The following is a 144179-nucleotide window of genomic DNA, read 5'->3' as shown; positions in this document are numbered from 1 at the left end:
GTTGACAAGATAATAAAATTAAAACCCCCTCTTACAAATGTTGAGATTTTGTATACGTCCACACTATCGTGGCATATAAAATTCACGATGTTTGAGGTAATTTTATTTTCAAGTTGACAAGATAATAATAAAATTAATAGGTAAAACCCCTCTTACAAATGTTTGAATCTGTATACGTCCACACTATCATGGCATACAAAATTCACAGTGTTTGAGGTAATTTTATTTGTCAGGTTGACAAGAAATAGGTAAAACCCCTCTTACAAATGTTTGGATTTGTATACGTCCACACTATCGTGGCATATAAAATTCATGGTATTTGACGTAATTTTTTTGGCATAAAGATAGGTTGACAAGGTTATTAATGGGTAAAACCCTCCTCTTACAAATGTTTGAATTTGTATACGTCCACACTATCGTGGCATACAAAATTCATGGTGTTTGAGGTGTTGGTAAATTTAAATGATATTGTTTTGAGGATTCAATATTATTTTAAATTCAAAGTTTTGACCAAATATTTGATCAAAGACAGACCAACTATGAATTCTATTTGTCATAAAGTTAGGTTGACGAGATAATAAAATTAATGGATAAAATCTCCTCTGAAAGATTGAATTTGTATACATCCACACTAATGTGACATACAAAATTCACGGGGATTTTGAGGTGTTGGTCTTGACTAAATATTTTTGTGATTCTTAGGATTTCAAACGTTATACTATAGAAAAGACTTAGTAGTCCCAATTATGATTGGAAACAAAACTTGAACTCTAAGGTGGACTGCCCTCTCAGAAATGAGAACAATAAAAGTGTATTTTATTCATTAGTTGTTGAAACATGTTTAGTGGTATTATCTACTGGTACCTGGTGTGTAGATACGAGAGCCACTGATCATGTCTGCAATTCATTGCAGAGGTTCCAGGAAATCCGACAACTATGAAGGGAAAATCACCGTCTACATAGGCACTACTGCAAAAGTAGTAGCTGTTGCAGTGGGAGATGTTTATCCTCTGATAGGAATAAAACATGTATTTTGAGAAATTGTCTTTACGTATCAAGTTTAGAAAGAACTAGATTTCAGTTTCTAAATTATTCAAAAAACTTGATATTCTGTCTTTTTGATAACAAAGTTGTTATCAAGATAAATAGGGAAGTTATCTGTTCTAGTACATTGTTTGACAATTTATAATCCAATAACTTCCACGATGCAACAAACGGTAATTAATAACACATCTTCTAACTCTAATAAGAGAAAGCACACTACAAGAAAATTGGGATTCTATGACACTTAAATGACAATGCTTTTTATAAAAAGCGTTGTCTATTTTTTTTTAACAACGCTTTTAGTGAAAAGCGTTGTCTATTTCATTATTTTCTTATTAATAGACAACGCTTTTCTAAAAACCGTTGTCTATTAGTGATATTTACAGGTCAAAGACAATGCTTCGTAAAATGTATTGTCTATTAGACTTTGTTTTAATGTCTACGACAATGTTTTTTAAACAGTGTTATCTATTGTTAAGTTCTCATCTAAATCTTGATTAATACAAACCGTTGGATCTAAGTAAGGAGTAGAAAACCCGAACCCTTCTCCCAACTCCTATCTTCCGATCATTTTTTATCCCGAACCCTTCTCCCAACTCCTCATCTCACGCGACCTTCTCCATCCAACTCCTCTCCGGCTAACCACTCCTCCGAACTCCTCTTCGTCAAGACCACACCTTCGTCAAGCGGCAGATCCCGGTGCTGAGGCGATCGACCCATCTCTTCGCCTCCTTCGCCCCGACGTTGAGGCGGTGACTGGTATAAGGAGGACAAGATGAGCGTGAGTCCAGTGTCGGCCTCGGACACCCATGGAAACCCGGACGAGCAGATCGCGCAGCTCATGCAGTGCAAGCCACTCGCCGAACAGGAGGTTACATCTCGCCCTTTCCCTCGCTTATTTTCGTCCGATCGCTCCTTCGATTTATTCCTTCTCTTGTCAGGATGTTTGTTTTGGGGGTTTTCTGCTCGATTCATGCGTATTCTTTATAGATCTGAGGTTGAGTGGGTGTTTAGCAATTTATAGATCTGCGATGCTATTATGGCGTGTGGTTTAGCAGAGATGTTTGTTTCTAGTGATTACTAGGATCTGTATATGTAAAATGGTAGATATTGGCGTTAGATCTATTTTAATCTTTGGTCGATCTTTCTTCGTAATGAATTGGTTCGGTTGCAGGTCTTTGATCCGGTTCCCTGGATTGTTCCACATATCCTATGATTCAAGCTTTAAACAATGGAGTTTGTAGAGAAATTTGAGCTCTTCCCAGACTTGAAATTGATAATGTAGAACTGGCGAGATCCCCTTCAAGGAGGAAGCCGACTTCGATCTGTCACTCCGACCAGATTCAGGCACCTCTCCGGGCCTTGTTCTTGTTGACATCCTCAATGGATTTTGCATCGTCGGAGCTGGCAACCTCGTACATCGCATACCTCTCTTCCTTCCTTGCAAAATTTCCATTTTTTTAACGTTCTTCCATGATCTTATCATTGCCTTTGGATGCAAGGGGCAGGCCCCGATCGAGCCCAATAGGCAGATTTCCTCCATGGTAGAGGAGGCAGCGACGTTAACTAGGCATTTCTGCTAGATGGAGTGGCCTATGCTCGTCTTCCTCGATTCCCACCACCCAAACAAGCCTGAGCCTCCTTATCTACCTCACTGCGTGGTGGGGTCACGGGAGGAGGATCTGGTTCCAGGTACCTTCTCACTACTCGTTTAGGGTTGAAGCTAACTTGTTTGTTGAATTGCCTGTGTGGATTTGTTCCAATAAGTTAGAAGCTTTTTGTGGATCTACAATATATCAACTCTACTTGTTGAAGAATTCTTACTATAGATCCTGAATAGTTAAATAAATGGTGCCTTTTCTCATAGACTCTTTTTTTGGGTTTCTTTCTATAGATCATGAATGCCAATGTGGTAAAATATTCACTAGTTCAATAGGCCATTATAAGGAAGGTAAATACATGTATAGGGCAGAAAGATAGATGTATGTGTAAATGGGGATTGATCAAGGAATTATAGCAGAACTAATTGGATTAGTACCTTAGGCTTAGGATGTTCGGAGTTCTAGAAAGGGAAAAATACTAAAAAGGAAGAAGTTAGACCATGAGCCAATTAAGTTGTTCCGACATTGCAAACCATGAGTGAAGTAGTTGCCATCTTGGGACCTTGTGGAAGCCTCACTAATCTCATGCAGAATTGTTGCCATCCCACGAGTTTGAGTATCGTCTCATGCAAGTTTTGTGTTAGTCGACTGACAGAAAGAGAAGATTCTCTTATCCAAACAAGTTCACAATGAGTTCACATTGTTAAGACATTAGCTTTTGCAGTCCAATGTTTGTTTAGTGTTCTTTTTTTTCCCTATGAAAATAATATTTGGAATTTCTTGCAGTTTATCATTGTGAGTTAATAACTATATTTATAAGTTTTTAAATAAAATTTCAGGTTAGGGTGCTTTGCGAAAAAGCTAAGGAGGTTTTAATGGAAGAAAGCAATGTTCAGGTAGACATTACTTCTTTTAAGTAAGTTATTCAATCTAGTTAAGGCCCTTGTTAAAGTATAACGTTGTTGAATTTCCTTGAAGTTGTTCACTCGCATGCTGGCCATGATCATTCTCTATTAAAATTAGAAAGGAATGTAAACAACACAAACCTCAACTGATGTCTCATAAGAAGTTCTTATAGAACTTCATTGGTTGTAGGCGTAGAAGCTTACTATAGATCTGTATTATTGAACTTCAGGATATTTACTTGTATTACAAGATATATACTTCATGTAAATATCAAATAAAAAACACTTCAAGCTTACTATATATACTTCATGTATTACAAGATATTTGCTTTCTTTCTACAGTTTGAAGAAACGTTATATTTCTGCAAGCTTTCTTTCTTTCTTTCTTTCTGCAAGCATTTCATTTCTGAGTAATGAGTTTTGGTTCATTTATAGAAAATAGCTAGTAGAAGTAATTTTTTGGTTCAAACTATTGACTGTAATTTTTTTTTTATATTTCAGGCCAACTATTCAATCTGTTCAAAGCTCACAAAGATCCTAGACAAAATCCAATTCTTATTCTTGCAATAGATTGAGAAAGACAAGCTACTTCTTCAGTATTGTGGTAGTAATTGCTATACTGTTTTGTCCCGTTCTCAAGCCGATAATAATTTTTGAGTGTAGCTAGTAGAAGTAAACAGATTGTTGGCTTCGAGGTCGGCTAGTTATTTTGTGCTCTTTTGTTTTATTTGTGAATATCACTATCTACTTTGAAACAGAATTAGTGTTAATTTTGATATTTACTAGCTTCTCATGTAATTAAATACTAATATTACTTCAATGTCAGAATTCTATTATTTTGGTATGAGTTTGAAATCATTAGCTGAATTGATTATATGTAAAATTCGAATCTAGACATGGTAAAAGAAAAATAATAGTTTCGTAAATATAAAAATAATGATTTTTAAATATTTTTTTTATTTTTTTCTTTAAAACGACAACGCTTTTAAAGCGTTGCAAAAAGTGTTATCTTTGTAAAAAAACAACAACGCTTTTAAAGCGTTGTAATAATGTTGTCTTTGCAAAACATGACTACGCTTTTAAAGCGTTGTAAAAGCGTGGTCTTTGCTACAAATGACAACGCTTTAAAAGCGTTGTCGTTGAGCAAACTTTTAACAACAGTGCCTTTAACAACGCTTTTTCAGGCATAAGACAACGCTTTAAAAGCGTTGTCTATTAGCTTTTTTCTTGTAGTGGCAACCTTCGGAAATGAACCAATCATATCTTTGGCATCTAAGGGTAGCTTAAGTAGGATTCAAAGGATAATAGCCAATGAACTTTTGGGTTCATTGGTGGTGGAAAACTTTCCAACCTGCGAGTCTTACTTGGAAGGAAAAACGACCAAGAGGTCTTTTAAGTTTAAGGGGTATAGAGTCAATGATGTGTTGGAATTGGTTCATTCTGATTTGTGTGGACCTTTGACTATCCAAGCAAGAGGTGGTTTCGAATATTTCGACTATTCGAGATACGAGTACATTTACTTGATGTGCCACAAGTCTAAGTGCTTTGATAAATTCAAAGAGTACAATGCTGATGTGAAAAAATGGACTACAACAAAAATATTAAAAGACAACGGTTAAAAACCGTTGTCATAGGCCCTTTAAAACTGCTGTAATTGGCAGTGTTGTTAAAAGTGGGGGGCTACGACAACGGTTTTAAACCGTTGTCTTTGAATGAAAAGACAACGGTCTTGCAACGGTTTTAAACCGTTGTCTTTGAATGAAAAGACAACGGTTTAAAACCGTTGTTTTTTAGAGCATTTTTTTGCCAGTTACAACCATTTTTGGTGCTATGACAACGATTTGTCTTTGAGGGTGATAGACAACAATAATGATTTTAAGCCGTTGTCTTTTAAATTATTATCTTTTAATACCAATATATCATATTTCAATTTAAATATATAATAAAGAATCATAATCAAGAAAGAATATTCCCCACATCAATATTATTCAAAATGTTAGTTATACAAGAATTACAATTACAAAAGAAGAAACATATCTCATGTTCAAATAAAATTTATCCCAATACAAATAAACAAATAAATTCTATTTACAATTAATGAACAATATGAAGTTGGTGCTGAAGAAGAACTAACTTGTGAAGGACTCAGTACCAACATCCAAGTAATTAGAACCTTAATTATCTAATCAGGGAGGGGAATATCTGCACGATCCTCTCTGACGGGTGCAACTTCAGATCTACCCATTCCATCAACTTGAAATGAACCACCTCTCTCTATGTTAACATGTGAAGAATTCAATGGGTCGACGAATGTTACTTCAGTCTCCTTCCTGAAGGTTAAGTAGATCACAGCAAGAATGTACACTGCCATGAGAGGGAAAACAATGATGCTGATGAGAACGTTAGCAACTGCTGGTAGGCTGCTATCAATGAGCCAACTGACAAAGCTGGTGCTTAAGAAGTAGATGTTGATTGCTACCCGAAGCAAATCAAGAATCCATGACACCACAATGATCTACACAGCAAATTTATATAGTCATTTACTCTATTAATTATCACTTGCAAATATAAATTATCTGAGTAAACTTACATATATTGAACTTTTATGAGGTCCCATTTTTGTTTGACTACTGCTGAATTTGAGAAGAGATAAGAGTGCAAATGGCAACTCAAATGATAGTACCATCTGCATTACATAAATGAGAATTTTGATACTTGAGAAATGTTGTGTCAAAAATCCTGTTCTCACACTTATATTGCTTCTGAATACTAAGATTATGAAATTTGGAGAAGGAATATCAATAGTACCGATGAGATTATGATGAGCCGTCCGGCTCCTGAGGAACCACTGATGATGGACACGATGAGACTTGGAGTGATTGCGATTGATCGAGTCATGAGATTCCTCATCCATTTTTTCATCTTCATGTTTAGAAAACCCTTCAAGGGAATTGGGAATTTGGTAAAGACAGATTATGAATATCATACATTAGTTTAATCTTTGTGTTTCCTATCAAATTACCACCTGCATGATGTATTACCCAGCGTATGTACTAGTTATTATAGAGCTCTGTCTAGAGGCTAACAATGCAATGGCATAAACAGTTGAACTAGACTTTCCAAGGACATCCTGAAAAAAAAATGGAGCAGTGTTGAAATTGACACACTTTTTCTAAAAATGGTGGAAAAGTTAGTCCTTCACAAGATAGTAAAAAGGAATGAACAATGAAAGATCAGTAATAAAAATCATCATCTCTGACATGTAATAAAAAAATTATTCTTTTTGACAATCGCATATATAGTTTCAACCTAAAAACTCAGTATGAACAAAAATATGTTTTTTTGTTTATATTGACAAAAATACTGCATCATTATTCTATTGATTGACAACAATTCAAGGGGAAATCTAACATGTAAGTATAGTTATATAAAGAAGCTATTGTAAAACTTGAGTCAAATTGCTAACTTGGATATTGAACTTTTGAATGACTGCAATAATGTCCCTCTTTAGCACTGTAGTTTCTTCAATAAAGCTACTTGTTATATATCTATTTAAATACACACTTTAAAATTTAAATAATGTTAAATAAGGTCCAATGCATTATAAACAAAAAATTATAACAAGTATGAGGTCAAAAAAATATTGAACAACAGACATAAATCTTAAATGAGTTTCATATGCTAAATAAACTCCATCAAGAAGCTACTACTTGATTAAAGGATAAAGTTTCTAGTCTTAGTGAAAGTGCAGGCTCAACTTGCAACTTTAATCAGCTTATTCAAGCAATAGCGGATACAACTTGATCAAGGGCTTCATGTAATTCCCACTAGTGGGTGATTCTTAATCAGCAATTATTATCTCAAAAGAGGGATAAGGGATTCTCAGATAAATCTGTTGTAGCATTGCAGAAACTAAGCTCTGATAGGTCTTGTTTCACCATCAAGTGTCTGGAAACAAAATAAAACCATTAGTGTGTTTAAGAAAACAAAGATTTCTAATCTACTTATCTGTCAAGCACCCAAGAGGTATGAGCTTCATCAAGACTAATAATATGTGAATAAAGTCAATATGAGATGGACTAAGATTAACGACACTTTCAAAGAGAAACAATTACAATGCCAAGCAGAGGGAAAAATATAGAATTAAGTATTTAAATTATACAATAGCCCAGCACAAGTGACACAATAGACTTCTTCCGAGACAATTAAGATATTAACAGACTTATTTTGCACTCATTTTTATCTCAAGAATGTTCCATTAAGAGGGAAAAAGTTAAACTAGATGCAATTATGCAAACTAACCTTTCCATTCGACATTGCAAGTATTTCTTCGATCCGCTCGATCTCTACGACCAGAAAAATGAGAAGCCAATTAGAAATAATCATAAGAAATCTAATACATAAAGGAGTATAAAGGAATCTGACAACGTTTACTCATATTGGAAGAATAAATTATATCATTGGATTATAGCACCAGAAAAACATGCTAAGTACATCAATTTTCAATCTCTAAAGTTAACACAAGGTTGTGCTTACCAACCTGGAACCACATAGTCGAATGAACAAGTCACGTTCTTGCATTAAAGAAAATGTTATCTTTCACATAATCAAATAAAACAGATGCAATGTGTTGACGATTGCTGCTCACGAAACTTAGAAGCAAGGAAAGGCCTAGTCAAAAGAGAGAGCAAGGAGTCACGATCAGAGAGCACCGAACCAGACGAAAGCTTATTGTGCGCATTCTGAAATGCATTTGATATCTTAGGTAGTTCAACCCAGTGGACTGTTCTAGCAGCATTTTCCATTCGCTTGAAAGGATCCTCTATCTATAAAGTTGAAAAATCATCAACTAGCTATAGACTGCAAGTAATCATTCCAAGAAATTTCAACAGAAACATCAACAATCTTACAATCAGGGGCAGCGATCTACAAAAACGATGGCTTTTTTGTCGCCCTTCATATGTCGAGATGCTATAATCTGAACCAGAAGTTCTAATATATGAAAACTGCACATATAGATTAAATATTGATCAATATCCCAACAGCCTCTTTCTATCATAGCCTACTTTATATAAATTCAAGATAAGAAAATCGAGACTTGCTCAGTCTAAAACGCTAAATGTTGTAAAATTAGGTAACTAGCCATGAATCTAAAAGATCGCACCTTGTCGAAAAGGACAGCAAAAGTTGAGCAAGAGAGCTTTGGTTTATGATTCTGCTAGATCTGAACCTCTGTATATTTGCGGAACACACATCCTCAAAAGGACTCCCAGAGAAGTTACTCCATCCTGCAGCAACAAAGAGTAGAACATACACATACACTAAGGAAAGGCCTATATCATAATTATAGACATGCAGACATGCAAAAAAGACGTAAGAAATAAAGATGTTTCAAGGCTCTAGAAGATATATACCTCGATCAGAAATTCTTTCTTCATTAATTATTGCTCGCAGTGGTGGGAAAATACACATACCCAAAAGGTCAAACTAAAACCTACCAATTTCCTTTCAGCCCAAAATTTATATATTATGGAAGTTATCTTCCCTCTATGCTGATTTCAACAAATAAACAAAATAATGCAGTCTTCCTATTGCGCACGAGGAGAAAACTGCTAAGACCAAAAGTAAATATAGAATATTTAAAAGAAAGCTAGAAGAAATAAATAAGCCAAGCAAATTAAGAACAGAAATATCAGATATAAAATGCTCGAAAGCAATTCTTTTAACATCGAAACATCAAGGGCGAAACCAAACAATCAAGAGCAGAAAGACAATATGTAGGAACGTTAAAAACAAGTTTTTTTTTCCTCTCATTTTTGAACAGGAAATTAAACAAATGCCCTGAAGGCAAATACTCCAATTTGGAAGTGCTTAGAAACCATCCCTTTACTCGATCTCTTAATGCTTAAACAAAAAACACAGGAACTACAGTTGCGACAGATCTTTCAAGGAAACCTACACCAAAATGAGCTCAAGGAAAGGGGGAACCTTAGCATTCATCCAATTTCCTCTTCTTTTTTTCTTCTTCTTTTTTTTTTTATTTCAAAAACAAAAACTTCATTATTAGCAATTTCTTGAAAGAGAAAACAAACTCTTACCCTTCCGTACGTGTTCGCTTCGTGGCCAGCGGCGATGAGGTCGGCGACGTCCTTTTTGAGACACCGCACCGTGGCCTGTTTCTTACTTCGTATCGGCCCGATCCTCGCCCTTATGTTCTTCGCCGAGTGCTTGTTGCCGCCCAGTCGATCCATCGTGAATATCCACCACCAAGAATAAAAGCTCAAAACTTTACCAAGAAACAGAATTACTTCTTACCATTTGTTGAAGAATTTCCCACCTAGAATTCCACCCAGCATCGTTCTTCTCCCCCTTCTATGCCACACTCCCCCTGCTCTCTGTTTTACAACTCCTACGACGAAATGTGAAAGTAATTTATGGCCGGAAGAGTACAGAAAAAAAAGGAAACAGATAACGAGGAGACGAAAAAAGGCTACCTGTGCACCCACAGAATAAGCAAAGATGGTAATGGGGTGGCGGTGAGCTGTGAAAGAATTTCTGAAGAAATTAAACGGAGCAGTGGAAGCGAGCGGCAGAAGGGAGGAGGCAAGGCAAAGAAGGGGAGACGGGTTTAGGGCTTGGATCGAGAAGGTAAAGGGGTAGAATACGGCGGCAAAAAATTTCGGGGAGAGGGAAAGAAAAAACGCCGCGGCAAAAAATGGCGAAGTGGAAAAAGCGACGAAAGAAAGAAACAACGGCATTCAACAATACTTAATATACAATGATTTTTAAAAACCGTTGTCGTAATCCCAGAAAAAAGTGCACATAAACAACAGTTTTAAAAAATTGTTGTCGTAGCTAAATAGAGAACGGTTTTTAAAAACCGTTGTCATAGGCCAAAAAAATTGCTAAACGACAACGGTTTTTGATAAAACCGTTGTTAAAAGGCAAAAAGACAACCATTTGGTATAAAATCGTTGTCGTTTGAGTGTTGTTGAATGAGGTTTTTCTTGTAGTGATCAAGGTAAAAGTATCAATACACTAGGGTAAGATCGTAATGGCGAGTACCTCTTAGGAGAGTTTAGGAGTCACTTATCAGAAGTCGAGATTCAATCCCAACTGACTACACCTAGTACATACTAACAGAATGGTGTAGTAGATCGAAGGAATTGGACTCTTAGGGAAATAGTTAGATCAATGATGAGTTATTCAAAATTACCAAATTCGTTTTTAGGAAATTTGAATATAGTACATTCTAAGTCAGAACCCTCTACTCCCATAGAATTGTAGAATGGGCATAAGCCTAATCTAAAGCATATTTGGATTTGGGTAGTCCAGCACATATGATGAAGGGAGACACTGATAAGTTGGAATTAAGAACAAGAGTTCACTTGTTTGTGGGTTATTTTAGAGAAACGAAAGAAGGTTTATAGTCCTAAAAATTAGAAAGTCATGATCAAGGTAAAAGTATCAATACACTACGGTAAGATCTTAGTGGCGACTACCTCTTAGGAGAGTTTAGGAGTCACTTATCAAAAGTCGAGATTCAATCCCAACTGACTATACCTGGTATACACTAACAGAATGGTGTAGTAGATCGAAGGAATTGGACTCTTAGGGAAATAGTTAGATCAATGATGAGTTATTCAGAATTACCAAATTCATTTTTAGGACATACTCTGGAAACAGAAGTGAACATAGTACCTTTTAAGTCAGAACCCTCTACTCCCATAGAATTATAGAATGGGCGTAAGCCTAATCTAAAGCATATTCGGATTTGGGTAGTCCAGCACATATGATGAAGGGAGACACTGATAAGTTGGAATTAAGAATAGGAGTTCACTTGTTTGTGGGTTATTCTAGAGAAACGAAAGGAGGTTTATAGTCCTAAAAATCAGAAGGTCATGGTTAGCACCAGTGCTCGATTTTTAGAGGAATATATAATAAACCACAAGCCCATAAGTAAATTTGTTCTTAAGGAAATAATAAAGGACACGTCTAATCTAGTACCAACTGTACAAGATGAGATATCACAAGAAACTACAACACGTATCACAAATTATACACAATTACTGACAGTGCCTCGTCATAGTGGGAGGGTTGTTAGGCAACCTGGAAAATTCATGTTTTGGGAGAGTCTTTGGACTTGATCCCTGGTGAACATGAACCAGATCCCTGGACATATGACAAAGCGCTCCAAGATAAATATGCAGCATCTTGGCAAAGAGCGATGAATATAGAAATAGAATCTATATACTCTAATAAATTCTGGGAGCTTATAGAACCACCCAATGGTGTAAAAGTCATTGGATGAAAATAGGTCTACAATAGAAAAAGAGGGATAGATGGGAAGGTGGAAACTTTCAAAGTAAAGCTTGTTGAAAAAGGGAAACCTTTTACTGGTAGTCATGCTTAAGTCTATCCAGATTCTTTTATTTATTGTTGCTCATATAGATTATGAGATTTGGCAAGTGGATGTCAAGACAACTTTCCTTAATAGAAATCTTAAAGAAAGCATCCATATAAAGCAACCAGAAGGGTTCATTGCAAAGGGCAAAGAGCATCTAGTATATAAGCTCAATCAGTCTATTTATGGACTGAAGTAAAGCTTCAAGGTCTTGGAACATCCGGTTTAATAAAGTAATCCAGACCTATGGATTTATTCAGTAACCAGATGAGTCTTGTGTATACAAGAAGTGTGATGAAAACGTAGTGGTATTTCTTGTATTATACGTAGATGACATTTTTGATAGTTGGAAACAATATCAAAGTGTTGCCGGAAGTAAGGGTATGGTTGTCCAAGTAATTCGATATGAAGGACTCGGGAGAATGCACACATATTCTCGGGATCAAAGTAATAAGGGATCACAAGAAAAGAATGTTATGCTTATCCCGAGCTTCATATATCGATACAATCCTAGCCCGTTTTAGCATGCAAAACTCCAAGAAAGGTTTTCTACCTTTTAGACATGGAGTAGCTTTATCTAAAGAGATGTCTCCGAAGACATCAAAGGAGATAAAGGACATGAATACAGTTCCTTATGCCACAGTTGTAGGAATCCTAATGTATGCTATGTACAAGACTGGATATCTGTTTTGCCGTGGGCATGGTTAGCTGATATCAAAGCAACCCTGGACAAAGACACTAGACTGCCGTAAACCATATATTAAAGTACCTTATGGGGACTAGATATTATATGCTAGCTTACAAGGCAGATGATTTGCTCCCTGTGAGTTACACGGATTCAGACTTCCAATCAGATAGGGACAATAGTAAGCCAACCTCGGGGTTTTGTGTTTACTTTAGGAAGTAAAGCCGTAACAATGGAGGAGTATTAAGCATAGGTGCTTTTCCGGACTCCACCATAGAAGCTAAGTATGTGGCAGCCTCTAAGGTAGCCATAGAAGTTATATGGCTCAGAAACTTCATGATGAACTTAGACATGATTTCTGGTTTGCCCAAAAATTATTACAATTTATTGTAATAATAGTGGTGCAGTAGCAAACTCGAAGAAATCATAAGTTCATAAGGCAAGTAAACACATAAGAGCGCAAGTGCCACCCAATACGAGACATCGTATAACGAGGAGAAGTTGTTGTCGCTTAGATTGCATCGGATGATAACCTGAAAAGATCCTTTCACTAAGACCCTTAAGGCATGAGCCTTTGATGGGCATGTTGACGGGATGGGAATAAGATGTATGACATCGTTTATGGCATCATAGTCTTTTAGTATAAGTGGGAGATTGTTAGAGTGTATACTGAAAGCCTAACTTTTTGTATAAACATTTATTTTATAAATAAATAATTACATTGGTCAAATGTCTACATTTATATGCTAAGTGTAGTTGTTCAATTAATTTATATTGTAGATAACATGGTGTGTGGTGTCACACACAGAATACCATGTTATCAATTCCTTATAAATTATAAATACTAGCTCACGACTGAGATGGAAAGGAACAAACCATTGGAATAGTCGTAGTGTAATTATGTATTAGTTTATCTTGACTGATAAATTATACTAGTACACTCTGAGTGTATTGAGCAGGACCATTTAAGGTAAATTCTTTTTATACTGACTTAATAAAAGAATAAGACCTTTGTTATTATGGAAGTGTGTGCTCTTAATCCCGATATAATAACAAGCACGTGTACTTAGTATTTATTTCTTTGACTTATCAAAGGGTGAGATTTAGCTCGATAAATCAAGAAGCCTAATAAGTTGGGAAATGATATTGTTTATAGTATGTGTTGTTGATTATAGAAGGAAACTATGTCCTAGTAATCTAGGTTGATAATGTCCCCAAGAGGAGCTCATAAGGATTGTCATGTTAAACCCTACAGGTGGACTTAGTCCGACACGACAATAAGGTTGAGTGGTACTACTCTTGGACTAAGATATTAATTAAAGTGAGTTGTCAGTAACTCAATTAATTAATGACATCCGACATCTTAAACACAGGGAGATTAACACACTCATAATAAGAAGGAGCCCCAAAATATAATTTGGGATTGATGCGGTAGTTCAATAATAATTCTTTAGTGGTATGAAATATTATTGATGAAATTAAGTTGGGTGTTCGGGGCGAACATGGGAAGCTTAATTTTATTGGGAGACCAAAACCAATTCCTTCTCTCAGTCCCTATCATAGCCTCTTAATTATAAAGTGTTATACCCACCTATACCCACTTTCCTACCCAACCTTAGGTGGCTGGCCAAGCAAGCTTGGAGTCCAAGCTTGGGCCTACCAAGCCAAAGGTTGAGCCAAGTTAAGGTGCCCGACCCTAGCTTGGAGCCCAAGCTTGGTGTGGTCGGCCATGTAAAGAATAAAAGGGATTTTATTTAAAATCTTTCCATATGTGGATACCATGGTTTTAAAAGAGAGTTTAAAATTTAAATCTTTCCTTTTATAGCTTTCTACAAAAAATTAAGTGAAAGGTTTGATATCTTTCCTTATTTGTAGTTAAAAGGATGATTTTAATTTTTGATAACACTTTCTTTTTTTGTAACCATCTTGATGATATAAAATAGAGTTTTAAAATTAAATCTTTCCTATTATAGTTTCTACAAATGATTAAGAAAAGATTTGATATCTTTCCTTATTTGTAAATTGAGAGAAAGATTTTAATTTTAAAAGATAAATTTCCTTTTTGGAAATCATCTTTTAATAGAGAGATTTTAATTTATAAAATTTCCTTTTATAACCAACCATGAAGGGAAAATTAATAGAAAAAATTTTATTTTAAAAATTTCCGGAAACAAATAAGGAAATTTTAATTTTATGTTTAAAACTTGCCTTATTTGGAGCACATGAGGTGGCCGACCATGTAAAGGGTTAAAAGGAATTTTTAATTAAAATTTTCTTATTAACAAATGGCAAGGAGAATATGGGAATTTTAATTATAATTTAATTTCCTTATATGCCAAGACCAATGAATATAAAAAAGGGGTAGAGGTGCCTCACCTCACAACATATCTTCTATAGTTTCCCCTCTCTTCCTTAGTGTGTGGTTGGCCCTATTCTTCTCCTCTTCTCTTCTTCTTTAGTGGCCGGTGCATCCCCTTCTTCGAGTTCTTGTGGTGGTCGGTTCTAGGAGAAGAAGGAGAGAAAGGAGGCTTTGGTCTTGCATCCCTTGAAGCTTGGTTGGTGGTTGAGAATTGCTATCTCTTGGAGAAAGGTGCTTGGCCGAAACATGGAGGAAGGAAGAAGGAGGCTTGGTGGATTCTCATCTCGGTAGATCGTCGCCCACACAACCTCCGAGATCAGAAGAGGAATACGATAGAAGATCAAGAGGTTGTTGTTTACAAAGAAAGGTATAACTAGTAATTGTTTCCGCATCATACTAATTTTCTTTATATAGTTTTTGAAATACCAAGCACAAGAGGCATATGATTCTAGGTTTCGAATTTGTGATTCGAGTTTGTGTTTTTCTTTATTTTTCAAATTTGTGATTCGATTATTCCTTTTGGTTAAACCTAGGGCTATATAAGGAAATTAAATATTAAATTTCTTTAAAATGCTCATTTGCGGTGGTGGATGATCCCATGCCCAAGAAGGCCTAGTGCCTCGTCATGCAGTCCTGGAAGCCAATTTTAGAAATTAATATTTAATTAAATTTGTAACTTGGGTGGATTTGGATCAATAATATTAAACATCGTTTGCGATCCAAGTTTAAACCACTAAGAACAGAGAAGTTAAATTTGGAATCAATAATGTTAAGTTCCATTTGCGATTCCTAATTTAATTTCTAAAGAACACAATAGGTTGTTAGTAAAGGTTCAGGACTTGTACAAAATTTTTGTACAGGGGAACCGGTATGATATTCCACTTAGTGACCAACAATTGGTATCCGAGCTAGGGTTTGCCTCTGTGTGTTTGGTTTTCAGTTTAATTATGCACCTGTCATATATAATTTAGGTAGGATAATAATAGGATATGCTAACTCTGTGGTTGCAGGCTCAAACTATTATGGCTTATAGATATTGTGTGATTGGATCCTTGGACATATCAAGGGTATTTTTGTGTGTGCATGGCAGTATGTATTAAATTGTAACGCCCGCCCTCCCTGCTAACCCTAAGGGACGGGGCTACGATACTCTATGTACATATTACAGCGGAAGACTTAAAATAATTTTCTTAGTTTGATAAAACTTTTCTTTTGTTTTCAAATCCGAACTACACTAATATGGTTTCCATAACATGATAACAAGATAAATAGAAACATAACATCAAGTTACCCATATAGTACTACAATTTATGAAACCAAAGCGTAATTCTTAAAAGTTCTTAAAGTAGGTTCTTATTTGGTTGCCTAGCCACCGCCACACACATCTCCTTGCCTCTCCTGCTGCTCCTTTAGCTCATCCAGCTTTTTCCTTTATCTGTGGTGTACAAGGAAAGTAAGCTATGAGCACTCATGGCTCAGTAAGTTCCTTTCCTACTCACTAAAACCGAAAATCATCACATAATCAAAGAATATCTCAACATAACATGATCTCAACTAGTCATGACATAACACATCATACTCTTTAAGCATATCATGCAACATAACAATATCATAACTAGTCATGTCATATCATCTCTTAGAGCATAGCATGATACATAACATAATCATATCTAATCATGGCATATCATAGCATCATCATAAGGTAGCATGGCATATCAAGCTCTTAAAGCATAGCATGAAACATAACATAATCATATCTAATCATGGCATATCATAAATCATAGCATCATCACAACATGATCATAAGGTATATGCAATATGATTTTGAAAACATGTATCCAAAAAACATGTGTATGTCTCATGATCTTTAAAACCATTTCTTCTTACATATATACTTGAACATAATCTCAACTTAAAGGGGATCCCGGCTATGTACCACTTACATATTGCGCGTAAGCTATGTAGGTCCAAGGTAGCAAGTCTTGAACCCTACAAGGCAAACATACTAGGCCCGAGTCTTACTCCATCGACCTAGGGGCACTTAGGAGCCCATCCCTAACGTGGCCCGAGTCTTATTCCATCGACCCCGGGGCGCTTATGGAGCCCACCCTTGGTACAAGCCATATAAAGTAAAGTACATGTCATACTTATACATATCACACATCATAAGAGCATGCATCACTTAGGCACACATCATATCATAAAAGTATGCATCACTTAGGCATACATCATATCATAAAAGTATGCATCACTTAGGCATACATCATATCATAAAAGTATGCATCACTTAGGCATACATCATGTCATAAAAGTATGCATCACTTAGGCATACATCATATCATAAAGGTATGCATCACTTAGGCATACATCATGTCATAAAAGCATGCATATTTTCACCTCATAGCACATCATAAAAGCATGCATATTTTCACCTCATAGCACATCATAAAAGCATGCATATTTCTATCCACATAGCATATCATAAAAGCATGCATATTTCCACCACATAGCACATCATAAAAGCATGCATAATTTCACCTCATAGCACATCATAAAAGCATGCATATTTCTATCCACATAGCATATCATAAAAGCATGCATATTTCCACCACATAGCACATCATAAAAGCATGCATATTTTCACCTCATAGCACATCATAAAAGCATGCATATTTCTATCCACATATCATATCATAAAAGCATGCATATTTCTAGCACATATCATATCATGGAAAGTATGAATCACAAGCATACATGTTTAAGCATAAGGGTGTATCATGTGATTATACTATCATAAGAAACATGGTAACATAGTTAACTTGGGTTCTAAGCTTCCTAATCCCTTGAGTTCTTATCATGGCCGAACCCCCTTAGATCTCAATTTAGGTAAAAACAACCTCCAAACATGTGGAACCTACATTATCATCACATTAATTTCATAGGAAGCATTATAAGCATGTTTAACTTGGTTTCTAAGTTCTCCAAGTCCCTAAACTTCATGTGGCCGAACCTTATCAGGTGTGAAACAAGGTCCCAAATGTCATGAAAGCATGGAAACCTTAAACCATATTTATAGCATTTTTCTTCCAAGTAACATAGTAATCATATTTGAGCTAATTCCTAAGTTCTTCAAGCCCTTAACATATGTCATGGCCAAAATTTCACAAGTATTCATTAGGGCTAAAAACAAGCATACAAGCATGTGAACTTGAACTAACATCATGTATAAATTCATAATAAGGTATCATACCAAGGGTATGGCAGAAACTTACCCTAGCCTCATTTTAGTCATTAAGCAACATATAGCATGAGAACTTTGGCTTTCTACTTATCATATTTCATGTAGAGTGACATGAGCATACTTAATTTTCATTCTAGGGTTTCTAGGGCATCTATCCCTTCATGGCCGAGACCTACAATGGTCCCTTTAGGTCATGGAAAAATTATACAAGCATGTGACACAATCAACACATTATCATATTTCCATAAGAAGCATTTTTAACTCAATTGGTTTCAATTCTAAGGCCTCTAGGTCATTTAAACCCTACTTGGCCGAGACCCATCAGTGGTTAAATTTGCTTCAAATAGCCTAAAAGCATAGGAAGTCATACAAGTTTCGTAGCATGTATAAAGACAAGCATAATAAACATACATGTGCATTGTGTCTTAGGCTTCCTAGGTTTCTTTCATTTTTCTTTTATTTTTCCTCATGGCCGAAACCTACCATTCTCTAAACTAGGTTTTTAGTGGCCTAAAGCATGGAAAACCTAAGTAAGTTTCATGGCAAAAATTACTAAGAACATTATATACAAATTTGGTTCATAAACAAGCTAGGACCCTTGTGACCTTACAAGTCATATATCATGTAACTAAATTCTCTATACCCTAATTAAGCATGAGAGCATTAAACCACTTTCATATCTTAATATCACAGAGGTCTTGAGCATATTAGAATTTTGTCTAAGCTTTTCTAAACTATCCATCATATCATGGCCGAAAATCTAAAATAAGAGTTCATGAATTTTTAGCAATGTTCAACATGCAATTCTTTAAGAGAACTCTATATTCTATCATACAAACATGGTTACTTAAATTCATAGGTCTTCCTAACCCTAAGTCCTTTTCTTGGCCGAACATATGAGTGAATTCCTTTTTGGTTCCAAGTAACTTTCAAGCAAGAAAACCAATAGAAGACCCTTAGTAGTTCATGGAAGGAATCTTGTACTAGTTTGGTTAAACAATATTTTCCCTAACTTCTTTAAAATAATTTTGGCCGAAATTTTAGGGTTAGGCACTCCTCTGATCAAGCATCATATAGGTATAAAAACATGAAGGAAAAACCTTTCTACATAGCATAGAAAAATATCATAAAATGAGGACTTGTTTAAACCTTCCTAGATTTGAAAACCCTTTCTTTGGCCGAATTTTCTTAAATTCTTTCCTAGGTTTTCTAATCCTCATAAAATCCGAAAATCACATAAAAAGCCTTGTACCACAGGTGAGGGGAAGCTTACATCCTTTTCGCTTGTGGATTTAAGGTGTGGTGATGGAAGAAGTAGCCTCTTCTTCTAGTTCCCTTCCCTTGATTCCCTTGCTAAGTCCTCCTTGTATCTTAGGCTTTCTTAGGAGAAAAACCTTGTCTTGGGGCCGAAAATGGAGGAGAGGGGAACTGAGGTTTCGGTGATGGAGAGGGAAGAATGAGAGAAATGAGAGAAAAATTAAAATTCTTCTCTTTACTTGCTTCCTTTTATGTTAAGGGGGAAGAGGTAGCAAAATTGATTTTTGCTTTCCTTCTCCCTTAGCCTTTTTTTCTATTTTCTTTTTATTTTTATTTATTTATTTTTACTCATCATTCATGGTGAAATAAGGGGGAATGAATCCCCTTAATGGTCCTCTTTAATTTTCGGCAAAAGAAGAGAGAAAGAGGGAGAGAAAGAAGGAAGGCAAGTTGCCTTTCTCTTGCTCTTTTCTTGTTTTCTTTTAGCTAGCTTTTACTCTCACCCTTATCATGAGTTTCCCTCCTTTTCTATCAATATATTGTTCCTATCCCAACTGGTCATTACTCCCTAATCCTATTATTCACATCATGAGAGGTTCAAGGTTAAATCCTTGACCACTCCCTATATTTTAATTCTTTTTTTATTTCTTTTTGGGTTCAACCTTCTACTAATATTTTCCTAAGGCAAATTCATCATTCTCATATTTATCTTAAAAACTTAGTGGGTATTACATAAATACAGCAGGAGTTGTATTAGTTTTAGGATTTTATATTTTTGTTTCGATCTAGATTACATGTACATTCCTTTGTGTAATATAGGATCGATATATGTATAATTCTATATTTGTTGCGGATTATATCCTTGCGAGGCGTGGTACTATTTGTGGACCAGAGGCGCGGCGGAAAAAGAAGCAAGATGGATGCGGCGACTGGACCCGATTGCGGTGGCTAAAGATGGTAGTAGCTAAGGTTGGCAGCACACGAAGGACAGTGATGGAAAAGCCATAATAGTTGGAAAATTAATTTCCATATTTATTGCTTTTATTTACTGTGATGTGTGCTTGTAGAGTTAAAATTCCTCACCTTAAATAACTAAGTGGGAGAGGGATTAGTAAATAAATTCCACGGTCTCCATTACTGGTTTGTAAGTGATGCGACAAACTTGCGTGTTGGCTCTGAGTGCCTTCCTCCCCATTGGATGAGTTTGTTTGCAGATCACTAGATCAAACTTTCATTTTGGATGATTATAGGAAATTAATTAGGAGTGTGTGATCTTCCCCATCGGAAGGGGCACAATCTTATTTAATGGACTAAGTATCAAGTAATGGAATACACTAAGGCACATTTAATAGTATCCTCCCCATTGGAGTCACTGCTATTAGTTGTGTGACCGAAGGAAAATCAACTATTAATTTGTCATAAAGATAGGTTGACAAGGTAATAAAATTAAAACCCCCTCTTACAATTGTTGAGATTTTGTATCACTATCGTGGCATACAAAATTATTGATGTTTGAGGTAATTTTATTTGTCAAGTTGACAAGATAATAAAAGTAATGGGTAAAACCCCTCTTACAAATATTTGAATTTGTATACGTACACACTATCATGGCATACAAAATTCATGGTGTTTGAGGTAATTTTATTTGTCAGGATGACAAGATAATGGGTAAAACCCCTCTTACAAATGTTTGGATTTGTATATGTCCACACTATCGTGGCATACAAAATTCACGGTGTTTGAGGTAATTTTATTTGTCATAAAGATAGGTTGACAAGATTATTAATGGGTAAAACCCTCCTCTTTCAAATGTTTGAATTTGTATACGTCCACACTATCGTGGTATACAAAATTTACGGTGTTTGAGGTGTTGGTAAATTTAAATGATATTATTTTGAGGAATCAATATTATTTTAAATTCAAAGTTTTGACCAAATATTTGATCAAAGACAGACCAACTATTAATTTTATTTGTCATAAAGTTAAAGTGACGAGATAATAAAATTAATGGATAAAATCTCATCTTAAAGATTAAATTTGTATACGTTGACACTAACGTGGCATACAAAATTCACGGGGATTTTGAGGTGTTGGTCTTGACCAAATATTTTTGTGATTCTTGGGATTTCAAATGTTATACTATAGAATACACTTAGTAGTCCCAATTATGATTGGAAACAAAACTTGGACTCTAAGGTGGACTGTCCTCTCAGAAATAAGAACAATAAAAGTGTATTTTATTCATTATTTGTTGAAACATGTTTAGTAGTGTTATCTACCGGTACCTGGTGTGTAGCTACGAGAGCCACTGATAATGTCTGCAATTCATTGCAGAGATTCTAGGAAACCCGACAACTATATGAAGGGAAAATCATCGTCTATGTGGGCACTGCTGCAAAAGTAGCAACTGTTGTAGTGGGAGATGTTTATCCTCTGATAGGAATAAAATATGGATTTTGAGAAATTGTCTTTACGTACCAAGTTTAGAAAGAACTAGATTTCAGTTTCTAAACTATTCAAAAAACTTGATATTCTGTCTTTTTTATAACAATGTTGTTATCAAGATAAATAGAGAAGTTATTTGTTCTGGTACGTTGTTTGATAATTTATAATCCAATAACTCTCACGATGCAACAAACGGTAATTAATAAAACATCTTCTAACTCTAATAAGAGAAAGCAACCTTAAGAAATGAACCAATCATATCTTTGGCATCTAAGGGTAGGTCATACTAACTTAAGTAGGATTCAAAGGATAATAGCGGATAAACTTTTGGGTTCATTGGTGGTGGAAAACTTTCCAACCTGTGAGTCTTACTTAGAAGGAAAAAATGACCAAGAGGCCTTTTAAGTTTAAGGGGTATAGAGCCAAAGATCTGTTGGAATTGGTTCATTCTGATTTGTGTGGACCTTTGACTATCCAGGCAAGAGGTGGTTTCGAATATTTCGACTATTCTAGATACGGGTACATTTACTTGATGTGTCACAAGTCTAAGTGTTTTGATAAGTTCAAAGAGTACAAAGCTGATGTAGAAAAATGTGAAGGTAAAAGTATCAATACACTATGGTAAGATCGTAGTGGCGAGTACCTCTTAGGAGATTTTAGGAGTCACTAATCAGAAGTCGAGATTCAATCCCAACTGACTACACCTGGTAGACCCCAACAGAATGGTGTAGTAGATCGAAGGAATAGGACTTTTATGGAAATAGTTAGATCAATGATGAGCAAATTTGTTTTTAGGATATACTCTGGAAATAGATGTGAACATAGTACCTTCTAAGTCAGAACCCTCTACTCCCATAGAATTGTAGAATGGGCGTAAGCCTAATCTAAAGCATATTCGGATTTGGGATAGTCCAGCATATATGCTGAAGGGAGACACTGATAAGTTGGAATTAAGAATAGGAGTTCGCTTTTTTGTGGGTTATTCTAGAGAAACAAAAGGAGGTTTATAGTCCAAAAAATTGTTGGAACTTTCGAGTTTCAAAAATTGCTTTTTGCGTTGCGGAAACCTCGAAGTCTTGCCACGGATCCGTGCAAAGATATATGAAATAAATCATGTACATGTTTCTAACCTAGATCTACCTTAGATCTACATGGACAAGAAGCGTTACCCTTGTTGCGAAGCCCTTCGCTTATCCCACTCGTCCAAAAGGGTTGCCGGATCTCGAGAGTGTCAAGCGTAAACTCCTTTATATGTATCCACATGGACAAGAGATGGAGAAAAAACCACTTAGAGTGTGCTAGCACAGTTGATCTTCCCTTTTTCATTGTTAAACCTGTTCTTCCTTATGACGATTGTTTGTTTTGTTTGAATATGTTGAATGTCACTTGGCTGGTCACCATAAAACCTCACCCAACATATTATTATGTTTATTTATTTCGACCGTTCCATCGTGACCGGGCGGTATATATCAACGCTGACAAATATCGTCTGATACTTTATAGGCTAATTGTGCCCCGTTCGATCTAGTACAGTCCTATTGCACTATTCTCAATATCGGTCGATTTGTTCTACATGATTGATTTACACTCGTATTTATGATGTCATCTTATGTATTATACTTAATCAAATTTCATATGGTTTTATCATAGTGCATGTCACCTGACTTACCATGATAAACCTTTGGTCGACATATCTAAATAGCATTTATCTCGGCCGATCTACTATGACCGACCGATTCATATTCACATATATGAATCTCGTCCGGTATCCTCTAACCAAGTCCTGTCTATCGACTAATGTCTCATACCTAACTTTCGCCCAGTCTATTATGCTTATTTGGGTTTGTTGTTTTATTAAACAAATAATCCAAACTTACAGTACCTGATCGATTTTTCTTATATTCGTCAGACTCTCTTAAGAATTAAAATTATATCTAGGGAAACTTTTCGCATTTTTCTAGGAAGATTACTTAACTCAACCTCTTTTTCTTGGAATTCATTCCCCTTTTTGGAATTTGATTTTATCCTTTAATGTCATTACCCATTTATGATGATTGGAATTCCGAGTACTTTTTCTTTTCCTATATCTTCTACTATCTTTATTTAGGGGTTTTAGCGCAAGACCGGAAGGAAAACAAGGGTTGTAAGTTCTTTTTCTCTTTTCAACTTTTCTCTTCATCTCCCTCGATTCATCTTCCTTCTACTATTTTACCATGGCAACTTCCCATCCTGCATGGTTCCTTTCGTGTGCTTCTGATCTTACGGAGACAGAAGAGGTGGATTTGAAGGCGACTTATGGTTTTCCTTATTATATGGTTCACCCTACTCCACTAGATAGTCCACATCTTCCTCCTTTATGGTGTATATTTATCTTCCGAGAACAAGTTCTACAAGGTTTTCGATTCCCTCTTCATCCCTTTTTATCTGATGTTAGTGTATACTTCAATATTCCACTCAACTAGCTTATCCCTCAGTCTTTTTCTATTCTCGTAGGTTTCATTGGAATATCTAAACTTCTAGATTTTCCCTTATCCCCTCGTATTTTTCATCACTTCTTCGTTCCGCGTCAGATAGACATGGGTGTCTTCAAGTTTCAGTCTCGCCCTAAGGCTATTTTGTTTAATCGTATTCCCCCTCAAGGGGAATGGCGCCATAAATTTTTCAGTATGCGTCTCCCTTCTCCTCCTCCTTTTCCTATCCAATAGATATGCGATTTCATCCGGTTCCTAGTACCCATAATCTCCTTAATGATCCCTCTGTTTCTTCTGCTTTATCTAAACTGAGGGGAGCAAAATTCAGCATGCCACATTTAATTGTGGAGGGTTTGCTGTTTCCTTTTGGGATAAGCAATATTGACACCCCCTTGGATGACTCTTTCGGTACGTATAAACGTTTTACCCTACGTCTACTGATTGGTATATCTTCTTTATAATGGTGCCTAATTCCTATATTTCAGCTGATGCTCTTCTCCCGGCTTTAATGTACAAGAACCCTACTATGACTAAGTCCTTTGTGAATAATCTCGGAGAAGAGTGGCTGCGAACTCGACGAGCTAATCCTAATTCCTCTACCCTGGGCCTGTTGTCTAAAGAAGAACAACAAGTAGAAACTGCTATAGCCATGGAAGAGGAAGAAGAATAGCCTTTCATTGCCTTAATCAAAAAGCCAAAGCTTACTGAGGACGCTTCCTTTGGCGATCTTTTTGGTACTTTTGTGCAAGCTCCCCTTGTTCCGGCGCCTATTTCTCTTGAGAGAGGTAAGGCACCGATGTCTCCTACCCATATTATCTCTAATCCTACTCTTAGGATGATGAGACCTGGTCTACTCATTCCCTCTTCTTCTGCTATTATTTCAGCTCCTTCTGCTTCTGCTTCTAATATGGTCATTATCCCTTCTATGTCTTTCAACCTCTTGTATTGGCCTTGCCTCCTTTGGCTTCCGGTCCCCGGGCAAAATGAACACCTTGCCGGAGATCTTCTTCTAGTGCCAGGCCCTCAACGATTCACGTTTCCACGACTAAGTCAGTATCCTTTGCATTGTCACCTTCCATCCCATCTAGTTCTTCTTTTGCTGCTCTTGTTTCTACTACTTCTTTCCCCTCTATTGCGTCTTCTTCCTCCCTGCCTCCTTCCTCCATTCCCCCGTCTTTATTCAAACAAGGTATGGGTCTACCTTCCCAAATGGGACAAGCCTCTAATCCACCTAGTTATGGCTCTCTACAACTACAAGGCCTATTGGCTGAATCTTGGCTACAGGGCCAAGAACAACTAAGGGGTATTAGTCTTTCAAATCGGGCTGACCACCACAGTCGTCAGGCGGTCGCTGTAAGTATTCTTGGTTATATGTAGTTAACTTCTTACAACCGCTTGTTCAAATAAAGTTGGTCATATCTCTAGGGGAGGAGCCCCTAATGAGAACAAGAAGGTCTTATTTTATGGTGGTGGATGCCCTATCTTCTTATAATGTGATACTGGGTCGACCGACCTTAAACGAGTTTAGGGCGGTCGTTTCTACTTTCTGTCAAAAAATTAAATTTCCTGTTGATGATCAGGTCAGAGAAGTACGAGGTGATCAGAAGACAGCTGGACAATGTTATGTAGAGATCGTTCGGGTTGAAGCTAATGCTGGCCAAAAAATTCGAAAAATGGAAGTCAATGTCATCTAAGAAAAGACGCCCGTGCTGGTTTATGAAGAGAAGGAAGAAGTCCAGATTCAGACTGGGCAACCTGAAACTACTACTTATGTTACGGCTGATCTTGACCCCACTCTGAAAGCCAAACTGGTGCAATGCCTAAAGAAGAATAATGATGTATTTACCTGGATGCCCAAAGAGGTCTCGAGTGTTTCTCCTACAGTCATGGAGCATTCTTTACATGTCTTCCCAGATGCCCGCCCGGTCATGCAAAGGAAAAGGAATTTTAGCGCGGACCAGAACCAAATCATCAAAGAAGAAATAACTAAGCTCATGGAGGTCAGTTACATCAGGGTGGTACAATTTCCTAGCTGGCTAGCTAATGTGGTTCTAGTCTCTAAGCCAGGAAACAAATGGTGAGTATGCATTGATTTTCGGGATCTCAACAAGGCTTACCCAGGATCGATCAATTGGTAGACTCCACTGCTGGGTGTGAGTACATCTCTATGCTAGACGCTTATCAGAGCTATCATCAGGTCCCCCTAGCTAAAGAGGATCAAGAAAAAGTCAGTTTTATAACATCTGAAGGTACTTATTGTTATAATGTTATGCCCTTCGGACTGAAAAATGTAGGAGCAACTTATCAGAGGCTTATGAACAAGGTCTTCTAGAAGCAGATTGGAAGAAATATGGAAATATATGTTGATGATATTTTAATTAAGTCTCTTGAAGCTGTTGATCTGTGCAGGGATGTAGATAAGACTTGCAAGACATTGAGGCAATATGGGCTCAAGCTGAACCCGAGCAAATGTTTATTTAGAGCAAAAGGGGGAAAATTCTTGGGATATATGGTGTCCGAGCGAGGAATAGAAGCCAACCCAAGCAAAGTCAAGGCTCTTCAGAACATGGAGCCTCCTCGTAACATGAGGGAGGCTCAAAGACTTACTGGCTGGATTACAGCCTTGTCTAGGTTCATTTCCAAGTTGGCCGATCGTAGTTTCCATTTCTTTAAAATACTCCGGAAGGCAAACAAATTTCAGTTGAACGAGGAATGTGATAAGACCTTCGAATAGTTAAAAGATTACTTGTCTACTCTTCCTGTATTAGCTAAGCCTATAGTAGGAGAGACCCTCTGGGTATATTTGTTAGCTAATGAAAACGTTGTAGGCTCTGTATTAGTTAGACAAGAAGGAAAGGAACAACAACCTGTATATTTCTCTAGCCATTTATTAAAAGGAGCTGAGTGTAGATATACTATACTAGAAAAATTGGCTTATGCATTAGTGTTGACTGCTCGAAGGTTGCGCCCATATTTCTTAGCACATGAAATTGTTGTATTGACCAATAGTACCCTCGGACGGGTGCTACTCAACCCAGAGGCATCAGGTAGGCTGATCAAATAGACAACTAAACTTGGTGAATATGACATACAATATCAACCCCGCTCGGCCATCAGGGCGCAAGCTCTAGCAGATTTCATTATAGAAGTTCAAGTCCCTGAGGAAGAAAATATCTGGAAAATTTATGTAGATGGCTCCTCAACCAGACAAGGTAGCGGAATTGGTGTTCTTCTCATATCTCTAAGGGAAGACAGACTCCAACTTTCTATCAGGTTGAACTATAGAGCCACTAACAATGAGGCAGAATATGAAGCATTGATAGCTGGATTACAAGCCGCTCGGCATATAGGAGCAGCTCGGGTCCTCATCTATTCTGACTCTCAATTAGCAACCCAACAACTATCAGGTAATTTTAAAATTAATAATGACAGGCTCAAGTTATATGCTGAGGCATTTGATAAGTTGAAGTCCCAGTTTCAAGAAGTAAATATACAAAAGGTTCCTCGATCTAAGAATCAGGTAGCAGATGAATTAACTAAGCTGGCCTCTGCTATAACACCATGGAATTTGGATCGGCCCGTGGAGCAAGCTTTGTTAATATCTTGTATCGAGAGACAAGCTGACGCAGAAATACACGACGACTGGAGGACCCAAATCATATTGTATCTATAGCAGGATATTCTTCCAAGTAATGCAGAACAAGTAAGGATATTTAAGAAAAGAGCTGCTCAATACACTATGATAGGAGAACAATTATATAAAAGAGCTTTTTCTAGACCTCTGCTCAAGTGTATTGACATAGAAGATATACAATTTATTTTACAGGAGGTTCATCAAGGCTCATGTGTAGTCATATAGGAGGAAGATCCCTGGCTCGCAAAATTTTACTAGCAGGATATTTCTGGCCTACTTTACACGAGGATGCCAATAAGTTGGTAAGAACTTGTATTTCTTGTCAGAAACATCAAAATATCGTACATCATCCTACACAGTTATTGAGGACCTCTATAGTCTCATGTCCCTTCGATCAATGGGGTATGGACATAGTTGGCCCGTTTCCTATGGCAGCTGCACAAAGAAGGTTTTTATTGGTAGCAGTGGATTATTTTTCTAAATGGGTAAAAGTAGAACCGCTTGCCCGGATTACCGAAGATGCAGTTATTAAATTTATGTGGAAAAATATTATATGCAGATTCAACATTCCTCATAAATTAGTCTCTGATAATGGAAGGCAATTTCAAGGGGATAGAATCTTAGACTGGTGCAAAAGTTATGGTATTATTCAGGCCTTCACCTCTGTAGCTTATCCGTAAAGTAATGGTCAAGCGGAAGTAACCAATAGGGAAATTATAAGGGGTTTAAAAACCAAACTGGATAATGTCGGAGGTAGCTGGGTAGATGAGTTACCCAGTGTTCTTTGGGCATACCGTACTACACCTCAAGAAGCTACAGGAATTACTCCCTTTCAATTAGTTTATGGAGGAGAAGCAATAATTCCCATTGAGGTGGGAGTAGAATCTGATAGAAAACAATGATATGATGCAGACAATGAGGGTTGACGACTCATGGAGCTGGACCTGATAGAGGAAATTAGAGATAAAGCTGCAACTCGTCTTGCATCATATCGACAATGAATGAGGCAAAATTATAACAAAAGAGTCATCCCCAGATTTTTTTCAAGTGGGAGATCTAGTATGAAAGCATATTAAACCTGTCGGGGATGTCAGTAAGTTGGCACCACAATGGGGAGGACCTTACAAAGTGGTGGAAAAGCTCGCATCAGGTTCATATTATCTCCAAGATACTGAAGGAAGAATTCTTGAACGTCCTTGGAGTGCAAATCATTTACAACCTTACCGAACCTGAGAAGATCCTACCACTCAAGAATACGTCTGAAGGAACAAATCGTAATTATTTAAAGTAAGTTCCCGACAAACTGAGGACAAGTATGCTTACAGTTTATGTACTCTATTTTTTTTCAATAAATGCAATGCAAGACAAACACCGTCAAAGAAATAAATGTGGTTCACACAGATTGACAAATATTGGCAGAACTTTTATAATTTATTTGAATGATCAACAGTGGGGAATCCTAAAGACCTATTCAACTCCCCTAAGAAAAACCCAGAAGTTTTAAAACCATTACAAGGTCAGTGCAAACATTATAATTTTACATAAGAACATAGTTGATCGGGAAATCTCATGAAGTAACTCGGATGAGTCTTCATGGGAGGAACCGGAGACTTTAAACTATCACAGAACATAGTCGATCGGAAAATCTCATGAAGTAACTCGGACGGGTCTTCATGGGAGGAACTAGAGACTTTAAACTATCACAGAACATAATCGATCGGGAAATCTCATGAAGTAACTCGGACGGGTCTTCATGGGAGGAACCGGAGACTTTAAACTATCACAGAACATAGTCGATCGGGAAATCTCATGAATTAACTCGGACAAGTCTTCATGGGAGGAACCGGAGACTTTAAACTATCACAGAACATAGTCGATCGGGAAATCTCATGAAGTAACTCGGACAGGTCTTCATGGGAGGAACCGGAGACTTTAAACTATCACAGAACATAGTCGATCGGGAAATCTCATGAAGTAACTCGGACGAGTCTTCATGGGAGGAACCGGAGACTTTAAACTATCACAGAACATAGTCAATCGGGATATCTCATGAAGTAACTCGGGCGGGTCTTCATGGGAGAAACAGGAGACTTTAAACTATCACAGAACATAGTCGATCGGGAAATCTCATGAAGTAACTCGGGCGGGTCTTCATGGGAGAAACAGGAGACTTTAAACTATCACAGAACATAGTCGATCGGGAAATCTCATGAAGTAACTCGGGCGGGTCTTCATGGGAGAAACAGGAGACTTTAAACTATCACAGAACATAGTCGATCGGGAAATCTCATGAAGTAACTCGGACGGGTCTTCATGGGAGGAACTGAAGACTTTAAACTATCACAGAACATAGTCGATCGGGAAATCTCATGAAGTAACTCGAACGGGTCTTCATGGGAGGAACCAGAGATTTTAAACTATCACAGAACATAGTCGATCGGGAAATCTCATGAAGTAACTCGGACGGGTCTTCATGGGAGGAACCGGAGAGTTTAAACTATCACAGAACATAGTCAATTAGGAAATCTCATGAAGTAACTCGGACGGGTCTTCATGGGAGGAACCGGAGACTTTAAACTATCAAAGAACATAGTTGGTCGGGAAATCTCATGAAGTAACTCGGACGGGTCTTCATGGGAGGAACCAGAGACTTTAAACTATCATAGAATATAGTCGATCGGGAAATCTCATGAAGTAACTTGGACGGGTCTTCATGGGAGGAACCGAAGACTTTAAACTATCACAGAACATAGTCGATCAGGAAATCTCATGAAGTAACTCGGGCGGGTCTTTATGGGAGGAACCGGAGACTTTAAACTATCACAGAACATAGTCGATCGGGAAATCTCATGAAGTAACTCAGACGGGTCTTCATGGGATGAACCGGAGACTTTAAACTATCATAGAACATTGTCGATCGGGAAATCTCATGAAGTAACTCGGACGGGTCTTCATGGGAGGAACCGAAGACTTTAAACTATCATAAAGCCTAATTTACCGGGATTATATTGTTGAGGTAAATTCAAAGTTATACAGATTTCCACACAAAAATCATTTGACATCCTACGTTGAATCAAAAGCCAAGGTTAGAAGGGAGTTCTGTACATATATACATATGTTACATTTTCTATCTGGAGGCCCATTCACATGGAGCTCTTTATTTAAAATCGCCCGGAGTATTATACCCAGCTCAGAGCTCAGGAGTTTTATACATTTCCTTATATAAAATCGCTTGGGATTATTCATTCTTTTGAAATATGAAACATACTCGACACATTCCTATATGAGTGAAGCACAGAAAGGTTACGGAAAATTCTACTGATTAAAGCTATGTGGCCATGAAAGATATTCTCTGCAAAGGAGTTTATTAAGACAAGGTTTAACTTCAAAAATTAAGCAAGGAATTCTTGAATAAAACTTATACTCAATACCCGGAAGCATTTCAAAGGAGGCATTCTCAAACTAACACAAAAGAGAAACAGGTAAGTATCAAAACTTTTCCATATATCGCAATCACTTAATTACAAAGTTTTTGGTTACAGCTCCTTTCATTACCAGTTTTTCCATTACAAGTTTTTTCATCACCAACCTTTTTGGATGCATAGATATGATTAATTAAAATAACTTGTTAAATCTGCGGGTAGTTCTTTGTTAAGTCTGCGACGACTTATGAAAGAAGAAGGAGATTCCTTAGGTAGATAACCACCCTCTCTCAATTGTTGAAGAATTCCCGATACAGAATGATTTAAAGCACCCACCATTCGACGGACAAATTCTTGAACAAACGCCGGAGACTTTAAATAAGCTAGGCGCCACTCTTCCCATCGGTTCTTCCCCTGCTCCTTATAACTCTGAAAATCAGCTTGTAGTTTAGTGTTTTGATCTTTTAAAGCATCTTTCTCCAATTTGAGTTGTTCCAGTTCCTTTTGGAGCAGTGACAGTTCGACATCTTGAGCCTTTCTTTGCTCTTGTTCCTGTAGGATAACGAAATCATGAGAGGCTAGGTCTTGAGCTTGTTCAGAAAGACATACATTATGAAGCTTCTCTACTTTCTCTAAAACAAGACTTTTATGAGAAGCGTCTAAGAGAGCTTTTTCCTTTAAAGCAATTTCCAGTCGAAGACTAGAATGTAATCGGTCCACCTATACCTCTAAAGTTCTCCTTGCAAGCTCTTTGTCTTTCAATAATTGTTGTGATTCCTATAACTCCTGCCTCAATACCCTTAGCTGTTGATCTTGCAATACCACTTTCTCTTGCAACTAAGTCAAGTCATCATGAGAAGGAGGTAGAGTAGCTTTCAATGTCTCTATTTGAGCTTTTAGCTAATTGTTCTCCCGGTCCCGAGCCATAAGTAGCTGGTCTATGTGAAGACTCGATGCAAGGAACTAAACAAAATAACTAATGATACAGTCAAAGATAGTGATAAGAAGTTAGACTCGATTAAGTTAGACTTGAGTTAGACTCAAGTGAGGCTTAATGATGATATTAATTGAATTTTGAATTCAATGATAAATGGTGACATTCATTGAATTATGAATTCAATTTGAATATTAGATTCAAATTTTGATTCAAATTATGAAGAGAAGAGGAGTTTCAAAATGACCATTTAATGAAGAATGAATATTCATTAAATACTCATTAAGACTCATTAATGAGGCTCATTAATGGAGTTAATGAGCATTTTCATTAGATGAAAATACTTAAGCCATTTTACTCTTATTTTTCATTATGAATGAATTATCATTATTCTTCCTCTCTTCTAGTTCTCTCCCTATCCTCCATTGTCGAGCCATCTACACTAGATTGTCATCACAAAGTCCTAGTCCCCCTTACAGGGATTCAAATTTAGGTGAGAAAATCATCCTAAGGTCAGTTGAGGAAATAGATCAGGAGGCCTATTATCAATAAGTTTGCGGCGATTTAGGAAGTTGGGAGGGGGATCACGAGATAAGAAGTTTTCCTCTCGCAATTGTTGAACCGCTCCTTTAGCTCCCGTAGTGAAGACTGCTAGGATCGACTTCACGATCGGCCTATTGAATTCAGTGGATTCAATCATGATAGTGGCCCTTTCTTTGTAGCGAGTGTCTTCGTTTGCTTTGTAGACCACCAAAGCCGTATGAGAAGTCTTCAGTTCATTTTCTTTGATAGAGACCTCAGTTTTAGCTGAATTTAAGGAGGTGTTCAAAGAAGTTATTTCATCATCCTTCAGCTGCAAGGCCTTAAGTTTTTCAGCCAATGCCAATTCATAATCAACCTTTAATTCGCCAAGCTTGGAAGTTAATTCTTGTTTAAGATCCATAGCTGATTTGAACTGTGTTTGAAGACTTTCAATTTGAACTTCAAGTTGTTTCTTGGAGGCAGCAGAAAATGTGGCAGAAGATAACTCAGTAACTTGTTGTTTCAGCTTGTCATTCTCGGATCTCAGCTTCTTGTTCTCGTTGTGTAAAGTGTGCATTAGACGAGACAAGCCCATATTTTCTATCCATCGCTAGAGATATAATAAAGGGTTATGACATAGTCACCGATGAATAATAAATAGACGTTAATAAACATACCTGATTCTCACTATGGGAAAAATGATCAATTGTTTCAGAAGTGGTAAGTTCTTCAAAAATGGGACAAACTTTATCCCAAGCGTTAGCAAAGGAACCTCCTAGCAATATGGGGAGGACGGGAATAGTAGAAGAACCAGCAGAGGAGGGTAAAGATTCAGATGCTGGAATAGACAATGGAAAGGTGAAAGAAACATCACCAGAAGCACTGGTATTGGAAAAAGGCGAGGCAGGAAAACTAAGAGAAGGGTAAACTTCAGCCAATGTAGGCTCATCAGAAGGAAGGTCAGCAGGAACAAAACCTTCTGAAACCAGTTCATCAGTAGGAAGGATAAGCCTCCTTTTTGACGGAGGAACCCTAGTAAGTTTGCGCCCCGGGCGTTTGCCAGTAGCAACTTCAGCTATCGATTTTCCAGAGCTACCAGGAGACGTGAGTTCAATGATAGGAAGAGGGGCATATGATGAGATAACAGCAGCCACCGGTGAAGCAACAGCGGGTAAAGAAACTGTTAGGACCAAAAATAGCTAGAGGGGGGGGGGGGTGAATAGCTCGTCGCGTGCTCGTCGCTTGGCGTTGCTTGTTTCTTCAAGGATATGCAGCGGAAAATACAGAAACAAATACAACCACGCTAACACTAGGATTTTACTTGGTATCCACCTCCAAAGGAGGTGACTAATCCAAGGATCCACACCACGCACGCACCCTCCACTATGAAACACTCCTTTTCGGTAACTACCGAGGGCGGAGAAGCCCTACAAGACTCTCAGTACAAGAAGAAGAAAGGGAAATACAAGTTAAGCAAAAGCTTACAAGATGTGCAGTAAAAACCCTAACCCTAACTTCTTCCTCTTGCAATAGATCCGCCTCTTGACTTGGAAAGCCTCCAAGAACCTTCAAGAACTGGCGATCACGTGCTTGTAGAGAGCTGTGGAGGAGCTGGAATGAATCTGAGAAGAGCTCGTAAAGTAATGCCGAAGACCACGCTCGCCTGCGGCTTTAAACCCGACGCAACGGTCGGATCCCGATCGATTCGAATGTTCCGAATCGATCGAGGAGGCTTTGGATCGATCCACGGATCGATCTAGAGCGCCTCTGTGCTCAGGAAACGCGCCTGGATCGATCCACGGATCGATCCAGCGCTTATCGTGCGAAGCAGCATCGTCCCGATCGATCGGCTGATCGATCGGGACCTCTGGATCGATCCACGGATCGATCCAGAAGCTTTCTGTTCGCTGCGATCCACAGCCTGGATCGATCCACGGATCGATCCAGAACTTGGTTTTTGCCCAAAACCAAGTCCCAAACCTCCCTAACCAACATCCGGTCAACCTTGACCTGTTGGTACATCATGCCTCGCATCTGGTCACTCCCTTGACCTGCTAGGACTCCCCACCAAGTGTCCGGTCAACCTTGACCCATCTGGACTTCCTTCCTTGCCAAGTATCCAGTCAATCCTTTGACCTACTTGGACTTCCCAACACCAGATGTCCGATCATCCTTGATTCATCTGGATTTCCTTCCTTGCCTGGCTTCACTCACCAGGACTTTCACCTAGCTTCACTCACTAGGGTTTTCCATCTGCCTAGCTTCACTCACTAGGACTTTCACCTGGCTTCACTCACCAGGATTTCCTTCTCCCTAGCTTCACTCACTAGGACTTTCTTTACCTGGCTTCACTCACCAGGATTTCCTTCTGCCTAGCTTCACTCACTAGGACTTCCTTCTGCCTAACATGCCAGTTAGGACTTCCCAGTCAAGTATCCTGTCAACCTTGACCTACTTGACTCTTCTTCGATCAATATCTTATTGTCAAACATCTAAACCCAAACCAAGACTCAGCTTGGTTAACCAGGTCAACCTTGACCTGAGGGATTTTGCACCAACAATCTCCCCCTTTTTGATGTTTGACAATACCACAATAACACTTACAATCCCACATGTAAGTTAGGCTAATCCTATAGCCTCCTTCTTCATGCCACTAGGTAATGAACACATAAGTTAAGCTTTTCATTCTCCCCCTAAGAGGGCAAACTCCCTCTAGGTAATGAAAACCTAACTTACTTCCTTTCATTCTCCCCCTATTGGCACACATCAACCCCCTACTAATAAAACACATCAACCCGTCTTTGGACACACATCAACCTATGCTCCAATTTTGGGCACACTTCAACAACTTCATCTGTTGAAGACTCTCCCCCTGAAGAGTTGCTCATCGTGATCACAACTTCACTCATTGTGATCAACACAATAATGAAGGTCCCATACCCTTCATTTATCCTTAACTTCTTCCTCAATGTAGACAAATACCCAACCTTGAGCATTTTCTAACATCTTGAGTTCCCACTTGAAATAATGAGGATATCCACTCCCCATTTCAAGTTCAACTGCTCATCCATGAGCATTCTATTAACAGAAGGTTAACCACCTTCCAAGGTTTATGAAAAATAATTTTCATGTCTTTAAAGAGTCTCTCCCCCTAAAGACATGGTGGTAACTTCTGTCATTGCACCAACAATGACTTGGAATCCCTAAACCTTTAGGAAACCCAGATTTAGAAGTTTTGAGGTTCAAATGTTCAAAATTTGAAACAAACCTCAACCTAAACTTCAATGAAGTCTTCCTTAACCATTCCATCCTTGTTTTCAACACGAAAACACCCTTTTTATGTATACAAATGTATTTTAAGAGTTTGGAATGGTTACCTAGACTAAAATAGGTTCAAAGTGCTGAAATCAGGTTTTCCCAGCCAAAATCAGCAACTTGGATCGATTGGAGTTGGGTTCCAATCGATTGAACCTTTCTGAATCGATCCACTGATCGATTCAGAATACCTGGATCGATCGGCTGATCAATCCAGCGAGCTACTGCTCGCGAGATTTGCCTTCTGAATCGATCCATGGATCGATTCAGGCACTCCAATCGATCCATGGATCGATCGGAGCTCTGATAGTTGCTGAAATTCCATTTCAGTCAACTTCAGAAACCCCTAGAAAATTCTACAAAAATCCAAAAATTATGAAATTTCGTGTAGACATTGTTTAGGGCATATATTATCAAGGAAAAATAGTTTTCTATGAAAATACATCATCTTTTCAAAGATTGACACAAACTTGAAAACTTGCAAAAACTTTAGTGTTTTCTTCAAGTTTGTGTCTAACTATTCAATGGTGATTACTATCAAAAGATAGCCTTCACCAAGGTTTTCCAAAATCATTTTGAAAACTTTTTCAAAACCAATATCCCACCATGTTCCTTGGGCATAATGCACATGACTTGTACATTAGCTTTCCCAATGATGGGAAAACACATATCTATGTGTTTTGATGAAACTAAAACTCAAAAGAATGCACTAAATCAACATCTTGAGTTTTGTTCATCATCCTAACATCTCACTTGTATCTAATGTGCACTAAAACACATACAAGTCATCTTATAGGTCTTTGTGAGATGTAGATTTTGGTTTTGCCCTAATCTAGGGATCATGCATATCTATCTAGGCATTTTGGAGATATTAGACACCCACCTAGGATGTCACTTGTTAATAAGTGTTGTTAAATGCCTTTTGTCCTTAATTACAAGGAATTAAACTTAATGCATGATAATGTTATGACATACATCAAAAAGAAATAATTTTCAAAAGAAAATATCCTATAATTACATGATGTATGAATGTCATGACATGGTATTTTTGGATTTTTCATAATAAAACATGAATGCAAAAATAGACATGATGTCATGACATATGATGGGCAAACAATCATGGCAAGATTTAGCATAAATAAAATATACCTAGATTAACTATCTAAGTATCCTTAAAACCTTAGCTAAACTTACAACTTAAACCTAGATTGCCCTAAAGTGCTTCAAGAAAATGTCAAAGCCTAAATTGGCATTTCTAATTCCCTTGATTAATTTATGCCAGTCGAAATTAAGCATATCCTCAAATGTTGGCATATTTCATTTTTCCACAAGAGTAGCACTACAAAGTTAAGGCCCGGATTGCCTTAAATTTCCTAAGAACATACCAAAATCCCAACTTGGTAGCTCTTATGAATTTCCCAATATGTGCCTTTTAAGATTAAAATCAAATTTTCACCACTAGGCACATTTTACTCTTTCAAGGAGTAAATAATAGTTCCATTTCATTTTCAAAGGTTAACAAAAACCTTGAAAATGCTCCTTGAGTGTCAATTTCCTCAAAGTTGGGTTAACTACCCTTCTAAGCGGAGTTGACACTCTCTAACCCATCTATGGGGTAGAGAAGATGCTCCTAGGAACCCAACACCTATTGGTGCTCCTTGGATGCTCTAGATACTCACTAGGGATAACTTCCCTAGATACCTTCCTAGTGACCTTGTTTGGCTTCTTGGAGGCCTTGGTCACACTTTCTAGGTCAACTCTAGGGATAGCCTCCCTTGTGACCTTGTTTGTGACTTTCTTAGACTTCTTAGAAGCCTTAGTCACATTTATTGCAAAAATACTCTTAGGGATGACTTCCTAGTATTTTGGCTTGACCACTAGACCTAGGGTTTGTTCCATAACTATATGGAACTCTATGGTAAGAGGCACATCCTTCTTAGCCTTTGGTTTGTATCCCAAACCTCTATGGCCATTGGATGGCTTTTTCCCCTAAACCTAGGTTATGCTCTTTTGCCCTAATAGGATATTTTCCATCCTTTTTAGGGTCTTTTCCATTTTATCAAGTCTTGACCTCAAGACTTGATTTTCCATCACTAAGTCCTTAGTTTTTGTTTTTTCATTAAGTTCATGAGCATTTTGGTTTCTAGGCTTGTATCTAAAATCCTTAGAGTTATTGCCTAGACTTTTACCTACATTCCTAACCCTAGGAGTGATAGTCTTAGCATGTAGGGCCACATGCTTTTCCTTAAAGCTCTCATGCTTTCTATTCTTATGGTAAATTGCATTAAAATGATAAAAGTTAGACCTATCATGCTTTTTACCATAATGTAAAGGAGTAGGCTCAATAAATGTTACCTTCTTCTTTACCTTGGAGGCTCCCCCTTGACTAGTGCCTCCTTGAGCCTTGACCCTCTTCTTCCCCTTGGGGCATTGACTACGATAATGCCCCTTTTGATTGCAAGAGAAGCATATAATATGCTCCTTGCTCTTCTTTGTGTTGGGGATGGTCTCCTTGGGCTTCACCTTGCCCTTAGGTGCCACTTTGCCCTTCTTCTTGGCCAATTTAGGGCACTTGCTTTTGTAGTGCCCATGTTCCCTACATTCAAAGCATATAATATAATTTTTATTATTAATTGAAATATTTATACCTTTGCTTGTAGGGGTGGCATTTTCTTTGGATCCGGAGGTAGAAGCTTCCTCTTGATCGGACCTTGATTCTCCTCCATTTGATTTTTCTTGACTTGTGGAGGTAGAATCTTCTTCCTCCTCTTTGTCTCTTGACCCGGATGTAGAAGCTTCTACTTCTTCTTGATCCGGCGTCACCAAGGATTGCTCCCCCTCAATCCTAGAGGTGGAGGCTTCATCATCTTGAATATGAAACAAGGAGTATGCTCCCTCCTTGTTCCCTTCGATGCATTCCCTTGAGGATGAAGCTTCTTGGATTTCATCTTCTTCGGAGGTTGAGCATCTCTCAACCTCAGAGTCCTCCTTTTGGTCTTGCTCCAAAGAGTCACCCTCTATGGATACTTCTTGCTCTTGTACAGTGGAGGGGATCTCTTCATGAAGCTTGGCCAATCTGCTCCATAATTCCTTTGCATCTTCAAATTCTCCAATTTTGCAAAGGATGGTGCTTGGCAATAAATTGACCAAAAGCTTGGTCACTTTGTCATTTGCATCGCACCTTTGGACTTGCTCCGAGCTCCATTTGCTTTTCATGAGAGGCTTGCCCTTGGAGTTTGTTGGAGCTTCGAAGCCTTCCATTAGAGCAAACCATTGCTCTATCTCCATCATAAGAAAATTTTCGATTCTTGATTTCCAAGAATCGAAGCTTGTGGATGTGTATGGTGGAGCCACCCTTGTGTCAAATCCAAGTCCATCTTGGAATTGCATCTTGAAGTTGAGCTTCTTGAAATCTTTGACTTTGACAATTTTGCTTCAACTTCTTTACCCTCTAGCTTTTCTTGATATGCTTGACCCTTCCGGCGATGATTCCGGTGAAGAGCGGCCTCGCTCTGATACCACTTGTTAGGACCAAAAATAGCTAGAGGGGGGGGGGGGTGAATAGCTCGTCGCGTGCTCGTCGCTTGGCGTTGCTTGTTTCTTCAAGGATATGCAGCGGAAAATACAGAAACAAATACAACCACGCTAACACTAGGATTTTACTTGGTATCCACCTCCAAAGGAGGTGACTAATCCAAGGATCCACACCACGCACGCACCCTCCACTATGAAACACTCCTTTTCGGTAACTACCGAGGGCGGAGAAGCCCTACAAGACTCTCAGTACAAGAAGAAGAAAGGGAAATACAAGTTAAGCAAAAGCTTACAAGATGTGCAGTAAAAACCCTAACCCTAACTTCTTCCTCTTGCAATAGATCCGCCTCTTGACTTGGAAAGTCTCCAAGAACCTTCAAGAACTGGCGATCACGTGCTTGTAGAGAGCCGTGGAGGAGCTGGAATGAATCTGAGAAGAGCTCGTAAAGCAATGCCGAAGACCACGCTCGCTGCGGCTTTACCCGCGCCAGCGGTCGGATCCCGATCGATTCGAATGTTCCGAATCATGGCTGGATCGATCCACGGATCGATCCGACCATTTCAATCACCGGATCGATCCACGGATCGATCCGGCGCTTATCGCGCGAAGCAGCATCGTCCTCGATGGATCGATCGGGACCTCTGATCGATCCACGGATCGATCCGAGCATTTCAAGAATCCGGATCGATCCACCGATCGATCCACGGCTGAATCGATCCACGGATCGATCCAAACTGATTTTGCCCAAAACCAAGTCCCAAACCTCCCTAACCAACATCCGGTCAACCTTGACCTGTTGGTACATCATGCCTCGCATCTGGTCACTCCCTTGACCTGCTAGGACTCCCCACCAAGTGTCCGGTCAACCTTGACCCATCTGGACTTCCTTCCTTGCCAAGTATCCAGTCAATCCTTTGACCTACTTGGACTTCCCAACACCAGATGTCCGATCATCCTTGATCCATCTGGATTTCCTTCCTTGCCTGGCTTCACTCACCAGGACTTTCACCTATCTTCACTCACTAGGGTTTTCCATCTGCCTAGCTTCACTCACTAGGACTTTCACCTGGCTTCACTCACCAGGATTTCCTTCTCCCTAGCTTCACTCACTAGGACTTTCTTCACCTGGCTTCACTCACCAGGATTTCCTTCTGCCTAGCTTCACTCACTAGGAGTTCCTTCTGCCTAACATGCCAGTTAGGACTTCCCAGTCAAGTATCCGGTCAACCTTGACCTACTTGACTCTTCTTCGATCAATATCTTATTGTCAAACATCTAAACCCAAACCAAGACTCAGCTTGGTTAACCAGGTCAACCTTGACCTGAGGGATTTTGCACCAACAGAAACAACAGGGATTTCTGCAGGAAGACCTTCGGGAGCCTCAGGAATCGCCAAAGAGCTAGGTACCTCAGCTAAAGGAGTCGGCTCTTCGATTGGAGGCGGCGGAGTAATAGCAGCCAGAAGCTCTTTTTCTTTGGCACGAATTACGTCCTCCTCCAGATGCAGATCTTCATCGATCAAAGCAGAATAAAAGCTCTCCACTACATAGAAAAGAAAAATAGTTTAGTTAGTTAAAATCAACGAGAAAGAAACAGGGTTTTACCTAAAGAGCCTTGTGCATCAGGCTTGACGAGGCTTAGACCGAACAAGTATAGAAGATCGACTCTCAGCCACTTGGGAATAGAAAGTTGACAATTTAACAACTTTTCACAATAAATAGAAAAGAAGGATGGAGATGAAACTCCCTGACATCGGGCAAGGGGGGTAAGGAGGATTTCTAAGCATGAGACCAAGGAATGGGTCTTGGAAATTTTATGAAGAAGAAGCGGGATTTCCAAGCTTTAAGAGACGAAGGCATATCCTCAAAAAGAACCATTTTAGTTCGGGACTGGAACAAGAAAACACCAGGTTCCGAACACTTGGGGTAAGAAAACATGAAGAAATTTTGAGGAGTAGGAGGGATATCTAGCAGACGAAACAGCATGTAAGCACCACATAGATAACGAAAGGCGTTAGGGGCACACTGCTGTAAAGGAATATCAAAATACTAGATTATTTCGATCAGGAAAGGAGGAATGGGAAACCTTAAACCTCCTATCAACTTATCCTTGAAAAAAGTAACGCAATTAACAGGGGGACGATGAGGATGATCATCTGGTTTCGGGATTAAGATGCTATACTCCCTGGGAATTTCATACTGACGACGGATAGTAAGCCTAACACTTTTATCAAAGGAAGAAGACATTTGAACATACCAAGGAGCGATCGTTTCCTCCGCCATAGACAGAAGTAAAGGCTAACAGAACAACAGATTACTTACTGGAAGCAAGAAAAGATATCGCCGAGAAACGGTGAGCACAAGGTTCGATCAAGGACCGCAGCAAGAAAGGAACACTAAGGCAAGAAAGGAAGGACAAAGGTGAAAAGAAGACAAAGGGTTTAGGGTTTGAAAAACACATAGCCATCGTCAGATCAAAACATTTTTATCTCAATAGACGCTGAGGATTACAGGTAGAAGGACAGACACTTACGTGATGTAGCAGAGAGAGAAAATATATGTCACATAATAATAAAGAAGCATTTATGTTGGACGCGACAAATCGGATCATGCCGGGGTTGGTAACATCTCGTTATACGCTTCCAACATTCTCTTACCAGGGGAAAAGCCAATCACAAGCAAGGAAATTTCGAAAGAAGACGTGGTTTACTAGGCATAATGAAGGAAGAGAAACTGAGTTTGACTAAATCCAGGTTGAGGACAAGAAAAACTAAGGATAGCTATTTAAGCATATGACATGTCCTAAGTTAATGTCATTATGAAGTATAAACTAGCATTGATCGAGATGATTTTGTTAGCTAGAGCCCTAGAGCCAATCATTTGATGATTGTATTATGGACTTATTGTATCATATTCTTATATTAATAAAGGCATTTGTTTGGTTATTATACTTATTTGTATTGGTGCCAAATAAACTAAGTATAATAACGTCCTTGAGTAGAAGGTTCTTACCTATATCAATCGATTGGTTGAATCGATAGTGAGATGATATAGGGAACACTACTCTAAATCATTCCTAGTCGAGTATTAACATTCAGGGACAATGTTAATGCAATAAGACTAGCATGTAGGTCAACTCGATGACTTGATCTCACAAGTCATGGATATGGAGATATCAAGTTGACACATGGGTATGCATTGGGGAATGTATACTGAATGACCCGCCATGAGAAAATATCATGGATCGTTATATGAGTCTCATATACTTTCTCATGTGACTATTAGTATGACTATTGGTCCTTAGACCTGAAGTCACCATGGTTCCCTACATAAGGAGTTATGTACTTTGGTTTCGTCAAACGTCACCCGTAACTAGGTGGACTATAAAGGCGATTACTGGGTATATAACAAATTATGCAGAGGGATGTGAGTGATGTAGATGGGATCTATCCCTCCCATATGACGGGAGCGACATCGGTATTCTTGATAGAGTTAGACCACGAAGTGCATGGCCATGCCCAAATAAGTCAACATGAGATGTTGAGCTCATTTGATCGAGTGAGTCTACTTGGAGTTCAAGATTTAGATTGATTAGAGGATGACACGGTCTATGCCTCACATTGATCAATCTAGATGTCTAGGATAGAAGGACAATGTCACATATTGTGAGGAGTCACAATTAGTAGTCACAAGGTGATGTTGGATCTCAACATTCTTGTAACTTGGGTAGCAATGATGTATTGCTAGATGCCGCTCATTATTTTTGTTTCTAAAGGAGTTTAGAAATATTGCCAACGTTACAAGAACCTATTGGGTCACACACAAAGAACAAGTGGATGGAGATTGGGTTCATATGATGAACCAATTGGATTAGGTTCATATGATGCACCAAAGTTTGGATTCAAATTAGACTTATTGAGTTAGACTCAATTAGATTCAATTGTTGAATGAGTCTAATTTAAATTTGATTCATTGAGTCAATTTATAATAATGAATTGAGATTCATTAAATTAAAATTGACTTGAATCAAAGGTTGGATTTGACTCAACAAGGAAGAGAATTGGTCAATTTTGACTTGACCAAATGGAAGTTGAAACATCAAGTTTGACTTGATGCATTGCCACATCATGAAGGTTGACTCATCCTACATGGCATGACTAACCTTGCCACATCATCTCCACCTCATGAGGTATGCCACCTCATGGAGGTTACACCTCCCATTCCATTTAATGTGGCCGGCCACATTAAATGAGGGAGTTATGTGTGTGGCCGGCCACACTAAAGGGTGGAGGGGGTTTTCATTTGGTGGCATTCATGTGTGGTAATTGCTTCTCCTTCTTCCTAGCTTCTTCCTCCTCTTTGCTTGCTATTGCCAAGAGTTTTCATGGAAGGAGAAGGTGGTTGAGTGAGTTCCAAGAGAATAAGGAAGAGTGAAGGTCACAAAGGAGGATACTACTTCTTGAGTGTATGAGATTCTTTTTGCATCCTCTCTTTTTTTTCCTTTCAAATCCTACCCGAGAGCCCAAGAAGTGCTAGCACACTTGTGGTGCTCTCTTCTCCATCCTTGAGTGTTAGAGAACACTTCTTGTTCGTGTGGATATCACTAGAGAGTTGTCTACGTTGACAACTTCGAGATCCAGCGTACCGTTGGACGAGCGGGATTTGCGAGGGCACGCTTCAAAGGTATAACTCTTATCTACTGTAGATCTAGAGTGTGAAACTCGTATTCATAGTTTTTCAAAATTTTTCTTTGCACAGATCCGTTGGCTAGGGTAATTCGGGGTTTCCGCGACGCGAAAAAGCGGTTTTCGCGGCCCGAAAAACCCAACAGATTTTTTACTCATATCGGCTGACATAACTTTAGCTGTGATGGATAAGTATAATGTCGGTTGAGATAACCTTGTTTGTAATAAACAAGCGAATATCGGTCAGTATAATGATTATCCACAATAAGTAAGTATAACATTGACCGAGACAACCTTGTCTGTAATAAAACAAGGGAATATTTGTCGGAGTAACCATGTTTATAACATACAAATGAATATTGGGGAGCACAACAACACATCTATTCTTAGAAATTAAAAGGGTTCAATAGCGTCACTTGATTCAATACAAAAGATTATTTTTACACTTAGAATCTGATCAAATACATAACATTACATGTCCCCTCAGAACATCAAACCTCAAACAGATAACAAAAATTACAAACGTAAGCTCTTGAGATGCTTAGAAAATTTCAGTCCTACTAGAGTCAAACTTACCATGGAGTAGAAGTGGGAACATCTTACCTGGCACGAAAAAGCTTATCTGGGCAAAAAAGTGGAAATGTTTTACAAGGAAGCTTGCTCGGGCAGCAGAAGTGGCAATATTTTGCCCGAGACAAAGAAAACTATGAAGAAGAAAGACTCAAGGGCAAGGGGAAGGGGACAGATCTATTCAGGCCATGGTGCAAAGGTGACTGAAAGAGCCTCTCCCCTGTTCGAGCCCTAGAGTTTTGCAACTAGAGCAACCAATCCTAGCCCAAGGGCAACATGGGCTACGCGTTTGTAGCAACATCCATGGGCTATTTGGTTGGTCCTCCGTAAGTAAGAAGAATTCCTCTGAAGCTCATTGAGTCTCCAGAGCAGTTGTGCCTTCGGTTGGAGAATCTAAACCTCGAGAAACGACGTTTTTTGGGAAGGTTTCTTAAACCCTAGACTTAGCCGAAGTAAAAACTTGAATAAATTCATACATAGATCTCGCCTTATCCAACAAGAATCGCCCCCGGTGAGGGGGATTCCAGACCATACCCTTAGCAAGAAGAGTTAGCAAGGAAGGAGAAGAACTAGTATGGGTGATGAACGAAGAGAGGATTATAGCCCTATTTAAAGGATCAAAGGACCCAAGGAATCACTGTATTAAGGTTCATAGGATCATTGTACTCAGGCTCACAAGATAGCTGTACACAAAATTTGTAAGGTCACGTCAGTACCTGTAATAAAGTCACGGGTAGGGAAAAAACAAAATCAGACTTGTGTCTAGTCAGTCGTCTACACCTCCTTCGATTAGACTTGAAGGGAAGACTAGTGATATGAGTTAGGTTTCATGGATCCCCGATAAGGAAGGGAAAGGAGATAACCAAATGGAGAAGATAGATCAATATCAGCGAGGATATACCTCAAAGTAGATAGGCCGATATCGGCCGGGATATACCTCAAAAAAGGTAGGCCAATATTGATAAGCATATACCTCAAAGGAGGTGGGCTAACATCGGCCGGGATATACCTCAAAAGAGGTAGGCCAATATTGATAAGCATATATCTCAAAGGAAGTAGACCAATATCGATCGAGACATACCTTCAGGAAGGAAGGCCAATATTGGCCGGGATATGCCTCCAAGGAGGCAGACCCATATCGATCAGCATATACCTCAGAGGAGGTAGGCTAATATAGATCGACATATACCTCAAAGGAGGTAGGCCAATTTCGACCGGGATATACCTCAAAAGAGGTAGGCCAATATTGATAAGCATATACCTCAAAGGAGGTAGACCAATATCAATCGAGACATACCTTCAGGAAGAAAGATCAATATCGGCCGGGATATGCCTCCAAAGAGGCAGACCCATATCGATCAGCATATACCTCAAAGGAGGTAGGCCAATATCGATCAGCATATACCTCAAAGGAGGTAGGCTAATATCAGCCGGGATATACCTCAAAGGAGGTAGGCCAATATCGATCGAGACATGCCTTTAAGAAGGAAGACCAATATCGACTGGGATATACTTCCAAGTGAGTAGATCGGTATCGACCTAGACATGCCTTTAAGACGGAAGGCCAATATCGGCCAGGTTGACTAATACCTTGAAAAGATACTTGATAGAATACAGCCCAGTTCTAGCTAGAATAATAAACATAAAGGAGCCCGGACAGGCACTTCCCCAGGAGCCGCATGAGAGGTGACAATAATTGATCAAACCTAGTTAAGCCCAGCTCCGACTGATACAAGGAACATTGGTACATTAAACTATCTCTGATATAGCAAAAACAGGAGGGGCAAGTAGGAACGATAGAAGCACTTTAAAGGACTTGTGAAACAGGATAGAAGTAATATTTTAAATAAAATAGTTAATGAAGATATTTGTAATATATGATTGTATAATAGGTGTTATATATTTTGACGGGAAATATATTTTTAGACTATTTTGTAGGTGCTAGATGACAAAGAAGGTACATCTGGGGTACAAAAAAGATTCCTTAAAAGTCATTTACCACAAGTACGTAGCTTACATCATCTCATAACAAACTCTAACAAATCGGGGTCCACTTCATGACTACGGAGGTTATATAAAGTGGTATAAAAAGGGGAATCCTCTCCGTTGGCTAGGTAAGTTCACATCATTTCGCACATTCAGAACCCTAATTTTCAACTACTGTTCATCTCCTTCTTCTTCTTCCTTCTTCCACACCAAGAGAGATCACTAACTTGAGCGTTGGAGGGCCTAGCCAGGGATTCCCACCCCGGTCTTAGGTCACTGACGATAGTGTTGGCTGGTCTCTTGTGCGCAGGAAGTCTTGGAAGCTCCGGATCTGGGTTTCTTCGGTCGGATTTCTCTCTCGTCATTAGATCTTCGCGCAAGGAGGGCATTCGGAGATTCTACTCTTCTCGAACCGCTTTGGATTTCTCGGATCGGTGTTCTACAGGTATTATTCTCCACCAGCGGAAATCTTGGAAGCTCCGGATCTGGGTTCTCTTCGGTCGGATTTCTCTCTCGTCATTAGATCTTCTCGCAAGGAGGGCATTCGGTGACTCTACTCTTCTCGATCCGCTTTGGATTTCTCGGATCAATGTTCTACAGGTATTATTCGCCACCAGCGGTAGGTTTTTTCTCCCGGCTCTCCGTCTTGTCAAGCTTCTCAGACAAGATCACACAACAATCTATCTATTATAGAAATGTAATCTACGCATACAGAAATACAATCTAGATAAATAAATTCATATCCATAAAGAAAGTCTTCTTACAAGCATTTCATCGAATAGAGCATATGCATACAGGCTTCATCAAATAAGGAAATTAGCAATCCAATAGAGTTTACAACATCCACACATTATAATTACTTCCTACATCCTAAAACAATTTTAAATCTACTCTATAAAAGCTAGAAATACAATCCAAAGACTCTTGATAATAGAAATCCAAGAGAAGGAGGAGGAAATCTTATCATCTGATGTCGAGTGAAATCTTTGGATGCAGAAGGCATGCCAATGAGGATGAAGTAGCAGAACAGCCTCAGATTGCCCAGATGATGCCTCCAGATGCAAGGATTTGACCTAGATGGTTTCCTCCCATTCCCCTCTCCAAACTCCCCTTGGAAGGAGATGAGATGCCCTATTTATAAAGGTGAGGCATAGGGTGGTCATGCCTCTAGGCACGACCAAGCCATTCCTTTGGTATTTGGCCATGCCATCTGGCATGACTAGAGCCAACTTATCCCTGGTTCTAGGCCTCTGGTCGTACCATATGGCACGACCAATGCAGAGCTTACTCTCATTATTCCTTCTTGGTCGTGCGATTTAGCACGGCCAGACCTTCAAATCTATGTTTTGGATGCATGGTCGTGCCTCAATGCACGGCTAGGTCCAATTCTACTCTAGAAGTTGGCATGGCCAAGCTCATGGACATGCCTTTTTGCACAGCCAATTCTTTAAAACTGGAGATTTTCTCACTTTTGGAGGTATGGTCGTGCCTCAGAGCATGGCCAAGTCAATTCTGCTCTGGAAATAGGCACAACCTCTCCTTTTCTTGTGTTGTTTCTTCTTCTTGGTCGTGCCATTATGCAAGGCCTATGCCTTCATTTGCTTCCTTGGTCGTGCCATTGGGCACGACTACCTTGTAGAACTTATCTTGGGCACTTCACTCTTTCGCTTTCCTTGCCACTGGAAAGAGATCTTCTTTTGCATCCTTAAATCTTTTTCTGCTCTAAACTACTCTTGAAAATGAAAACAAACATCGAACATATCTCTGGATGAAAAGTAGTAATTATATTAAAATGAGATAGAAAATGGCTCAAAAGCATAGATCATAGTCAAATGAATTTAGAAAGATGTGTGTTAGATATAAAATAACATATATTGATGGAGTCAAAGAAAGAGAGAAACAAGATAATGATATGGATCATGGTCAACCACTCTAGATATTAATGATGATCCATTATGCATCAATGGAGGGTCAATTACAAGGGCTAAGGCTAGAAAGATGAAGGAAGCACTTAATGTACTAATTGAAGATGTGAAGGCTAAATCTACCATTGAAGAAGGTTTGACTAAGAGCAAGTCATTCGGCATAGTCAACCTAATTCAAGCCTTAGATGAGCTTAATTAGCACTTAAGTCTCATGTCTATGTAGTAGGGATATGTAGGCTCAATTTAGACTCAATTTCTACTTTTTATTTAGGTTGTAATAAAGCCATAAGCTTAAAATGACTAAGTAGTCTACATAGGCCTTTACTAAATGGGCTTTCTTTTGGTTTTCTAGGATTTTTTGATCATCTTTTAGCTATAAATAAAGGGGGGTGACGGCCACACATGTATCTTTGACATATTTCAATCCAAAGCATGGGGAGGCTCTCACTTGTTGGTTCTTCATTGAATTAGAATTTATCATGGTATTTCCTTGTGGCGTTCGAAGACTTATCAACCTCCATCCCAAGGTTGTGACGTCTTCCATCTTCTATACCAAGGTTGTGGCGTCTTTCTTCTTCCATTGGTTGTGGGTTCTTGAGATATCTTTCTCTTTGGATTCACATCATTTGGTATCAGAGCTTTGGTTTTTCTAAATCTATTTCGTTATCCTTTTTCTTTTATGCTTGAATATTTGTTTATTTTGTTCAACATTATCTACTTATCTTTATCATCTCAATCTTAGTGAGTTTTAGTCATCTTGTTACTATAAAAAAAAAGTGGCCGAAATTCAAAAGAAAAAGAAACAAAATTCAAGAAAAAAGGACCAAAAATAAAAAGAAAAAAAGGAAAAAAATATTTTCAGGAAAAAGGGCGAAAAATAAAAAAAAAAAAAAGAAAAAAAAAGAAGAAAAGAAGGTGGGAATAGAGAATTGTTATTTCTATACTTGCATTTTCCAATTCTGCATTTCCTTTAAAGTCTTGCCTACTATACTTGCATTTTTCAATTTCGTATTTTCTTTAAAGTCTTGCCCAATATACTTACATTTTCCAATTCCGTATTTTCTTTAAAGTCTTGCCTAGTATACTCCACATCTCCTTTAAAGTCTTGCCTAGTATACTTGCATTTTCCAATTCAATATTTTCTTTAAAGTTTTGCCTTGTATACTCTGCATCTCCTTTAAAGTCTTGCCTAGTATACTTGCATTTTCCAATTCCGTATTTTCCTTTTAAGTTCTGACAAGATTTAATTATGGCAAATTTCCTTTCAATCCTTAATATCCGTTTTCAATTTTGCAACTTGTATTTTTATATCAATTCCTATCTTTTATCCTAATACCCTTGGAACTTTAAATTAGTCAACGAACGCTTATACGGAAATTGCCACAATTCTAAGTTCTTTAAAGAGCTAACATTAGTGAGTTGAGTGATTGAGTGTCAATAGATTGCATTAATGGCGACAAAGGGAGAGGAAGCAAGATCGAGAGAAACACTTGAACAATGAGCCTTGAGACAACACTTGGAACGTATGGAAATCATATTCAATCAAATCCTCGACAGATTAGAGAGACAAGATGCAGTAATTTTGGGATTACAAAATAGCCAAGCTGGTAGAGTTTCTACATGAAATTCAAGATAATATAACCGTGATAACAATAATGATGATGATGATGATGGCGTATCGGAGGACATTGATGATAGAGTTTCTAGTGGCAGATCTAGTCATGCTAGAATTGGTGGTAGAAGAGGAAGAATGAATGATTATGTTGATACAAACTTGGGAAATATCAAGATGAAGATTCCTTCATTTCAAGGCGAAAGCGATCCAGATGTATATTTGGAGTGGGTAAAGAAAGTTGAATTAGTATTTGATTGTCACAACTACTCTGAAGAGAAGAAAGTAAAACTAGCTGCTGTTGAATTTATTAATTATGTTATTATTTAGTGGGATCAAATTATTCTAAGAAGGAGAATAAGAAACAACGATAGACCCGTTGGTACTTGGGAAGAGATGAAATCTATTATGAGAAAGGTTCGTGCCATCACATTACTATGGAGATTTGTACCAACGACTACAAAGTCTAACCTAAGGATCCAAAACTGTGGAAGAATATATCACAAGGAGATGGAGATTGCCATGATTCAAGCCAATGTGGAGGAGGACCGAGAAGCAACCATGGCAAGATTTTAACAAGGTTTGAAATCAGAAATTGCAAATGTAGTGGAGTTGCAACATTATGTGGAGCTGGAAGATATGGTGCATATGTCCATGAAAGTTGAAAGGCAACTCAAAAGGAAAGGTTCAATCAAGCATGGTCAAAATTCATCCACTAAAAGTATACTAAAAGTCTACCTTTTTGTATTAACATTTATTTTGAAATAAGAATCACATTGCTCATGTCTACATTTATGCTAAGTGTAGTTGTCCATTTAATTTATATTGTAGATAACATGGTGTGAAGTGACACACAGAAGATCATGTTATCAGTTTCTTATAAATTATAAATAGTAGCTCACAACTAAGATGAAGAAAGCACTTAATGCACTAATTGAAGATGTGAAGGCAAAAGCTACCATTGAAGAAGGTTTGACCAAGAGCAAGTCATTCGACGTATAAAATTACACGGGGTCATGGTGTGACACCACACACCATGTTGTCTACAATATAAATTAATTGAACAACTACACTTCGTATATAAATATAAACATTTGACCAATGTGATTCTTTATTTCAAAGTAAATGTTTACAAAAAACTAGGCTTTTAGTATACACTCTAACAGTTAAATCTCTTTTGCAGGAATTTGATGATGTCTTTCCTGAAGAAGTTCTTGATGGATTGCCACCACTTAGGGGAATAGAGCACCAAATTGACTTTATCCCAGGAGTAGTCATTACTAATCGACTAGCCTATAGGAGCAATCCTATGGAGATGAAGGAGCTTCAAAAGCATGTTGAAGAGTTGATGTGAAAAGGGCATGTCCGAGAAAGTTTGAATCCTTGTTCAGTTCCTGTTTTGCTTGTGCGTAAGAAGGATGGAACTTGGAGAATGTGTGTTGATTGCAGGGTTATCAACAAAATTACGGTAAAGTATCGTTATCCTATTCCTAGATTAGATGATATGTTAGATGAACTATATGGTTCTTGCATTTTCTATAAAATTGATTTGAAGTCTGGCTATCATCAAATTCGCATGTGTGAGAGAGTTGAATGGAAAACTGCTTTTAAGACTAGGTATGGTTTGTACGAATGGTTAGTCATGCCATTTGGAATAGCTAATGCACCTAGTACTTTCATGAGATTAATGAACCATATTTTGCGTGCTTATATTGGGAACTTTGTTGTAGTCCTTCTTAACTACTTAAGAATATTCTTGACCGCTATTCAGTGACTTTAACCTGGATCTGACTGGTATCTGCTCATCATGCTCAAAGCATATGAGACATCAGGTCGAGTACATAGCATGACGTACATGATAGATCCTATGGCTGAGGCATAAGGGATCTGATACATGCGGTCTCTCTCCTCTCTAGAAGAGGGACCTTGAGTTTTCGAAAGACTCATGCCATGTGACATCGACAGAAATCCCTTCTTGGAGTTCTGCATGGCAAACCGAAGGAGTACCTTGTCAATATATGTACTCTGACTTAGGCCAAGTAATCTCTTAGATCTATCTCTATAGATCTGTATCCCTAGAATGCGGGATGCTTCACCTAAGTCCTTCATTGAGAAACATGTCCCTAGCCAAGTCTTGACAGACTGTAGCAATAGGATGTTTTTCCCAATGAGCAGTATGTCATCCACATACAATATGAGGAAGACAACTATGTCCCCTACAACCTTCTTGTAGACACAAGGTTCATCTTCCTTCTTGATGAAACCAAACTGTTTGATTGCATCATCGAATCGAAGATTCTAGCTCCGAGAAGCTTGCTTTAGTCCATAAATGGACCTATGCAGCTTGCATACTCTGCTAGTATGCATTGGATCTACAAAACCCTCAGGTTGTGTCATGTACACATCCTCGAGTAGGTTTCCATTTAGAAACGTGGTTTTGACATCCATTTGCCAGATCTCGTAATCGTGGTAAGCTACAATAGCAAGCATGATCCGAATGGACTTAAACATCACTACTGGTGAAAAGGTTTCATCATAGTCAATCCCATGAATCTGCTTGAAACCTTTAGCTACCAAGCGACCCTTATAGATAAGTCCATCCATGTCAGTCTTTCTCTTAAAGACTCACTTACACCCTATGGGTTTTACCCTTTCAGGTGGATCAACCAAAGTCCATACTTGGTTGGTGTACATGGATTCCATTTTGGATCTGATGGCTTCTAGCCATTTCTCAGAATCTAGTCTCATCACAGCTTCCTGATAGGTGGAAGGCTCATCCTCTATAAGCACAACGTCATCATGGTCAGACAAGAGAAATGAGTATCTCTCAGGCTGACGACGTACCCTATCAGACCTGCGAAGAGGTATGTCTACTTGAACTAGTTGTTGTTCCTCAACTCTTTGTGGAACAACATCATCCACAACACTTTGTGGTTCCAGTTCAACTTCCATCGAGGCTTCAGTGCTAGGATCTGCATGTTGAACTTCTTCAAGATCGAATGTACTCCCACTAGTCTTTCTAGAAACAAAGTCCCTTTCTAGAAAGACTCCAGTCTTTGCCACAACTATCTTGTGCTGACTGGGAATGTAGAAGTAATATCCCTTAGTTTCCTTGGGATATCCTATAAAGTAGCACTTGTCAGATTTGAGTCCTAATTTATCTGAGACATGACGTCTAACGTAGGCCTCACATCCCCAAATCCTCATGAAAGACACTTGGGCATCTCTCCCAGTCCATATCCTATATGGTGTCTTTATCACGGCCTTGGATGGAACTCGGTTGAGTATAAAAGCTGCCGTGTCTAGAGCATCGCCCCAAAGGAATGTCAGAAGATTTGTGTGACTCATCATAGATCGTACCATATCTAATAGGGTACGATTTCTCCTTTCAGATACATCATTCCACTGTGGTGTTCCAGGAGGAGTGAGTTGGGATAGAATCCCACACTCAGCTAGATAGTCACGAAACTCATGGCTAGGGTATTCTCCACCTCGATCTGATCGAAGTATCTTAATACTCTTGCCAAGCTGGTTCTGTACTTCATTCTTGAATTCTTTGAACTTTTCAAAGGATTCAAATTTATGTGTCATCAAGTACACATAACCATATCTACTGAAGTCATCAGTAAATGTGATGAAGTACCTATAACCGCCTCTAGCAGCGACATTGAAAGGGCCACATACATCACTATGTATAAGTCCAAACAAATCATTCGCTCTTTCGCTGTGCCCACTAAAAGGAGTCTTGGTCATCTTGCCTAGTAGGCATGACTCGCACGTCTCATAATATTCAAAATCAAATGAGTCCAGCAAACCATCCTTATGGAGCTGGGATAAGTGCTTGTCATTTATATGACCTAAGCGACAGTGTCAGAGATAGATTTGGTTTAGATCATTTGACTTGAACCTCTTGGTATTTATGTTATAGATAGGGCTTTCAAGGTCTAGAATATAGAGTCCGTTTATCAGAGGTGCACTATAATATAATATATCGTTTAAATAGACAGAACAACATTTGTTCTTTATTGTAAACGAGAAACCTTTCTTGTCCAAACAAGAAACGGATATAATGTTCTTAGTTAATGTAGGCACATAACAACAATCATCTAATTCTAGTACAAGCCCAGAGGGCAGAGATAGATGATAAGTTCCTACAACAACAGCAGCAACCCGTGCTCCATTGCCTACTCATAGGTCTATCTCACCCTTCGTCAATGCCCTGCTATTTCTCAGCGCTTGTACATTAGTACAAATGTGCGAAGCACATCCGGTATCTAATACCCACGATGAAGAAATAGAGAGGTTGACTTCTATAACATGTATACCTGAAGTAGAAATCTTATTTCTCTTCTTCTTAAGATCTTCCAGGTATTCTTTGGAGTTCCTCTTCCAATCCCTTGCTTGTCCTTGATATAGGTGACAAAGATGTTCAACCATATCATAAGCACTCATCAACTCATGTTGCTTCTGAAACTCAGAGTTCATGGTCGCGAGCATAAGACAGGACACATCTAATAATGCATCATCTTGATGTTTCTTATAAGCATCTTTGTCAGCTCGCGTGGCAGTGGTAGGAGGTGCCTCCGGAATGGGCTGCTCCAGAACGTACAGTTTACGTTCCTGAGTGAGAACTATTCTCAGATTCCTATACCAGTCCAGGAAATTTGCTCCGTTGAGCTTATCCTTCTTAAGGACAGATCGCAGGGAGAAAGTGTTCGTATTTGACGTCATGGTTATCTACAATAGAAAAATGTAGAAAATAAATATCATATTCTTTAAATCATTTAATTAAGCCTTTAACTAAATGATGCTCCCACTGAATTCTATAATTCATGTGGGACAAGATCCATATCATACTAACCCTTGAGTTAGCTTTGGCTAATACGCCCAAGACTTAGTATGATTGGTAGGTAACTAATTACCAATTACATCTCTATGAACTCTTGTTTATAGGATCAAAATCCGCATTTATATTAAAACTCGAGTTAGCTTTGGCTAATACACCCAAGAGTTAATATAAACGTGATTTTGACCTATCTACCAACTATTGGATAATGCCTATAGTTAAACTCGATCCAATTAAGTTAATTAGTTACTCAATCTAATTGAGTTGTACTCACCCATGCGTTGATAGGCGGGACCAAGATTGTCCCTCCGTACCCTACCAAGATAGTATATGTTGCTCTGCTTTGGCAGATTCAACAACAACATGAGATCGAGGTAGTGGTAGGTATCACGGCATGGTAGGCATTACGAGTTGTCGCGATTTAGATCTAATCTAAACGATGATGTGTATCATATACTTGATAGATCTAATCTAATCAAAGGGTGCATCATGTGCACGACTTAGATCTAATCTAATCGTTAGGCACTAATTAATTACTTAATTAACTAACATGCATCACATACACACAAAAGCAATTAATTAAATAATTTTGTGATTATGTCATGGCCCTACTACGATCTTCTCAAGCCAATGAGAAGATCGGATGGTCAACCTAAGGTCAACAGCTTCTCAAGCGCCTTCCTTTTGACCTCCTTGTGTTGCTCGCGCCTTCCTCGTAACTCCGTCTTGAGTGGACCTTCCACCGCTTCAAAATTTACATTATATTTTGAAACTCGAGTTACATTCGAGTCTAAATCTAATTTACAACCAGAATATAAATAGGGAGGCACGACGCGCAGGTCGCGTAACAAATACAGCACACACAAACACATGACGCCACACAGGCCGTATTATAAATTACAACACAAATCCAATCATATTGGGTCTTTTTGGGCCATGACTATCAAAAAATTAATATATAATTCTAAATTATATATTTTTCATAATTTTCTGTAATATTTCATAATTTTTACAATTTTTATGAGTAAAGTTTTCCCGGCGGTCCCGATTAGCGATTTCGGGCGCAATCGCGGAGCAAATCCCCTTGCGGGGTTAGGGGAAGTACCCCTACCCACGATCTAACCATCATGGGTTGATCCTAAGCGATCCTACAGCGCCTTAGCCCGCTGTCCCAAAAAGTTTTGGGTCGAAACATTGTCGTAACGGAAAAATCTTCTCGGTAGTCGAAGCCTACAAGTGTCTAAACACTTGTGCTTCGCTTCTACGAGAAAAATACCCTTTAAAACTATAAAAAACATGAAATTACAGAAATTCACAAAATGTTTATTTTTCATAAAAACCAAAATAAACTCGTACATGCCTTCGCACGTGGCTCTGATACCACTGTTGGGATTTTCGAGCCGCGAAAATCGCTTTTCGCGTCGTGGAAACCCCGAATCTCCCTAGCCAACGGATCCGTGCGAAGAATAATTTTTTTTTAAAAAAACTACGAGTACGAGTTTACCTAGATCTACACTTAGATCTACAAGGGAAAAAGGTTATACCTTTGAAGCGAAGCCCTTCGCGTTCCCGCTCGTCCAAATGGTGCCGGATCTCGAAGTTGTCAACGTAGACAACTCTCTATATGTATCCACACAAACAACTCAATGGAGAGAGAGCCTTAGAGTATGCTAGCACTCCAAAGGGTCTCGACAATGGTAGAGGAGGAGAGGGAGAGGGAGAGCTTGAGGAAGAGGATGAAGTGAATGTGCCTTGAATGAAAAATTCATTCCATCCCCTCACAATAGTGGCCGGCCACTTTCAAAAGAGTGTAACCCCCATTTCCACATTAAGTGCAATTAATGTGGAGCCATTAAATTAAGAATTGTAACCTCCATGAGGTGGCATCTCACTTAAGTAACCATGATGATGTGGTGCATCATCATTGGTCCACATCTTGCCAACTCACTAATGATGTGGCAAAGAGTCAAGTCAAACTTGACTTTTCCTCTTCCTCTCAAGTCAAGTCAAACTTGACTTAATCTCTCTCATGGTTGATCTAATCCAACCATTTAATTCAAGCCAATTTAATATAATGAATCTAATTCATTTAATTAAATTGATTCAATGAGTCATAATCTAAATTAGACTCATTGAACACATGAATCAACTTGAGTCCAACTCAATTAGCCCAATTAGGATTACTCTTAATCCAATTTGATTCATCAAATGAATCTAATCCTCTTGGTTCATCATATGAACCTAATCTCCATCTAATTGTCCTTAGTGTGTGACCCTATAGGTTCTTGTAACGTTGGCAATGCCCTAAACCCATTTAGGAGCATAAGTAATGAGCGGTATCTAGCAACACATCATTACTACCCAAGTTACAAGAATGTTGAGATCCAACATCACCTTGTGACTACTAATTATGACTCCTCACAAAATATGACAAGTGTCCTTCTATCCTAGACATCTAGATTGATCAATGTGAGGTATAAACCGTGTCATCCTCTGATCAATCTAAATCCTGAACTCCAAGTAGACTCACTAAATCAAATGAGCTCGATATCTCATATTGACTCATTTGGGCATGGCCATGCACTTCGTGGTCTCACTCTATCAAGAATACCGATGTCTCTCCCGTCATATAGGAGGGATAGATCCTATCTACATCACTCACATCCCTCCGCATAATTTGTTACATACCCAGTAATCGCCTTTATAGTCCACCCAGTTACGGGTGACGTTTTACGAAACCAAAGTACATAACTCCTTATGTAGGGAACCATGGTGACTTCAGGTCTAAGGACTAGTAGTCAAACTAATAGCCACATGAGAAAGTATATGACACTCATATAATGATCTATGATACTTTCTCATGGCGGGTAATTCAGTATACATTCTCTAATGTATACCCATGTGTCAACTTGATATCTCTATATCCATGACTTGTGAGATCAAGTCATCGAGTTGACATACATGCTAGTGTTATTGCATTAACATTGTCCCTGAATGTTAATACTCGACTAGGAATGATTAAGAGTAGTGTTCCCTATATCATCTCACTATCGGTTCAACTAACCGATTGATATAGGTGAGAACCTTCTACTCAAGGACGCTATTATACTTAGTTTATTTGACACCAATACAAGTAAGTATAATAACCAAAACAAATGCCTTTTATTTATATAGAATATGATACAACAAGTCCATAATACAATCATCAAATGATTGACTCTAGGGCTCTAGCTAACAGTTGGAAGTTTGATGTGTACAATTTGCAAGTGAACAGTTGGCTTCAAGTAATAAAATATTGATCCAATGAAGATTGTTGATTAAGCACTAGTTAACTTCACACGGTGAATTATCTAGACAATCGAAAGATGGTTCTGTCACTAATGCTTGAAAACAGAGAGAGATTTAGAGAAGAGAGAGAGGGGGAGAGAGAGTAGAGAGCGTAAGTGAGTGAAAGTGAAGTTGGTTGGGGGAAGGATTCTAGGAATTTGGGTTCACTATTATACTAGTTAATGTCTCTATGAATTGTTTATCTCTTTACCTCTATCCTTATGCACATATAAGAAGTCTAACTAAATACTGACACTACTCCTCGACGATCTTGTTAGAATGCTACCCCTATTAGTATCCGATGTCACTAAGTAGAAGAGATAACTTAGCAAGTCAGGTTAAAGGGTTACCCTTGTCACTAGGGGCTCTCGGTCGTACAATCACTAGATTGCTCAAGACACTTATTAACATAGGATTAGAGATAACTCATTAAACCTAATTAGATACTTATGGAGAATTATCTTCTTTTTCAAGGCGATACTCTAGATGTTTGGTGAAAGTGATACCTTTATCACTAGGGCCCCCTAGTCAAACAATCTCGAGTATTCCCTCTACGGGATGAACAAGCAATACACATCTACATGTTATAACGATTCATACATTTTATCAAACACCTAGAAAGCATAATACACATAGAACATGACATAAACACTTCATTGAATAAGAAAATATCCAAAAACATAGTTCATACATCACATCACTTTATAGTTACTTCCTATATCCTAGATCTAGAGGATCTACTCCATTGCATGGAAGATAAAACCTAGAGATAAGAAGTAAAGTAATCTACAACTCAAAACATAAAGAGAAGTGAAGAGAAGACATATCTATGTAGCACCGATCTTCTTGGATATAATCCTTGCTCAGGAGGTGGATGGATCAACTAAAAAAGAAATCTAGGGCTCCCCAAGGGGGGAATCCTTCCCTAAGGGATGAAGGCAGAACCCCCAGCCAAAGATGAGTGAAAAGGGGAGAAAAACCCCTTTTATTGCAAGGGGCACGACCTTGTTTTCTCAGCCATGGCCATGCCTTTTGGAACAGCCAGAGATTAAAGCAGCTCTGCTAAAGTGGCACGACCTGGGTGTGAAGCTGTTATGCTAATTCAAGATGACCATGTGAATCCACCCAGCTTGACTTTGATTGACTTTGCTAAGGAGGCACAGCCTGACTATGCTTCAGCTTTCCTAAAGAGGCACGGCCATATGAAACCACATGGCATGACTTTGCTTCGATTCTGCTAAAGAGACACAACCATGTGATTTCACATTGCCTCCCTTTGAATAGGCTATGGATGGGAGACACAGCCATGTTATAATCCACACAGCATGCCCTTGGTTCGTCATAGGCAAGAACACAAGGCTGTGGTTTATATCCTCATTAAGTCCCTCCGAGCTATAAATCTATGTGTGGACATAGAAGCAACTTACAGAACTTTAAGGTAGTATGGGCTGAAGCTCAATCTCAACAAATGTTTGTTTAAGGCTAAGAGTGAGAAATTTCTGGGCCACATGATAACTGAACAAGGGATAGAAGCCAACCCGATCAAAATAAAGGCATTGCAAGATATGGCTCCTCCACACAATCTGAAGAAAGCAAAAAGATTGACTGCCAGATTACTACTTTATCTCGTTTCATCTCCCGGTCAGCTGATCGAAGCTTATCCTTCTTCAAGATACTTCGTTGAGCGATCAAGTTCCAATAGGATGATGATTGCAGCAAGGCATTTGAAGAGTTAAAGAATTATCTATCTAACCTTCCTATACTAGCTAAACCAATAGTGGGTAAAATTTTGTGGGTTGAGCCATTTATTAAAAGGAGCAGAGTGCCACTACATCGCACTCAAAAAATTAGCATATAAATTAGTCTTGTTTTCTTGAAGGTTATTCCCTTACTTTTTATCGCATTCGATCATTATGTTAAGTAATAGTACTTTGGTTCAACTGCTGGTAAACCCTAAAGGGTCCAGAAGATTAATCAAATGGACAATCGAACTTAGCGAATATAATATACAGTATCAGCGCCAAGTGGCTATTAAGGCCCAAGCCCTGGCTGATTTCATAATAGAAATATAAGTCCCTGAGATTGAAGAAACTTGAAAAATCTATGTAGATAGATCCTCTACTAGGAAGGGTAACGAAGTTGGTATTCTACTTAATATCTCCTAGAGAAGATTGAATACAGTTATCCATTCAGTTAAATTATCGGGCCACTCACAATCTGTTAGAGTATATACTAAAAGCCTAGCTTTTTTTAAACATTTATTTTTGAAATAAAGATTCACATTGGTCAAATGTCAATATTTATATGCTAAGTATAGTTGTTCAATTCATTTATATTGTAGATAACATGGTGTGTGGTGTCACACACAGAAGATCATGTTATCAGTTCCTTATAAATTATAAATAGTAGCTCACGACTAAGATGGATAGGAACAAACCATTGGAATAGTTCTAATGTAATTTGGTATTAGTTTATCTTAACTATAAAATTACACTAGTACACTCTGAGTGTATTAAGTAGGATCATTTGAGGTAGTTTCTTTTTATACTGACTATATAAAAGAACAATACCTCTATTTATTTTTAAAAAATTTTGGAAACAAATTAGGAAGTTTTAATTTTGTATTTAAAACTTTCCTTATTTGGAGGATTTTTAGGGGCCGGCCACAAGATGGATAAAGAGGAAATTTTAATTAAATTTTCCTTATTAGCCATAGGCAAGGAAAGTAAGGAAGTTTTAATTATGTTTAAAACTTTCCTTATTTGCCAAGACCAAGGAATATAAAAGAGAAGGTAGAGGTGCCTCACCTAACAACACATCTATTATTTCTCTCCTCTCTTCCTTGGTGGTGGTCGGCCCTCATCCTTCCTCTCCTCCTTTTCTTCTTCTTTGGTGGATGGCGGCATCAATCCCTTGGAGCTTGGTTGGTGGCCGGATTTAGCTTAGAGAAGAAGTAGAGAAAGGAGGCTTTGTTTCTTAGCATCCCTTCGAGCTTGTTTGGTGGCCAAAGTTCTTCATCTCAAGGAGATTGTTGGTGGCCGAAACTTGCAAGGAGAAGAAGGAGGCTTGGGTGGATTCTCGTCTCGGTAGATCGTCGCCCACACGACGTCCGAGATAAGAAGAGGAATACGATAGAAGATCGTGAGGTCTATAAGCTACAAAAGGTATAACTAGTTATTAGTTTCCGCATCATAACTAGTTTATTCTTTTGTTTAGATCTTGAAATACAAAACACAAGAGACTAATGATTCTAGGCAATCGAATTTATGTTTCGATTTTGTGTTTCTTTTATTTTGTGATCTTGTGATTCGATTGTTCTTAATGGTTAAACCTAGGGTTACTATAACGAGATTAAATATTGAATTTCGTTGAAAGGCTTCGCCTAGGAAGTGGTGGATGATCTCATACCCAAGAAGGCCGAGTGCCTCACCATGTTTAACCTAGAAGTCGATCTCTGAAATAAATATTTAATCAAATTTGTAACATAGGTAGATTTGGATTAATAATATTAAGCATCGTTTGCGATCCAAGTCTAAACCTCTAAGAATAGATAAGTTGAATTTGGAATCAATAATGTTAAGTTCTGTTTGCAATTCCAAATTTAATTTCTAAAGAACACAATAGGTTGTTAGGAAAGTTTCAGGACTTGTACAAAATTTTTGTACAAGGGAACCAATACGATATTCCGGGTAGCAACCAACAATTGGTATCAGAGCTAGGTTTTGCCTCTGTGTGTTTGGTTTTCAGTTTAATTATGCACATGTCATACATAATTTAGGTAGGATAATAGTAGGATATGCTCACTCTGTGGTTGCAGGCTCCAACTATTATGGCTTATTGTGATTGTGTGTGATTAGACCCTCAGACATGTCGAGGGAATTTTATGTGTGTGCATGATTATATGTATTAAATATAATAGGAGCTGTATTAGTTTTAGGATTTTATATTTTTGTTTCGATCTAGATTACATGTATATTCCCTTGTGGAATATAGGATCGATAAATGTAAAATTCTATTTTTATCGTGGATCGTATCCTTGCGAGGCATGGTACTATTTGATGACCAGAGGTGCAGTGGAATAAGAAGCAAGATAGATGCGACGACTAGACCCGATTACGGTGGCTAAAGATGGCAGTAGCTAGCGTTGGCAGCACACGTAGGACAGTGATGGAAGAAGCCATAATAGTTGGAAAATTATATTTCCATATTTATTGCTTTTATTTACTATGATGTGTGCTTGCATGGTTAAAATTCCTCACCTTAAATAACTAAGTGGGAGAGGGATTAGCAAATAAATTCCATGGCCTCCATTACTGGTTTGTAAGTGATGCAACAAAATTACGTGTTGGCTCTTAGTGCCTCCCTCCACAACGGATGAGTTTGTTTGCGGATCACTAGATCAAACTTCCTTTATGGATGGTTATAGGAAATTATTTAGGAGCGTGTGATCTTCTCCAACTGAAGGGGCACAATCCTATTTAATGGACTAAGTATCAAGTAATGGTATACACTTAGAACTTCAGGCAGAAGAAGGTATATTTCGTCATAGTTCTCAGATTCACTTTGATGAAAATGTTTCTACTTCTAAGTCGAAAGGCAAGAAAAAGAAGAAATAGGCTGGCTCAGCAAAGAAGGTGAATAGATCTCTAGGTACTGGACCTAAAGCTGGAGTGAAGAAGCCAAAGGGCAAGTGCTTTATCCGCAAGCAGTCTGGACATTGGAAGGCGGACTGTCCTCGAAGGAAAGAGAACAATAAAGGTATATCTTATTCTCTAGTAGTTGAAACATGTTTAATAGTGTTATCTACCAGTACCTGGTGTGTAGATACAGGAGTCACTGATCATGTCTGTAATACATTGCAGGGGTTCCAAGAAACCCGACGACTATATAAAGGAGAGATAACTATCTACATGGGCAATGCTACAAAAGTGGCGGCTGTTGCAGTGGGAGACGTCTACTTATCATTTGATAGGAATAGAACTTTGTTTTTGAGAAATTATCTTTATGAACCAACTTTTAGAAAGAATTTAATATCAGTTTCTAAACTATTTGTGGATAGATATTTTGTTTCGTTTGATGACAAAGTAGTTATCAAGAAAAATAGAGTTATTATCTGTTGTGGTGCATTACTAGACAATTTGTATACTCTACATCCAATTACTCCTATAAAGCAATAAATGTAAATTAATAACACATCTTCTAATTCTAATAAGAGAAAGGAACCTTCGGAAATGAACCAAACATATCTTTGACATCTAAGGCTTGATCATATTAACTTGAGTAGGATTCAAAGGCTTATAGCCGATGGACTCTTGGGATCATTAGTGTTGGAAAACTTTCCAACTTGTGAATCTTGCTTGGAAGGTAAAATGACCAAGAGACCTTTTAAGGTCAAGGGATATAGAGCCAAAGATGTGTTAGAACTGGTTCATTCTGACTTGTGTGGTCCTATGTCTATCCAGGCAAGAGGTGGTTTCGAATATTTTATCTCTTTCATATACGACTATTAGAGATATGGGTACATTTACTTTATGCGCTGCAAGTCTGAATGTTTTGATAAGTTCAAAGAATACAAGGCTGAAATAGAAAAACGTCATGGTAAAAGTATCAAGACACTATGGTCTGATCGTAGTGGCGAATACCTTTTTGGAGAGTTTAGGAATTACTTATCAGAGGCCGGGGGATTCAATCCCAATTGTCTGCACCTGATACACCCCAACAGAATGGTGTGGCAGAAAAAAGGAATAGAACTCCTATGAAAATGGCTAGATCAATGATGAGTTATTCAGAATTACCAGATTCATTTTAGGGATATGCTCTGGAAACAGTAGTGTACATTCTGAATATGGTACCTTCTAAATCAGTACCCTCTAGTCCCATGGAATTGTGGAATGGGCGTAAGCCTAGTCTGAGTCATATTCAGATATGGGGTAGTTCAGCACATGTGCTGAAGGGAGATACTAATAAGTTGGAATCACATACAGAAGTTTGTCTATTTGTAGGTGATCCTATCTGAGAAGCTTGACAAGACGGAGAGCCGGGAGAAAAAACCTACCGCTGGTGGAGAATAATACCTATAGAACACCGATCCGAGAAATCCAAAGTGGATCGAGAAGAGTAGAGTCACTGAATGCCCTCCTTACGTGAAGATTTAATGACAAGAGAGAAATTCGACTGAAGAGAACCCAGATCCAGAGCTTCCAAGACTTCCTGCGCACAAGAGACCAGCCAACACTATCGTCAGTGACCTAAGACCGGGGTGGGAATCCCTGGCTAGGCCCTCCGACGCTCAAGTTAGTGATCTCTCTTGGTGTGGAAGAAGGAAGAAGAAGAAGGAGAAGAACAGTAGTTGAAAATTAGGGTTCTGAATGTGAGCAATGATGTGAACTTACCTAGCCAATGGAGAGGATTCCGCTTTTTATACCACTTCATATAACCTCCGTAGTCATGAAGTGGACCCCGATTTGTTAGAGTTTGTTATGAGATGACATAAGCTGTGTACTTGTGGTAAATGACTTTTAAGGAATCTTTTTTGTACCCTAGATGTACCTTCTTTGTCGTCTAGCACCTACAAAACAGTCTAAAAGCACATTTCCCGCCAAAATATATAACACCTGTTACACAATCATATACTGCCAATATCTTCATTAACTATTTTATTTAAAGTATTTACTTCTATCCTGTTTCACAGGTCCTTTAAAGTGTTTCTATCGTTCCTACTTGCCCCTCCTGTTTTTGCTATATCAGAGATAGCTTAATGTACCAATGTTCCTTGTATCAGTCGGAGCTGGGCTTAACTAGGTTTGATCAATTATTATTACCTCTCATGCGGCTCCTGGGGCAGTGCCCGTCTGGACTCCTTTATGTTTATTATTCTAGCTAGCACTGGGCTGTATTTTATCAAGTATCTTTTCAAGGTATTAGTCAACCCGGCCGATATTGGCTTTCCTTCTTAAAGGCATGTCTCGATCAATATTGGCCTACCTCCTTTGAGGTATATCCCGGCCGATATTAGCCTACCTCCTTTGAGGTATATGTTGATTGATATTAGCCTACCTCCTTTGAGGTATATGCTGATCGATATTAGCCTACCTCATTTGAGGTATATGCTGATCGATATGGGTCTACCTCCTTGGAGGCATATCCCGGCCGATATTGGCCTTCCTTCCTGAAGGTATGTCTTGATCGATATTGTCCTCCCTCCTTTGAGGTATATCCCGTCCGATATTAGTCTACCTCCTTTGAGGTATATGCTGATCGATATTAGCCTACCTCCTTTGATGTATATATTGATTGATATTAGCCTACCTCCTTTGAGGTATATGCTGATCGATATGGGTCTACCTCCTTGGAGGTATATACTAATCGATATTAGTCTACCTCCTTTGAGGTATATGTTGATCGATATGGGTCTGCCTCCTTGGAGAAATGTCCCGGCCGATATTGGCCTTCCTTCCTGAAGGTATGTCTCGATCGATATTGGCCTCCCTCCTTTGAGGTATATCCCGGCCGATATTAGCCTACCTCCTTTGAGGTATATGCTGATCGATATGGGTCTGCCTCTTTGGAGGCATATCCCGGCCGATATTGATCTTCCTTCCTGAAGGTGTGTCTCGATCAAAATTAGCCTACCTCCTTTGAGGTATATACTGATCGATATTAGCCTACCTCCTTTGAGGTATATGCTGATCGATATTAGCCTACCTCCTTTAAGGTATATGCTGATTGATATGGGTCTGCCTCCTTGGAGGCATATCCCAGCCGATATTGGCCTTCCTTCCTGAAGGTATGTCTCGATCGATATTGGTCTACCTCCTTTGAGGTATATGCTTATCAATATTGGCCTACCTCTTTTGAGGTATATCCCGGCCGATATTGGCCTAACTCCTTTGAGGTATATGCTTATCAATATTGGCTTACTTCTTTTGAGGTATATCCCGGCCGATATTGGCCTACCTCCTTTGAGATAGTTCCCGACCGATATTGATCTATCTTCTCCGTTTGGTTATCTCCTTTCTCTTCCTTATAGAGGATCCATGAAACCTTACCCATATCACTAGCCTTTCCTTCAAGTCTAGTCGAAGTAGGTGTAGACGAATGACTAGACACAAGTCTGATTTTATTTTTTCCCTACCCGTGACTTTGTCCCAAGTACTGACGTGACCTTACAAATTTTGTGTATAGCTATCTTGTGAGCCTGAGTACAGTGATCCCGTGAACCTTAATACAGTGACTCCTTGGGTCCTTTGATCCTTTAAATAGGGCTATAATCCTCTCTTCGTTCATCACCCATCCTAGTTCTTCTCCTTCCTTGCTAACTCTTCCTGCTAAGATTATGGTCTGGAATCCCCCTTACTGGGGGTGATTCTTGTCGGACAAGGCGAGATCTATGTATGAATTTATTCAAGTTTTTACTTCGGCTAACTCTAGGGTTCAAGAAACCTTCCCAAAAAATGACGTTTCTCGAGGTTTAGATTCTCCAACCGAAGGCGCAACTGCTCTGGAGACTCAACGAGCTTCAGAGGAATTCTTCTTACTCACGGAGGACCAACCAAATAGCCCATGGATGTTGCTACAAACATGTAGCCCATGTTGCCCTTGGGCTAGGATTGGTTGCTCTAGTTGCAAAACTCCGGGGCTCGAATAGGGGAGAGACTCTTTCAGTCACCTTTGCACCATGGCCTGAATAGATCTGTCCCCTTGCCCTTGCCCTTGAGTCTTTCTGCTTCATAGTTTTCTTCTTCCCGGGCAAAATATTGTCACTTCTGCTGCCCGGGCAAGCTTCCTGGTAAAACATTTCCACTTTTGTTGCCCAGACAAGCTTTTTTCGTGCCAGGTAAAATGTTCCCACTTCTGCTCCATGGTAAGTTTGACTCCAGTGGGACTGAAATTTTCTAAGCCTCCCGAGAGCTTATGTTTGTAACTTTTGTTATCTGTCTGAGGTTTAGTGTTTTGAGGGGAAATGTAATGTTATGTATTTGATCATATTCTAAGTGTAAAAATAATTTTTTGTATTGAATTGAGTGACTCTATTGAGTCCTTTCTAATTCGTAAGAATAGACGTGATGTTGTGCTCAATATCCTCCCGTATATCATAAGCATGGTTATTTCGACAAATATTCCCTTGTTCTATTATAGACAAGGTTGTCTCGGTCCATGCTGTACTTATCTATTGCGATTAATCACTATACTAACTGATATTCTTTTGTGTATTATAAACAAAGTTACCTTGACTCATCTATCATAGTTGTGTCAGTCGATATAGATAAAATTTATTTCGATCAATGGTGGTTTACACTTTGCAATGACATTAATTTAAAACATGTTATAAGCCTAAATAGCTCTCAATTTTTCTTGTCCTTAACCTGGATTTAGTCAAACTCAGTCTCTCTCCCTTTATTATGCCTACTAAACTACGTCCTCTTTCAAAACTTCCTGGCTTGTGATTGGCTTTTCCCCTGGTAAGATAATGTTGGAAGCGTATAACGAGGTGTTACCAACCCCGGCGTGATCTGATCTGTCGCATCTAGCATAAATGTTTCTTTATGATTATGTGACACATACTTTCTCTCTCTGCTACGTCATGTAAGCCTTTGTCCTTTTTCCTGTAATCCTCAGCGTCTACTGAGATAAAAATGTTTTGATCTAACGACGACTATGTGTTTTTCAAACCCTAAACCCTTTGTCTTCTTTTCAACTTTGTCCCTACTTTTCTTACCTTAGCGTTCTTTTCTTACTGCAGTTTTCGATCAAACCTCGTGCTCACCATTTCTCGACGATCTCTTTCTTGCTTTCAGTAAGTAATCTATTGTTCTGCTAGCCTTTACTCTTGTCTATGGCTGAGGAAGCGATTGCTCCTTGGTATGTCCAAATGTCTTCTTCCTTTGATAAAAGTGCTAGGCTTACCATCCACCGTCAATATGAAATCCCCAGGGAGTATAGAATCTTAATCCCGAAACCAGATGATCGTCCTCATCGTCGCCTTGCTAATTGCATGACTTTTTTCAAGGATCAGTTTATAGGAGGTTTAAGGTTTCTCATTCATCCTTTCCTGATCGAAATAAGCCAGTATTTTGATATTCCTTTGCAGTATTTTGCCCCTAACGCCTTTCGTTATCTATGTGGTGCTTACATGTTGTTTCATCTGCTAGATATCCCTCCTACTCCTCAAAATTTCTTCATGTTTTCTTACCCAAAGTGTTAGGAACCTGGTGTTTTCTTGTTCCAATCCTGGACTAAAATGGTTCTTTTTGAGGATATGCCTTCATCTCTTAAAGCTTGGAAATCCCACTTCTTCTTCATAAAGTTTCCAGGACCCATTCCTTGGTCTCATGATTGGAAATCCTCCTTACCCCCCTTGCCCGATGTCAGGGAGTTTCATCTTCATCCTTCTTTTCCTATTTATTGTGAAAAGTTGTTAAATCGTCGACTTTCTATTCCCAAGTGGCTGAAAGTCGATCTTCTATACTTCTTCAGCCTAAGCCCCGTCAAGCCTGATACACAAGGCTGTTTAGGTAAAACCCTGTTTCTTTCTCGTTGATTTTAACTAACTAAACTAATTTTCTTTTCTATGTAGTGGAGAGCTTTTATTCTGCTTTGATCGATGAAGAACTGCGTGTGGAGGAGGACGTAATTTGCGCCAAAGAAAAAGAGCTTCTGGCTGCTATTACTCCACCACCTCCAATCGAAGAGCCGACTCCTTTAGCTGAGGTACCTAGCTCTTCGGTGGTTCCTGAGGCTCCCGAAGGTCTTCCTGCAGAAATCCTTGTTGTCTCTTTACCAGCTGTTGCTTCACCAGTGGCTGCTGCTACCTCATCATCCGCCCCTCTTCCTATCATTGAACTCACGTCTCCTGGAAGCTCCGATAAATCGATAGCTGAAGTTGCTATCGGCAAACGCCCAGGGCGCAAACTTACTAGGGTTCCTCCGTCAAAAAGGAGGCTTATCCTTCCTGCTAACGAACTGGTTTCAGAAGGTTTTGTTCCTGCTGACCTTCCTTCTGATGAGCCTACGTTGGCTGGACTTTACCCTTCTCTTAGTTTTCCCGCCTCACCTTTTTCCAATGCCAGTGCTTCTGGTGATGTTTCTTTCACCTTTCCATTGTCTATTCCAGCATCTGGATTTTTACCCTTCTCACCCTCTTCTTATTTAGTCTTTGCTCCTCCATCTATTCCTACTTCCTCCTTCTCTGCTGGTTCTTCTACTATTCCCGTCCTCCCCATATTGCTAGGAGGTTCCTTTGCTAACGCTTGGGATAAAGTTCATCCCATTTTTGAAGAGCTTACCACTTCCGAAATAATTGATCGTTTTTTCCATAGTGAGAATCAGGTATGTATATTAACGTCTGTTTATTATTCATCGGTGACTATGTCATAACCCTTTATTATATCTCTAGCGATGGATAGAAAATATGGGCTTGTCTCGGCTAATGCACATTTTACACAACGAGAACAAGAAGCTGAGATCCGAGAATGACAAGCTGAAACAACAAGTTACTGAGTTATCTTCTTCCACATTTTCCGCTGCCTCCAAGAAACAACTTGAAGTCAAAATTGAAAGTCTTCAGACATAGTTCAAATTAGCTATGGATCTTAACCAAGAATTAACTTCCAAGCTTGGCGAATTGAAGGTTGATTATGAATCGGCATTGGCTGAAAAAATTAAGGCCTTGCAGCTGAAGGATGATGTAATAACTTCTTTGAACACCTCCCTAAATTCAGCTAAAACCGAGGTCTCTATCAAAGAAAACGAACTAAAGACTTTCCAGACGGCTTTGGTGGTCTACAAAGCAAACGAAGACACTCGCTACAAAGAAAGGGTCACTATCATGATTGAATCCACTGAATTCAATAGGCCGATCGTGAAGTCGATCCTAGCAGCCTTCACTGCGGGAGCTGAAGGGGCGGTTCAACAATTGCGAGAGGAAAACTTCTTATCTCGTGATCCCCCTCCCAACTTCCTAAATCGTCGCAAACTTATTGATAATAGGCCTCCTAATCTATTTCCTCAGCTGAGCTTAGGATGACTTTCTTACTTAAATTTGAATTCCTGTAAGGGGGACTGGGACTTTGTGATGACAATCTAGTGAACTCATGTAAAGTTGATCCTCCCTTCTCATTGTTAAACTTGCTCTTCCTTATGACGATTGTCTGTTTTGTTTGAATATGTTGAATGTCACCTGGCTGGTCACCATAAAACCTCACCCAACATATTATTATGTTTATTTATTTCAACCGTTCTATCATGACCGGGCAATATATATCAACGCTGACAAATACTATCCGATACTTTATAGGCTAATTGTGTCCCGTTTGATCTAGTACAGTCCTATTGCACTATTCTCAATATCGGTCGATTTGTTCTACTCGATTGATTTACACTTGTATTTATGTATGTCATCTTATGTATTATACTTAACCAAATTTCATATGATTTTATCATAGTGCATGTCACCTGACTTACCATGATAAACCTTTGGTCGACATATTTGAATAGCATTTATCTCGACCGATCTACTATCACCGACCGATTCATATTCACATTTATGAATATCGTCCGGTATCCTTTAACTAAGTCCAGTCTATCGACCAATGCCTCGTACCCAACTTTTGCCTGGTCTATTATGTCCAATTGGGTTTGTTGTTTTATTAAACAAATAATCCGACCTTATAGTATCTGACCGATTTTTCTTATATTCGTCGGACTCTCTTAAGAATTAAAATTATATCTAGGAAAACTTTTCACATTTTTCGAGGAAGATTACTTAACTCAACCTCTCTTTCTTGGGATTCATTCCCCTTTTTGGAATTTGATTTTATCCTTTAATGTCATCACCCATTTATGACAATTGGAATTCTGAGTACTTTTTCTTTTCCTGTTTCTTCTACTATCTTTATTTGGGGGTTTTAGCATAGGACCGAAAGGAAAACAAGGGTTTTAAGAAGTTCTCTCCCACTTTCCCACTTTTCTCTTCATCTCTCTCGATTCATCTTCCTTCTACTGTTCACCATGGCAACTTCCCCTCCTGCATGGTTCCTTTCGTGTGCTTTTGATCTTATGGAGACAAAAGAGGTGGATTTGAAGGCGACTTATGGTTTTCCTTATTATATAGTTCTCCTTACTCCACTAGATAATCCACATCTTCCTCCTTTAGGGTGTATATTTATCTTCCGAGAACAAGTCCTACAAGGTTTTTGATTCCCTCTTCATCCCTTTTTATCTGATGTTAGTGTATACTTCAATATTCCCCTCAACCAGCTTATCCCTCAGTCTTTTTCTATTCTCGTGGGCTTCATTGGAGTATCTAAACTGTTAGATTTTCCTTTATCCCCTCATCTTTTTCATCACATCTTCATTCCGCGTCAGATAGACATGGGTGCCTTCAAGTTTCAGTCTCGCCCTAAGGCTATTTTGTTTAACCGCATTCTCCCTCAAGGGGAATGGCGCCATAAATTTTTCAGTATGCGTCTCCCTTCTCCTCCTCCTTTTCCTATCCAATGGATATGCGATTTACCTCCGGTTCCTAGTACCCATAATCTCCTTAATGATCCCTCTGTTGCCTTTGCTTTATCTAAACTGAGGGGAGAAAAATTCAGCTTGCCACATTTAATTGTGGAGGGTTTGATGTTTCCTTTTGGGATAAGCAATATTGACACCCCCTTGGATGGCTCTTTCGGTACGTATAAACGTTTTACCCTACGTCTACTGATTGGTATATCTTCTTTATAATGGTGCTTAATTCCTGTGTTTCAGCTGATGCTCTTCTCCCGACTTTCATGTACAAGAACCCTACTATGACTAAGTCCTTTGTGAATAATCTCGGAGAAGAGTGGCTGCGAACTAGACGAGCTAATCCTAATTCCTCTACCCTGGGCCTGCTGTTTAAAGAAGAACAAAAAGCAGAACTGTTGCAGCCATGGAAGAGGAAGAAGAACAACCTTTCATTGCCTTAATCAAAAAGCCAAAGCTTACTGAGGACACTTCCTCTGGCGATCTTTTTGGTACTTTTGTGCAAGCTCCTCTTGTTCTGGCGCCTATTTCTCTTGAGAGAGGTAAGGCACCGATGTCTCCTACCCATATTATCTCTAATCCTACTCTTAGGATGATGAGACCTGGTCTACTCATTCCCTCTTCTTCTGCTATTATTTCAGCTCCTTTTGCTTCTGAGATGGCCATTATCCCTTCTATGTCTTCTCAACCTCTTGCATTGGCCTTGCCTCCTTTGGCTTCTGGTCCCCGGGCAAAACGAACACCTTGCCGGAGATCTTCTCCTAGTGTCGGGCCCTCAACGATTCGTGTTTCCATGACTGAGTGAGTATCCTTTGCATTGCCACCTTCCATCCCATCTAGTTCTTCTTCTGCTGCTCCTGTATCTACTACTTCTTTCCCCTCTATTGCGTCTTCTTCCTTCCTGCCTCCTTCTTCCTCCGTTCCCCCGTCTTTATTTAAACAAGTTGTGGGTCTACCTTCCCAAATGGGGCAAGCCTCTGATCCGCCTAGTTATGGCTCTCTACAACTACAAGACCTATTGGCTGAATCTTGGCGACAGGGCCAAGAACAACTAAGGGGTATTAGTCTTTCAAATCGGGCCGACCACCACAGTCGTCAGGCATTCTGTAACACCCACTAAGCTTTTAAGATAAATATGAGAATGATGAATTTGCCTTAGAAAAATATTAGTAGAATGTTGAACCAAAAAGAAAAAAAAAGAAATAAAAAATAGGGAGTGTTCAAGGATTGAACCTTGAACCTCTCATGATGTAAATGATAGGATTAATGGGTAATAATTAGTTGGGATAGGAATGATATATTGATAGCAAAGGAGGGAAACTCATGATAAGGATGAGAGTAAAAGCTAGCCAAAAGAAAGCAAGAAAAGAGCAAGAGAAAGGCAACTTGCCTTCCTTCTTTTCTCTCCCTCTTCCTCTCCCTTTGCCGTGACTTAAAGAGGACAATTAAGGGGATTCATTCCCCCTTGTTTCATCATGAATGATGAGAACAAATAAATAAATAAGATTAAAAAAAAAAAAAAGGGTCTAAGGGAGAAGGAAAGCAAAAACCAATTTTGCTACCTCTTCCCCCTTAACATAAAAGGGAGCATGTAAAGAGAAGATTTTATTTTTCTCTCATTTCTCTCATTCTCTCCTCTCCACCACCGAGAGCCTCAGCCCCCTCTCCTCCATTTTCGGCCCCCAAAACAAGGTTCCTCCTAGGATACAAGGAAGGCTACCAAGGGAAATCAAAGGAGGAGAACAAGAAGAAGAGACCCTTTTTTCCATCACAACACTTTAGAACCACAAGAGAAAAGGAAGTAAGTATCCCCTCACCTGTGGTACAAGTGGTTTTAATGTGTTTTTGGATTTTATGAGGAATTTAAAACCTAGAAACAAAGTTGTGAAAATTCGGCCAAAGAAAGGACTTGTAGATCCTAGGAATGTTTAATATAAGCCTTGATTCATGATAATTTTTCTATGCTTTGTAAGAAGGTTTTCTCTCATATTTTTATATATATGTGATGCTGGATTAGAGATGTACCTAACCCTAGAGTTTCGGACAAAAAGGTTTTATAAGGGCTAGGGAATTTATTTGTTTACCTAACTTGCACAAAACCCTCTAAATAAATGGTTAAGGATCCATTATTGTTTTCATACTTGAAGGTTACTTGGAACCAAAAGTACCCCACTCACAAGTTTCGGCCAAGGAAGGGTTTAGGGTTAGGAAGACTTTGAATTTAAACTCACCATGTTTATATGATAGAATATAGAGTTTCTTAAAGAGTTGCATGCTTGTATGTTGATAGAAACTCATGAACATCACTTTTAATGTTTCGGCCATGGTAAGGTGGATGGTTTAGAATAGCTTAAACAGATTTTTTTTAACATGCTCAAAACCTCCATGACAATAAGATATGAAAGTTGTTTGATGCTCCCATGCTTAATTAGAGTATAGGAAAATTGGTTGCATGATATATGATAATTATGACCACAAGGGTCCTAGCTTGTTTGTGAACCAAACTTATATGTATAGTTCCTTTGATGTTTTTGCCATAAAACTTGTTTAGGTTTTCCTTAATTTAGGCCACCTAAAACCTAGTTTAAAGACTTGGAAGGTTTCGGCCAAACATATGCTATGAGATAAAGAAAGGAAAAACCTAGGAAACCTAAGACACAATTTAAATGTATGCTTATAGTGCATGACTTTTATACATGTTATGAAATGGGTTATGACTTTCTATGCTTTTATGCCATTTGAACAAATTCCATGCTTTATGAGGTTCGGCCATGTAGGGTTTAAAGACCTAGAAACCTTAAAATTTAGACCTCATGTGTTAAAGATGCTTCTTATGAAATTGAGATAACATGTTGATTGTGTTCACATGCTTATATATTTAACTTAGATTCAAATGGACACCTTAAAGTCTCGGACATGAAGGGATACATGCCTTAGAAACCCTAGAACTTACATTGAACATGCTCATGTCACTCTCCATGGAATATGAAATGTAGAAAGCTAAAAATTCACATGCTATATGTTGTTAGTGACCTAAATTGATGCTAAGGGAAGTTTCGGCCATGACCACTTGTATGATGCCATTTATAAATTTATACATGATGTTAGAGTAAGTTCACATGCTTGTATGCTTGCTTGAAAACCTAAATGAGTACTTGTAAGTTTCGGCCATGACATAAGTTTAAGGGCTTAAAGGATTTAGGAACTAACTCAATTGTGCTTACCATATTCCTTGAAACAAATGCTATAAATATGGTTAAGGTTTCCATGCTTTATGTCATTTAGAACCTTGTTTCACACTTGTTAAGGTTCGGCCAAATGAGGTTTAAGGACTTGGAAAACTTAGAGTCCAAGTAAATCTTGTTTATAATACTTCCTATGAAAATGATATGTGGATGAATTAGGTTCTACATGCTTGGATGTTGTTTAAAACCTGAATTGGCACCTAAGAGGGTTTCAGCCAAGGTAAGAACCCAAAGGATTAGGAAGCTTAGTACCCAAATTAATCATGTTACATTGTTCCTTATGATTGGATGAGCACATGATACACTTTTATGCTTAGACATGTATGCTTGTGAGCTATACAAGATGAGAATTTCTACGATATGTTATGAGTTCAAAATATGCATGCTTTATGTTATGATATGTGGGTAAATTTTACATGCTTTGATGATATGATATGAGCTGAAAATATGCATGCTTATGTTATGATATGTGGTTAAATTATGCATGCTTTGATGCTATGTTTAGTGCTTAAAATATGCATGCTTTCATGATATGCTATGTGGTTAAATTATGCATGCTTGATGATATGCTTTATGCTTAAGATATGCATGTTTTTATGATCTATGCCTAAGTGATGCATATTGTTATGATATGATGTATGCCTAAGTGATGCATACTTTTATGGTATGATGTATGCCTAAGTGATGCATACCTTTATGACATGATGTATGCCTAAGTGATGCATACCTTTATGATATGATGTATGCCTAAGTGATGCATACTTTTATAACATGATGTATGCCTAAGTGATGCATACTTTTATGATAGGATGTGTGCCTAAGTGATGCATGCTTTTATGATGTATGATATGTATAAGTATGACATGTACTTTACTTTATATGACTTGTACCAAGGGTGGGCTCCATAAGCGCCCCGGGTTCGATGGAATAAGACTCGGGCCTCGTTAGGGATGGGCTCCTAAGTGCCCCTAGGTCGATGGAGTAAGACTCGGGCCTAGTATGTTGCCTTGTAGGGTTCAAGACTTGCTACCTTGGACCTACATAGGTTGCGCGCAATATGTAAGTGGTACATAGCCGGGATCCCCTTTAAGTTGAGATTATGTTCAAGTATATATGTAAGAAGAAAATGGTTTTAAAGATCATGAGACATACACATGTTTTTCGGATACATGTTTTTTCAAAATCATATTGCATATACCTTATGATGATTTATGATATGCCATGGTTAGATATGATTATGTTATGTTCCATGATATGTCCATGTGTAGGATATGCCATGACTCCTTATGACGATATGCCATGATTAGATATGATTATGTTATGCTTCATGCTATGCTTTACGCTATGATATGCCATGACTAGTTATGATTTCTTCATGTTGCATGATATGCTTAAAAGAGTATGTTACATTATGTCATGACTAGTTGAAATGATGCCATGTTGAGACATTCTTTGATTATACTATGATTTTTGGTTTTAGTGAGTAGGAAAGGAACTTACTGAGCCATGAGTGCTCACAGCTTATTGTCCTTGTACCGCAGATAAAGGAAAAAGCTGGATGAGCTAGAGGAGCAGCAGGAGAGGCAAGGAGATTTGTGTGGCAGTGGCTAGGCAACCAAATAAGAACCTGCTTTAAAAAAAAAAACTTTTAAAGAAATAGGCTTTGGTATCATGAATTGTAGTACCGTATGTGTGACTTGATGTTATGTTTCTACTAATTTTGATATCATGTTATTGAGGCCATGGTAGTGTAGTTCGGATTTGATGAAAGGGAAAACAAAAGAAAAGTTTTTATTAAACTAAGAGAATTATTTTAAGTCTTCCGTTGTTTAAAAAAAAAAAACAAGAGAAAAATTTGTACATAGAGTATCATAGCCCCGTCCCTTATGGTTAGCAGGGAGGGCGGGCGTTACACATTCGCTGTAAGTATTCTTGGTTATATGTTGTTAACTTCTTATCACTATCTTTGACTGTATCATTATTTATTTTGTTTAGTTCCTTGCATCGAGTCTTCACATAGACCAACTACTTATGGCTCTGGACCGAGAGAACAATAAGCTAAAAGCTCAAATAGAGACATTGAAAGTTACTCTACCTCCTTCTCATGATGACCTGACTCAGTTGCAAGAGAAAGTGGTATTGCAAGATCAACAACTAAGGGTATTGAGGCAGGAGTTATAGGAATCACAACAATTATTGAAAGACAAAGAGCTTGCAAGGAGAACTTTAGAGCTACAGGTGGACCGATTACATTCTGGTCTTCGACTGGAAATTGCTTTAAAGGAAAAATCTCTCTTAGACGCTTCTCATGAAAGTCTTGTTTTAGAAAAAGTAGAGAAGCTTCATAATGTCTGTCTTTGTGAACAAGCTCAAGACCTAGCCTCTCATGATTTCGCTATCCTACAGGAACAAGAGCAAAGAAAGGCTCAAGATGCTGAACTGTCCCTACTCCAAAAGGAACTAGAACAACTCAAATTGGAGAAAGATGCTTTAAAAGATCAAAACACTAAACTACAAGCTGATTTTCAGAGTTATAAGGAGCAGGAGAAGAACCGATGGGAAGAGTGGTGCCTAGCTTATCTAAAGTCTCCGGCGTTTGTTCAAGAATTTGTTCGTCGAATGGTGGGTGCTTTAAATCATTCTGTGTCGGGAATTCTTCAACAATTGAGAGAGGGTGGTTATCTACCTAAAGAACCTCCTTCTTCCTTCATAAGTCGTTGCAGACTTAACAAAGAACTACCCGCAGATTTAACAAGTCATTTTAATTAATCATATCTATGCATCCAAAAAGATTGGCAATGAAAAATCTTGTAATGGAAAAACTGGTAGTGAAAGGAACTGTAACCAAAAACTTTGTAATTAAGTGATTACGATATATGGGAAAGTTTTGATACTTACCTATTTCTCTTTTGTGTTAGTTTGAGAATGCCTCCTTTGAAATGCTTCCGGGTATTGAGTATAAGTTTTATTCAATAATTCCATGCTTAATTTTTGAAGTTAAACCTTGTCTTAATAAACTCCTTTGCAGATAATATCTTTCATGACCACATAGCTTTAATCAGTAGAATTTTCCGTAATCTTTCTGTGCTTCACTCAGATAGGAATGTGCCGAGTATGCTTCATATTTCAAAAGAATGAATAATCCTGAGCGATTTTATATAAGGAACTGTATAAAACTCCTGAGCTCCGAGCTGGGTATAATACTCCGGGCGATTTTAAATAAAGAGCTCCATGTGAATGGGCTTCCAGATAGAAAATGTAACATATGTATATATGTATAGAATTCCCTTCTAATCTTGGCTTTTGATTCAGTGTAGGATGTCAAATGATTTTTGTGAGGAAATCTGTATAACTTTGAATTTGCCTCGACAATATAATCCCGGTCAATTAGGCTTTATGATAGTTTAAAGTCTTCAGTTCCTCCCATGAAGACCCGTCCGAGTTATTTTATGAGATTTCCCGATCGACTATGTTCTGTGATAGTTTAAAGTCTCCGGTTCTTCACATCCCATGAAGAACCGTCCGAGTTACTTCATGAGATTTTCTGATCGACTACGTTCTGTGATAGTTTAAAGTCTCCGGTTCCTCCCATGAAGACCCGTCCGAGTTACTTCATGAGATTTCCCGATCGACTATGTTCTGTGATAGTTTAAAGTCTCCGGTTCATCCCATGAAGACCCGTCCGAGTTACTTCATGAGATGACAAATATACCCAGAGGGTCTCTCCAGTCTTCCTGCATGTGTTTTTCTGGCTCTGTTAGAATCTCCATCGGTGGGCCCGCCCGCAATTATATTGATATTACCCCTGACGGCATTACTCCTATTTTCTTCTTGTCGGGTTGTCATGGCTTCAGAAGGAGCCTTTTCCGACACCTGGCTTGTACCGGCCGGGGTAGGCAATGTCTCTTGCCGAGGTTCGACCAGGCGATATTCCAATTTAAGCAGGCTTTCCTGCCTGGGGTACTGCTGCCGATAATAATTTTGCCTTTGGTAGCGCTCCCTGTTTGCTCTTTTATTTCTTAAAACAAAACAATCTTCGGTATGGTGACTGCTAGTTTTGTGATAAGTGCACCATCTTCTTGGTGCCTCTGACTGTATCTCCACATGTTGTACTGCTTGCGGGTGATATTCTGGATGGCGATGAGGTGAATGAACTGCCCGAGGTCCTCTAGGTGGAGGAACAGGAGTAGGAGCCTTTTCCTTAATCAAAGTAGGAGAAGACGTAGTGCCCTCTTTTCTGCGGACGGGTTGAGCTTCCTCAACATTAATGAACTCAGTGGCTCGTTCAATTAAGGAGTCAAAATTGGCAGGAGGATTTCTTACCAGATCTTTAAAGAAATCATTATCATTTAAACCCTGAGAGAAAGCGCATACTAAGATTTCAGTAGTGGCATTAGGTACATCGATAGCTACCTGATTGAACCTTTTGATGTAGGCTCGGATGGACTCTTTGGATGCTTGCTTAATTGAAAATAGACTCCAAGGAGTCTTATGATACCTTTTGTTTCTAGAAAAGTGATGTAGAAAAACTTTCTTGAAGTCTTTGAATTTTTGGATAGACTTTTCTGGCAGTCTCTTGAACCAGCGTTGTGCGGCTCCTCCGAGGGTAGTAAGAAACATCCGACATTTCACCCCATCAGAGAATTGTTGTAATAATGCTACATTCTCAAATTTCAATAGATGATCTTCTGGATATGTGGTTCCAGTGTACTCCTCGATCTGAAGATTTTGATACTGCTTAGGATGCGGATCATCCAGTACACTTTGAGAGAATGGGGAGATGACCTTTTCTGGGCTCTATCACTAGTTATCATTTTAATCTTATGATTTTCTTTGTCTAGTGCTTTGCCAGAATATTCTTTGAACACGGGCCTTCGACCCCCCTGCTCTATGGGAGTGCGAAGAAAGGCTCGTGGACGTCTTGTCGGAGAAACTGCAACTGGAGGAAAATACGCATGTTCTTCTTCTGGTTCTTTTCCCTTCTGGTGCTCAGTAGTTGAAATCACTGGATTATGAGCTGTTGGCAGGGTAGCTCCAGTATGCGCTTGAAGTTGTTGTTGTTGTTGTTGCAGGGCTTTTTGTACATGAGAATTAATGAGGAAATTCAGGTCCTCACGGCTAATGGTGAGTAGTAGATTTGATTTTCCGGCCTCTTCCATCTTGTAGTCTCAGATTTAGGTGAAATTCCAACAGACGGCGCCAAATTTGATCCTGTCTGAGAAGCTTGACAAGACGGAGAGCCGGGAGAAAAAACCTACCGCTGGTGGAGAATAATACTTGTAGAACACCAATCCGAGAAATCTAAAGTGGATCAAGAAGAGTAGAGTCATCGAATGCCCTCCTTGCATGAAGATCTAATGACGAGAGAGAAATCCGACCGAAGAGAACCCAGATCCGGAGCTTCCAAGACTTCCTGCGCACAAGAGACCAGCCAACACTATCGTCAATGACCTAAGACCGGGGTGGAAATCCCTGGCTAGGCCCTTCGACGCACAAGTTAGTGATCTCTCTTGGTGTGGAAGAAGGAAGAAGAAGAAGGAGATGAACAGTAGTTGAAAATTAGGCTTCTGAATGTGCACAATGATGTGAACTTACCTAGCCAACGGAGAGGATTCCCCTTTTTATACCACTTCATATAACCTCCTTAGTCATGAAGTGGACCCCGATTTGTTAGAGTTTATTATGAGATGACGTAAGCTATGTACTTGTGGTAAATGACTTTTAAGGAATCTTTTTTGTACCCCAGATGTACCTTCTTTGTCATCTAGCACTTGCAAAACAGTCTAAAAACACATTTCCCGCCAAAATATATAATACCTGTTACACAATCATATACTGCAAATATCTTCATTAACTATTTTATTTAAAGTATTTACTTCTATCCTATTTCTCAGGTCTTTTAAAGTGTTTCTATCGTTCCTACTTACCCCTCCTGTTTTTTCTATATCAGAGATAGCTTAATGTACCAATATTCCTTGTATCAGTCTTAGCTGGGCTTAACTAGGTTTGATCAATTATTATTACCTCTCATGCGGCTCCTGGGGCAGTTCCCGTCCGAACTCCTTTATGTTTATTATTCTAGCTAGCACTGGATTGTATTGTATCAAGTATCTTTTCAAGGTATTAGTCAACCCGGCCGATATTGGCTTTCCTTCTTAAAGGCATGTCTCGATCGATATTAGCCTACCTCTTTTGAGGTATATCCCGACCGATATTAGCCTACCTCCTTTGAGGTATATGTTGATCGATATTAGCCTACCTCCTTTGAGGTATATGCCGATCGATATGGGTCTGCCTCCTTGGAGGCATATCCCGGCCGATATTGGTCTTACTTTCTGAAGACATGTCTCGATCGATATTGGCCTCCCTCCTTTGAGGTATATCCCGATCGATATTAGCCTACCTCCTTTGAGGTATATGCTGATCGATATTAGCCTACCTCCTTTGAGGTATATACTGATCGATATTAGCCTACCTCCTTTGAGGTATATGCTGATCGATATGGGTCTGCCTCCTTGGAGGTATATACTGATCGATATTAGCCTACCTTCTTTGAGGTATATGTTGATCGATATGGGTCTGCCTCCTTGGAGGCATATCCCGGCCGATATTGACCTTCCTTCCTGAAGGTATGTCTCGATCGATATTGGCCTCCCTCCTTTGAGGTATATCCCGGTCGATATTAGCCTACCTCCTTTGAGGTATATGCTGATCGATATGGGTCTGCCTCTTTGGAGGCATATCCCGGCTGATATTGATCTTCCTTCCTGAAGGTGTGTCTCGATCGAAATTAGCCTACCTCCTTTGAGGTATATGCTGATCGATATGGGTCTGCCTCCTTGGAGGCATATCCTGGCCGATATTGGCCTTCCTTCCTGAAGGTATGTCTCGATCGATATTGGTCTACCTCCTTTGAGGTATATGCTTATCAATATTGGCCTACCTCTTCTGAGGTATATCCCGGCCGATATTGGCCTACCTCCTTTGAGGTATATGTTTATCAATATTGGCCTACTTCTTTTGAGGTATATCCCGGCCGATATTGGCCTACCTCCTTTGAGATATTTCCCGATTGATATTGATCTATCTTCTCCGTTTGGTTATCTCCTTTCCCTTCCTTGTCGGGGATCCATGAAACCTAGCCCATATCAGTAGGAAAGGTGGTTTGTTTTATAATCCTAAAAATCAGAAGATCATTGTTAGTACCAATGCTCGATTTTTAAGGAAGATTATGTAATGAACCATAAGACAATGAGTGAAATTGTTCTAGAAGAAATTAGAGAGGACATGTCTAGTCTAGTACCAATAATACAAGATGAAATATCACAAGAAACTGCAACACGTGTCATAAATGATGCATAGTTACAAACAGTGCCTCGTCGTAGTGGAAGGGTTGTGAGGCAACCTGAGAGATTCATGTTTTTAGGGGAGTCGTCAGACTTGATCCCTTGTGAACTTGAACCTGATCCCCGGACATATGACGAAGCACTCCAAGATAAAATGCAATATCTTGGCAAAGAACGATGAAATCTGAAATAGAATCAATGTATTCTAATAAGATCTGGGAGCTTGTAGACCAACCAAATGGTGTAAAAATCGTTGGATGTAAGTGGATCTACAAAAGGAAAAGAGGGATAGATGGGAAGGTAGAAACCTTCAAAGCAAGACTTGTTGCAAAGGGGTACACTCAGAAAGAGGGAATAGATTATGAGGAAACCTTTTCGCCAGTAGTCATGCTTAAGTCTATCCGGATTCTTTTATCTATTGTTGCTCATATGGATTATGAGGTTTGGCAAATGGATGTCAAGACAGCTTTCTTTAACGGAAGTCTTGAAGAGAACATCCATATGAAGCAACCAGAGGGATTTATTGCAAAAGGCAAAGAGCATCTAGTGTGTAAGCTCAATCGGTCGATTTATTGACTGAAGCAATTTTCAAGATCTTGGAACATCCGGTTTAATGAAGTAATCCAGTCATATGGATTTATTCAGTGTCCAGATGAGTCTTGTGTATACAAGAAGTACAACGAAAACTTGGTGGTATTTCTTGTACTATACGTAGATGATATTTTGTTAGTTGGAAACAATATAAAAGTGTTGTCGGAAGTAAGGATATGGTTGTCCAAGCAATTCGATATGAAGAACTTAGGAGAATGTGCACATATTCTCGGGATCAAAGTAATAAATGATTGCAAGAAAAGAATGTTGTACTTATCCCAAGCTTCATATATCGATACAATCCTAGCTCGTTTTAGCATGCAAGACTCTAAGAAAGGTTTTCTACCTTTTAGGCATGGAGTATCTTTATCTAACGAGACGTCTCTGAAGACATCAAAAGAGATAGAAGAAATGAAGATTGTTCCTTATGCTTCAGCTGTAGGAAGCCTAATATATGCTATGTTATGCACGAGACCTGATATCTGTTTTGCTGTGGGCATGGTTAGCAGATATCAAAGTAACCCTGGATAAGGACATTGGATTGCAGTAAAGCATATATTGAAGTACTTGAGAAGGACTAGAGATATATGATGGTTTACCAAGCAGATGATTTGCTCCCTGTGTGTTACATGGATTCTGACTTCCAATCAGATAGGGACAATAGTAAGTCTACATCAGGCTATGTGTTTACTTTAGGAGGTGGATCCATAGCATGGAGGAGTGTTAAGCAGAAATGCGTTTCAGACTCAACCATGGAAGCTGAGTATGTGGCAGCCTCTGAGGCAGCCAAAGAAGTTGTATGGCTTAGGAACTTCCTAATGGACTTAGATGTGATTCCTGGTTTGTCCAAAATCATCACAATTTATTGTAATAATACCGCTGCAGTAGCAAACTTGAAGGAACCATGAGCCCATAAGGCGAGTAAACACATAGAGCGCGAGTACCACCTGATACGAGACATCGTAAAGCAAGGAGAAGTTGTTGTCGCCAAGATTGCATCAGCAGATAACCTGGCAGATCCTTTTACGAAGGCCCTTCCGGCAAAAGCTTTTGATCGGCATGTTGAGAGGATGGGGATCAGATGTATGGCAGTGTTTATGACAGCATAGTCTTTTAGTATAAGTGGGAGATTATTAGAGTGTATACTAAAAGACTAAATTTTTGTAAACATTTATTTTTGAAATAAAGAATCACATTGGTCAAATGTCTACATTTATATGCTAAGTATAGTTGTTCAATTAATTTATATTGTAGATAACATGGTGCGTGATGTCACACACAGAAGATCATGTTATTAGTTCCTTATAAATTATAAATAATAGCTCACGATTGAGATGGATAGAAACAAACCATTGGAATAGGTGTAGTGTAATTTGGTATTAGTTTATCTTGACTAAAAATTACACTAATACACTCTGAGTATATTGAGCAGGATCATTTGAGGTAGTTTCTTTTTATACTGACTATATAAAAGAACAATACCTCCGTTATTATGGAAGTGTGTACTCTTAATCATGATATAATAACAAGCACATATACTTAATATTTATTTCTTTAATTTATCAAAGGGTGCGATTTAGTTAGTTAAATCAATAGGCCCGATAAGTTGAGAAATTATATTATTTATATGGTGTATTGTTGATTATAGAATAAAACTATGTCGTAGAAATCTAGGTTGATGATGTCCCCTTGAGGAGCTTATAAGGATTGTCTTGTAAACCCTGCAGGTGGACTTAGTCCGGCATGACAATGAAGTTGAGTGGTACTACTCTTGGAGCTAGATATTAATTAAGTGAGTTGTCAGTAACTCATTTAATTAGTGGGCATTCTATATCTTAAACACAAGGAGACTAACACACTCATGATAAGAAGGAGCCCATATAGTAATGTGGGATTGGTGCGGTAGTTCAATAATAACTCTTTAGTTGTATGAGTTATTATTGATGAACTCGAGTTAGGTGTTCGGGGCGAACACGGGAAGCTCAAGTTCATCGGGAGACCAAAACCAATTCCTCCTCTCGGTCCCTGTCGTAGCTTCTTATTTATAAAGTCTTATACCCACCTAAACCCAACTTCTTATCCACCTTAAGGTGACCGGCCAAGCCTACCTTGGAGCCCAAGCTAGGGCCGACCAAACCAAGGTTAGATGGGATCAAGTGGTGTCTAACCCTAGCTTGGAACCCAAGCTAAGGTAGCCGGCCACAATTAAAATAAAAGGGATTTTAATTTTTTAAAATCTTTCCTTATGTGGAAGCCATGATTTAAAAGAGAGTTTTAAAATTAAATTTTTCTTTTTATTGTTTCTACAAAGGATTAAGAGAAAGGTTTAATATCTTTCCTTATTTATAGTTAAAAGGAAGATTTTAAGTTTGGAGAAAACTTTCCTTTTTGTAATCATCCACATGTTTTAATAGAGAGATTTTAATTTAAAAAAGTTTCCTTTTATAACCAACCATGAAGGGAATTTTTAAAAGAGAAATTTTTATTTTAAAAAATTTCCGGAAACAAATTAGAAAGTTTTAATTTTGTGTTTAAAACTTTCTTTATTTGGAGGATTTGTAGGGGTCGGCCATAAGATGGATAAAGAGGAAATTTTAATTAAATTTTCCTTATTAGCCATAGGCAAGGAAAGTAAGGAAGTTTTAATTATGTTTAAAACTTTTCTTATTTGCCAAGACCAAGGAATATAAAAGAGAGGGTAGAGGTGCTTCACCTAATAACACATCTATTATTTCTCTCCTCTCTTCCTTGGTGGTGGCCAGCCCTCATCCTTCCTCTCCTCCTTTTCTTCTTCTTTGGTGGCCGGCGGCATCAATCCCTTGGAGCTTGGTTGGTGGCCGGATTTAGCTTGGAGAAGAAGTAGAGAAAGGAGACCTTGTTTTTTAGCATCCTTTGGAGCTTGGTTGGTGGCCAAAATTCTTCATCTCAAGGAGATTGTTGGTGGCCGAAATTTGCAAGGAGAAGAAGGAGGCTTAGGTGGATTCTCGTCTTGATAGATCGTCGCCCACACGACGTCCGAGATAAGAAGAGGAATACGATAGAAGATCGTGAGGTCTATAAGGTACAAAAGGTATAACTAGTTATTAGTTTCCGCATCATAACTAGTTTATTCTTTTGTTTATATCTTGAAATACTAAACACAAGAGGCTAATGATTCTAGGCTATCGAATTTATGTTTTGATTTTATGTTTCTTTGGTTTTTTGATCTTGTGATTCGATTGTTCTTAATGGATAAACCTAGGGTTACTATAAGGAGATTAAATATTGAATTTCGTTGAAAGGATTTGTCTAGGAAGTGGTGGATGATCCCATACCTAAGAAGGCCTAGTGCCTCGCCATGTTTAAATATTTAATCAAATTTGTAAGATAGGTGGATTTGGATTAATAATGTTAAGCATCGTTTGCGATCCAAGTCTAAACCTCTAAGAACAGATAAGTTGAATTTGGAATCAATAATGTTAAGGTCTGTTTGCGATTCCAAATTTAATTTCTAAAGACCACAATAGGTTGTTAAGAAAGATTCAGGACTTGTACAAAATTTTTGTACAGGGGAACCAGTACAATATTCCGGGTAGCAACCAACACAATCAAGCAAAGTATGAGCCATTAATAGCGGGGTTACAAGCCGCGTGACACATAGGAGCCGCTCAGGTTTTCATATATTCTGATTCTCCGTTGGCATCTCAATAGTTGTCCAGTAATTTTGAGATCAACAACAAAAGGCTCAAGATATATGTAAAGGCATTTAGTAAACTGAAGGCCGAATTTCAAGAAATAGTCATAAAAAAATTCTCCATTCAGATAATCAAATAGCAGATGAGTTAGCTAAATTGGACTCTACCATAATTCCTTGGAATTTGGATAAGCCTATGGAGCAGTCATTATTTGTAGCTTCTATAGAGAGGCAGGCCGATTTAGAATTACAAAGTGATTGGAGGGCGCCAATTATCTTATTCTTATAACAAGGTATTCTACTAGTTGATGGAGAGCAAGTACGGGTATTTAAGAAAAGGGCTGGCCGGTTCACTATGATTGGGGACCAATATTACAAAAGGGTTTTTTCTCATCCTCTTCTCAAATGTCGGGGACCAGAATATATATAGTATATTCTGTAAGAAGCGCATCAAGGCTCTTGTGGTAATCATATAAGAGTCGGTCTCTTGCCAGAAAAATATTATTAGCAAGATATTTTTGGCCCACTTTGCAAGCAGATGCTGCTCAGCTCGTGAGAACATGTTTGTCTTATCAAAAATATCAGAATATTCCTCATCACCCTACTAAATTACTGAAGACCTCTATGGTATCTTATCCTTTTAATTAATAGGGTATGGACATAGTGGGGTCATTTCCTATAGCACCAGCTCAGAGAAAGTTTTTACTAGTTGCTGTGGATTACTTCTCCAAATGGGTGGAAGCGGAACCACTGGCTAAAATTACTGAACAAGCAGTTATTAAGTTTTTATGGCAATCTATTATTTGCATATTTGGTATTTCGTACAAGTTAATTTTTGATAATGGAAGATAGTTTCAAGGCAAACGAATTTGACAATAGTGTTTAGGGTATGGTATTATCCAAGATTTTACCTCTATAGCTTATCCACAGAGTAACGAGTAAGTAGAAGTGACGAATAGAGAGATTATTTGAGGATTGAAAACTAAGCTAGATCATGTTGGGAGTAGTTGAGTGGATGAGTTACCCAGTGTGTTATGAGCATATCATACAAAACCCCGAGAATCAACAGGTATAACTCCTTTTCATTTAGTATATGGTGATGAAGCAGTAGTCCCGATACAGATCAGTGTGGAGTCAGATTTAAGATGTTTATATGATGAGGGCAATGATGGTCGGTGTCTTATAGAGCTCGACTTAATAGAAGAAGTATGAGATAAGGTAGTAGTTCAGCTTATATTATATCGCCAAAGAATGAGACAGAACTATAACAGAAGAGTTATTCCTAGATTCTTTCAAGTGGATGATCTAGTGTGGAAGCATGTCAAGCCAGTCGGAGATGTTAATAAATTAGAACCACAATGGGGCAGCCCCTTTAGGGTGATACAAAAGCTCACCTTGGACTCTTATAATCTCAAAGATGCTTAAGGTCACAGATTGGACAAACCTTGGAGTGTTAATTATTTATAACCTTACAGAACTTAATGAGCCTATTCATGTATTTTGTTCAACTTTTTTGTACAATTAATGAAAAGTGTAGGCAACATTAGCTAAAAAGTCTATACAATCTTCCGAGAAAGTGGATCTATTCTCCATCAACAATCGATCGGTCACTTGGATTGCTGAGACTTTAAACCTTACAGTCAATTAGTCACTTGGACTACCAGAGACTTTAAACCTTATAGTCGAACAATCGCTTGGAAGGCTGGAGACTTTAAACCTTAAGTCGATCGGTCTATTGGACGGCCAGAGACTTTAAACCTTTACAGGTCACTTGGATAGTTGGAGACTTTAAACCTTATAGTCGATCAATGACATTAAGGGGTGATCGGATAGGTGGCCATAAGGGGCAATTGGAGACTTTAAACCATTAACAGTCGATCGGCGACCTTAAGGGGTGACCGGAGACTTTAAACCTTCTATAGTCGATCAACATGCTTAAGGGGTGACCGGATATGCGATCTTAAGGGGTGACGGGAGACTTTAAACCTTTAACAGTTGATCAAAGAATTCATTATCAATTCTTCCTATATTATGTCCGGTTTGCTTATTTCGTTTGGGATCATACATCTGATCAGTTTATTATGCAGTCCGGGAATTCATTACCAATTCTGCTTATATTATGTCCGGCTTACTTATTTCGTTCAAGATCATATGTCTGATTAGTTAATTATGTAGTCTAGGAATTTATTACCAATTCTACTTATATTATCTCCAGCTTACTTATTTTATTCGAATGTCCAATCGACTTATTATGCAGTCTGGGAATTCAGTATCAATTCTGCTTATATTAAGTCTGGCTTGCTTATTTCATTCAGCATTATATGTTTGATCAGTTTATTATGCAATTTGAGAATTCATTATCAATTCTACTTATATTATATTCGACTTGCTTATTTCATTCGGGATCATATGTCTGATCGGCTTATTATGCAGTCCGGGAATTCATTATCAATTCTGCTTATATTATGTCTGGCTTGCTTATTTTGTTTGACATCATATGTCCGACCGGTTTATTATGTAGTCCAGGAATTCATTATTAACTTTGCTTATATTATGTCTGGCTTGCTTATTTAGTTCGGGACTATATGTCTGACCAGTTTATTATGCAGTTCATGAGTTTATTATGGAATGTTTTGTATTATATCTGGCTTGCTCATTTTTTTTAGCACTATATGCTCGGGTGGTTTATGATTCAACCCAGGAAGTCATCATTAATTTCTCTATGTTATCAAGAATTTATCTATAAAATTTCTCTATAAACATATTAAATATTTCAATTTGTATCTTCAGATATGGGTGGTTCTGAAGATACATGAAGTTACACAGGACAATAGGTGACAAGTACCAAAAATACATACTCACTCAAACTTACTTAAGAATTCTCTTGGAAGCTCCTTGTTGAGCCACCGATGATCTATGAAGAGGGAAGAAGCTTCCTTTGATAGGTAACCTCTTTCCCTTTACTGCTGAACAATCCCCTCAGCTGAGTGGGTGAGAGTCCCTACAATGCACCTGACATACTCTTCACCAAATTCAAGGAAGTCCAAATAGGATCTTCGTTTATTTTCCATCGTTCATCCTCTCCCGCCTTGTACGTTTGAAGTTCAGACTAAAGGTTATCCTTCTCAACCTTAATGGTAGCATGTTCCACTTTGAAATGTTCTAGCTCATCTAATAGGGAGGTTATCTGTGAGTCTTGGGCTTTTAGTTTCTCTTGTTGATCTAACAATAAGAAGATTTTGACAGTCAACTCTTAAATTAGTTCAGGAGATCTAAATCCATCCGATAGTTATAGCCTTTCTAAAAAATATGGTTTTCTGAGCTAGATGCGAAAGAGCCTTATCTTTTAGAGCCCTCTTCACTCGAAGTTTAGACTCACTCCCTTGTAGGTGAAGCTCCAAGTTTTTCTTCTCCGCCTCCTGGGACTGTAGTAATTGACGCCAACCTTGTAGAGTTTTCTCCAGACCAGTGATAAGCTCGGTTTGCGAATCTATTTTTCCTTATAATTGAACAATTCTATCATTGGGAATGGTAGGGGCAGCCTATAGCTCTTCCACTCTATTTTTTAAAATTTTGTTAGCTCTCTCCGGGTCCATAATTAGTTGGCCCAAATGTAAGCTTGAAGTATAGAACCATAAATTAATAATAGAATTATATTTTACAGTAATAAGTTAACAGAATTTAATCATAAAGAGGACTCCTTCGTATCTGTGTGTTATAAAGGGGATTCCCTCTTATCTTATGTGTACTAGGGATAAGGTCCTATAGGATCAAACGAGCTATAAAGAAAGATTCCCGCTTATAAGGATAGACAGGCCATGCGATGATGGGGCCTTATGAGCACCCGTCTTGCCTACTATCCTTCTATAAGTAAGGAAGCAGGAAAACCTTACAGAGCATTCAAGGATCACTTGAGCTCTACTTGGGTAGTTTGTAATCAAAGTTCTTGAAGCAAAGTAATATTATATGTGAGTTTCATCATCTTTCTCCTTATTTCTATTACTCTGCTTCCTTGTTTTGAATTTCTTGGTATCAGCGCTAGTTTTAAAGATGATTATGGTAGCATAAACCCTTATGGTTAACATATAAAAGGAAGGGTTGTAGGGGATAATTATGTCAATTTCCTAAAAGGGTGATAATTTACTTATATAATTCTTGGCTTAATAGGCTACTGGTATTATACAAATTAGGTTGAGCAAAAGAACAGGTTCTAACTTGGTCGTCAAGGTGAGAAGGTCGTAAGTAAATCCAAGGACACACCTGTGTGAGCAAAGCCTAGTAAGGAACTGTCCTGCCCTAGTAACCTTGAATTATGTTTGTAATCTATGTCTGAAACTTGCGAAATAGCAATTCAAAATTGGTATGAGAATTCCCGAACAACTAACCTTGAATACCTTGACCTCACTTCTACCACCAAAGTTACCACAAATCAACTAGCTAACAACCTAGCCATAGTCTACAACTGAACTTGTTTATCCTCTAAAGTTCACTTGAAAATTTTCAAACAAATATTTGAGGGGTGTAAGGATCTTGAAAAGGAAGTCCAAGGACTTAAAATTACTTTGAGCAATCTAACCCTAGCCTACACAGAAAATAAACCTCTAACAAAATAGGAAATGACTGAGCTAATAACAGAAATAACAGCTCAACCAAAGTTACTTGAAGAGGTAGCAGAAGGACTTGACAAAAAGATCCATAGAGTAGAGGTATTACTTCACAAGCTAGAAAGGTGGACAATTTCATGAACCATAGCTACGCCATTACAAAAGGAACAAATTCCTACAAAAAAGCTGTCAAGGCTACAGAACAAATAGAATCACCTGCTATTGGCTTCGCTGGACCAAGTGATTTCCAGGGCCCTTCTTCTGGAAACTCAGCCTTAATCAAGCAAGGCAACACACAAACCAGCTTCTTGTTCAAATAGATGAAAGTGTCCGAGATATACAAGCAGATCTCAAAACTATCTTGGAACACACCAGAAAAGGCGTCCCTTCAGCTGGTATAATTCCAAAAGATCTTATTGACAAATTAAAAGGTCTAACTTTAGGTCCTATAGAAATACCTAAGGAGAGCAAAGGGAAGCTCATAGTCTTTAAGGACCCCTACAAAATATTGAAGGAAGAACAGGAGAAGTTAAAAGGTTAATGGCAACAAGAGCTATTACTAAGCAACCTTCAACGCTGACTACCACTCCCCTCTTCGATGATCAGATCATAGAATATAGAAGAAATCAAAGAAGACTACATACAACCCAGCAGGTAGTAAGATGACTAGGGTAAAGATTGACTGGAAGACAAACTCTTGAATAAACTCTGGAATAGTAAATTGATCCACAAGCTCAACTATGACTCTCGATGCAGGAAAGAGCATCGATAGTACTAGTAGATATTCTTTACCACTCAAGGCGGGATGATGCGCACCACAGAGTGTATGTGCATCGATCTGAAGAAGTTGTACTGGTGACTGATAACAATCAGGTGGACCGTATGTTTATTCAGGAAGAAAGCTTTAATCAACTACAACGCAACCGTATGCAATATGTTCATCTTGGGGTACTCTAGGAATCCATCATTACTCGAGGATATGAGCAATTGAGGAATAGTTAAGCCAACCTGCTTATTACACAAGGGTTAGTTGGACGATTATCCAACACCCCGAACGTGGGTTTCTCCTACGAAGTCCAAGGAGTCATGGATTACCAAACTAGCCATGGAGTTAGGGCCTTACCGGGGTGAAGATGTTCCACAACAGGCCTTCAAGGGTTAAATTGGATAATTAACCCTACCCAAGTCAACATTCCTATGCATCTCTCTGAATTAAATAGTAGAAACCTAATGGATGGTAGGATATCATTAAGTTTCAGTAATTATAAAGTGACAACATTAGCAAGAGCCATTTGATATAATGCTAGAGATGAAGAGTACAAAGCGATGAAGAATCTTTCCATACTCTAGCAGTTTTAGTAGAGAAGGCTCCTGGTGTTCTGGCATATGAAGATGACTGTAAACCACTATATGATAACCAACCCACAACAAGTGATGAATATCCCTTTATACTGGTATGAAAATCATCTATTAATGTGGTTATTCCACAACGAAAAACTTCTGGTACTGCAGGATTTGACTTGGTGGCTAGTGAAGCATGCACAATAGAGCCTAGAGGGCAAAGCCTGGTACCTACAGGACTGAGCCTGGAAATTCCCTGGGGAACCTATGGTCGTATTGTAGCAAGATCAAGCGCAGCATGGAAATTTAGCCTTGACATAGGCACGGGAGTAATTGATTGTGACTATAGAGGTGAAGTCCTAATAATAGTTTTTTAACCACACGGACTTTCCCTATCAGGTCAATCAAGGGGACTGTTTTGCGCAAATTATATTTGAAAAAATCCTTATGCCAGATATTTATGAAGTCAACAGTCTCACCCCAACTACCAGAGTAGTCAAGGTCTTGGCTTAACCTCCCAAAACTAATCATCACTCTCCAGCTCAAAGACGCCCAACGCATCAACAGGCACAAATAAGCCTAAGGCATAAAAGGATTGGTCAAAAGGCCGGTGGGACAGTAGGCGAACCCAGTGGTAAGTTTGATTATTATGTTAATTATGCAATTCCTGACCCTCTTCCAAATCTGGAACCATCATGGGATGATGAACCATCTGCACCCAACCTAAGTAGCAAACCCCCCCCCCCCCCCCCCAAAAAAAATAAATCTTTGCAACATTGTTACCAAAAGAATGTCATGCTATCTTGACCCGTACACATGCGAAAAGGCATTTTCAGGGTAATCTTGAGCAAGACCATGTAGGACCTACAAGGCCAGGGGCCATTGTATTCTAGTCCATGGAAACTACTCTTGAAAACTCTGATAATGATCTTTTTGAGCAAATCCAATACATGGCGTCCATTACACTACCACAACAAAAACCCATATGGGATTCCTTTGATGAAACTACTGATGAGTGGATTAACCCATTTGCAAGCGAAGGTGGTGGGGGGGGGGGGGCATTATTGGATTATATACTAAAGGCCTAACTTTTTGTATAAATATTTACTTAGAAATAAGAATCATATTGGTCAATATCTACATTTATATGCTAAATGTAGTTGTTCAATTAATTTATATTGTAGATAACATGGTGTGTGGTGTCACACACAGAAGATTATGTTATCGGTTCTTTATGAATTATAAACAGTAGCTCACGACTAAGATGGAAAGGAACAAACTGTTAGAATAGTCGTAGTGTAATTAGGTATTAGTTTATCTTGACTAATAAATTACACTAGTACACTCTAAGTGTATTGAATAGGGCCATTTAAGATAAGTTCTTTTTATATTGACTTAATAAAAGAACAAGACCTTAGTTATTATGGAAGTGTGTGCTCTTAATTTTAATATAATAACAAGCACATATATTTAGTATTTATTTCTTTGACTTATCAAAGGGTGAGATTTAGCTCGATAAATCAATAGACCCCGATAAGTTGGGAAATGATATTACTTATAGTGTGTGTTGTTGATTATAGAAGGAAACTGTGTAATAGTAATTTGGGTTGATAATGTCCCCAAGAGGAGCTCATAAGGATTGTCATGTTAAACCCTGCAGGTGGACGATAAGGTTGAGTGGTACTACTCTTGGACTAAGAAATTAATTAAAGTGAGTTGTCAGTAACTCATTTAATTAGTGGGCATTCGACATCTTAAACACAGAGAGATTAACACACTCATAATAAGAAGGAGCCCAAAACATAATTTGGGATTGGTGCGGTAGTTCAATAATAATTCTTTAGTGGAATAAATTATTATTGATGAAATTAAGTTGGGTGTTGGGGGCGAACACGGGAAGCTTAATTTCATCGGAAGACCAAAATCAATTTCTCCTCTCGGTCCCTATCGTAACCTCTTATTTATAAAGTATTATACCCACCTATACCCATCCTAAGGTGTCCGGCCAAGCCTTGCTTGGAGCCCAAGCAAGGGGCCGACCAAGTTAATCCTTGGATGAACCAAATGGTGGCCGGCCCTAGCTTGAGTCCAAGCTTAGGTGGCCGGCCACAATAAAATTAAAATGATTTTATTTTTTTTTAAATTTTTTTATGTAGATTCCATGATTTTAAAAGAGAGTTTAAAATTTAAATCTTTCCTTTTATAGCTTTTTACAAAAGATTAAGAAAAGATTTGATATCTTTCCTTATTTGTAGATTGAAAGGATGATTTTAATTTTGATAAAACTTTCCTTTTTTGTAACCATGTTTATGATTTAAAAAGAGAGTTTAAAATTAAATATTTCATTTTATAAGTTTTTACAAAAGATTAAGAAAAGATTTGATATCTTTCCTTATTTGTAGATTTTAAAGAGTTTTTAATTTTAAAGATAACTTTCCTTTTTGGGAATCATACACATGTTTTAATAGAGAAATTTTAATTTATATATTTTCTTTTAAAACCTATCATGAAGGGATAAATTATTAGAGAAATTTTTATTTTAAAATTTCCGGAAACAAATTAGGAAGTTTTAATTCTTGTTAAAACTTTCCTTGTTTGGGATTATGAGGTGGTTGGCCACTTGATTTAAGAAAATAAGGAAATTGTTTTTAATTAATTAAATTTTCCTTTTCATGGCAAATAAAATAAGGAAGATTTTATTTAATTGTTCCTTATTTGCCAAGACCAAGGATTATAAAAGAGGGGTAGGGGTGGCTTCATGGCTAACAACTCTATTCTATTTTTCCTCCCTCTCTTCCATGGTGGTGTGGCCGGCCCTTCTAAGTTTTCCCTTCTCCTTTTTCTTTCTTCACCTTGGCCGAAACTCTTCATCCTTTGGAGCTTAGAAGTTGGCCGGATATTGCTTGGAGAAGGAGAGAAAGGAGACTTTGTTTCTTGCATCCCTTGGAGCTTGGTGGTGATGGCCGAACCTCACATCTCTTGGAGTTTTTTGTGGTGGCCGAAACTAGCTTAGAGAAGAAGGAGCTTGGGTGGTTCTCATCTCAGTAGATCATCGCCCACATGACGTCCGAGATAAGAAGAGGAATACGGTAGAAGATCAAGAGGTCGTTGCATACAAAGAAAGGTATAACTAGTAATTATTTTTCGCATCATGCTAATTTTTCTTTGTATGAATTCCAAACACAAGAAGCATATGATTCTAGAGTTTTGAATTTGTGATTCGAGTTCATGTTTTTTTTGTTTTTCGAATTTGTGATTCGATTGTTCTTTTCGGTTAAACCTAATGTTATTTTAGGAAATTAAATATTGAATTTCTATTAAAGGCTTTGTCGAGGCAGTGGTGGATGATCTCGTACCCAAGAAGGCCTAGTGCCTCGCCATGTTTGACCTGGGAGCCGATTTTAGAAATAAATATTTAATCAACTTTATAACATAGGTGGATTTGAATCAATAGTGTTAAGTTCTGCTCGTGATCCAAATCTAAACCATTAAGAACAGTTAAGTTAAATTTGGAATCAATAATGTTAAGTTCTGTTTGCGATTCCTAATTTAATTTCTAAAGAACACAATAGGTTGTTTAGGAAAGGTTCGACACTTGTACAAAATTTTGTACAGTGGAACCGGTACGATCTTCCTATGACCAACCAACAATTGGTATTAGAGCTAGGGTTTGCCTCTGTGTGTTTGGTTTTCAATTTAATTATGCACATGTCATACATAATTTAGGCAGGATAATAGTAGGATATGCTAACTCTGTGGTTGCATACTCCAACTATTATGGCTTATGGTTATTGTGTGTGATTGTACCCTTGGACATGTCAAGGGCATTTTATTGTATGTGCATGATTGTATTTAACTAATACTGCAGGAGCTGTATTAGCCCTAGGATTTTACATTTATGTTCGATCTAGACTTGATGTACATTCCCTTGTGGAATATAGGATCGATGTATGTAAAATTTTATTTTTTCTATCGCGGATCGTATCCTTGCGAGGCGTGGTGCTATTAGAGGACCAGAGGCGCAGCAAAAAAGGAAGCTTGATGGACCCGACGGCATGAACCTTAGGGCTGGCAGCACATGAAGGACAGGGATGGAAAATGCCATAATAGTTGGAAATTTAATTTCCATATTTATTGCTTTTATTTATTATGATGTGTGTGATGTGTACTTGCTAGGTTAAAATTCCTCACCTTAAATAACTAAGTGGGAGAGGGATTTTTAAATAAATTCCACGGTCTCTATTACTGGTTTGTAAGTGATGCAAACAAACTTGCGCGTTGGCTCTGAGTGCCTTCCTCCATATCGGATGAGTTTGTTTGTGGATCACTAGTTCAAACTTCCATTTTGGATGACTATAGAAAATTAATTAGGAGCGTGTGATCTTCCCCATCGGAAGGGGCACAATCTTAATTAATGGACTAAGTGTCAATAATGGTATACACTTGGTACATCTAAAAGTATCCTCCCCATCGGAGTCACTGCTATTATTTGTGTAACCAAAGGAAAACCAACTATTAATTTGTCATAAAGATAGGTTGACAAGATAATAAAATTAAAAACCCCTCTTACAAATGTTTGGATTTGTATACATCCACACTATCATGGTATGCAAAATTTACGGTGTTTGAGGTAATTTTATTTGTCATAAAGATAGATTGACAAGGTTATTAATGGGTAAAAGCCTCCTCTTACAAATGTTTGATTTTGTATACATCCATACTATCGTGGCATGCAAAATTTACGGTGTTTGAGGTGTTGGTGAATTTAAATAATATTATTTTGAGGAATCAATATTATTTTAAATTCAAAGTTTTGACCAAATATTTGATCAGAGATAGACCAACTATTAATTTTATTTGTCATAAAGTTAGGAATCTCCTCTTTGATTTTGTATACGTTCACACTATTGTGGCATACAAAATTCACAGGGATTTTAAGGTGTTGGTCTTGGCCAAAATTTTTGTCATTCTTAAGATTTCAAATGTTTGTCAATCCCCTAGTTGTTATATTATAGAATAGACTTAGTAGTCCCAATTAAGATTAGAAATAAGACTTGGACATTAAGATGGACTGTCCTTTCAGAACTAAGAATAATATAGATGTATTTTATTCATTAGTTGTTGAAACATGTTTAGTGGTGTGACTACCGGTACTTGGTGTGTAGATACGGGAGCCACTAATCATGTCTACAATTCATTACAGGGTTTCAGGAAACCCGACAACTATATGAAAGGGAAAACACCATCTACATGGGCACTACTGCAAAAGTAGCAGTTGTTGCAGTGGGAGATGTTTATCTTCTGATAGGAATAAAATATGGATTTTAAGAAATTGTCTTTACGTACCAAGTTTAGAAAGAACTAGTTTTCAATTTCCAAACTATTCAAAGAACTTGATATTCTGCCTCTTTTAATAACAAAGTTGTTATCAAGAAAAAGAGGAAAGTTATATGTTTTGGTACGTTTGTTGGCAATTTATAAATCCAATAACTCCCACGATGCAACAAATGGAAATTAATAACATATCTTCTAACTCTAATAAGAGAAAGCAACTTTCGGAAATGAACCAATCATATCTTTGGCATCTAAGGCTAGGTTATATTAACTTGAGTATGATTCAAAGGATAATAGCCGATGAACTTTTGGGTTCATTGGTAGTGGAAATCTTTCCAACCTTCGAGTCTTACTTGGAAGGAAAAATAACCAAGAAGCTTTTTAAGTCTAAGGGGCATAGAGCTAAAGACGTGTTGGAATTGGTTCATTCTGATTTGTGAGGACCTATGACTATCCAGACAAGAGGTGGTTTCGAATATTTCAACTCTTTTATAGACGACTATTCGAGATACGGGTATATTTACTCGATGCGCCGCAAGTCTAAATACTTTGATAAGTTCAAAGAGTACAGGGCTGATGCGGAGAAACGTCAAGGTAAAAGTATCAAAACACTGCGGTGAGATCGTAGTGGCAAGTACCTCTTAGGAGAGTTTAGGAGACACTTATCAGAAGTCTGGATTAAATCCCAACTTACTGCACCTGGTACACCCTAACAAAATGGTGTGGCAGAAGAAAGGTATAGAAATAATTAGATCGATGATGAGTTATTACCAAATTCGATATACTCTGGAAACGGAAGTGAACATAGTACCTTCTAAATCAGAACCCTCTACTCCCATAGAATTGTAGAATGGGTGTAAGCCTAGTCTAAAGCATATTTGAATTTAGGATAGTCCAGCACATGTGCTGAAGGGAGGCACTGATAAGTTGGAATTAAGAACAAGAGTTCACTTGTTTATGGGTTATCCTAGAGAAACGAAAGGAGGTTTATAGTCCTAAAAATCAGAAGGTCATTGTTAGCAACAATGCCCGATTTTTAGAAAAGGACTATGTAATGAACCACATGCCCATAAGTAAATTTGTTCTTAAGGAAATAATAAAGGACAGGTCTAATCTAGTACCAACTGTACAAGATGAGATATCACAAGAAACTGCAACACGTATCACAAATGATACACAATTGAACAAAGTGCCTCATCGTAGTGGGAGGGTTGTTAGGCAACCTAAAAGATTCATGTTTTGGGAGAGTTTTTGGACTTGATCCCTGGTGAATATGAACCTGATTCCCGGACATATGATGAAGCACTCCAAGATAAAGATGCAGCATTTGGCAAAGAGCAATGAATATTGAGTAGAACCACCAAATAGTGTAAAAGCCATTAGGTGAAAATAAGTCTACAATAGAAAAGAGGGATAGAGGGGAAGGTGGAAACTTTCAAAGCAAGGCTTGTTGAAAAAGGGAAACCTTTTACCAGTAGCCATGCTTAAGTGGATGTCATGACAGCTTTCCTTAATGGAAGTCTTGAAGAAAGCATCCATATAAAGCAATCAGAGGGGTTCATTGCAAAGGGCAAAGAGCATCTAGTATATAAGCTCAATCGGTCTATTTATGGACTGAAGCAAAGCTTCAAGGTCTTGGAACATTTGATTTAATGAAGTAATCCAGACCTATGAATTTATTCAGTGGACGGATGAGTTTTGTGTATACAAGAAGTGTGATGGAAACGTGGTGATATTTCTTGTACTATACGTAGATGATATTTTTGGTAGTTGGAAACAATATCAAACTGTTGTTGGAAGTAAGGGTATGTTTGTCTAAACAATTTGATATGAAGGACTTGAGAGAGTGCGCACATATTCTCAAGATCAAAGGGATCACAAGAAAAGAATGTTGTGCTTATCCCGAGCTTCATACTATCCTAACTCGTTTAAGCATGCAAGACTCCATGAAAGGTTTTTCTACCTTTTGTGCATGGAGAATCTTTATCTAAAGAGATGTCTCTGAAGACATCAAAATAGATAGAGGACATGAAGGCAGTTCCTTATGCTTCGGCTATTGGAAGCCTAATGTATGTAATGCTATGTACGAGACTGGATATCTGTTTTGCCCAAGGCATAGTTAGCAGATATCGAAGTAACCCAGGACCGGGACACTAGACTGCCGTAAAGCATATATTAAAGTACCTTAGAGGGACAAGAGATTATATGCTAGTTTACAAGGCAGATAATTTGATCCCTGTGGGTTACACGGATTTTGACTTCCAATCAGATAGGGACAATAGTAAATTAACCTCGGGGTCTTGTGTTTACTTTAGGAGATGAAGCCATAATAATGGAGGAGTATTAAGCATAGGTGCTTTTTCGGACTCCACCATAGAAGCTGAGTATGTGGCAGCCTCTGAGGCGACCATAGAAGTTATATGGCTCAGAAACTTCATAATGGACTTAGATATGATTTCTGGTTTGCCCAAAAATTATTACAATTTATTGTAATAATAGTGGTGCAGTAACAAACTCGAAGAAACCATAAGTCCATAAGGTAAGTAAACACAATAGAGCGGAAGTACCACCCAATACGAGACATCGTATAATGAGGAGAAGTTGTTGCTGCCTAGATTGCATCAGTTGATCACCTAGGAGATCCTTTCACTAAGGCCCTTAAGGCAAGAGCTTTTAATGGGCATGTTGAAGGGTTGGGAATCAGATGTATGGCAGGGTATATGGCAGCATAGCCTTTTAGTATAAGTGGGAGATTGTTGGATTGTATACTAAAAGCCTAGCTTTCTGTATAAACATTTACTTAGAAATAAGAATCATATTGGTCAATATCTACATTTATATGCTAAATATAGTTGTTCAATTAATTTATATTGTAGATAGCATGGTGTGTGGTGTCACACACAGAAGATTATGTTATCGGTTCTTTATGAATTATAAACAGTAGCTCACGACTAAGATGGAAAGGAACAAACCGTTAGAATAGTCGTAGTATAATTAGGTATTAGTTTATCTTGACTAATAAATTACACTAGTACACTCTAAGTGTATTGAGTAGGGCCATTTAAGGTAAGTTCTTTTTATACTGACTTAATAAAAGAACAAGACCTTAGTTATTATGGAAGTGTGTGCTCTTAATCCTAATATAATAACAAGCACATATATTTAGTATTTATTTTTTTGACTAATCAAAAGGTGAGATTTAGCTCGATAAATCAATAGGCCCGATAAGTTGGGAAATGATATTACTTATAGTGTGTGTTGTTGATTATAGAAGGAAACTGTGTCCTAGTAATTTAGGCTGATAATGTTCCCAAGAGGAGCTCATAAGGATTGCCATGTTAAACCCTACAAGTGGACTTAGTCCGACATGACGATAAGGTTGAGTGGTACTACTCTTGTACTAAGAAATTAATTAAAGTGAGTTGTCAGTAACTCATTTAATTAGTGGACATTCGACATCTTAAATATAGGGAGATTAACACTCTCATAATAAGAAGAAGCCCAAAACATAATTTGGGATTGGTGCGGTAATTCAATAATAATTCTTTAGTAGAATGAATTATTATTGATGAAATTAAGGTGGGTGTTCGGGGCGAACATGAGTATTTCATCAGAAGACTAAAATCAATTCCTCCTCTTGGTCCCTATCATAGCCTCTTATTTATAAAGTATTATACCCACCTATACCCATCTTTATACCCATCCTAAGGTGTCCGGCCAAGCCTTGCTTGGAGCCCAAGCAAGGGGTCGGCCAAGTTAATCCTTGGATGAACCAAGTGGTGGCTGGCCCTAGCTTGAGTCCAAGTTTAGGTGGCCGGCCACAATAAAATTAAAAGGATTTTATTTTTTTTTAAAATTTTTCTTATGTGGATTTCATGGTTTTAAAAGAGAGTTTAAAATTTAAATCTTTCCTTTTATAGCTTTCTACAAAAGATTAACAAAAGATTTGATATCTTTCCTTATTTGTAGATTGAAGGGAAGATTTTAATTTTGATAAAACTTTCCTTTTTTGTAACCATGTTTATGATTTAAAAAGAGAGTTTAAAATTAAATATTTCCTTTTATAAGTTTCTACAAAAGATTAAGAAAAGATTTGATATCTTTCCTTATTTGTAGATTGTAAGGAGTTTTTAATTTTAAAGATAACTTTCCTTTTTGGAAATCATCCACATGTTTTAATAGAGAAATTTTAATTTATATATTTTATTTTATAACCAGCCATGAAGGGATAAATTATTAGAGAAATTTTTATTTTAAAATTTCCGGAAATAAATTAGGAAGTTTTAATTCTTGTTAAAACTTTCCATGTTTGGGATAATGAGGTGGTCGGCCACTTGATTTAAGAAAATAAGGAAATTGTTTTTAATTAATTAAATTTTCCTTTTCATGGCAAAGAAAATAAGAAAGATTTTATTTAATTTTTCCATATTTGCCAAGACCAAGAATTATAAAAGAGGGGGTAGGGGTGGCTTCATGGCTAACAACTCTATTCTATTTTTCCTCCCTCTCTTCCTTGGTGGTGTGGCCGGCCCTTCTAAGTTTTCCCTTCTCCTTTTTCTTTCTTCTCCTTAGCCGAAACTCTTCATCCTTTGGAGCTTGGAAGGTGGTCGGATATTTCTTGGAGAAGAAGGAGAGAAAGGAGGCTTTGTTTCTAGCATCCCTAGGAGCTTAGTGGTGATGGCCGAACCTCACATCTCTTGGAGTTTTTTGTGGTGGCCAAAACTAGCTTGGAGAAGAAGGAGCTTGGATGGTTCTCGTCTCGGTATATCGTCGCCCACATGACGTCTGAGATAAGAAGAGGAATATGGTAGAAGATCAAGAGGTCGTTACATACAAAGAAAGGTATAACTAGTAATTATTTTCCGCATCATGCTAGTTTTTTCTTTTTATGAATTATAAACACAAGAGGCATATGATTCTAGAGTTTCGAATTTGTGATTCGAGTTCATGTTTTTTTTTTGTTTTTCGAATTTGTGATTCGATTGTTCTTTTCGGTTAAACCTAATGTTATTTTATGAAATTAAATATTGAATTTCTATTAAAGGCTTTGTCGAGGCAGTGGTGGATGATCCCATACCCAAGAAGGCCTAGTGTCTCACCATGTTTAACCTAGGAGTCGATTTTAGAAATAAATATTTAATCAACTTTATAACATAGGTGGATTTGGATCAATAGTGCTAAGTTCCGCTTGCGATTCAAATCTAAACCATTAAGAACAGTTAAGTTAAATTTGGAATCAATAATGTTAAGTTCTGTTTGTGATTCCTAATTTAATTTCTAAAGAACATAATAGGTTGTTTAGAAAAGGTTCGACACTTGTACAAAATTTTGTACAGTAGAACCGGTACGATCTTCCTAGGACCAACCAACAGGCATCACAGCTCATCACTACTGGATTTGAGATCGATTATCCAAGCCTAAAAATATTATAAAAGGAAACCCAAGAAGTCTCGAATGATCAACAATAAATTTATTCAACAAGTACAGTAATCTCACCTTACCGACCTCCTGAGGATACTGTTATGGGGCCTCCGGGTTATCCTGCTGCAAGAGCACAAGCTGGACCATCAAGGCCTCAACCTATTGGTCGCTACTCGGAATTCCATTCTGCTTTCCCTGTACAAAAATTTGTACAAGCACAGAACTTTCCTAACAACCTATGTGTTCCTCATGAGTTAAACTTGAATTGAAAACGAAACTTAACATTTTTACTTTAAGTTCAACTCATGTGTTCTTCAGTAGTTAAAACTTGGATTGTAAACAATACTTAACATTATTAATCCAAATTCATCCTATGTTACAGAAGTTGATTAAATATCTATTTCAAGGATTGACTTCTAGGTTAAATATGGCAAGACACTTAGCCTTCTTGGGTATGAGATCATCCACCACTTCCTAGACAAAGCCTTTCAAAGAAATTGAATATTCAAACTTCTTACAGTAACCCTAGGTTTATCTACAAAGACCTCAATAGAAGCACAAGATCAAAACACTAAAATGAAATACAAAAACGAAACACGAAATGGCTAGCCTCTTGTGTTGGTATTTCAGGATCCATACAAAGAACACAAACTAATTAATTTGAAGCGAAAACAATTAATTAGTTATATCTTCTATTATATTCCTCTCCTCCTCTTGGACGTCGTGTGGGTGACAATCTACCAAGATGAAATCCACCCGAACCACTTCTTCTCCTCCAAGAAAATCCGGCCACCAACGAATGCCAAAATAGGAAACTTCTTTCTCTTCTCCTTCTTCTCTAATCAGCCGGCCACCAAGTGCTTCTTCTTTTCTTTCAAGTTTCGGCCACCAAGAAGAGATGAGTGATGACCTTAGAAAGAAGAAAGGGAGAGAAGAAGATGTGTGTCACCGGCCTTAGGGAAGAAAACTAGGTGAAGGGGAGAAGATGATAAAACCGGCCACACAAGGAGAAGAAGAGGGAAAGGTGTCGGCCCTAAGGGAGCAAGGGAATTTTGGAGATGTGTTGTCCTTAAGGCACCCTCTACCTAGACCTAACCACGATTCGAAACCGATGGTTCGACGGTTTGACGGTTCGGAACCGCCGGTTCGACGATTCCAGGCAGGTCGACCCTTAACCTTAACCGCCCAAGACGGTTACGGTTCACGGTTCGGAACTGCCGGTTCACAGTTCTATTCATGGTTCGTCACGGTTTGTCATGATTCAAAATTATTATGTTAAAAAAATAAAAAATAAAAATTAAACATAAAAATTAGAAATTAAAATTTATTGGAAAAAAGGGCTTGCACTTATTTAAGTTGCCTACGTATCCATTTAGGGGAATCAAAGCCCACGTAGTTCTTTTACATTTTTATCCTTTTACATTTTTCACTCACTTCCATTTCCTGTTCTTGTCGTATTTGTTCCTTCAGTATCAAAATCTTCAACTTTGTCATTTGAAAGTTGCATTCCTTGGATTCTTTTCTCCACTCTGGTCCAATCGTCCAGTAATGCTTGGGCTTCCAATGAGTCGAGAGACAAAGTTGATCGTCGTTCATCTAATATGTTGCCACCGGCACTGAACATCTGCTCCACAGCAACAGTTGACACTGGACAAGCTAAAATTTCTTTTACAATCACGAAGAGAACGGGAAAGCTTTGAGCCTTCTGTGACCACCACTTTAAGATATCGAAGTTTTCGCTATCTGCTTCATTAAAATCAAAAGAAGTCGTAAAATAATTCTCAAGTTCCTGTGTGGAACTTGAGGATCCTCGTGGGCGTTTTTTCCATTCTTTTAATAAGAGTTGTTCTTTTGTAAGTTTTAAATTACTACTAATAGTTTGTTGTATTTCAGAAATATTAATTTGTATTCCATATTTTGCATAATATTGATTATAAATATCATATAAATAAATTCTAACATTATATATAATATTAACTAGATTAGGGGAAGAAGAATCTTTAATTGGAATTAAAGCGTCATAATATAAAGTTAACATTTCTTGTAAAACTTCTAATTTAAATCTAGGATCTAAAGCAAATGCAATTAAATAAATTTCAGGAATTAAATAAAAATATTTTTCCCATTTAGTTTTCATAGCTAAGATGCAAGGAGATAAAGATTCATTATTAATATGTTCATTTAAAACTAATACTATATTAGAAAAAAATTCTAAAACTAATTGAGCAGTGGAATAATAAACACCGGAAAGTTGTTTGGTTGCATCATTAAATACTTTTAAAATTTCACAAATACTACTATAAATATTCCATTGTTGTGAAAATAAATATATATTAGTATTAGTGTTTTGTGCAAAAAATGAACATAATAATTCTTTATATTGAAATGAATCTTGTAATAATTGGTATGTTGAATTCCAACGTGTTGGTACATCACGTGGAAATTTTTTAGGTCTCATTCCATTAATTTTACAAAACCTACCCCATTGTTTCATTATAGATGGATGAGACCATAAATAAGAAATTACAATTCTAATTGGTTTAATAAACTTTCTAAAATTTTTAAACCATCTTGAACACATAAATTTAAAACATGGCATACACAACGAATATGAAATAATAAACCTCCAATAATAGGTTGACAAACAAATTTTAGATCATCTATATAAGCGGTATTGGAACTAGCATTATCTAATGATATTGAAAATATTTTATGAGTTAAACCATATTCTTCTAAAATTAAACATAATAATTGTGTGATATTATGAGCATTATGTGATTCATCAAAAATTCTATAAGCTAATAATCTTTTTTGGAGGTTCCAAGAGTTATTGATCCAATGGCAAGTCACACCCATATACGAATGTGTTTGCCAATGATCACTCTAAATATCGGAACATAAAGAAACTTTATTATCTAATTTACTAAATTCATCAATTAAATTCTTTTTTCCTTGTTTTACTAATTTTTTAATTGTATGAGTAAGTGTAGTCCTAGGAACACGTTTAGCACATGGATTAAGAGATTCTTTACAAAAATTTTCAAATGTGCATTTAGATCCAAAACTAAAAGAAAGATGTTCTACGGAAACAAATTTAGCTAATGATTCTCTTAATTTATTATCTGAATATAAAAATAAATCAGAATCGGTACTACCGCTAGTTGAAGAAAATCATGATAATTGTGTTTGAGAACGGTCGAGTCCATATTCCGTCGAGTGCTTCGTTTCTAGATGTCGTTTCAACGACCCATAGCCGCCGCCGGCTTGGAATATGTAGGAAGCATTGCAGTGCTTACATTTTGCACGCATTTCTCCCGACGGAAGAGTGACCTTCTCAAAATGTTTAGTGAAAATAGAAGACTTTAGAGGAGGAAGTTCCCGAACCTTAGAAGTAATTGTATCGGTACTTCCTTATGTTTCGGGTGTCGGATTCAGAAGATGCTCGATCTCATCATCGGTGGATTGAATGTTGGGGTCCTCCTCCCGCGGATTCATTATTTTCTTTCCCTTCCGAGCTCGAGATGATGCACCTCCACGGCCTCCTTCCATTGTAATTGAAAATTGGAAACGAAAGCGTGTAGAGATTAGAGAATACGAAAATGAGATTAAGAGTAGAGAATATGTGTGTGAAAAATGATGAAACGAGCTCTCTATTTATTGAGTTTTGATAGTAACGGACACTAAATCATAGCCATTGATCAAAAAACGGTCAAATGATCCTAACCGTTGAAAAAAAAATACCCAAAAAACCCTCCCAACGGCTATGAACCGCCGGTTAATCGGAGGTTCAAGCCGTTTAAAAAAAAAATTGCGGCTGAACCGCCGGTTCAACCCGGTTAACCGACGGTTCGCCGGTTTTAAAACAAATGAACCAGAATCGGTCCGACAACTTGCCGGGCTGGTTCCGGTTCGACCCGGCGAACCGGGTCAACGGGCAACCGGCCCGTTGACCCGGTTACGGGCCCAGGCCGGGTCTGGGCCAGACCCGGCTCGGGGTCGGGTCTACCTCTACCTCTCTTTTATAATCCTTGTTCATGACAAAAAAATGGAAATTTTAATAACAATTAAAATTTCTCTCTTTTAAATTTCCTATTGTGATGGCTATAAAAGGAAAGTTTTAAAATTAATGTCTCTCTTTTAAACAATGTAGAAGGCTACAAAAAAGGAAAGATTAAAATTAAAACTTCTCTTTTAAATCATTGTTACAAAAAAGGAAAGTTTTATCAAAATTAAAATCTCTCTTTTTAAACTACAAATAAGGAAAGATTTTAACAAAACTAAAATCTCTCTTTTAATCCTTTGTAGATAGCTATAAAAGGAAATATTTTAAAATTTAAAACTCTCTTTTAAAACCATGAGGATGGCTTAAAAAAGGAAAGATTTTATCAAAATTTAATTTTAAATAAAATCTCCTTTCTTATCATGCTATGGTCGGCCCCTTGCTTGGGCACCAAGCAAGGCTTGGCCGACCCCCTTCCACCAAGCAAGGATGTGTCCGGCCCATTACTTGGGTAAGAAGTGGACTTTGTGGATATAAGGTTTTATAAAGGCTACAACAGGGACCGAGAGGAGGAATTGCTTTTTGTCTCCCGATGAGCTTGAGCTTCTTGTGTTCGCCCCGAACACCCAACTCAAGTTCATCAATAATAACTCATATCATTAAAGAGTTATTATTGAACTACCACACCAATCTCATATTACATTATAGGCTCCTTTTTATTATGAGTATGTTAATAACCCTGTGTTTAAGATATCGAATGCCCATTAATCAAATGAGTTACTGACACTCACTTAATTAACATCTAGCTCCAAGAGTAGTACCACTCAACTTCATTGTGATGCCGAACTAGGTCCACCTGCAGGGTTTATATGACAATCCTTATGAGCTCCTCAAGGGGACATCATCAACCTAGATTACTAGGACACAGTTTACTTCTATAATCAACAACACATCATATAAATAATATTATTTTCCAACTTATCGGGCCTATTGATCCAACTTAATAAATCTCACCCATTGATAAATTAAAGAAATAAATACTCAGTATATGTGCTTGTTGTTATATCAAGATTAAGAGCACACACTTCCATAATAACAAAAGTCCTGTTCTTTTATGCAGTCAGTAAAAAAAGAACAACCTCAAATGGTCCTGCTCAATACACTCATAGTGTACTAGTGTAATTTTATAGTTAAGATAAACTAATACTAAATTACACTACAACTATTCCAATGGTTTGTCTCAATCCATCTTGGTTGTGAGCTACTATTTATAATTTATAAGGAACTGATAACATGATCTTCTGTGTGACACCACACACCATGTTATCTACAATATAAATTAAATAGACAACTACATTTAACATAAATATAGACATTTGACCAATGTAATTCTTATTTCAAAATAAATGTTCATACAAAAAGTTAGGCTTTTAGTATACATCCTAACACAACCAGTATATGAACAGCAACCTTCAAAATCAAAGTTAAAAGGAGGATTGAATAATGAATCATGGACACTTCCCTCAGCGCAACAGCAAAGAGGTGCTATGTTTATTATCCTTGAACAATTAGGCCTTTTTAAAGATGCCTTTGCAAGATGGGAATCAATAACTAAGAACCATTTGTCCAGCCAAGTCTTCACAGACACAAGAGATAAAATTGGGTATATCGAAAATCTATTGGGAGAAATTGAAAAAATTACATGGATCCAATGGAGAATGAGCTACCCCATGAATATGAAGCCCTCAAAAATACTGGTGATGGCCGAGAAGGAACCCAAAATATCTTGTCCCAAATGAGAAGGGTATTCTCTGTAACACCCACAAAATTATAAGATAAGTATATGGGTGTTATTTGCTTTAGAGCATAAAAGAAGAATCAAAAGAAAAAGAAATAAGAGAAATAAAAAGAAGAGGTGAAGGTTTGAACCTTGAACCTCTCACAAAGGATAGAAATAAAGTTATGTATGATAACCACTAGGATAATGAATAACATGTGAATGGGAAATGATGGGAATGGTAGTTAAAACTGAGGATATAATTAAGTGAGGGAACAAGAGGAAATCAAGTAGCTTTCTTCTGTTGGGTTTTTTCGGGCCGCGAAAACCGGTTTTCGTGTCGCGGAAACCCCGAATCACCCAAAGCCGTAGATCCGTGCAAGGAAAAATTTTGAAAACACAAATATGAGTTTTATACTACGATCTACAGTAGATCTACAAAGGAAAAACCATTTTACCTTCGATGCGTGCCCTTGCAAAATCCCGCTCGTCCAAGGTACTTGTCGGATCTCCAAAGTATCAAGGTAGATACTTCTCTAGTGATATCCACACGAACAAGGAGTGTCTCTCACACTCAAAGGATGGAGAAGAAAGCCCCAAGTGTGCTAGCACTTTCTAGAGCTCTCGAATGGGATTGGAAAGGAAGAAAAAGAAGAAGGTACAAAAGAAATCTTATACACTCACTAGTAGTATCCTTCCTTTGTGACCTTCACTCTACCTTTGCTCTTGGATTCACTCAACCACCTTCTCCACACCAAGGAAGTCACGGCAACAGCAGCAAAACCTTGAGGAAAAGACCAAGGGAGAAGAAGATTCAATTACCACACATCAATACACACTAAATGAAAACAATTCACTCTTTAGTGTGGCCGGCCACACACATAACTCCCTCATTTAATGTGGCCGGCCACATTAAATGGCTAGGGAGGTGTTGTAACCTCCATGAGGTGGCATGTGATGTGGCAAGGATGAGTCATCCTTATGATGTGGCAATACATCAAGTCAAACTTGATGTTTCAACTTCTACTTGGTCAAGTCAAACTTGACCAATTGTCTTCCTTGTTGAGTTAAATCCAACCTTTGATTCAAGTCAATTTCAATTTAATGAATCTCAATTCATTAATATAAATTGACTCAATGAATCAAATTTAAATTAGACTCATTCAACAATTGAATCTAATTGAGTCTAACTCAATAAGTCTAATTTGAATCCAATCTTTGGTGCATCATATGAACCTAATCCAATTGGTTCATCATATGAACCTAATCTCCATCCACTTGTTCTTTGTGTGTGACCCAATAGGTTCTTGTAATGTTGGCAATGTTTCTAAACTCCTTTAGAAACATAAGCAATGAGCGGCATCTAGCAATACATCATTGCTACCCAAGTTACAAGAAATGTCGAGATCCAACATCACCTTGTGACTACTAATTGTGACTCCTCACAATATGTGACATTGTCCTTCTATCTTAGACATCTAGATTGATCAATATGAGGCATAGACCATGTCATCCTCTAATCAATCTAAATCTTGAACTCCAAATAGACTCACTCGATCAAATGAGCTCAACATCTAATGTTGACTCATTTGGGCATGGCCATGCACTTCGTGGTCTAACTCTATCAAGAATATTGATGTCGCTCCCATCATATGGGAGGGATAGATCCCATCTACATCACTCACATCCCTTTGTATAATTTGTTACATACCCAGTAATCGCCTTTATAGTCCACCCTGTTACGGGTGACGTTTGACGAAACCAAAGTACATAACTCCTTATGTAAGGATCCATGGTGACTTCAGGTCTAAGGACTAATAGTCATACTAATAGCCACATGAGAAAGTATATGACACTCATATAACGATCCATGATACTTTCTCATGGCGGGTCATTCAGTATACATTCTCTAATGCATACCCATGTGTCAGCTTGATATCTCTATATCCATGACTTGTGAGATCAAGTCATCGAGCTGACCTACATGCTAGTCTTATTGTATTAACATTGTCCCTGAATGTTAATACTCGACTAGGAATAAATAAGAGTAGTGTTCCCTATATCATCTCACTATCGATTCAACTAATCGATTGATATAGGTATGAACCTTCTACTCAAGGACGCTACTATACTTATTTTATATGGCACTAATACAAATAAGCATAATAACCAAAAAACTAAATGCCTTAATATATATATAAGAATATGATATAAATGAGTCCATACAATCATCAAATGATTGGCTCTAGGGCTCTAACTTACATCTTCCTCTTGTTTACCTCTTGGTTAAGGAAAGGAGTAAGCAAAAGACAAGTTGTCTTTCTTCCTTTTCCTTCTCTATTTTCGTGGAGTTTAAGAGAATAATGAAGAGAAGAATTAAGGGGAAGGAATGAGGACATATTCTCATTAGAAAAAAATACATGCATGAATTAAGGAAAAAGGGAAGCAAAGTTCATCTTTGTATCTTCCACCCACTTAGCATAAAAAGGAAAGAAAGAAAAGGGTTTCATTTTTCTTCCTTCTCCCTCACCATTGCCGAAACTAGAAGCCCTCCTCCCTCATCTCCACAAGCCAAGTTTAGGTTTCTCCCTAAGAGAAAACTAAATTACAAGAAGGAGTCTTCAAGGTGTACCTTTCCAAGCAAGAGAAATCAAAAGGAGTGCTAGCCTCCTTCCTCTTCACCAAGGGTACCATTTCTTTAAGGATTAACAAGGGAACACTAGGTAAGATTCCCCTCACCTGTGGTACAATGGTTTATATGGTTTACCATGAAGATAGATCGCTTAAAAACCTAAGGTTTGCATTATGAGAATTTCGGCCAAGACAAGAGGAAGTGTTTAAGAAAATTGTAACTAGATATGCTTATTATTTATTTTTGTGACATGTATCTTATATAAGAGGTTAATCTAAGGTTTCCATGCTAGAATGAACAATGAAAACTTAGATCCATGAACCCTAGACTCTCGGCCAAGCATGAACAAGAGGACTAGGTAAGCTTAAGACTCAAACTAAGCATGTTTCCTTATTCTTGTGTTATGTAACCTATGATAATGATGTTGTTAACTTTTTCTCTTACTTGTATGTTGTTTGAAACTCCATTTCCATGCTCATGAATGTTCGGCCATGGAAGAACTAAAGGCCTAGGAGAGTTTTAAACCTAAAACTAAGCATGCTAAGATTTTTCCTAAGACAAGATATGAAGCTATAATGTTATGCCATGATTGTATGTTGATTATGAATCCTATTTCATGCTTATGAAGATTCGGTTATGAAGAGATTTGAAGTATAGGAAAGTTTAAACCAAGTCTAGGAGGCTCATGACCTTCTTGATAAAATGATATGAAACTAGTTGATGTTCTTATGGTTGCTTGTTACATAGAAATTTGGTTACATGTAACTTTCGGCCACACTAAGTTTTAAAGCTAGGATGCTTAGATTTTTAAACTAAGTTTGCTCATGTTGTTCCTTGTAATGTTGCCATGAAAATTGTGTAGGGTTTCCATGCCTTTAGGCCATATGAAAAACAAAACCAAGCTCACATGTTTCGGCCACCTTTGAGTTTAAAGGCCTAGAGAAATTTAGAACCCAACTTGTATATGCTTATGATGTTCTTATGACAAATGCTATGAAATGTAGTTGTGGTTTCCATGCTCCTATGCCATTTGAAACTTAGTTTCATGTTTGATAGGTTTCGGCCAATACTAGTTTAAAGGCCTAGAGAAATTTAGAACCCAACTTATATATGTTCATGATGTCTCTTGTGATAATTGCTATGAAATGTAGTTGTGGTTTCCATGCTCTTGTGTCACTAGAAACTTAGTTCCATGCTTGATATGTTTCGGCCACTACTAGTTTAAAGGCCTAGAGAAATTTAGAACCCAACTTATATATGTTCATGATGTCTCTTGTGATGTATGCTATGAAATGTAGTTGTGGTTTCCATGCTCTTATACCACCAAAAACCTAGTTCCATGATTTATATGTTTCGGCCACCTTGAGTTAATGGGTTTAGGAAGTTTGGAATTTAAAACAAATGTACTTATGATGTTCCTCATGAAAATGTATAAGATATTGGCTTAGGGTTCAACACTTTCATGCTACTTGTAACCTAGAATGAGACATGCTAGGGTTCGGCCATGATAAGGTTAGAAGCTTAAGGAACATAGAACCCAAACTAAACATGCTTAAGTTGTTCCTTATGAAACATGATATGATATGTGTTTAGGGTTTACATGTTTGCATGTTGCTTAGAACTTGATTGCTCTTCATGAAGGTTTCGGCCATAAAAGAATTAGAAACCTAGGAGGGTTTTAAAATTTAGGTTAACATGCTTATGACCTTTCTTATGTTAGTATGTGAAGATATCATGAGATTTTTATGTTTGTGTGTTGTCTAGAGATCATGCCCTACTCATGACTTTCGGCCATATGGGTTTAGTGACCTAGATGAACCTGACATGCTATGTAATGAATCAAGAAATGTTATTTAATGATTTCATGAATAGTTATGTCTTCTTATGATAAGTGATATGCTCTTTTATGTATGCTTATGATCCATGTAGGTGCTATGTGCCCAATTATGCATGCTTTATGATATGATAAAATGGCATGCTCATTATGCAAGCTTATGATCCATGCATGTGCTGTGTGCCCAAATATGCATGCTTTATGATATGATAAGTGATATGTTCATGATGTACGCTATGATTCATGCATGTGCTGTGTGCCCAAATATGCATGTTTTATGATATGTTAAGAAACATGATATGCATGAAAGGATAAGAACTATGATATGTATGACATGCTATTTTACTTTATGTATGGCTTGTACCAAGGGTGGGCTCCATAAGCGCCCCGGGGTCGATGGACTAAGAAACGGGTCTCGTTAGGGATGGGCTCCTAAGTGCCCCTAGGTCGATGGACTAAGAAACGGGCCTAGTATGTATGCCTTGTAGGGTTCAAGACTTGCTACTTTGGACCTACATAAGACGCGCGCATTTATGTATGTGGTACAAGTCGGGGCCCTAATCATGTTGAGATTATGTTTAAGTATGTATATTATAAGTTTTCAAAAGATATGTTGCATATGTTGCATGATGTATGTTTAGGAATTCACCTTGCTTATACTCTATGATTATGCCATGCTATTTATGATGATGTTATGCTATGTCAGGATACATTTGATGATCATGTTATATTATGTCATGTTACTTTATGTTATGTTACGATATGCCATGATATGCTGCTTGATATGATAAATTTGTCTTTATGCCTCTTGACTTGTGGTTTTAATATGCTTTACGGTTTTTGTGAGTAGGAAAGGAACTTACTGAGCCATTAGTGCTCACAGCTTACTTTCTTGTACCACAGATAAAGGCAAGGAATGGATGTACTAGGGGAGCAGCAGGAGGGGCTAGAAGGATGTGTGTGGTAGTGGATTGGCTAAAGGAAAAGACCTGCTTTTGTTTAATAAGAAATATGCCATGTTGATATTTTTACTTTATGACTCCATGACATTAAGTATGTGTTTGGGTATTGAGACTTAAAAATTATGATGGGTATGCTATGTGGTTCTTTTATGTCTATGGTAAAGTTAAAGTAAGAAAAGTTTTTAAATTCTCTAAGTAAGACTTCCGCTGTATTAAGCATGTATGTGTCCAAGTAACCCCCGTCGCCTTAGCAGGAGGGGCAGTGCATTACATTCTCTGCTAAAGACCCAGCTCTAAAATGTACAAATGTTCAAGACACAGCATATAGAGACCTTGAGAAACTATCTTGCGACAATGTTAAACATATCATCCAATATATTAATTATTACATGCGCTTAGCAGCAAAGATAGGAAGATTATTTGCCGGACTAGAACTTTCAGAAAAATTCTGGTTCAAGATGCCTGGAGATTTGGGAAATAAGATAAAGACAACATTTGATGAGAAATACCCAGGCCTTACAGTCGACGTATTCCCTAGAGTATTATTTGCATACAAATTTCTAGAACAAGAATGCAAGGACGCTGCATCCCTAGAGTATTGTTTGCATACTTCATTTTTTTGTTAAGTAAATTGTTCCCTTAACACTAAAAATATAACCAAGAAACTCTATTTAACTAGTGCAAAAAGAACATTTTTGAAGGTTAGCATATAATTTTTCATTTAGTAAAACAAGTAGAATTTTTTGTAAATGATTGACATGCTCATCTAAATTCTTACTATAAATCAAGATGTCATCAAAATATGCCACAACAAAGTTCCCAATATAAGCACGCAAAATATGGTTCATTAATCTCATGAAAGTTCTAGGTGTATTAGTTAAACCAAATGGCAAGAATAACCATTCGTACAAACCATACCTAGTCTTAAAAGCAATTTTCCATTCGTCTCCCTCATTCATGCGAATTTGACGATAGCCAAACTTCAAATCAATTTTAGAGAAAATGCAAGAACCATATAGTTCATCTAGCATATCATCTAATCTAGGAATAGGATTATGATACTTTACTGTAATTTTGTTGATAGCCCTGCAATCAACACACATTCTCCAAGTTTGATCCTTCTTAGGCACAAGAAAAACAGGAACTGAACAAGAACTCAAACTTTCTCGGGCATACCCTTTTCTCATCAACTCTTCAACTTGCTTTTGAAGCTCCTTCATCTCCATAGGATTGCTCCTATAGGCTGGTCGATTAGGAATGGCTGCTCCTGGGATGAAGTCAATTTGGCGCCCTATTCCCCTAAGTGGTGGCAATCCATCAGGAACTTCTTTAGAAAAGACATCATCAAATTCTTGCAAGAGATTTAACAGCACTAGGCAAAGAAAGGTTAAGATTATTAGTGTTGAAATAAGCCTCCTTGTACAAAAGTACAATCATCGGCTGTTGAGAATAAAAACTTCTCTTAACCTCTCTTTCTTTTGCATAAAATCTCCCTTTTTTACTCTCTTGCTCAAGATTTTTTGTTTCTTTTTCATTCTTTTTTTCACTCCTCTCATCCTCACTTTTTCTTTTCTCACACTCCTTTTCTTTTCCATTCTTTTTCTCACACAATCTTGTCTTTTTTCACTCTCTTTTTTTATCCTCAATTGATCTTTATATACTTATTTAAGGAGTTAATGGTACAAGGGTTACAAGTTTACCATGCATCTTAAAAGAATATTTATTTGTGAAGCCATCGTGCATGACTCTCCTATCAAATTTCCATGGTCTACCTAAAAGTAATTGACTTGCGTGCATTGGTACTACATCACAAAGAACATCATCATGATACCTACCAATGGATAATGAAATCAACACTTGTTAATGACCTTAACTTCTCCGCAATCATTCAACCATTGTAGTTTATAAGGTCTTGGATGTTTAGTGTTAGGTAAGCATAATTTCTGAACCAAGATAGTACTATCAACATTAGTGCAACTTCCCCCATCTATAATCATACTACATACCTTGTCTTTGATGTGGCAACGGGTATGAAATATGTTGTCTCGTTGTTCTTCATCTTCTTCCTTCACTTGCACATTTAGAGCACGCCTAGTGACAAGGGCTTCACCTTCAACAGGATACTCTTCTACATCACTTTCTATCAATGGTGGCACGACATTATCATCTTCAAACTCACTCTCAGTTTCAATATCACCATTTTCTTTCAAAAGCATAATTCTTTTGTTTGGACATTGTGAAGCAATGTGTCCTCTTCCCAAACATTTAAAGCATTTAATATCTCTATTTCTTGAAGATTGGATAGGTTCTTTACCTTTGACCAATGGAGAACCATCATCTTTATTCTTCAAAAACTTAGTCTTACTCTTTGATGAAAATTTATCATCTCTTTTGTTTGAACTAGATTTCCATGTGGATGAATTTTGACCATGCTTGATTGAACCCTTCCTTTTGAGTTGCTAATGTGAGTAAATATTATGATCGTTTATACATGTGTTTAACGCACATTCACTTACTTTTTACGTATATATTCCTTGCATGATCACCTCTTTTATTATGTATTCATCATATATACTCTTTTGTTCGGATATAAGCTCTTTGTTTGGTTTTGTGTTGACAGGGACAACTTTTGGAGTGAAAACGATGATTGTCGACGCACCGGAACAAAGCAGAGAGCACGGTCGTGCAACCTTGCACGACCGTGTGGCCAAACCAGAGAGGGATCAGAGCACGGTCATGCAACCCTGCACGGTCGTGCCTCACAGCCAGCAACCAAGCAAGGAACGGTCGTGCAACCCTGCACGATCGTGCCTCATAGCCAGCAACCAAGCAACACACAGTCATGTAACCATGCACAGTCGTGTCCCAGGAGTTGAGCCGGGAGTTCACACAGTCATACCAATGGGCACGGTCGTGTAGCGCAGCCAAAGACAAGGAAAGGCACGGCCGTGCCATCCTTACACGGTCGTGTCATCGCAGCCGCGCCCTAGCCTATAAAAGGGTTTTAACCCTTTTCCTCGAGGGGGGAGTGTTAGGATGTATACTAAAAGCCTAGCTTTTGGTATAAACATTTATCTAGAAATAAGAATCACATTGGTCAAATGTCTACATTTATGATAAATGTAGTTGCTCAATTAATTTATATTGTAGATAACATGGTGTGTGGTGTCACACACAGAAGATCATGTTATCAGTTCCTTATAAATTATAAATAGTAACTCACGACCAAGATGGAAAGGAACAAACCATTGGAAGGTCGTAGTGTAATTAGGTATTAGTTTATCTTAACTATATAATTACACTAATACACTTAGAGTGTATTGAGTAGGACCATTTGAGGTCGTTCCTTTTATACTGACTTTATGAAGGAAGAAAGATCTCAGTTATTATGGAAGTGTGTGCTCTTAATCCTAATATAATAACAAGCACATATATTTGATATTTATTTCTTTAATTTATCAATGGGTGAGATTTAGTTCGATAAATCAATAAGCCCGATAAGTTGGGAAATGATATCACTTATAGTGTGTGTTGTTGATTATAGAAGGAAACTGTATCCTAGTGATCTAGGTTAAGAATGTCCCCAAGAGGAGGTCATAAGGATTGTCATATTAAACCCTGCAGGTCGACTTAGTCCGACATGACGATTAAGTTGAGTGGTACTACTCTTGGAGCTATATATTAATTAAGTGAGTTGTCAATAACTTACTTAATTAGTGGACATTTGTTATCTTAAACACAGGGAGACTAACACACTCATAATAAGAAGGAGCCCAAAATGTAATTTGGGATTGGTGCGGTAGTTCAATAATAGTTCTCTAGTGGAATGAATTATTATTGATAAAATTAAGTTGTGTGTTCGGGGCGAACACGGGATGCTTAATTTTATCGGAAGACCAAAACCAATTCCTCCTCTCGGTCCCTATCGTAGCCTCTTAATTATAGAGTACTTGTAACGCCCCGCCCCTCCTGCTAAGGCGACGGGGGTTACTTGCGATACATACATACTTAACACAGCGGAAGTCTTGCTTAGAGAATGTAAAAGAAAACCTTTTCTTACTTAAAAATCACCATAGACATAAATGAACCACATAGCATACCTATCATAATTTTTTTATTTGAGTCTTAATACCCAACACATACTTAAGGTCATGGAGTCATAAAGTAAAAACATCAACATGGCAAATTTCTTATTAAACAAAAGCAGGTCTTTTCTTTTAGCCAGTCCACTACCGCACACATCCTTCTAGCCCCTCCTGCTGCTCCCCTAGTACATCCATTCCTTGCCTTTATCTGTGGTACAAGAAAGTAAGTTGTGAGCACTCATGGCTCAGTAAGTTCCTTTCCTACTCACAAAAACCGTAAAGCATATTAAAATCACAAGTCATAAGGCATAAAGACAAATGTATCATGTCAAGAACATATCATGGCATATCGTAACGTAACATAAAGTATCATGGCATAACATAACATAATCATCAAACGTATCCTGTCATAGCATAACATCATCATAACTATCATGGCATAATCATAAAGTATAAGCATGGTAAACTCCTAACATATATCATGCAACATATGCAACATGTCTTTTGAAAACTTATACAATACATACTTAAACATAATCTCAACATGATTAAGGCCCCGGCTTGTACCACATACATAAATGCGCGTGTCCTATGTAGGTCCAAGGTAGCAAGTCTTGAACCCTACAAGGCATACATACTAGGCCCGTTTCTTAGTCCATCAACCTAGGGGTACTTAGGAGCTCATCCCTAACGAGGCCCGTTTCTTAGTCCATCGACCCCGGGGCGCTTATGGAGCCCACCCTTGGTACAAGTCATACATAAAGTAAAGTAGCATGTCATACATATCATAGTTCTTATTCTTTCATGCATATCATGTTTCTTGACATATCATAAAACATGCATTTTTTTGGGCACACAGCTCATGCATGAATCGTAGCATACAACATGAACATATCACTTATCATATCATAAAACATGCATATTTGGGCACACAGCACATGCATGAATCATAAGCTTGCATAATGAACATATCATTTTATCATATCCTAAAGCATGCATGATTGAACACCTAGCACATACATGGATGATAAGCATACATAAAAGAGCATATCACTTATCATAAAAAGACATAACCATTCATGGAATCATTAAATAACATCTCTTGATTCATTCATAGCATGTGAGGTACATCTAGGTCACTAAACCCATATGGCCAAAAGTCATGAGTAGAGGCATGATCTCTAAACAACATACAAACATAAAAATCTCATGATATCTTCACATACTAGCATAAGAAAGGTCATAAGCATGTTAACCTAAATTTGTAAGCCCTCCTAGGTTTCCAATTCTTTCATGGCCGAAACCTTTCATGAAGAGAAATCAAGTTCTAAGCAACATGCAAACATGTAAACCCTAAACCCATATCATATCATATTTCATGAGGAACTACTTAAGCATATTTAGTTTGGGTTCTAAGTTCCTTAAGCTCCTAATCTTATCATGGCCGAACCCTAGCATGTCTCATTCTAGGTTACAAGTAGCATGGAAGTGTTGAACCTTAAGCCAATATCTTATACATTTTCATGAGGAACAACATAAGCACATTTGTTTTAAATTTAATTTCAAACATCCTAGACCCATTAACTTGTAGTGGCCGAACCATATCTATCATGGAACTAGGTTTTTAGTGGCATAAGAGCATGAAAAACACAACTACATTTCATAGCATACATCACAAGACATCATAAGTATATATAAGTTGGGTTCTAAATTATCTCTAGGCCTTTAAACTTGTAGTGGCCGAAACACATCAAGCATGGGACTAAGTTTCTAGTGGCATAAGAGCATGGAAACCACAACTACATTTCATAGTACTTATCACAAGAAACATCATGAACATATATAAGTTGGTTTCAAAATTTCTCTAGACCTTTTCACTAGTATTGGCCGAAACCTATCAAGCATGAAACTAAGTTTCTAGTGGCATAAGAGCATGGAAATCACAACTACATTTCTGTTAGCTAGAGCTCTAGAACCAATCATTTGATGATTGTATTTTTGGACTTATTGTATCATATTCTATATAAATAAAGGAATTTAGATTTTGGTTATTATACTTACTTGTATTGGTGCCAAATAAACTAAGTATAATAATATCCTTGAGTAGATGGTTCTCACCTATATCAATCGGTTAGTTGAACCGATAGTGAGATGATATAGAGAACACTACTCTTAATCATTCCTAGTCGAGTATTAACATTCAGGGACAATGTTAATGCAATAAGACTAGCATGTAGGTCAACTCGATGACTTGATCTCACAAGTCATGGATATAGAGATATCAAGTTGACACATGGGTATATATTAGAGAATGTATACTGAATGACCCGCCATGAGAGAGTATCATGGATCGTTATATGAGTGTCATATACTTTCTCATGTGGCTATTAGTATGACTACTAGTCCTTAGACCTGAAGTCACCATAGATCCCTACATAAGGAGTTATGTACTTTGGTTTCGTCAAACGTCACCCGTAACTGGGTGGACTATAAAGGCGATTACTGGGTATATAACAAATTATGCAGAGGGATGTGAGTGATGTAGATGGGATCTATCCCTCCTATATGACGGGAGAGACATCGGTATTCTTGATAGAGTGAGACCACGAAGTGCATGGTCATGCCCAAATGAGTCAATATAGGATATTGAGCTCATTTGAATTAGTGAGTCTACTTGGAGTTCAAGATTTAGATTGGTCAGAGGATGACACGGTCTATGCCTCACATTGATCAATCTAGATGTCTAGGATAGAAGGACACTTGTCATATATTGTGAGGAGTCACAATTAGTAGTCACAAGGTGATGTCGGATCTCGACATTCTTGTAACTTGGGTAGTAATGATGTGTTGCTAGATACCGCTCATTACTTATGCTCCTAAATGGGTTTAGGGCATTGCCAACGTTACAAGAACCTATAGGGTCACACACTAAGGACAATTAGATGGAGATTAGATTCATATGATGAACCAAGAGGATTAGATTCATTTGATGAATCAAATTGGATTAAGAGTAATCCTAATTGGGCTAACTTGAGTTGGACTCAAGTGGATTCATGTATTCAATGAGTCTAATTTAGATTATGACTCATTAAATCAACTTAATTTAATGAATTAGATTCATTATATTAAGTTGGCTTGAATCAAATGGTTAGATTAGATCAACCATGGAAGAGATTTGGTCAAGTTTGACTTGACTTGAGAGAAAGATTAAAAGTCAAGTTTGACTTGACTTTATGCCACCTCATTGGTGAGTTGGCATTGATGTGGACCAATGATGTTACTCCACATCATCATGGGAGCCACCTCATGGAAGTTACAAAGCCATTCTCTTTTATGGCTTCACATTAATTGCAATTAATGCAATTAATTTGGGGTTACACATGGAGAAGTGGCCGGCCACATTTTTGAATGAAATGGATTCATTTTTCATTCAAGTGGTATTATTGCATCTTCTTCCTCTCAAACTCTCCCTCTCCTCCTTCCTTGGCCGAACCACATAGGTGCTAGCACACCTTGGTTTTTGGTCACCTCCACCTAGTGTGTTCGTGTGGATATGTGTAGAGAGTTGTCTACATTGACAACTTCGAGATCCGGCGTACCGAGGACGAGCGGGATACGCAAAAGGGCACGCAACAAGGGTAAAGATCTTCATCATGTAGATCTAGAAGTTTTGTAACTCGTACTCGTATGTTTTCGAATTTTTCTTCGCACGAGATCCGTTGGCTAGGGTGATTCGGGGTTTCGCGACGCGAAAAAGAGGATTTCGCGGCCCAAAAAACCCAACAATTTCATAGTACTTATCACAAGAAACATCATGAACATATGTAAGTTGGTTTCAAAATTTCTCTAGGCCTTTACACTAGTATTGTCCGAAACCTATCAAGCATGAAACTAAGTTTCTAGTGGCATAAGAGCATGGAAACCCTACACAATTTTCATGGCATCATAACAAGGAACAACATGAGTAAACTTAGTTAAAAATCTACACATCCTAGCTTTAAAACTTAGTGTGGCCGAAAGTTACATGAAACCAAAATTCTATGTAACAAGCAACCATAAAAACATCAACTAGTTTCATATCATTTATCAAGAAGGTCATGAGCCTCCTAGCCTTGGTTTAAACTTTCCTAGACTTCAAATCTCATTATAACCGAATCTTCATAAGCATGAAATAAGATTCATAACTAACATACAATCATGGCATAACATTTTAGCTTCATGTCTTGTCTTAGGAGAAATCTTAGCATGCTTAGTTTTAGGTTTAAAACTCTCCTAGGCCTTTACTTCTTCCATGGCCGAATATTCATGAGCATGGAAATGAAGTTTCAAACAACATACAAGTAAGAGAAAAAAAAAGTTAACAACCTCATTATCATAGGGTACATAACACAAGAATAAGGAAACATGCTTAGTTTGAGTCTTAAACTTACCTAGTCTTCTTGTTCATGCTTGGCCGAGAGTCTAAGGCTTATGGATCTAAGTTTTCATTATTTATTCTTGTAACGCCCCGCCCCTCCTGCTAAGGCTACGGGGGTTACCTTGCGACACATACATACTTAACACAGCGGAAGTCTTACTTAGAGAATTTAAAAACCTTTTTCTTACTTAAAAGTCACAATAGACATAAAAGGTCCACATAGCATACTTATCATAAATTTTGGGTCTTAATACCAAACACATACTTAAAGTCATGGAGTCATAAAGTTAAAACATCAACATGGCAAATTTCTTATTAAATGGAAGCAGGTCATTTCTTTTAGCCAGTCAACTACCGCACACATCCTTCAAGCCCTCCTGCTGCTCCCCTAGTACATCCATTCCTTGCCTTTATCTGTGGTACAAGAAAGTAAGCTATGAGCACTCATGGCTCAGTAAGTTCTTTTCCTACTCACAAAAACCGTAAAGCATATATGATCACAAGTCATAAGGTATAAAGACAATTTCAACATATCAAGCAGCATATCATGGCATACCATACATAACATAAAGTATCATAGCATAATAAACGTGATCATCAAGTGTATCCTGTCATAGCATAACATCATCATAAAAATCATGGCATAATCATAAAGCATAAGCAAGGTAAAGTCCTAAACATATATCATGCAACATATGCAACATGTCTTTGAAAACTTATACAATACATACTTAAACATAATCTCAACATGATTGGGATCCCGGCTTGTACCACATACATAAATGTGCGCGTCCTATGTAGGTCCAAGGTAGCAAGTCTTGAACCCTACAAGGCATACATACTAGGCCCTTTTCTTAGTCCATCGACCTAGGGGCACTTAGGAGCTCATCCCTAACGAGGCCCGTTTCTTAGTCCATCGACCCCGGGGCGCTTATGGAGCCCACCCTTGGTACAAGCCATACATAAAGTAAAGTAGCATGTCATACATATCGTAGTTCTTATTCTTACATGCATATCATGTTTCTTGACATATGATAAAACATGCATTTTTTTGGGCACACAGCACATGCATGAATCATAGCATACATCATGAACATATCACTTAGCATATCATAAAGCATGCATATTTGGGCACACAGCACATGCATGAAACATAAGCTTGCATAATGAACATATCATTTTTATCATATACTAAAGTATGCATGATTGAGCACATAGCACATACATGGATCATAAGCATACATAAAGGAGCATATCACTTATCATAAAAAGACATAACCATTCATGGAATCGTTAAATACCATCTCATAATTCATTCATAGCATGTGAGGTACATCTAGGTCACTAAACCTATATGGCCGAAAGTCATGAATAGAGGCATGATCTCTAAACAACATACTAATATAAAAATCTCATGATATCTTCACATACTAGCATATGAAAGGTCATAAGCATGTTAACCTAAATTTTTAAGCCCTCCTAGGTTTCTATTTCTTCATGGCCGAAACCTTACATGTAGAGCAAACAAGTTCTAAGTAACATGCAAACATGTAAACCCTAAACTCATATCATATCATATTTCATAAGGAACCACTTAAGCATATTTAGTTTGGTTTCTAAGTTTCTTAAGCTCCCAAACCTATCATGGCCGAACCCTAACATGCCTCCTTCTAGGTTACAAGTAGCATGGAAGTGTTGAACCTTAAGACAATATCTTATACATTTTTCATGAGAAACAACATAAGCCTATTAGTTTTAAATTCCAAGCTTCCTAGACCCCTTAACTCAAGGTGGCCGAAACCTACAACTCATGGAATTAGGTTTATAATGGCATAAGAGCATGGTAACCACAACTACATTTCATAGCATATATCACAAGGCATCATAAGCATATATAAGTTGGGTTCTAAGTGTTCTCTAGGCTTTTAAACTTGTAGTGGCCGAAACATATAAATCATAGAACTAGATTTTTAGTGACATAAGAGCATAGGAATCACAACTACATTTCATGGTACTTATCACAAAAAAAAAACATCATGAACATTTGTAAGTTGGTTTCACATTTTTTTCTCTAGGCCTTTGTACTATTATTGGCCGAACCCTAATAAACATGTACTACATTTCTAGTGGCATAAAAGCATGGAACCATAACTATATATCATAGTACTTACCACAAGAAGCATCATGAACATATATAAGTTAGGTTCTAAGTTTTCCTAGTCCTTTAATTCCAAGGTGGCCGAAACATGTGAGTTAGGTTTTTACTTTTCATATGGCCTAAAAGTATGGAAAACCTTACACAATTTTCATGACATCATAACAAGGAGCAACATGAATAAATTTAGTTAAAAATCTACACCTACTAGCTTTAAAACTTAGTGTGGCCGAAAGTTACATGTACTCAAAATTCTATGCAACAAACAACCATAAAAACATCCACTAGTTTCATATTATTTTATCAAGAAAGTCATGAGCTTCCTAGCCTTAGTTTAAATTTTCCTAAACTTCAAATCTCATCATAACGGAATCCTTATAAGCATGAAGTAGGATTTATAACTAACATACAATCATGGCATAACACTTCATACCTTGTCTTAGGAAAAATCTTAGCATGCTTAGCCCTAAATTTAAAACTCTCTTAAGCCTTTTCTTCTTACATGGCCGAATAGTCATGGGCATGAAAATGGAGTTTCAACAATATACGAGTAAGAGAAAAAGTTAACAACATCATTATCATAGGTTACATAATTCAAGAATAAGGAACATGCTTAGTTTGAGTCTTAAACTTACCAAATCTTCTTGTTCATGCTTGGCCGAAAGTTTAAAGCTTATGGATCTAAGTTTTCATCATTTATTCTAGCATGGAAACCTTAGATTAACCTTTTACATAAAATACATATCACAAGAAAATAGTAAGCATATCTAGTTACAATTTTCTTAAACTCCTCTTCTTCTTTTGGCCGAATTTTCTTAAGGCAAGTCCTAGGTTCTTAAGCGATCTAACTCCATGAAAAATCATACAAACTATTGTACCACAGGTGAGGGGAAGCTTACCTAGAAATCACTTGTTAATCTTTAAGAAATGGTACCCTTGGTGAAGAGGAAGTAGGGAGCCTCTTCTTCTAGCACTCCTTTCGATTTCTCTTGCTTGGAAAGGCACACCTTGAAGGCTCCTTCTCTTAGTTTAGTTTTCTCTTAGGGAGAAACCTAAACTTGTCTTGTGGAGATGAGGGAGGAGGATGCTAGTCTCGGCAAGGGTGAGGGAGAAGGGAAAAAAAATGAAATCCTTTAGTTCCTTTCCCTTTTATGCTAAGTAGGTGGAAGTTACCAAAATGAACTTTGCTTCCTTTCCTCCTTAATTCATGCATGTATTTTCTTAATGAGAATATGTCTTCATTCCTTTCCCTAAATTCATCTCTTTACTTCCCTCTTAAACCCCACGAAAATAGAGAAGGAAAGGGAGAAAGACAACTTGTCTTTTGCTACTTTTCTTTCTTAACCAAGAGGTAAACAAGGGAAGAAAGCCACTTGATTTTCCCTTTGTTCCTTCACTAAATTTTAAGTTTACTTTCAACTACAATTCCCATCATTTCCCTTTCACATATTAGTCATTATCCTAGTGGTTAACATACATAAATTTTATTTCTATCCTTGGTGGGAGGTTCAAGGTTCAAACCTTCACCTCTTCTTTTTATTTCTCTTATTTCTTCTTTTCTTTGATTCTTCTTCTTTTATGTTCTAAAGAAAATAACACCCATATACTTATCTTATAATTTCTTTTTGTGGGTGTTACAATTCTAGCGTGGAAACCTTAGATTAACCTCTTACATAAAAATACATGTCACAAGAAAAATAATGAGCATATCTAGTTACAAATTTCTTAGGCTCTTCTTCTTGTTTTGGCCGAATTTTTCATAAAGCAAGTCCTAGGTTTTTAAGCGATCTATCTTCATGGAAAACCATATAAACTATTGTATCACAGGTGAGGGGAAGCTTACTTAGTGTTCACTTGTAAATCTTTAAAGAATTGGTACCCTTGGTGAAGAGGAAGAAGGGAGCTTCTTCTTCTAGCACTCCTTTTTGATTTCTCTTGCTTGGAAGGGTACACCTTGAAGGCTCCTTCTTGTAGTTTAGTTTTCTCTTAGGGAGAAACCTAAACTTGGCTTGTGGAAATGAGGGAGGAGGCTTCTAGTTTCGGCAAGGGTGAGGGAGAAGGAAAAAAAATGAAATCCTTTAGTTCCTTTCCTTTTTATGCTAAGTGGGTGGAAGTTACAAAGATGAACTTTGCTTCCTTTCCTCCTTAATTCATGCATGTATTTTTCTAATGAGAATATGTCCTCATTCCTTCCCCTTAACTCTTCTCTTCATTGTTCTCTAAAACTCCACGAAAATAGAGAAGAAAAAGGAAGAAAGACAACTTGTCTTTTGCTACTCCTTTTCTTAACCAAGAGGTAAACAAGGGGAAGAAAGTTACTTGATTTTCTCTTGTTCCCTCACTTAATTATATCTTTACTTTTAATTACAAATTCCATCATTTCCCATTCACATGTTATTCATTATCCTAGTGGTTATCATACATAATTTTATTTCCATCCTTTGTGAGAGGTTCAAGGTTCAAACCTTCACCTCTTCTTTTATTTCTCTTATTTCTTTTTCTTTTTGATTCTTCTAACCTTTATGCTCTAAAGCAACTAACACCCATATACTTATCTTATAATTTTGTGGGTGTTACAGTACCCCATACTTCATAGAAAGTTCATCCTCGAACTTAAAATAGCTCCGGATACTTTTGTTTCATGTCATCTTCTCGTTCCCACGTGGCTTCTTCGTATTGTTGATTTTGCCATAGGACTTTTACTAAGGGTACTTCTTTGTTCCTTAGTCTTTTGACGTCTCGATCCAATATCTGAATTGGTCGGCTCTAGTAGGTTAGGTCCTCTTGCACTTGTACCATCTGTGGTTCGATCACTTGGCCCGTGTTCGGAATACATTTCTTCAGCATCGAAACGTGGAACACGTTATGAATGGCTGACATCTCTTGAGGCAGCTCTATTTCGTATGCTACCTTTCCGATTCTTTTCAGAACCTGGTATGGTCCCACATAGCGCGGGCTTAGTTTTCCCTTCTTACCGAACCTCATTACTCCCTTCATAGGAGCTACCTTGAGGAATACTGAGTCTCCGACACTGAATTTCAATGGCCTTCGTCGCTTATCCACATAATTCTTCTGTCGACTTTGAGCAATTTCTATTCTTTGTCAGATATTCTGTATGACACGGGTGGTGTTATCAATAAGCTTCGTTTGAAATCCCATCTCTTTCTTTTCCCCACCTTCATACCAACATATAGGTGATCTACATTTCCTACCATACAGAGCCTCGTAGGGTGTCATCCCAATAGTAGCCTGGTAGCTATTGTTATAAGCGAATTCTGCTAAGCATAAATATCGGCACCAGCTTCCTTTGAAGTCCAAGCCACAAGCCCGTAGCATGTCTTCTAGCACTTGGTTCACCCTCTCTGTCTGTCCGTCGGTTTGAGGGTGGAAGGAAGTACTGAATAATAGCTTTGTACCAAGAGCCCTCTGAACACATTCCCAAAAGTGCGAAACAAAACGACCATCTCTGTCAGAGATGATGGTCTTAGGGACCCCATGTAATCTAATAATTTCCTTGACATATAATTGAGCCAGCTGATCAATTGAATGAGTCATCTTAATTGCCAGAAAGTGGGCGGATTTGGTTAGTCTATCCACGATCACCCATATAGCGTCATAGCCGTTTGTTGTCTTGGGTAATCCTGAAATAAAGTCCATAGAGATATCCTCCCATTTCCATTCCGAAATTTGGACAGGCTGCAGTAATCCTCCAGGCCTCTGGTGTTCTTCTTTAACCCTCTGACAGGTCAGGCATGCACTGATGTACTGAGCCACATCTCTCTTCATACCGGACCACTAGAATTTCTTTTTCAAGTCTTGGTACATTTTGGTGGATCCCGGATGCATTGCATAAGGCGTTGAATGAGCTTCTTCTAATATCTTCCTTCGCAACTCAGGGTCCTCGGGAATACATAATCGATCTCTGAGGTATAATATTCCGCTGTCCGCAGTACGAAGTCCATCATTCTTTCCCTCTAAGATCTCTTGTTTAATCCTTTGGAGGTTTTGATCACTGTTTTGCTTTTCTAATATATTGTCGAATAGGATGGGTGCTATGGTCAGGGTGGAGAGTTGCTCGGACATAGTCTCGACCCCTTGACACGAAATGTTTCTCGGTTTCCCGATAGATTCGACCACTGGTTTGCCTTCAGTATTAAATAAAGCTACAGCATGCTGATTAAAAATAGGCAGCTGACCTGTAGCGACGGTAGAGGCGTTCGCCGCATCTTCACTAGTAATCGCAAAAACCCTGGCATTCGTCGTCGCTGGCGGGGCTTCTAATCTCCCTTGGCTGATCGAAGTCCCTTCTATAGCGGTTTGCATCTGGTGTAGCTGTGAAGGGGCACCCCTATTCTGGTCGTTCTGCTGGAATGGTGCCTGCAACTGAGTAGGACAGTCTTTGGCCAAATGTCCTTCCTGTCCACAATTATAGCATTTTCGAGTACCTTTGTGACACAATCCGAAATGCAGCTTCCCACAAATGGAACACTGGGGGTATCTTGGTTGCTTATTTACTGACCCACTTTTTGCATTGTCCCACTGCTTTCTTTTTCCGGTAGAAGTTCCTTTCCAGCCTGGTTTGGTACTTTGGGGTCTCTGTCCTTCGGTTCGTGTCTGACCTTTATTCTTCTTCATTGCTTTCTGATAATGTTCCGAAATCAGTGCACTGCTGACTAATTCCTCTGTAGTCTGTGGTCTATTAACTCCGCCGGCCACGTTCAGAGCTATCTCGGGTCGAAGCATCTTCAGCATTAGTCTGACCCTTTCTCTCTCTGTACGCACTAATTCAGGACAAAGGCGTGCTAGACGGTTAAAGCGCTTTACTGCTTCGTTCACTGATAAGTCACCTTGCCGGAACTCGGTGAACTCGTCGTAATGCCGGTTCATCACTTGCGTATGGAAGAATTCTTCGAAGAACTCCGTCTCGAAGTCCGTCCAATTCATCAGATTAATTTGCCTCTTAGCTTTAACTCTTTCCCACCACATTCTCGCATCTCCGGAGAAGCAGAAAGATACGCATTTGATCTTCTCTGATTCAGGCCAGTCCAAAAGTTCCACTGTGCTTTCTACTGTCTTGAACCAGGCCTGGGCATCCCACGGCTCGCAAGTACCCGAGAAGTTCTCCGGCTTCAGTCTCAACCATTGAATCAAATAGGTCTCCTGTCGAACCACTGGGGCAGGGGCTACCGGTGGTACTGGTGCAACTATTGGCACAACGGGCACTGCATTCTGAACTACTGGTGGGGTGGTAGGGGTTCCTTGTGGACCCATCAAGGTCGTGATCAACTGTTGTTGTTTCGTGATCTGGCGTTGAAGGTCGGTGACTACCTGAGTCAGATCTGGTGGAGTTACTGCCTCGTCTGCTCGGGTAGTACGTCTCCTAGCCATGCTTATCTTCATTAAACAATAACAAATTATCGTTATCCCTATTCGCTGTCATAAGGTTATTACTATTCCTATCCTACCATCATGCATACCTATCCTAATTCAAAGTATAAGTAAACATGCAGAATATTAGGGAATTAACAAAAGTTAAATTAAACTAAATCAAAGAATAAGTAAACATGCAGAATATTAAAGCATCAAAAATTAAATTAACTAAATCAAGAATAAGTAAACATGCATAATATTAAAGCATCAAAAATAAAAAATTACATTAAGCATATAAAATCTTACTTGGAGCGGCAGGATGGAGGCTTGACATGTGTGTAGTGGAAAGGCTAACCTGGCTCTAATACCAAACTGTAACGCCCCGCCCCTCCTGCTAAGGCGACGGGGGTTACTTGCGACACATACATACTTAACACAGCGGAAGTCTTGCTTAGTGAATGTAAAAGAAAACCTTTTCTTACTTAAAAATCACCATAGACATAAAAGAACCACATAGCATACCTATCATAATTTTTTTATTTGAGTCTTAATACCCAACACATGCTTAAGGTCATGGAGTCATAAAGTAAAAACATCAACATGGCAAATTTCTTATTAAACAAAAGCAGGTCTTTTCTTTTAGCCAGTCCACTACCGCACACATCCTTCTAGCCCCTCCTACTGCTCCCCTAGTACATCCATTCCTTGCCTTTATCTGTGGTACAAGAAAGTAACCTGTGAGCACTCATGGCTCAGTAAGTTCCTTTCCTACTCACAAAAATCGTAAAGCATATTAAAATCACAAGTCATAAGGCATAAAGACAAATGTATCATGTCAAGAGCATATCATGGCATATCGTAACGTAACATAAAGTATCATGGCATAACATAACATAATAATCAAACGTATCCTGTCATAGCATAACATCATCATAACTATCATGGCATAATCATAAAGTATAAGCATGGTAAACTCCTAACATATATCATGCAACATATGCAACATGTCTTTTGAAAACTTATACAATACATACTTAAACATAATCTCAACATGATTAGGGCCCCGACTTGTACCACATACATAAATGCGCGCGTCCTATGTAGGTCCAAGGTAGCAAGACTTGAACCCTACAAGGCATACATATTAGGCCCGTTTCTTAGTCCATCGACCTAGGGGCACTTAGGAGCTCATCCCTAACGAGGCCCGTTTCTTAGTCCATCGACCCCGGGGCGCTTATGGAGCCAACCCTTAGTACAAGCCATACATAAAGTAAAGTAGCATGTCATACATATCATAGTTCTTATTCTTTCATGCATATCATGTTTCTTGACATATCATAAAACATGCATTTTTTTGGGCACACAGCTCATGCATGAATCGTAGCATACAACATGAACATATCACTTATCATATCATAAAACATGCATATTTGGGCACACAGCACATGCATGAATCATAAGCTTGCATAATGAACATATCATTTTATCATATCCTAAATCATGCATGATTGAACACCTAGCACATACATGGATCATAAGCATACATAAAAGAACATATCACTTATCATAAAAAGACATAACCATTCATGGAATCATTAAATAACATCTCTTGATTCATTCATAGCATGTGAGGTACATCTAGGTCACTAAACCCATATGGCCGAAAGTCATGAGTAGAGGCATGATCTCTAGACAACATACAAACATAAAAATCTCATGATATCTTCACATACTAGCATAAGAAAGGTCATAAGCATGTTAACCTAAATTTGTAAGCCCTCCTAGGTTTCCAATTCTTTCATGGCCGAAACCTTTCATGAAGAGAAATCAAGTTCTAAGCAACATGCAAACATGTAAACCCTAAACCCACATCATATCATATTTCATGAGGAACTACTTAAGCATATTTAGTTTGGGTTCTAAGTTCCTTAAGCTCCTAATCTTATCATGGCCGAACCCTAGCATGTCTCATTCTAGGTTACAAGTAGCATGGAAGTGTTGAATCTTAAGCCAATATCTTATACATTTTCATGAGGAACAACATAAGCACATTTGTTTTAAATTTCAAACTTCCTAGACCCATTAACTTGTAGTGGCCGAACCATATCTATCATGGAACTAGGTTTTTAGTGGCATAAGAGCATGGAAAACACAACTACATTTCATAGCATACATCACAAGACATCATAAGCATATATAAGTTGGGTTCTAAATCTTCTCTAGGCCTTTAAACTTGTAGTGGCCGAAACACATCAAGCATGGGACTAAGTTTCTAGTGGCATAAGAACATGGAAACCACAACTACAGTTCATAGTACTTATCACAAGAAACATCATGAACATATATAAGTTGGTTTCAAAATTTCTCTAGACCTTTACACTAGTATTGGCTGAAACCTATCAAGCATGAAACTAAGTTTCTAGTGGCATAAGAGCATGGAAATCACAACTATATTTCATATTACTTATCACAAGAAACATCATGAACATATGTAAGTTGGTTTCAAAATTTCTCTAGGCCTTTACACTAGTATTGGCCGAAACCTATCAAGCATGAAACTAAGTTTCTAGTGGCATAAGAGCATGGAAACCCTACACAATTTTCATGGCATCATAACAAGGAAGAACATGAGTAAACTTAGTTAAAAATCTACACATCCTAGCTTTAAAACTTAGTGTGGCCGAAAGTTACATGTAACCAAAATTCTATGTAACAAGCAACCATAAAAACATCAACTAGTTTCATATCATTTATCAAGAAGGTCATGAGCCTCCTAGCCTTGGTTTAAACTTTCCTAGACTTCAAATCTCATCATAACCGAATCTTCATAAGCATGAAATAAGATTCATAACTAACATACAATCATGGCATAACATTTTAGCTTCATGTCTTGTCTTAGGAGAAATCTTAGCATGCTTAGTTTTAGGTTTAAAACTCTCCTAGGCCTTTACTTCTTCCATGGACGAATATTCATGACCATGGAAATGAAGTTTCAAACAACATACAAGTAAGAGAAAAAAAAAGTTAACAACCTCATTATCATAGGGTACATAACACAAGAATAAGGAAACATGCTTAGTTTGAGTCTTAAACTTACCTAGTCTTCTTGTTTATGCTTGGCCGAGAGTCTAAGGCTTATGGATCTAAGTTTTCATTATTTATTCTAGCGTGGAAACCTTAGATTAACCTCTTACATAAAAATACATGTCACAAGAAAAATAATGAGCATATCTAGTTACAAATTTCTTAGGCTCTTCTTCTTGTTTTGGCCGAATTTTTCATAAAGCAAGTCCTAGGTTTTTAAGCGATCTATCTTCATGGAAAACCATATAAACTATTGTACCACAGGTGAGGGGAAGCTTACTTAGTGTTCTCTTGTAAATCTTTAAAGAATTGGTACCCTTGGTGAAGAGGAAGAAGGGAGCTTCTCCTTCTAGCACTCCTTTTGATTTCTCTTGCTTCGAAGGGTACACCTTGAAGGCTCCTTCTTGTAGTTTAGTTTTCTCTTAGGGAGAAACCTAAACTTGGCTTGTGGAAATGAGGGAGGAGGCTTCTAGTTTCGGCAAGGGTGAGGGAGAAGGAAAAAAAATGAAATCCTTTAGTTCCTTTCCTTTTTATGCTAAGTGGGTGGAAGTTACAAAGATGAACTTTGCTTCCTTTCCTCCTTAATTCATGCATGTATTTTTCTAATGAGAATATGTCCTCATTCCTTCCCCTTAACTCTTCTCTTCATTGTTCTCTAAAACTCCACGAAAATAGAGAAGAAAAAGGAAGAAAGACAACTTGTCTTTTGCTACTCCTTTTCTTAACCAAGAGGTAAACAAGGGGAAGAAAGTTACTTGATTTTCTCTTGTTCCCTCACTTAATTATATCTTTACTTTTAATTACAATTTCCATCATTTCCCATTCACATGTTATTCATTATCCTAGTGCTTATCATACATAATTTTATTTCCATCCTTGGTGAGAGGTTCAAGGTTCAAACATTCACCTCTTCTTTTATTTCTCTTATTTCTTTTTCTTTTTGATTCTTCTAACCTTTATGCTCTAAAGCAACTAACACCCATATACTTATCTTATAATTTTGTGGGTGTTACAGTACTATACCCACCTTCTTACCCATCCCATAGGGGCCGGCCAAGCTAGCTTGGAGACCAAGCTAGGGTCGGCCAAAGTTTGGTTCATGGGTGCTTCAAGGTGGCCGGCCCTAGCTTGGGTTCAAGCTTGGTGTGGCCGGCCCAAATTAAAATAAAAGGATTTTTATTTTTTAAAATTTTTCTTATGTGGATAACATGATTTAAAAGAGAGTTTAAAATTTTAAATCTTTCCTTTTATAAGATTCTACAAAATATTAAGAGAAGAGCTAAATCTCTTTCCTTATTTGTAGATTAAAAGGTTGATTCTAATTTTGGTAAAAACTTTCCTTTTTAACCATGTTCATGATTTAAAAGAAAGTTTAAAAATTAATAATTCTCTTTTATTAATTTCTACAAAAGATTAAGAAAAGATTTGATATCTTTCCTTATTTGTAGATTGAAAGGAGATTTTAATTTTTGAGATAACTTTCCGGAAATTATCCACTTGTTTAAAGAAAGATTTAATTTATAAAATTTCCTTTTTATTAACCAATCATGAAGGGAAAAATTATTGGAGAAATTTTTTATAAATTTCCGGAAGCAAATAAGGAAGTTTTAATTTGTGTTTAAAATTTTATTTGCTTGGAGAATTTATGTGGTGGCCGGCCATTACAAATTGAAAAGAAAAATTGTTTTTAATTAAATAAATTTTCCTTTTCAATGGCAAAAGAATTAAGGAAGTTTTTATTAAATTTTCCTTATTTGCCAAGACCAAGAATTATAAAAGAGGGGGTAGAGAAGGCTTCATGGTGATAACCTCTATTATTTTTCTCCCCTTTTCCTTGGTGTTGTGGCCGACCATCCTCCCTTCCCCTCTTCTTCTTTGTGGTGGCCGAATCCTTCCTCTTGCTTGGAGTTCTTGTGGTGGCCGGATACTACTTGGAGAAGAAGAAGAAGAAGGAGAGAAAGCTAGCATCCCTTGGAGCTTGGTTGGTGTTTTTCTTCATCCTTGGTGAAGCTTTTTGTTTTGGCCGAACCTAGCAAGGAGGAGAAGAAGGTGCTTTGGTGGTTTCTCATCTCGGAAGATCGTTGCCCACACAACGTCCGAGGTTAGAAGAGAAATACGGTAGAAGATCAAGAGGTCTTTCTAAAAGGTATAACTAGTAATTTTTCCTTTCCGCATCATACTAGTTATTTTTGGAAATAAATACCAAATACAAGAGGCATGCGATTCTAGTATTTCAAATATGTTTTTTGATGTTGTGTTCTTTTGTTTTTTTCTTTTCCTTGTGAGTTGATTGTTCCTTTCGGTTAACCTAAAGTTATTTTAGGAAATTAAATATTAGCTTTCCATAAAAGGTTTTGTCTAGTCGGTGGTGGTTGCTCCCATATCGAAGAAGGTCATGTGCCTCGCCACGTCAGTACTGGGAACCAATTATGGAAATTAATATTTAATGGAATTAATAACTTAGGTGATTTGGATTGAACGTGTTAAGTTCCGCAGGAGATCCAAATCAAAACCTAAAAGAACAAATAGATTAAGTTTTGGATCAAACGTGTTAAGTTCCGCAGGCGATCCAAAATTTAATTTAAAAGAACACATGGTAGCTAGGAAAAGGTTCAGACCTTTGTACAAAATTTTTGTACAGTAGAACCTCTAGGTTTTCCGAGTAGCAACCAACAATTGGTATCAGAGCTAGGGTTTTGCCTCTGTGTATTTGGTATTAGTTTAATTATGCACATGTCATACATAATTTAGGCAGGTTAATAGTAGGATGTGCTAACTTTGTGGATGTAGGATCCAACTATTATGGCTTATAGTTTTTTATGTGTGTGATTGGACCCTTGGACATGTCAAGGGAAATTATATGTGTGTGCATGATTGTATTATAAAATACAGCAGGAGCTGTATTTAGTTTTTATTAGGATTTTATTTTTGATCTAGTTACATGTACATTCCTTTTATGGAATATAGGATCGATGGATGTAAATTTTTATTTTATGTTCGATCTAGTTTACATGTACATTCCTTCGAGGAATATTGGATCAAAATTGTAAAATTCTATTTATGTCGCGGATCGAATCTTGCAAAGCGTGGAACCTTCTGAGGACCAGAGGCGCAGCGGAACAAGGAGCAAGATGGATGGGACAGCTAGATTCGGTGGCGGTGGCCAAATATGGCAGCAGCTTGGGATGACAACACACGGAGAACAACCATAGATAAAAGCCATAATAGTTAAAAATTAGATTTTCTATTTATTGCTTTTATATTGTGCTGTGTGTGCATGTTAGTATACATGTCTAGTAGGCTAGCATAGTTAAAATTCCTCATTTATAAATAACTAAGTGGGAGAGGAATTTTAAATAAATTCCACGGTCTCCATTACTAGTTTGTAAGTGATGCAAACAAGCTTGCGCATTGGCTCTGAGTGCCTTCCTCCATATCGGATGAGCTTGTTTGTGGATCACTAGAACAAACTTCCATTTTGGATGACTATTGGAAGTTAATTAAGAGTGTGTGATCTTCCCCATCGGAAGGGGCACAATCTTATTAATGGACTTAGTGTCAAGTAGTGGTATACACTTAGGCACTTCTAATAGTATCCTCCCCATCGGAGTCACTGCTATTATTCGTGTGACCAAAGGATACCAACTATTAATTTGTCAAATAAATAGGTTGACAAGATAATAAAATTAAAAACTCCTCTTACAAATGTTTGATTTTGTATACGTCCAAACTATCGTGGCATACAAAATTCGCGGTGTTTGAGGTAATTTTATTTGTCATAAAGATTTATTGACAAGATGATTAATGGGTAAACCCCTCCTCTTACAAATGTTTAATTTTGTATACGTCCACACTATCCTGGCATGCAAAATTCACGGTTTTTGAGGTGTTGGTGAATTTAAATAATATTGTTTGAGGAATCAATGTTATTTTAAATTCAAAAGTTTTGACCAAATATTTGATCAAAGACAGATCAACTATTAATTTTATTCATCATAAAGAAAAGTTGATGAGATAATAAAATTAATGGATAAAATCTCCTCTTTGATTTTGTATACGTCCACACTATCGTGGCATACAAAATTCATGGGAATTTTAAGGAGTTGATCTTGACCAAATATTTTTGTGACTCTTAGGATTTAAAATGTTTGTCAATTCCCTAGTTGTTATACTATAGAAAAGACTTAGTAGTCCCAATTGTAATGTTTGGAAATAGGACTTGGACATTAAGGTAGACTGTCATCTTAGAACTAAGAACAATATAGGTGTATTTAATTCATTAGTTGAAACATGTCTCGTGGTGTTATCTACCAGAACCTGGAGTGTAGATACAGATGCCATTAATCATGTCTGCAATTCATTGCAGGGTTCCAGGAAACCCGACAACTAAATGAAAATTAAAACACCGTTCACATGGGCACTATTGCAAAAGTAGTAGATGTTGCAGTGGGAGAGGTTTATTCTCTAATAGGAATAAAATATGGATTATTAGAAATTGTCTTTACATACTAAGTTTAGAAAGAACCTGATTTCAGTTTCTAAACTATTATAGAATAGATATTGTGTCTATTTTTGATAACAAAGTTGTTATCAAGAAAAATAGGGAAGTTATCTATTCTGGTATGTTGGTTGACAAATTATAATCCAATAACTCCCACGATGCAACAAATGGAAATTAGTAACATATCTTCTAACTTTAAGAGAAAGTAACCTTCGGAAATAAACCAATTACATCTTTGGCATCTAAGGCTAGGTTATATTAACTTGAGTAAGATTCATTGGTAGCTGATGAACTTTTTGGTTCATTGGTAGTGGAAATCTTTCCAACCTGCGAGTCTTACTTGGAAGGAAAAATAACCAATAAGCTTTTAAGGGGTATGGAGCCAAAGATATATTGAATTGGTTCATTCTGATTTGTGTGATCCTATAACTATCCAGTCAAGAGGTAGTATCGAATATTTCGTCTATTTTATAGACAACTATTCAAAATACAAATATATTTACTTAATGTGCCGCAAGACTTAGTGCTTTGATTAGTTCAAAGAGTACAAGGCTGATGCGGAGAAACGTTAAAGTAAAAGTATCAAATCACTATGGTAAGATCGTAGTGGCAAGTACCTCTTGGGACAATTTAGGAGTTACTTATCAAAAGTAGGGATTCACTCCAAACTAACTGCACCTGGTTCACCCCAACAGAATGGTGTAGTAGAAAGAAGGTATAGGACTCTTATGGAAATAATTAGATTGATGATGAGTTATTCAGAAAATTACCAAGTTCGTTTTAAGGATATACTCTAGAAAAGAAAGTGAACATAGTTCCTTCCAAAGTCAGAACTCTCTACTCATATAGAATTGCTGAATAGGCGTAAGCCTATTTTGAACCATATTCGGATTCGGGTAGTCCAGCACATATGCTGAAGAGAGACAATGATAAGATGGATAGAAATTCACTTATTTATGGGTTATCCTAGAGAAACGAAAGTAGGTTTATAGTCTTAAAAATCAGAAGGTCATTGTTAGCATCAATGACTGATTTTTAGAGGACTATATAATGAACCATAAGCCCATAAGTAAATTTGTTCTTAATAAAAGGCATTTCTAATCTAGTACCAACTGTACAAGATGAGATACCACAAGGAAACTGTAACACGTATCACAAATGATACACAATTGCAGAAAGTGCCTCGTCGTAGTGGGAGGGTTGTTAGGCAACTTGAAAAGATTTATGTTTTGGGAGAGTTTTTGGACTCGATCCCTAGAGGACATGAACCTGATCTCCGGACATATGACGAAGCACTCCAAGATAAAGATGCAGCATCTTGGCAAAGAGTAATGAATAACAGAATTAGAATATATGTATTCTAATAAAATCTGGAAGCTTGTAGAACCACCAAATGGTGTAAAAGCCTTTGGGTGTAAAAAGGTCTATAATAGGAAAAGAGGGATAGACAGGAAGGTAGAAACTTTCAAAGCAAGGCTTGATGAAAAAGGAAACTTTTTCACTGGTAGCCATGCTTAAGTCTATCCGGATTCTTTTATCTATTTGGCAAGTAGATGTCAAGACAGCATTCCTTAATGGAAGTCTTGAAGAAAGCATCCATATAAAGCAACCAAAAGAGTTCATTGCAAAGGGCTAAGAGCATCTTGTGTGCAAGCTCAATCAGTCTATGGACTGAGGCAAAGCTTCAAGGTCTTGGAACATCCGATTTATCAAAGTAATCCAGACCTATGGATTTATTTAGTAACCGAATAAGTCTTATGTATACATAAGGTGTGATGGAAACGTGGTGGTATTTCTTGTACTATACGTATATAACATTTTTGGTAGTTAGAAACAATATCAAAATGTTGTCAGAAGTAAGGGTAAGGTTGTCCAAACAATTCGATATAAAGGACTTGGGAGAAAGTAGAAAAGAATATTTTACTTATCCCAAGCTTCATACATCGGAAAAATCCTTGCTCATTTTAAGCATGCAAAACTCCAAGAAAGGTTTCTTACCTTTTTAGCATGGAGTAACTTTATCTAAAGATATGTCTTTGTAGACATCAAAGGAGATAAAGGAAATAAAGGCAGTTCTTTATGCTTCGGCTGTCGGAAGCCTAATGTATGCTATGCACGAGATCAAAAATCTGTTTTGCCAATGGCATAGTTAGCAGATATCAAAGTAACCCTGGACAAGGACAGTGAACTACAGTAAAGCATATATTGAAGTACCTTAGAGGCACTAAAGATTATATGCTAGCTTACAAGGCAGTTAATTTGGTCCCTGTGGGTTGCACGGATTTTGACTTCCAATCGGATAGGGACAATAGTAAGTCAACCTCGGGGTTTTGTGTGTACTTTAGGAGGTAAAGTCATAACTAAGGAAGAGTGATAAGCATAGGTGTTTTTCTGGACTCTACCATAGAAGCTGAGTATATGGCAAGCCTCTGAGGTAGCCATAAAAGTTGAATGACTCAATAACCACAAGATAGACTTAGATATGATTTCTGGTTTGTCCAAAGATTATTACAAATTATTGTAATAACATTGGTGCAGTAGCAAACTCGAAGAAACCATAAGTCTATAAGGCAAGTAAACACAATAGAGCGCAAGTACCACCTAATACGAGAAATCATATAAACGAGGAGAAGTTGTTGCCGCCTAGATTGCATCAGGTGATGACCTATAAATCCTTTCACTAAGGTCCTTAAGGCAAGAGCTTTTGATGGGCATGTTGAAGGGTTGGGAATCAGATGTATGGCAGCAGATATAGCAGCTTAGTCTTTTAGTATAAGTGGGAGATTGTTAGGATGTATACTAAAAGCCTAGCTTTTGGTATAAACATTTATCTAGAAATAAGAATCACATTGGTCAAATGTCTACATTTATGATAAATGTAGTTGCTCAATTAATTTATATTGTAGATAACATGGTGTGTGGTGTCACACACAGAAGATCATGTTATCAGTTCCTTATAAATTATAAATAGTAACTCATGACCAAGATGGAAAGGAACAAACCATTGAAAGGTCGTAGTGTAATTAGGTATTAGTTTATCTTAACTATATAATTACACTAATACACTTAGAGTGTATTGAGTAGGACCATTTGAGGTCGTTCCTTTTATAATGACTTTATGAAGGAACAAAGATCTCAGTTATTATGGAAGTGTGTGCTCTTAATCCTAATATAATAACAAGCACATATATTTGATATTTATTTCTTTAATTTATCAATGGGTGAGATTTAGTTCGATAAATCAATAAGCCCGATAAGTTGGGAAATGATATCACTTATAGTGTGTATTGTTGATTATAGAAGGAAACTGTGTCCTAGTGATCTAGGTTGAGAATGTCCCCAAGAGAAGCTCATAAGGATTGTCATGTTAAACCCTGCAGGTGGACTTAGTCCGACATGACGATTAAGTTGAGTGGTACTACTCTTGGAGCTAGATATTAATTAAGTGAGTTGTTAGTAACTTACTTAATTAGTGAACATTTGTTATCTTAAATGCAGGGAGACTAACACACTCATAATAAGAAGGAGCCCAAAATGGAATTTGGGATTGGTGCGGTAGTTCAATAATAGTTCTCTAGTGGAATGAATTATTATTGATAAAATTAAGTTGTGTGTTCGGGGCGAACACGGGATGCTTAATTTTATCGGGAGACCAAAACCAATTCCTCCTCTCGGTCTCTATCGTAGCCTCTTAATTATAGAGTACTATACCCACCTATACCCACTTTCTTACCCATCCCATAGGGGCCGGCCAAGCTAGCTTGGAGACCAAGCTAGCTTGGAGACCAAGCTAGGCCCGGCCAAAGTTTGCTTCATGGGTGCTTCAAGGTGGCCGGCCCTAGCTTGGGTTCAAGCTTGGTGTGGCCGACCCAAATTAAAATAAAAGGATTTTTATTTTTTAAAATTTTTCTTATGTGGATAACATGATTTAAAAGAGAGTTTAAATTTTTAAATCTTTCCTTTTATAAGATTCTACAAAATATTAAGAGAAGAGCTAAATCTCTTTCCTTATTTTTAGATTAAAAGGTTGATTTTAATTTTGGTAAAAACTTTCCTTTTTAACCATGTTCATGATTTAAAAGAAAGTTTAAAAATTAATAATTCTCTTTTATTAATTTCTACAAAAGATTAAGAAAAGATTTGATATCTTTCCTTATTTGTAGATTGAAAGGAGATTTTAATTTTTGAGATAACTTTCCAGAAATTATCCACATGTTTAAAGAAAGATTTAATTTTAAAATTTCCTTTTTATTAACCAATCATGAAGGGAAAAATTATTGGAGAAATTTTTTATAAATTTCCGGAAGCAAATAAGGAAGTTTTAATTTGTGTTTAAAATTTTATTTGCTTGGAGAATTTATGTGGTGGCCGGCCATTACAAATTGAAAAGAAAAATTGTTTTTAATTAAATAAATTTTCCTTTTCAATGGCAAAAGAATTAAGGAAGTTTTTATTAAATTTTCCTTATTTGCCAAGACCAAGAATTATAAAAGAGGGGGTAGAGAAGGCTTCATGGTGATAACCTCTATTATTTTTCTCCCTCTTTTCCTTGGTGTTGTGGCCGGCCATCCTCCCTTCCCCTCTTCTTCTTTGTGGTGGCCGAATCCTTCCTCTTGCTTGGAGTTCTTGTGGTGGCCGGATACTACTTGGAGAAGAAGAAGAAGAAGGAGAGAAAGCTAGCATCCCTTGGAGCTTGGTTGGAGTTTTTCTTCATCCTTGGTGAAGCTTTTTGTTTTGGCCGAACCTAGCAAGGAGGAGAAGAAGGTGCTTTGGTGGTTTCTCATCTCGGAAGATCGTTGCCCACACAACGTCCGAGGTTAGAAGAGGAATATGGTAGAAGATCAAGAGGTCTTTCTAAAAGGTATAACTAGTAATTTTTCCTTTCCGCATCATACTAGTTATTTTTGGAAATAAATACCAAATACAAGAGGCATGCGATTCTAGTATTTCGAATATGTTTTTCGATGTTGTGTTCTTTTGTTTTTTTTTTTCCTTGTGATTTGATTGTTCCTTTCGGTTAACCTAAAGTTATTTTAGGAAATTAAATATTAGCTTTCCATAAAAGGTTTTGTCTAGTCGGTGGTGGTTGCTCCCATATCGAAGAAGGTCATGTGCCTCGCCACGTCAGTACTGGGAACCAATTATGGAAATTAATATTGAATGGAATTAATAACTTAGGTGATTTGGATTGAACGTGTTAAGTTCCGCAGGAGATCCAAATCAAAACCTAAAAGAACAAATAGATTAAGTTTTGGATCAAACGTGTTATGTTCCGCAGGCGATCCAAAATTTAATTTAAAAGAACACATGGTAGCTAGGAAAAGGTTCAAACCTTTGTACAAAATTTTTGTATAGTGGAACCTCTAGGTTTTCCGAGTAGCAACCAACAGGGAGAGCTGGTAAATGAGCCGTCAAGAGGAGAATCACTCTGGTGTTGTTCCACGCCGTCCAGGACATCGGTCCAGTGATCTTTCATCACTACATCAACTCCAGAAGCAAAGGATTGGATCCGAAGATCACTCATCGTCATTGGATAAGCATACTTCTACTCTCTCTCTTCGTGTTTGAGAATTG

At 37.8% G+C, this 144179-nt stretch overlaps 1 long non-coding RNA gene across 1 annotated transcript; it reads right to left on the bottom strand.

Moving 5' to 3' along the window:
• Nucleotides 1-7415: 7415 nt before the first annotated feature.
• LOC122034745 lies at nucleotides 7416-8339 on the bottom strand. Its single transcript, XR_006126771.1, has 3 exons — nucleotides 8091-8339; nucleotides 7853-7896; nucleotides 7416-7498 (listed from the first exon to the last, which is right to left on the bottom strand). It is a non-coding gene; the product is annotated as an uncharacterized LOC122034745 (long non-coding RNA).
• Between the last annotated feature and the right edge of the window lie 135840 nt (nucleotides 8340-144179).

The sequence above is a fragment of the Zingiber officinale genome, chromosome 11B, assembly GCF_018446385.1.
Source record: "Zingiber officinale cultivar Zhangliang chromosome 11B, Zo_v1.1, whole genome shotgun sequence".
Classification (NCBI taxonomy): Eukaryota; Viridiplantae; Streptophyta; class Magnoliopsida; order Zingiberales; family Zingiberaceae; genus Zingiber; species Zingiber officinale.
This window is presented reverse-complemented; position numbering and strand designations above follow the sequence as displayed.